This window comes from Pelmatolapia mariae, linkage group LG12 (genome assembly GCF_036321145.2).
Source record: "Pelmatolapia mariae isolate MD_Pm_ZW linkage group LG12, Pm_UMD_F_2, whole genome shotgun sequence".
Taxonomy (NCBI): domain Eukaryota; kingdom Metazoa; phylum Chordata; class Actinopteri; order Cichliformes; family Cichlidae; genus Pelmatolapia; species Pelmatolapia mariae.
In genome coordinates, this window is record NC_086237.1 from 10,608,013 (window position 1) to 10,747,518 (window position 139,506).

A 139,506-nucleotide genomic window follows, 5' to 3' on the forward strand; every position below is an offset into this window, starting at 1 on the left:
TGCTTGAAAATACAGTATGGAAAACAGATTTTGCAAAACTTGAAAGTTAATATTTGGTACAAGCCTGAAAAATCTTCGGCAGCTTTCTTGTCATTTCTCTAAGAAGTGTTCAGGAACAATTCTTCAGGCTTCTTCAAGGACATTCAATTCAGCTTTGTTTATATAGTGCCAAATGACAAAGACAGTCGCCTTAAGGCCATTTATACTGTCAGGTAAAGACCCTACAATAATAAAAAAGACTGAGAGATTCAGAACTCTTCTGCCTTTTGTTCCATTCTCTGTCAGGATGATCCCACACTGCTTCAGTAATGTCTATCCAGGTGTGCTTTTACTGCTTTGGCAGTGATCATATTCATGCTAAAGAATGGTGTTGTTGCCAATCAGATGGTTTCCAGATGTTACATGGTGGTTCAAAATCTGACCCAGTACTTTTCTGTCTTCATAATTCCATCAATTTTGGAAAGATCGCCAACACCACTGAGCCTCTACTGTTTTTACAGATGGCTGTAGACACTCACTGTCCGTCTAACTCAACCTCCTCTGTACATACTGATGACAAACCAAAAATTTCAGAATTGGATTCATCACTCATAAGACCTCTTACTGACTTACTGACTTTTGTTCTTGTGTGACTTCCTCGTTCTTTCCTCTCTGTTTCCCTTCATTAAGAATGGCTTCCTAACAGCTAACCTTTCACTGAGACCATTTCTGATGAGACTTATATCTCATCAAGATATGCCAAGTTTTTAGCTAACATCTTTTTGAGAATCTTGCTGTACAAACACTATTTTATGCCTGTCAGACTGTCTTTGGTGTGAAATTGGAGCAAATTCTGTGCTTTTGTAACAAGCTAGTAACTAAATACAGAAAGACATATTTTAAAATTGATTCTTTGCCAAGTTGTCTGTTATGTGTAGATAAAGCTTATTGTTGTGTCTACACACACAGCACTCCATCAGTTGAGTTAGGTGCCTTTTCTTTCTTTTCCTTTGTATTTTTAATTGAATGATTCACAGGTCAGTGTGAAGGGGCATAATACACACACAGACACAAAATGTCTCTAATAAAATGTCAGGTACAACGACTAGACTGAAAGTTGGTGAAAAATCAGCAAATATCCAAAGAAACCCTTTGGGAGACTTTTGGAAAGCGAAGAACTGTTGGACAAGACTATTTTTAAAAGAATGACTTTTAAAGAAAAGGCGAGAGAGCGAGACAGAGTTGAGTCAGGGGTGGTGAGAGTTCATACCGGACGACGGGATTTAAAAAGAGCGCACATCCCCCTGAAATCTGCACCTTTGTTTATGTCACGCAGGGCTTTGAACCTCACCCGGGGCTAGAACATTACATTTCCACTCAACACACATTATCCAGGTAATAAAACGCGACAGAGCTCTGGTACCGAGCACTAACCGGATAATTGTCCCTCTGTGTTAGAAAGATAACCGGCTTACCCGAGTCAGAGCATCTCAAGTTGCACAGCAGACACATCGTGTTTAACGTGTGACATCATCACCATCATCACGTATACACAGCATGCTTTTAGTTGTCTGACCCCGAAGAGGAAACTGAGGTACAGCCAGCCTGTTTTATGGAGGGTGTGTGAGAGAGAGAGCGAGAGCGAGAGAGAGACACTCACTTGACCGGAGCAGAGCGAGAGTAAAGAGCAGATCTCATCTGTGTGAAGTGACAAAAGCAGGAGTCTTCTTTCTTTCTTTCAGTGGAGAAACGTCGATCAGAGCTCGATGGTGTTTTTATTATTGAGCGGCGCTTTAAAGTCAACGTAAAAAAAAGAAGAAAAAAAAGTGAAGTGCAGCTGGACGGAAAATTTAAGGCGTGAATTGAAGAAGTTGGTCGCTCAGTGGGAAGTGAAAACCGTCATTTGCGTGATATTTTTAAGTCGACTTTTTCTGTCGCCTCGTTTCATCAAGTACCTTTGGATATCAAAACTTTGCCATGTGTAGGAAAGGAAGCCTGCGGAGAGAAAGGTAAGCCGTGCGCGCCGACTGACTACATCCTGCGCAAAAGTGAATTAAACGCAGACTTCACGTGTTGCGTTTTCACTGGCAGTGCTTTCAGTTTTCACACTAAGATGAACACGTGAATGAACATTTTCATGTAACAGTCGTATTTTGCTTTAGTGCCCACGGCAAGATGAGAAACAGGTGAGGTTTCTGTGGAAACTGATGTCTAGTGCGCGTTTGCATACTGTGGGTTTTCTCAGAGGCTTGCAGGAAAAAAGTCTGCTGATAGTGATTCCACAAAGTCCCCGGTGAGCTTATTATAACACGGCCTGTTGAACACTTAACCTAATAAATGAAATACTTCATCTCTTAAACCTGTATTGCGACCTGGGCTTCCTCTGCATCCGGAAGACTCGAGATTCAGTAATAAAACAACTGTAGTGCCGTAATTAGTTTATGTTGCACAGAAATAATGCAGCTTTGCTTGTCCTCACAATCAATTACATCATGTTCAAGTGCAAAAAAAAGACATAAAAAGCAAAAACAAACAAACAAAGCATTATCATCACAGCATCAGGTACCTCTGTTGTCCTGCAATCATTGTTTTTATGACACATAATCTGAATAATTCTTCTAAAGTACAATATATGAAATGATAACAGCACTGCTGGCTCTGTGGTCCCTCTATAAAAGTGTCAAATGTTGCATATGCTTAAATTAATTTGTTTTTAACAAGTCTCCTCCCTAAGGTGTAGTAGCATGTACGTGTTAGAGTGGAGGATGTTGATTCATAAACTATGTTACATAAACTGGTGACAGTGGTCACAGAACAGTGTGACATCATCTGTGAAGTCAAAGATGTTACCTAGCAACTAGAGACCTTGTCAAATGGGAACACCACTCATTCAAAGTACCCGGACCGGACAGTGCACTTGGTCAGGGCCTGGGCTGCACAGCCACCAGGTCTGAGGTAGAAAGAATAAACGTTTGTCTCCATGTGAAGAACACACATACAGAGATTCCTTGATTTATTAGCGAGATTGCCACAACAGGGGTGGGGGTCACTGTGCACAGCTACTTTTGCCCCTGGGGTGTTCATGTGAGTAACTGTGGCCATGAGTCAAGCGCAGACACAAAGACAGAGTCAAGTGGACTGTGTCACACAGCAGTGACCACTCTACTTTACTCATCTTTTGTGATTTGTTACAGGCTGTTACTTGATGTAGGACAGATATTCAATGTGTGTTTAGTTTCATCATAAACTGGGTGTTGTTTAAGACTGGTTTTATAAGTAGACATCAGTTAACTGTCACTGTTTAGACCAGCAGGCCTGTTTTCAACACTTACCACAAAATATCCATAACTTTTTTCTAACCATTCATCTAGAAATGTTTCCATTTTTTTTTCAGCAGTTGTGTATCCATAAAATTTTGAACCATTAGTTTTTATCTTTAGCTTTCATTTATCCAGTTCTATGCTACACGACTCTAAGCTACACATTCACGTTTTTATCTACTATGTTTAATTTAACAACTATGAGCTGCTTCAACTGCGTACCCACTCTTGTCTTTAGCTTTAGCAATTTCACCTGTAATATCCAAATGTTTAGTTACTACTTTTATCCAATACCATTATCCAGTTTACAGCTACCTGCTAATTCCAGCTAACGGGTATTTATTCATAATTGCCATGCCCTATTTTCACTCATTTATCCATCTGTTTTAGGCTACTTTAAATCCCCGTTATCCAGTAGCTTACTCTTAGCTATCAATATCTTTTTAACTATATCTAGCACCTAAGCTAATGCTTTAAGCTAACACTCACTTTGTTTGAAGGGTGTCTCTCCCTTTGTGTCTTTACTTTTTACATTTTCAGCTCTAAGTCATTACAAATTGTGATGCCAAAAATTGGCATATAGCTAACAATGACATTGCCTTGATAATAAATCGGTCAGACTTGAAAATCCATTTTTTTTTAGCTAATTGTTTTAGCCCAGTTGTTAATTTTTTGACACACTTTCACCATAAAGTCTACTGTTCAAGCCCAGATTTCATTATATTATTTAATCAGACTGTAATTTTGATCAAAGTTCCCTGCTTCTCAAAATGCTACGATGCTTTAGTGCAAAAGAGTCAACCCAGCTGCTCAGAGATAGTGAGGCGACTCACTGTGCTTGCAGCAGTATTGGCACTTTGTATGGACAGCATAGCGAGAGCCTGCGGTGACAGGAAGCTTAAGTTTTAATTTTCTCTTGTGCAGTGGTAAAGGGCGGTGATGTGCTGTGGTTTATTGTTGGTGTGCTGCATTGGCTGACTTCTTCTTTATCTTTCTCAGTACAAACATACTAATAAATATCAATATTTTTCCAGATTTCATCCCTCAAAGTGGCTGCTGTGAACCAAAGCTTGCACCCTAACCCTGTCTCGCTATTACTCCCTGGAGTTTCTCTGATGTGTCTCATAATTTTATTTTAGGACAGCTTGTTACTGTGTGGCTAGCATGGGAGAATCACTTGTGCAGTTTTAAGAAATTCATGATTTCCTTTCTTGTCCTTTGGGATTATTACTGTGAAGTACTCATACAAAAAAACGGTGGAATTCTAGTCGCACACCAACATCTCTTAAAACAGCAGCAGTTAAAACTTCATTTATAAGTCCTTTGGAATTAAAAGGATATCTCCTGATGACACGCAAACGTGGAATAACAGTTCTTTAGTATTAATGTAAATGGCTCAACTAACCCTGAGGGAAAAGCATGACTGGGAGAGCAAAGACCTTTGTGTTCCATCACAGCTGGTATCTTTGAAAACTCAGTCTAACCTTCACAAACATCCCCTCAGAGGGAATTCAGCAGCACAAAAACAGCGGCTATTTGTAAGCTCAGTGAGCTGCGTGCTGACGGCTCAAAGCTATCAAGGCATCTAAACTATAGTCTGACTGAGAATAGACCAGAAGCCGTATCAAACTTCCAAGAATTGTGCTACAATTCTTTTTTTTCCCCCTCTCGCCACGATATTTCACCCAAAAAATGTTTACAAAGGTGTTTGCTCTTATCTGCTTTTGTACTGCGGAGTTGTAATACTGCTCGTATGAAGCGTACTTCTTTTTTGACAGCTTCTTTATCATGTTGACAGCAAAACTTAACTGTATTCAAAACTGCAAGTCACGGAAAAGAGAAAAACATGCTCTAAACTCATGTTTAAATGCATTAAACGCAACACTTTACCAACACGCTTGCAGACACAGTTCCATACTAATGTGTTTCCACCCATTTAAACTTATAGAAAAGGAGATTTTAAATATGAATTTACCATTTTTCCATCATCTCCCTTATTCTCTTTTGGATCATTTTGTCTGTTTCTTGTAAAAGGTTTAATTTTCTTTGATTGGAGTTCGGTTTCACTGTATTGCATCATTTAATGTGACTCAAACCAAAAAAGCCATCTGCTATCTACAAATGTAAACATGCATAAATAAAAAATATGTATGTAATTCAAATGGATTTCAATACATTGTACTCAGCATTAAGACTTTAATCCTATTTGATCATTAGAAGTCATTTCTGGGGTCAAAAACTATATTTGTTTATCAAAGAAATTTCCAAATTCCAAAATAAGGAATTGGTAGTTTCAAGATCAGATTACATTACATGTGTTCCTTTCCTTTGTTGGTTATTTCTGTTCCCTGTTCATCTTCCTGTTTTATCATTATTTTACCTTTTGTTGCATCCTAATAATATTTTGCAAAAGAGGGGGAATCTTTTCAAGTATGAAGCTTAACTTTTTCTTCTTCTTTTTTTCTGTTTTTCCCCCTTTTGTTTGTGTTTTTGTGCTTGTGTGTGTGTATGTGTGTGTTTGTGTGTGTGCTTGTGTATTCGCCGTTGCCTGGGTTGGTAAAAGCAAACCTAATATTGAAATATTACTTTTTAATCATATTTGGATAAATTGCTAACAAAGAATTGATCATTTATACACGTATAATCATATAATCACATATAATATTATAGGCCTAACTCTGCAGTAACCCCTAACTCTCACTTCACATGCATTCATTCCATTTACTGTCATTAAAACGTATTGATTATAGATCATTTAAAACTGCATCTCAAATAATTTTCAGTAATATTTGTTTGATCAGATGTGCCTGACGAAGCTTTCGATATTAACTAAGATAAACAGCACATTCAATAAAATGTATTACTTGTGCTTTTCAATAAAAGCACAAGTAATACATTTATTTATTTATCTTTGGTCTTATCTGTTTTGAATTGCCTGAAAGAAAGCAGCTACAAAACCCACTACGATACCCTGAGTGTGACTCATCTCTCAACGCCACATTTTGTGGTCACAATGTTTCGTTTTAGTTTTAGCGCTCACAGAACTGAGAGAATCGCATTTTAGCCCTTGTATAATACTGTACAGCATGCATTATAAAACTGGACACACAGGATTTTCACTGTAGCAGAACCTTTTGTCCTGAACCTCCTGTAACAAATAATAACAGTAAATATCTAACAGCTACATTTACCAGCATGTAGCAATTACACTGTGTACAGCACAGCTACTGGAATCAACACTAACATGTTCACATACTTTGTAGAATTGAGGCTTTGCAGTATAGTACAGCCAGCCTTTTAGATGACCATCTACAGTTACGTTAAGGTCACAGTTAACTGTTAAAACTCTGAAAGGTGATTTTTACTGTAATATTAATGCACATTTCCAAAATAAGCTGCTGCATGGACGAGCTTCAGACGATAGCAGGCTTAAGGCCAATGCAGCGTCACACCTCTGAACTTTCTATTGTATGTGATCACAACTGTTGCAGAAGTAATCCATAAAACAGGTTCACGTTGAGTTCAGTGCCCATTTTTCTTGAATTATCACAAGATAAGATCGCATTTCTTATTTTTCCCTGTTTTTTTTACTAGTCGAAAATCTTTATCTACCACAGGAGTCAAGGTCTGCTGTTCTTGGCTACACAAATGCTGGAAATCACGTCGCAAATCCGCGACAATCAAAGTCTAAACAAAACATAACTGATATAAACTTCAAAATTGAGGATCTGAACTTAAACATCAGAAACTGTCACAAGTCTGTGCTTGTCAGAGCAAATCTGACTTATGTTGTAGTATTGTAGCATAACTTCGGATTTTAGCACAGTATAAATGATTCAAACTGCATTTTGACAGCAGTTTGCTATAATGTGGAGCTGTGCATGCTCGTGCTGATGGAGGCTACACAAGTTGCTCTCCCACTGCCCTTCTGCAGGGTCAGAAAGGCTGTTTATAGGAGACATCAGCAGTCTCACACAACTGAACAGTGACATTGCTTTTTTTTTGCAGTGTAATGTGGCTTTATGAAAGGTGTCTGTGGTTTTATTAAAGCTGCTGATGCTTCTGGAAATATCGTGACTATATATAAGTGTACCCTATAACTCCCATATAAGTGTAATTCATAACTGATAAGAAGGAACCTGTATTGTGTTTGTAGATCTTTCAAATGCAAACGGGGTGCCTCGCTTTATACCTAATACAAAGTCCCATATTGACTTCCTCTACTGTAGGAGCATTTCTTCTTTTTCACTTTTGCACCTTTTTTTTTATTTCCGACAGAGCGATGTCACTGTGATGTCCGTTGCTGGCATCATCTCAGCCTTTCAAGGAGCTCGTGGGAAAAGGACGCAGAGGGGAAGGAGCTGAGGGGAGAGGACAGCAGAAGAGCTTTTTTATGTGGAGGGGATGGAGGTGACTGCATCCTGCATGCGGAGTTAGGAGTGATGATAGCTCCATGTGATTCATTTTTCTTTTTCAGCATTTTAAGCTGAGCAGGTGTGAAGGAGTCACTGTTTTGTGGAATCTAGTGGCCGTTTCTCTGGAGGTGACAAGGCTGAGTTCAGCAGCTGCTAGGCTGCAGCTATGGACGTTGAGGTGAGATTTCCTCCCCCCGCATTAGTGACCTCTTCGCCGTTTGCTTCATCATGCTGGACAAGTACTTCTACATCACCCTGGAGCTGCTGATTGCCGTCTTCTCAGTGCTGGGAAATGTGTTGGTCTGCTGGGCCGTGGCCCTCAACAGTAACCTCCAGAGCATCACCAACTTCTTCGTGGTGTCGCTGGCTGTGGCCGACATCGCCGTGGGCGTCCTGGCCATTCCCTTCGCCATCGTCATCAGCATCGGGTTCTGCTCCAACTTCTATGGCTGCCTGTTTATTGCGTGCTTTGTGCTGGTTCTCACACAGAGCTCCATCTTTAGTCTGCTGGCTATCGCTATGGATCGCTACATTGCAATCAAGCTACCACTCAGGTCAGTAACCATGAGGAAAAGTGGATCATTTATCATTTATTGGTGCAAAATTAATGAGTTAATAGAATGAGTGAAATCCTTTATAACTGCATTATTACGTGTGTTAATAAGGCACCAATAAACAGTTGATTAGCATTAGTAAAACTGATTAAAACTAAAGCTGATTACTACTTATAAACCATTTTTCAACATGTCAAAGCACAGAAAGAAACGAAGATCAGATTTGGAAAACAAAATAGGAACGTTTTAACTCTCTAAATCAGAGGGAAAACATTTCAAATATGCTTCCATTTCTTACTTTGGTCCAATGTGTTTTTTTAATCAGAAGCAGCAGAATTCTCACGATGACGCCCAATGTTTCATTTCATTTCTGTCGGTTAAAACATTTGACATTTAAACCAGATATTCCATGGCTGAATAAGACTGTTCAGAAACAGCGTCTCCCGCAGGGCAAATTCCCCCTGGAGCAATCAAACAAATATCGCTCTAATTGCTTATACAGACTGTGTAAGCCTCTTTTGTAAACTTACTTTTATTATTGTAATGTAAAAATAACAACAAAAAAACTCCAAACACATTCAGATGTTGATTTAACATTCAGATTTGCCAACGACGGTGTATCTGCAGACCTGACAGGCTAAACCAGTGACAGTGATGCTGTGACCTCATCGTTACTGCACTGCTGCGCCGGTCAGACGTCTCGCCCTTTAGGGCTCAAACAGACTCCTCCTCCTGCCGAACATACGTACGTGAGGGCTCTTCTGCGTTGTGTTTGTGCATCCCTAAAGAGGAGGGGGGGCTTGTTTTTGCAGTATTAACCTTTGCACTTTAACATCTGAAGAATGTGATAGAAACAAGCCAAACGTCTCAGCTGCTCTCCCACACTGTGCTACAGGCGAACCTAAAATAGGCTCCTTCCTTTGAGGAGTCCTGAAAGACTCTGTTTGTTTATTCTTGTCTCTTGTAGTTCCGGGATGAGAGTTGCTTCCACGGAACGATCGCATAAGCAAATGATAAATCAGCGGGGTACTTTCGTATACAGTAATAATTAATTCAAACAAGTGACGGAAGCTTTCTTATGAGGTTTATAGAGGTCATTGTGGCAGAGGGAAACAAACCTTTATCTCTGGGTTCTCAGGAGCTGAAAGACAGTTGAAGCTTGACACGTGTATTGTCTCCCTGTCCAGGTACAACAGCTTGGTGACAGGACAGCGGGCTCGAGGCATCATCGCCATATGCTGGATTTTATCCATCATCATCGGTTTGACCCCCATGATGGGCTGGCATCATGGGATGTCAAGAAACGTCACCAACGAAACCAAAAGCAGCCCCTGCCAGCCGGGCATGATGAAGTGCCTGTTTGAGGATGTTGTCGACATGGCGTACATGGTCTACTTCAACTTTTTTGGTTGTGTTCTGATCCCATTGCTGCTAATGTTGGCCATCTACCTGTGTATCTTCATGGCAGCTCGCCACCAGCTCATGCTGATTGAAGTAAAAGCGTCTCATGGGGAAAAGTCCCGCTCCGTCCTGCAGAAAGAGGTCCAGGCTGCCAAGTCTCTGGCCATCATTGTGGGCCTGTTTGCTGTCTGCTGGCTGCCTTTACATATCATTAACTGCTTCAACCTCTTCTGTCCTCAGTGTGCTCGTCCTCCTAGTTTGGTTATGTATGTGGCCATTATCCTATCCCATGCCAACTCTGTGGTCAACCCCTTCATCTACGCCTACCGCATCCGAGAGTTCCGGCACACCTTCCGTAGGATTATTAGGCGGCACATCCTGGGGAAGCGGGAGGTGTTTGAGAGTGGCGGGAGTAAGCGGAACTCTACTCACAACAGCATCACGGACTCCATCAGGCTCAAAGCAAATGGCCTCAGCTTTGACCTTTTCACAGAGCACAGCAGCAGTACCTGTGAGAACTCCTGCCGCTGTCCTGCTCACATCTCCCCTTTAGAGGGTGGTCTGGCAACAGTGTCTCACCCGCCTCTGTCTGTTGTTATCGCCCACTGCCCCAAAGTGGGGACGTGTCCACTTCAAGCCCTCAGGCAGACTCAGCTCCCGGCGGGGCACGACTGCTCTGAACCAGAGATCCTGGAGGAAAACTGCAAACAGAACCTCGCCCCAGCACAGGTTGCACTGCTGTTCAACAACCAGGACAGGAGGAGCTGCTGTAGCGAGCTAGATAAAGTGCACTGATCTATGCGCCGCAGGGATCATTCGCTAATTCCTCACAGTTAGTTGTGAATGGCTGATAAATGAAAACTGTCTCTACTATTTAAATACAGTGACATGTAAATTTAATTCAGAATAAGTCTAAAAGGCACCACTATTGTTACCGGGAGGCTACGTCTTATCAACCCACATGGCTGGGGATGGTTTGTAGTGTGCAGCCACTTCACAAGTTGTTCTGTGGAAATTTCAACACCATCCATGAATGTTTTTACTTCCTCTTTGCAAACAGCTGAAATACAGTAGAAATGCAGGCAGTTGATAGACGGGTCTATATGGAATAGGAGCATTTATTGTAGCCGTGTCAGGATAGCCACCTTTATTTAACCATAGTCATTTCAGTTCTGAATGTGATGCGTCTTTAAATTATTACATTTATTTTCTTTCTTTCAGGGATATGAACATAAACACAACATACTCTGCTCTCTTCACTTGTAATTTCCACATTTTTGGTAGAGATTAACAGACATAACCACGTTCCAGATGAATGTTTCAGCCCATTGCTTCTATTTGCTGTTTCCTAATGGACTAAAAACAGAAGGACAGTGCAGGCTGGTTTGTGGTTGTGAGAATATCTGTTAAATGCTTCACATTCTTTAAAGCAAAGACCAGTAATTTGGCAATCTAATGCTGTAATGTGACCTTTTATTTTTGTTCATACATTTGTGATAATGACGCTTTAATGTATGCTTATTTAAGTTAAATTCAGATGACACAATTGACACAGTTTGGTGAATAATGGGAAATTATTTGGAGATGTCCATTACTGCCCTCTATGTTTTCACAAGTAGACTGGCACCAAGTGCTGTCTTTAAATAAATCCTTTCACATTTTTAATGTGTGCTTGCTGTGTATACATTTTTGCAATGGCTACAATATAATCCCCGTCTTTATTCAGGAGCTGCAGGAACACCTCCAGACATCCCACTGGCTTTTCAGCAGACAGGCTCGTGATTTGGTCACTCTGAGAAATGGTGGATGAAATTGTCATAATTTCTTGGCGTTTCTTTATTTTTACAGTTTTTGTCAGAACAGCTCTTGCGGCCTATTCCTTGATAAAGATTTCACAGCCAAAAAAGATCTCCTGTGTCCTTTGCTCTGCTTGTGGGGCAAAGGACACAGGAGATCTTTTGAGCTGGAAATCTTGTTTGCTCAGCTGGATCACTTCATCTCAAATAAGCAAATTGTCTTTTTTTTTTTTTTTGCATTACGGCCGTGAAACTTTAGCTTCATACAATAAATACTTTTCTAGATGTGGTTCTTTTTAATGATGGTCCACAGACGCACTTTCAAGACATTGTTTTGCACTGAACTCTGAGGCAATGATTGAATGTGAATGTCTCAAAACAATAAGATTAAAGCCTCAATTTTTTATTTGTCGTTCTTACTATCAAATTGAATCAGGTTCTGTAATTTTTAAAAGATGCATCATAAAAGGTTACAACAATATTTGTTAAATTGTGTAAAAAAAAAGTCCAGTATTTCTGCACAGTCCCACATTTGAGCGCACAGTAATAAAAAAAGTCACAATGCAAGAGACAACTAGTGACAATTTTTGAATACAATACAGTTGAATTTCACAACACTGCAAAATAAAGTCAGTAGAATACTTTTTAACATTAAATATCATTAAATAACTCATATGGCAAGCTCAGCTAACATTGGATGAAAAAACAATGAAAAAAACAAAGTTTTAGATGTATTTTGTAAGATGTAATTTTAGTTTTAGATGTATATATATATATATATATATATATATATATATATATATATATATATTAGTGCTGTCAGCGTTAATCTCGTTAAAATGACATTAACGCCATAACCACATTAACACGTCAAATGTCCGTTAGCGAGTTATCACGAATCGTGGGGCTGCACAGCGTCAACGCGTTAGCGCGGTTAGCTTGTTAACAGGTTAGCGCTGTCCAGCCCCACGCATGAGGGAATCCACGTTAACTCGCTAACGAGATTTGCCATGTTAATGTGGTTATGGCGTTAAAGTCATTTTAACGAGATTTATGCTGACAGCACTAATATATATATGTATATATATCCTGTTTAAGCTAAGCTAACTGGTTGCTCAAGTATCACTGAACTAATTACTAAAATAAAGAAATTGACATTAAAATATCAAGTTAGTAAACAGGTATTTAAATCAAGTTTATTTAATACCAAATCACTTGGGTCTAAATGAACTTTACAGTCAAATATACTTTTTGGTCTTGTCCTTAGCAGCTAGCCTAGCTTAACAAGAAAGACAAAAAGAAAGAATAAGGAAAGAAAGGAGAAAGGAGCGCAGCCAGGCTGACTCAACAAAATCCAAGAGCTCAATGGGGTATGACAGGTATCAGCAGTGATTGTCAACTGTACTGTTACTGTACTGGTTTGCCCGCACAAAAAATCATTTTCACAAAATGATGTTTATTATTGAGTATTGCCTACTCCAGTCAAAGACAAAGTCATTTTGATGTTGATAAAATAGTAAGAAATATGGCAGCAGAAAACCAATCATTAATCGATTTATTGCATTAAAATTGATTTTAATTCACGTTAATTCTTTAAGATCCAGGATCACTCTCAGCCGACTGTGTTTATTTCTAAACTGACAGCTGCATATGAAGCTCAGAAACATTATACTACAGCCTAGTAATGGGGAAATGGAAATGACTTTTGCTTCTGGGCAGATCCAAGTTATTTTTAGACAGGTATTGAACAGGTATCATTGTTGTGTGTTTTAGTATTCATCAGGAAATGAATGAACTCAAACCTAAAGTTGAGGTATGACAAGTAGCAGCTGAAAGTAGCCAGTAGGAAAAGATCTTTTATAAAATACTAATTACAGAGGCTTTAAGGAATCAGTCATTCATGTGGCAGATTGAGTTACAGAGACTCCACATTGCTTTTGATTGAGTGTAGTAGTGTCTGTAATGTAACTATACACCAAAAATGAACAGATGACAGAACTTAACTTTTATTGATGTTGGCTGTTTATTTGAATTTTGTTATTTTAAACTTCTATCTTTCCTCTGTGGTACCAAAATGAAATCTCGGTGTATCTGTCTTTATAAGTCAGTTACTGTAAGTGCAAATGGTGTTGGGTTCCAGTCTGTGGCGGGAAACAATAAAGCCAGCTCTTTTTTTTCAATACTGACATCTCCGCCCATGCAGTTGTTAAGTCCAGAGTGCCGGTCTCACTGTGTGTAGAGACTCCATGGATACAAGCAGAAACAGTCCCTTGTTCATCCTTTTAAATGACTCAAGCTTTGTGAGCGAGGAGAGGTGGATGCAAATGAGGGAACATGCGTGTGTGTGTGTGTTTAACCCTCTCAAGGCGGTGGATGTGTGAAAAAGTGCAGACCACAACACTAAAGTGCTTTTATTGTTCCACTTTGTGCCCAGTCCAGTCTTCTTCTACCTCTAGTATCACTGGAGCTTAACTGCTGTCAGGAGTCTGGACCTGAAAATGTTTGTGACTGTCTTGTTTGGAGGTTAGCAAAGTTGCTGGGCATGTTAATACTGTGCATGCAGGCTTAAAGGTTTGCAGGCATGCAGGTTTTTTTTTTTTTTTTTTTTGCACCTTACAGTATTTGTTCAAAATTTTTTGTGAATGCATGTGCATGACTTCTTGGCAGAGGGCAGGATGGAAATGTTCAATCTCAACTGTAAGCTGATAAACTTCCTCCATCATTTGAAAGAGAGGGCCGGTGTGGACTCCAAAGGTACTGGACTGAAATGCTGGATCATTTTAAATTGTTCTTATACAAATTCTAAAAGCAACAAAATCCTTCCTGCAGATTGTGTGGACCTGATGGACAGCAGTGGTAAAGTGATGAACCTGGCAGCCAAGCAGCACAGTTTGGCTCTGGCCAGCAGTGTGCTGGAAGCCAGACACTACTACGTCCTCCTGCGAGTCTGCCGTGAGTCCGTCTGGTCCATCCATCAGCAGGACTTCAGAGGAACAAACACCCAGATTATAAAAGCATTTTCAAAACCTAATCATGTTATCAGTGTCTGGTCTAAATAATTAGATTCCAAATATATTGATGTAATGATGATAAGTGGCAGGACAAACTAATTCTGGTGCTTTCAGGGGTATCGTGAATGAAATGCATGTTGCCATCCTAATTTTTTGAAAGCTGAATGTAAAGTATGATTTTACCTGTGTTTGAAAGCATGCCCGTGACTTCTTGTGCTCCCTCAGGAGACCATGAGGCTGGAGGTCAGAAATATGTCTCCCTTCAGAACAACAACAGTCAAAGTCATCCTGAATTAACAGGTAACAATAAAATAATATTAATGATAAGAATAACATCGGGTCTGTGGAAGTGGCTCTCTGAGGCCTCCTGCTGGACAAACCCATTCCTGCCATTGTGAAAATGCTACAAAACAAATATAAAGTTACCTCATGTGGTTTGTCATTGCTTGTGTTGTAGAACTGCTGAAGAGGCTGACTGACAAAGAGCCAGACAGAAAGACTAGAAAGAGACGGACGCCTCAGACCAAAAACATTCCTGCAAACAGCAAGAGCCACTAAATTTAACACTGTCAATTTATATGTATAAATCTGAATACTTTGCTATATTTCTATTTTAACTGAGCTAAAGTGGATGATTTCTTTTTAGTTAATAATAGTCAATATTGAAGAAGTTCAATAGAATAAGTTACATTTTGAGATTTGTATCTTCATTAAATTGTTACTGTAACCAGAATGTAACAGAGAGGTAAATCAGAAGTATGAGCTGCTGTGTATCTTCCTAGTTTCTTGTGTTTCTAAGCATCTTCCTTTTCCTCATGCATTTTGTGGCTTCCTACCTGTCTGTGTGAGTTCCTTTTTGTCCGTCTTTCAGTGACTTTCTGATATATTTTGAGAGCTGTTTCCTTGTGTGGGTTGCTATTTTCTTGACTTCCTGCCTTTGTTCTCTTCCTGCCCTGCTTATTGTCAGATTTCGTTCACCTGCACCTTATATTCTCCATATTGTGTATTTAGTCTGAATCCTTTCCCACAGTTCTTCCTCCCTCTTTTTCTGCATTTTGCCTTTTGGGTTTTTTTGAAATTTGAACCACTTGGATTAAACTTTCGCTACTTTCTGCAAGTTGGCGTTAAACTTTTCTTTGCGCTAAATAAAATAAAAATGAAATCAAACAAAATAAATGCTCTTAATGAATTACTGATGGAAAAATTGTCTCAGGTTTTTCTTTACCAGAAATCTAACTGCGGTGTATTACAGTCTGCGCACTCCCTGTTAATACTGCACTGCCAAAGAATTAATGATGATGTGATTGGATTTGCCTGCATTGAGGACTTGCTTGCTGTTTTCATTAGGAAAACTCAAGGGAACGAAAGAAATTGAACTAAACTGATTTTCAGTCATGCACACAGCTGCGGGAACGTGTTAGATGGTGGGGTTGCTTCCACAGGATGTGGAAGGTGCGCTCTCAACATAAATATAAAAAAGATTTATATAAACATTTAAGCATAAATCTACAATGCATGTTTTCATCTGTGATTATGGTCCTTAAAATAAGTATAGAACAATCTAATTAAAAAGACAACGTTTGTCCATGAAAGGATGTCTTGCTAATTAAAAAACGTTGTACCCCGTTTTCCTGCTGTGCGTTGCCTTTACCATCCACCAGGGGGTGCTGTAGTTCTCTCAGCAACCCTACTTCCCAAAGCCTTGCCCACATTACAACATGACTCTGATAAACCAGAAACATGTATTCTTTTCTTTGTTTTTAAATTTTTGTTACATTTAAAACAACTCATTCAATTTCAGTTTCCTTGAAATATATTGGCTATTGAGAACAAATGAACTAATGACAGCTATTACAGTTTTTCTGAATTGCTAAAACACTAGACTCCATTCCCTAAACCAAATTCTTAGTGGCCTAAACCTATTTTTCATATCAAACACTTTTGGCCAAATCTTAAACACAGATTTCCTTCTTTGTCATAGAAGCTTTTTCTTTATCATGTAGAAAAACCGTTAACTATGTAACTTCTTTACTAGTGATGCGCGAATCATGAACGAATCGTTCAATACTCGAGAATCACTTTACTGACTCATGAATCATGATTCACAAGCCCAACTGACTCACTGACTCATCCCTGTTGCTGTTAGCAGCAATATATCTAGCTTATAATTAAAATTGTGGAGAAAAACACAACATCCAGTATCTTAACAAAAACATTTCTGCTCTGAACTGGAAGAAAAAACCCTGAGTAGAAGCTCACATCAAGACAATAGCTCCTCGGTTCACAGTAGCATTGCTCTGCTAACATGCTAACAACACATTTGAGCTACTCACCCCCTCCTTTCCTGTGCTGAATCGTAGAGCCAGCGAGTCACTCAGGACTCGCTAACCCCCTCCCTCCTGTGCTGAATCGTAGAGCCAGCGAGTCACTCAGGACTCGCTAACCCCCTCCCTCCTGTGCTGAATCATAGAGCCAGCGAGTCACTCAGGACTCGCTCACCCCCTCCCTTCTGTGCTGAATCATAGAGCGAACGAATCACTCACTCACTCACCCCCTCCCTCCGGGCTCACAGCTTCTTCTTCTTGGTTGGCAACCAATGTTAAGGCGCATTACCGCCCCCTGGCTCACGGCTCAGTGGACATTTAGATGAGAAAATATATACTTGACACATTTAAGGAAAATACTAGTAAAATAAAAATAAACAAGATAAATGTTCCCTTTAGAAATTTTTTTTGCTCCTTTTTGCTTTATAAAATAGTTGTTTTCTTTTAGAATCACTCATCTTAGCAGTAGGATTTACATGAAAAGAGAAAAGAAATTAAGTTTGAGTGAAAATGTACATTTTTTGCACTCTCTGGTCAACTGACTCAGTGAATCAAATGACTCAAAAAACCCGATTCACTTTGGTGAGTGACTCATTAAAACTCGATTCAGTAAAAAGAATCAAATTTACCATCACTATTCTTTACACTGACAGCAAGGGGAGTTTCACTGGTCTGGCTCCACTTAAAGTCAAAGTGGACCGCAATGTTAAATGACTTTGACACCCCTGGATTAGCACATGGATAGGACCAGTAGGAATGTAACTGAGTACCTTTAGCAGTTTACTTAAGTACGGGTTTAATATACTTGCACTTTAAGTATTTCAGTGTTATGCTACTTTTATAAATTTGGAGGTAAATATTTGTTCTTTAATATTCCAGTCAAGGGCGTCGATTTGGCATGGACGGAAGGGACACGTCCCCACCAATATCCAGCGATTACTGAATTGTCCCCACCAATAATTTGATCTCTTCGAGTAAAGAAAAACAAACCCGACAGAAAGAAAAAAAACCCCCCGATCTGTCAACGTCTCATTCACCCAGCGGTGCAGAAAGAGTTAAATTACGTTCTCTACCTCATGTGACAAATATGGCCAATGTGATTGGCTGTGCCTTTCAGGGAGCTCTGTTTAGTTTTAGCAGCGGCAAGCCTGCGCTGGACCTGCAAGGAGGAGAGGAGGATGGCAGCAAAAAGGAAGAACCTCGATATACGAAAGTATTTTTCAAAGAAACCTGTAAGTCGCTTAAAGTCAAGTTCACTCATAAAATGTGTCCGTCATAATAACGTTACAGGCTATGCTAGGCTTTGGCCCACATCAGTCTAAAATTGTATGTAACCATAAATAACGTGTTTTGGAAACTAACTGCACAACAGGCAGCACTATTAGTTATCTCAGTCTCAGAGCAGCATTTCTAATTTTGATTGAAACTGTCAGAGAAAACGGCAGCCTCGAGCAAGCCAGGATATTAGTTTACAGAGGCCGTTAAAATTATATGTTTAACGTTAAAATGTTGGTGACACAATAATTTCATCCTAATAGTGTTGACATATTCATAGGGTTCATTTTTGAGACAAAATATCATGAGGTAGTCGTGATTTTGCAAATATTCCACCTTGTGGTGCAGTTTGCACAAATTGTTTTAAAAATGCACTCATGCTACAAACATTACTGATGAGTCAAGATCTGCACAAATTGACAGAAACACTGAAGCAGCTACACATTTTATTCTTATTGTCATGTATGTCCTATTTGTCAGATGACAGAAGAACTAACACAAAGCTCAGAGAGTAACGGTGATACAAGATCACAGGTGGAATTGGATGATGACTTGTTGGTTCATGACTGTATTTGAAGCACATGTGTGACTGCATGTATTTGGAGTGTCTCACTGTTATTTATCAGGTGACAGAGGCAGCTCTGCCATGTTGTAGCTCGGACAGAGGTGAAGAGGCGAGGTCACAGGTGACTGACTGATGTTTTGGTGCTATAGATTAACTAGTATTTATTATCATGACAGTTAGGCTGCTGATGTAAATTGATTCATTAGTGTATATTTGACAAAGAATGTGAATTGACATGTCTCACTTTTTATATGGCACGAATCAATGTGTTATTTTATCAGGTGGCAATATGTTCTAGTACAGTCAGAGGGGAGGAGCCAGGGCCAAAGGTGAGGCACATCAAGCACAGAATAATAATTTTAATCTGAGGATAAAACGCATGTACTGAGGCTGAAAGAAGCTTCAGTGTCTCAGAAGACTAAAAACATGGCTAAGGTTAACAATGACTCAAATGAGATTAAACAATGCTGCTGTATGCCATGTTCACCAGGAGAGACTGGACAGTATAGATGTAAAACAAATATGCCAGCAGTTTATCTCAGTTAACAAGAGGAGAAGGCATGTGTTTGGCTCCTTCACATACTGGACATTGAGTTGTTGTGTGGGGCACCAGTAGTCCATGTCTGTTGCTGTAACAGTAGTTCATGTTTAGAATAAAAAATCCCAGCTCACTGATTTGATCGGGGCAACAGTGTGCCTAAACTGTTGCATGATTTTGCTGAGAGATCTTTTACTTTGTGGTAATCTTAGATGAGTAGTTTTATGGACAAAAACCACGAGGTCATTCAGTGTTCCCTTAGTGCTAATGTATAAGAGATGTTGGTGTACTATAACTGAAGTAATGTTGTTAAGTCCTTAAAGTCATATTCTTTTATTGTCATGACTGTATTTGAAGCTATTTTTATGTTTGTATGATACCTGATTTATATGGAATATAGCTGAAGTAAACTGAAGCCTAAAATACTTAGTCATTTGTTTAATAGTAATTTAACATTATATAATTAACATATAAAACTATGAATTGTGATTTTTAAATGGTTTAAAAGCATGTAGAATTGCATATGTAGGCAAGTATATTTCTCCTCTTTTTTATTAAGAAGCAAAAACAAAAAGGAAAAAAAAAAGAAACAGGGCAGGGTTCCGTGGTTGAATCATCCGTCCCCACCAATGCCAGAACCAAATCTACGCCCTTGATTCCAGTCCATTTATTTCAAAACTTTATTTTCTTATTATTTTCCAGATGAGCTACATTAAAATCAGCAGACGCTGCAACATTAAAGAAACATATATATGTCAAAAGATCATTAGTCGTAATTTAAAATATATAATGTATATGATCCTGAAAAAAGCCATTTTACGATCAATATAATTTCTAGATATAATTTAGATCCTTTGAATGTATTTTTTGATTATACAGATTGTGGACTGTTGAGCTATTTGGATGGGATTTTAACTTTTACTCACTCGTTTATTTAAACTCTTGTGCAGCATCACTTTTCATATGATAATTCTCCAATAGAACACAGAGATGCACATGACAATCACGCCCAGTGTTTTAAAGCCATTTTCTACATCGATTTTTATTTGTGATTAATTATTTTGATTTGCTGTGCTGCAAGGAGAAAAATGAAAAAACTGATGTTAAATATCAATCAGCAAACTTAAATTTGTTCTCATTTTGCTGTTACAGAAGGATGTGGAAATACTGAAGAGTATAGCTACTGCTCAGCCCGCTCCTAAGTTTGGTAACACATTTATTATTCAAGCAAACTGTTCGGTTAATCTGCAGCTCAACACAAACGCCACAGCCAGCAGTGCCGTGTCTCGGGTCAATGACCGGCTTCCACAAACCACAGCTGGGGGCTCCTACTCTTTCGAAATCACCAAAGATTATATAACGAGAGTAACCCATTAAACGCACAAATACTGCTGCTTCTGCTGTCGAGCTGCAAAACCAACAGAAACCTGCAGAGATGTCCGCATGTGAGTTTGAATCTCTGGAGAAATCTCTGGAGTCCCACCTGCCAGAGGCCGAGTTGGTGGAGGTGAAACGCATCTTATTTGGGAAGGAGACAAAGTGAGTTGTTGTACTTATACTGCATTTCTTTTAAATTTACTAAAGGAAGCATCGGGCTTTCCCGTTTCTCTTTCTTTATGTTTCCTTCTCTGTTGTACTGGCTCCTGGTAAATTATTATTCTGCTCAGTGGACTTTGATCAAGCTGAAGGATAACTTACAGCCAGCACAGAGACAAGTTTGATAAATATATAGACTAAAAAACCTTACACTGTAAGAAAAAGTCCTAATATAAAAGTATTTTACTGTGTATTTTACAGTTTTGTTCTGTTCTTCTAGAATATCATTAAATTTACATAAATAGACTGTGATTCCACATTTCAAATGTAAATTTACGTAAAATCACTGTAATGTAATAAAATATAATTTCCTTGTTTTTTTTAAATGTATCTGTCTGTACATATGCATATTTAGATAGTTAAAATACATTCACAAATGTATCATGATTTCACAAATATTTGTCCGTTATTTGAAAGATTGAACTGTTAAATTCAAATGTAATGCTATGGAAAAATATATGAAATGATTCTTATAAACTTTTTTAACATCAAATAATTATTACTATTACTGCTATTTAGGGCGATCGTGGCTCAAGAGTTGGCAGTTCGCCTTGTAATCAGAAGGTTGCCGGTTCGAGCCCCGGCTCGGACACTCTCGGTCGTTGTGTCCTTGGTCAAGACACTTCACCTACCGCCTACTGGTGATGGCCAGAGGGGCCGATGGTGCAATATAGCAGCCTCGGCTCTGTCAGTCTGTCCCAGGGCATGCAATCCATTATTATTTAAACCAACTGTTAACTGTATATTTCTGTACATTTAAGTAATATTATTTATATTGCCACATTCATTGACCTTGTTTATAGGTAATTTCATTGTTTAATCACCTTAAAATGTTTCTAATTTAAAGGTTTAAAAGCACATGAAGAAGGCAAAATCCCATGTAAAATTAAGGCAACAAACTGTATTGTCATTACTGAAAACAACCGTATTTCTATGAGAAAATTATTTTCTGTTATTTTATGGTATTATTTTGGCGCCCCAGCTGCCGGAATATTACATTTATTACATTATTTTAACAGTGTATATACAGTTAGGTCCATAATTATTTGGACAGAGACAACTTTTTGCTAATTTTGGTTCGGTAAATTACCCACAATGAATTTTAAATGAAACAACTCAGACTTTCAGCTTTAATTCACTGGGTTGAATAAAACAAATGCATAAAAATGTGAGGAAGTAAAGCATTTTTTAATACAAGCCCTTCATTTCAGGGGCTCAAAAGTAATTGGACAAATTCAATAATTGAAAATAAAATGCTCAATTCTAATACTTGGTTGAAAACCTCTTGATGGAAATGATGGCCTTAATTTACGCTTTTTTTTTTTTTTTAGTACACTTTAGATCAGGAGTGTCCAAATCCAAAACTCGAGAGCTACTGTCCTGCAGCTTTTAGACGCATCCTTGTTCTGACACATCTGAATCAAATGAATGACTTGTTATCAGGCCTTTGCCAAACTTGATGGCATGCTGAAGAGGTAATCCAACCATTTGATTCAGCTGTGTTGGAGTAGGGATGCATCTAAAAACTGCAGGACAGCAGTGTGAAGGGGTTTGTCATCACCATGAAAATGAATCTGCGATCATCCACCGCTGTTGTCTTCCATGGGTGTCCGGTGTTTTTGCATTGCTGAGTTTACTGGTGCTTTCTTTCTTTCTCAGGATGGACCAAACTGTAGATTTTGCCACTCCTAATACTGTAGCGATTTCTCGGATTTTTTTTTTTCTTCTGTTTTCACAGCTTAAGGTTGGCTTGTTTCATTTGCATGGAGATCTACACTCTTAGAAGGGATGTGTTAAAATTGACCACATGATGTGTTAAATTTTAACACGTGCTGCATCAGCTCAGGGACAACACATGATGTGTCAGTTTTAACACAATTAATGTGTCTGCTCCTTTAACACATCTTCTGTGTTAAAAAGCGTAAACACAAGGATGTGTTATTTTGACACAAAGATGTGTTAAAATGTGTACATTTCAATTTTTGAAAAAAAGGAGAAAAAAGATGGGTATATATTATACATTTATTGAATTCCATTTTTTATTTAGCATATTATAAATCATTACAAACTGAATAAACAACAGCTGTCAGAATCTTTTCAATTAAAATGTTTTAAATTCAATTTTAGCCAAAGCTATATCACAATTTTTACTTGACAAAATCAAACAAAATTCATATCTGACTAACTTTCTATCTCTCTAGATCATTAAAATGTCAAACAAATTGAAAAAAGGGCAAAATATCATATATATATATATATATATATATATATATATATATATATGTTCTGATATAATCATGTCCAGACAATACATGAATGAAAATTTTTTAAAGGTAACAATTGTCATCTTCAACAAATTGTCAACATTCAACAAATGTGCGGTTGCATGCAAGCAGAAAAACATACATTTTGGCGAATATAGCATCCAGGTTATACAATTATGTACCTTGGGTTTAAATACAGCTTATTAGCATCAAAGCTTGTCACTATATATAAAGGCAGAAAATCAAAAATTTCAGCCAATCAGTTCATATTGTCTGACCTTTCCACTGCATAGGCATAAAAATGGTCAGAGTCCCGATAAGCAGTGTATTTGACAAAGATGCCAAATGAGGTTTCTCACCTTTGTGAACAGAGACTCTCTACATTTTGGACAGGTGAACATTTTACTTGCATGCTTTAATCTGTGCAATCAGCTCCAGTACTTTGGTTTTCCTTTGGGTGGACAGCGGCAGGTCATAGACAAACTCAAAGAAGGTGAAGACAAGCAGTGCTGGATAGGACAAGTTACATACCCAGTACAGTTTGAAAAGCTTATCCACAACACACGTCTGGGCTTCATTCAGAGAAATGGTTACTCTGTCATTCTTAGCAACAATGATGTACTGCCTGGTTGCACTCTTTAGATCACCGATGCATATCAGCTGGGGTTGGTGTGTTGTGGATGATGCTTCAGGATCACTGCAAAACGATGCAATACTTGTTCCAGGCTTGGAGATGGGGAAGATAAAGATAGATTTTTAGAGAAGTATTCAGTGAGGTGTAGACAAATGCTTTCCTCAGGTGAATACCATGTGAACTTTACTGAATACATACCAGTGCAAAATCAACCAAGTGCGTTATAGCTGATTTAAGGCTGCAACGACTGGCGCCAACTGGTGGGAGCAGGTGTGTTAACACGCGCGGGGGGGGGGGTATTCTTGTTTCCAGGGCAGCTACTGATTTGAGCTTCGGAATGATACTGGCTTCCCATTTTCGTAAAAAGAGATCCGTCTTTCCTCCTGTAAGCTTGCCAAACTCCAAGTCCACCTTATGGAGAGAAAAAACAGTGTTTAAGTTTAAAATAAAGCATTAAATACATGAAATCAAAAGTACATTCTGCCCATTTGGTAGCTGTATGGCTAAAATCAAACTTTACAGTATCACATTTCTGTTACCCACTTCCACATCAAGCTTACCTACACATTGAAACATAACAATTTACTTGGAGTGGTATTTGAATACAAGTCCATTATTCCTTAATTTTAGCTATGATTTGGGTCCCATCAGACCCTTAGAAAAAAATTAAGACTTTTTAGCTGATGTTCTAGTAGAGCTGGGCGATATATCGAGTTTTTAAAAAATATCGATATATTTTCATACGAGATATAAGATGTGACAATATCGTTTATATCGATATAGTATATGTTACTTTACAATTATACCTGTGGAGCCGCAAGTTTGCCTCTCTTTCGTCCATTTTTGTCTCTACGCTGCGTTACTGGGCCTCGCCTCTCCTTCACTGAACACAACTCCTCCTCCCCCATAGCTTCACCTGCAGGCAACGACAAGATGAACACGGCAAATCTCCGTTAACGAGTTACCGCGGATCGCCCCGTGCGTGGGGCTGGACGGCGTCAACGTGTTAGCGAGCTAACCGCGCTAACGAGCTAACCGCGCTAACGACATGCAGCCCACAGGGGCTGCATGACCTAAAATCCTTTCATTTTCTCAAAAATCGACAGTGCACCTTATGTATGAATTCTGGTTGTGCTTACTGACCGCGAACCGTTTTTATGTGGTACACGGCGCTCAGCAATCTGTCAAAAAATGTTTTAGTACGACTTTGGTAAGCTACGGAGCCGCACCGCTTGATGGATTGTCGGAGCATTACGGCTACCGTAGTGGAGCCTCGCGGAGTGATACGCACTGTGCTTCAACGTAATATTACCGTATTGTGTGTGTGTATAAGAACCATAAATGGCACCTGTTAAAAGACATGGTTACAAAGAGGATTTCAAACTCAAGGCTGTCAGTAACGCAGTAGAACTTGGGAATAGAGCAGCTGTGAAATCTGTCTCTTTGTTATTATGCTCAGTGTCTTTTAGTTTACATTTTGACTGCACAATTGTAAGCTTTTTGTTATGCACAAAAACAACATTGTGTTTCTTTTATTTATGGAGCATTATTATTTAATAAATGCTGATAATTTATTTTTGAGTAATTTCTTCATGTACATCTACGCTGTATGTTAATAAAAGTGCCTGTGTGACATCTGGGACACAGCTTTGACTAAACTCTCTTTTTGTTCTTACCTTATGGCTTAAAAAAAAATATATATCGTATATCGCCATCCAGCTAAAAAATATCGAGATATGAATTTTGGGTCATATCGCCCAGCTCTATGTTCTAGCAGCCAATTTCTTATTTTGTCTGTCTGCGGTTTGTCCTGTAGAGCTTTTTGTGCTGAAAATAGTGCTACTGAAAGCAGAGTTTCATACAGATTTAGGTGATTTTTTTGTAGGTTTTTCACTTCCATGAGCAGTACTTCTACATTGTCATTTGATGTCTCTAATATCAGTGTTGGGGAGTAACGGAATACATGTACCGCCGTTACGTATTTAGAATACAAAATATGAGTAACTGTATTCCGTTACAGTTACCGTTTAAAAAGGTGGTATTTAAAATACAGTTACTTTGGTGAAATAAATGGATTACACGGCGGTACTTTCCTGTTTCATATTGTCGCGGGTCAGGACTGTTTGGGTTTGTTTGACAGCTATGTTCTGTTGTTCCAGGCGGCAGCGTTACGGTTGCCATGGTTACAGGGTGACGCTCTCTGTCTGCGTGTTTCCTGGGTGAGAGAGCGCTTTTTTGTTGTTGTTGTTGTGCTAAGCTAAAAGGCAGAATGCTACAGGCATGGCCCTAAAGAATGTAGCCTCATGGGCAGTGTAGTCCGTGCTGCAGCGAGAATGGACTGCCATACACGTTATGTGTCTGTGAGCGAGGGAGGGAGAGAAAGGAAAAGTCCGAGCTGTCACGGAGCAAAAACGGGAGCTGGAAGCATGTAAATATAATAATAACCACTGCAGCCAAGAAGAGTGCCTGAGGAGCCCATTTGTAAGTAAGCTATTAAGACTCGACTGTACACTGTGTTCGTGTTTTCCTCCGGAAAAAATAAGTTCCGTTGGAGCAGCCTTTCAACGCCTCTCTCTGTCTCTGGCAAGCAAAGTTGACCCAGACAACAAAGTAAAGCTATTTTTCGGCTACCAGCCCGACACGGAACCCACCGTATTAGCCAGAGGTCCCTTTACTTCGGAGCCGCGGACCTTCAGTAACAGTAATAAATCACAGCAATAGTACATTCACGTAGTTGTAAACAGCATGATAACATATTAAGTAATCCAAAGTATTCAGAATACGTTACTCTCATTGAGTAACGTAACAGAATACGTTACAGAATACATTTTGGGGCATGTATTCAGTATTCTGTAATGGAATACATTTTAAAAGTAACCTTCCCAACACTGCCTACTATTATCAGGGCTCTAGACTAACTTTTTGACATGGGCGCACCGGTGCGCCTAACTTTAAAAATTTAGGCGTACCGGCACAAAAGTTAGGCGCACTCAAATTTTTCAACCGCATCGCTTATCACTGCAGTTTTACATGTGCAGTTTCTTTGGGGGGGGAAGTCCATACAGACAATATTCATTTCTAAATTATTAACTAACAAACTTGTGCTTAAAGTGCTTTGTCAATATTGTAGAAAATGTTAAACTTAATCATCATCTTGGCTCCTCTGATGACCTGTTTGCTGCTGCCTGCTGCTGAAAGGCAGTGGGGAGAGGGGACACTTGGGCAGTGCATTTATTGCAGCATATAATGTGTTTTCTGGATACACTGCTGCTTTTTCAGCATTCAAAGATTGATGGCTTTGTGTCAGAGCTGGCTATGAATTTCAGACAGATCAGGCCTTAACTTAACCAAAAAAGTTATGAATAGTTTTTTTCATCTTTTCTTATTACCCACAGCTACATCAACTTCTGTCAGGCCTAGGCTGATCACTAGGGCTGGGTATCATCACTGATTTCTATAATCCATTCGATTCCGGTTCTCAAAGACCTGATTCGATTCAATTTAGCCTCAGACAGTCAGAAATATTATAATTCTGATCATTTATCAGTACTGATACATGTGAGACTTCATCAGAATTCTGAACATCACAGCAGATGCCTTTGTGTGAAAGTAACTGAGAATAAAACAGAAAAACATGAAGGAGATTTTCCTGGCCTGGCTTTTTATAGCAGATGACCTTAAAAATATTCTGCAATTTTGCATAATTTTAAGAAGTTTACATTTCTTCAGTATTGAACAGCAGAAACTAGGCTTTCTTGTCCGAGGTCATTTAAGTGAAAAAAAGAAAAAGACAGCGGCCGACAGCGCTGTAAACAACGGTAGACTGGTGGGTAATAAGCGAATGAATAATGCAGAAAACAGAGATTTGAGACGGGAAACTGTTCTTGAAGTACACTGAGAGAGAGAGAGCTGTGCATGAAGTGTGATTTTTATCGTGATGGAAGCAAAACAGCAAAAGTCAGAGGGAATTCATGACGACATTGATCAAATGTGAAGCGTAGTTTGCTGCTTCTTTGGCGGCTGGCTCGGCGAATTTTGGTTGGAGAGACAAAACCTGCAGCTCAGAATCAGCGCAAAAAAGACGGAAACACAGCGCGGACGGTGGGCTCGGTGAGCTCCGACAGCGTGTCCGTCTACGGGCCGTCGGGTGAGAAAGCCAAGAAAGACAAAGCTGATTCTGATGCGTCGGGTCCGCTCTGTGTTTACGTCTTTGTGTGGAATCCGTTAATGAATTGATATCGCCTTATTCAAGCTACTCACCTCTCTCTTCTACCTGCACTTCCAACTGGACCACGGCCAATCAGAGAGGTCCCGCCCCTGACCATCTCTGATTGGTTTAGTCCACGATAGGGCATAATGTGTGTCTGTTGTTGACCACACGGAGAGTTGCAGAGATTTTTCTTTTTTTTTTTGTTACCCAAAAATATTTGGTCGCACCGGTGCGACCAAATATTTTTTTTTAGTCGCACCACTGAAAAATTTGGTCGCATTTGCGACCAAATTGGTCGCACTCTAGAGCCCTGATTATAGTCATTTGGTGGTACGAGTAAGATTTTGGATCATGTGAAAAGTAATGCTCATTGTAATAAAAGCCCAGTGAATAATGATCCAACTCTGAAATTATAAAACTTTCAAAATATTCACTAGGAACTCATAAACATAGCTCCACATGTATCCACTCCTGTTACATACTTTGTATGCAAAACACAGTACATAAACAATTACCAGGAAACCAAGCAACTTACCAGACTTGGCATGTCCAAAAACCGTGGGTACTCTCTGAATATTTCAGCGGCAGTGGGGGAGTCCTTGCTAATCCAGGCTCTGCGACTGGTTTATGTTTCCTCCATGCCTGACATGATAGTTGGAAGGTTCTCAGCTGAGGGCCGCAATCTTTTGATCAGGGTGACCCACTCATCTGTGCTGCTGGTATTCCCATCCTCTTGCCTGAGCTTCTTGTCTTCACCACAGTCATCTGTCACTTTTCGCTACTTATAACGTCTCTGCCCCGGTCGAGATTCCGTCTAAGGTTGCGCAGTTTAGAAATCCACAATGGGAGACTGGATCATAATAATGCTCCTGAGGAAGAAAGGACACAGGTATATGGGTAACAGCTGAGCAATTTTAACTGAGAAAAAAAAGCTCTAATAAATAATGAGATAAAGGTTAAAAGATACACAGTAAGTGGGAACAAGTGCAATTTACAGTATGTAGTGGAATTTACATTATTAAAATGCTAAATTTACTTACAAAAGTTTACTTCTCATCTATAAAAGTGGTTACAAGGACTTTGACAGATTCTAAGTTGTCATATGCGTGCTGAAAAAAAGAAACACATGGCTGAATAAGTAAGATAATTTGCATGGTCAAGTTGCTGTTGTTTTTTTTTTTAAATAACACTGACTATTACTTCCTCAGAAGTTCTGCATAAAAAAGAAACTATATCAGAGCATGTTTCCAGCAATAACCCTTAAAAACGAATGCGCACATACTTTAGTTAATCATACTAGATGCAAAAACTGCTTTAACTGCTTAAAAAATAATTATCTCTGTCAATATGAGGTATATTTCATGTTAAAGTTACTCAGTCTTTATTCCTATTCTGTGCTAGCAAACGAATGGTCTCGGTGATAACTACATTTGCTATATTCAGAGCTAACAACAATATTGTCATTTTACACAACACTGCTACGGTTAGGCGCTGACTCTGGCGTTGCTCATAGACACCAGAATGCCTGTCGGAGCCGCTAGCTCAACTACAACACTGGTTCTAAGAGCAATTTCTGAATACTCTAATACATAAATAAAGTAAATAGATAAATACATGAATAAAGTAATACATAAAAATACTACCAAAACACATTTACTCTAATGAAGTATGGCACTAAAGCCAAGAACTAATACTAAAATTAAGAGTAGGATATGTTAGCAAGACTGTTACATTAAGGTTAGCTAGGTATAGTTAAGCAGTAATTAACTTAAACTCAAAACTCCTATATAACTCCTATATTTTATATAAATTCAAAGTTTCACATTCTTCCAGAAACCCGACATATTTTCAGTACATTAAGATAAACTGGTAAATTATACTTACTGTAAGGTCTGACAACATACTAGGCGACGTAACCTCCATCTTTGTCTCCTTTGTCTCAGTGGCGCGAAAAGATAGCGCCCCCTTCCCGCCGCTGGTATGTCATGTTGCTGGGCAGAATTTGTTTCAATTTTCAGCATGTGTGTTCTTACTCATTTCATTTTCTACTTTTGCTTCAATTGTATTGCCCTCGTTCACATGTTACGGTCAAAATTAAGCCTGTTCTGTGTGGATACTTATGCTTATAGTATAGCCATGGCCATTAATTGGTATGCCATACCAAGGGCGTCGATTTGGCATGGACGGAAGGGACACGTCCCCACCAATATCCAGCGATTACTGAATTGTCCCCACCAATAATTTGATCTCTTCGAGTAAAGAAAAACAAACCCGACAGAAAGAAAAAAAAAACCCCGATCTGTCAACGTCTCATTCACCCAGCGGTGCAGAAAGAGTTAAATTACGTTCTCTACCTCATGTGACAAATATGGCCAATGTGATTGGCTGTGCCTTTCAGGGAGCTCTGTTTAGTTTTAGCAGCGGCAAGCCTGCGCTGGACCTGCAAGGAGGAGAGGAGGATGGCAGCAAAAAGGAAGAACCTCGATATACGAAAGTATTTTTCAAAGAAACCTGTAAGTCACTTAAAGTCAAGTTCACTCATAAAATGTGTCCGTCATAATAACGTTACAGGCTATGCTAGGCTTTGGCCCACATCAGTCTAAAATTGTATGTAACCATAAATAACGTGTTTTGGAAACTAACTGCACAACAGGCAGCACTATTAGTTATCTCAGTCTCAGAGCAGCATTTCTAATTTTGATTGAAACTGTCAGAGAAAACGGCAGCCTCGAGCAAGCCAGGATATAAGTTTACAGAGGCCGTTAAAATTATATGTTTAACGTTAAAATGTTGGTGACACAATAATTTCATCCTAATAGTGTTGACATATTCATAGGGTTCATTTTTGAGACAAAATATCATGAGGTAGTCGTGATTTTGCAAATATTCCACCTTGTGGTGCAGTTTGCACAAATTGTTTTAAAAATGCACTCACCCTACAAACATTACTGATGAGTCAAGAGCTGCACAAATTGACAGAAACACTGAAGCAGCTACACATTTTATTCTTATTGTCATGTATGTCCTATTTGTCAGATGACAGAAGAACTAACACAAAGCTCAGAGAGTTACGGTGATACAAGATCACAGGTGGAATTGGATGATGACTTGTTGGTTCATGACTGTATTTGAAGCACATGTGTGACTGCATGTATTTGGAGTGTCTCACTGTTATTTATCAGGTGACAGAGGCAGCTCTGCCATGTTGTAGCTCAGACAGAGGTGAAGAGGCGAGGTCACAGGTGACTGACTGATGATTTGGTGCTATAGATTAACTAGTATTTATTATCATGACAGTTAGGCTGCTGATGTAAATTGATTCATTAGTGTATATTTGACAAAGAATGTGAATTGACATGTCTCACTTTTTATATGGCACGAATCAATATGTTATTTTATCAGGTGGCAATATGTTCTAGTGCAGTCAGAGGGGAGGAGCCAGGGCCAAAGGTGAGGCACATCAAGCACAGAATAATAATTTTAATCTGAGGATAAAACGCATGTACTGAGGCTGAAAGAAGCTTCAGTGTCTCAGAAGACTAAAAACATGGCTAAGGTTAACAATGACTCAAATGAGATTAAACAATGCTGCTGTATGCCATGTTCACCAGGAGAGACTGGACAGTATAGATGTAAAACAAATATGCCAGCAGTTTATCTCAGTTAACAAGAGGAGAAGGCATGCGTTTGGCTCCTTCACATACTGGACATTGAGTTGTTGTGTGGGGCACCAGTAGTCCATGTCTGTTGCTGTAACAGTAGTTCATGTTTAGAATAAAAAATCCCAGCTCACTGATTTGATCGGGGCAACAGTGTGCCTAAACTGTTGCATGATTTTGCTGAGAGATCTTTTACTTTGTGGTAATCTTAGATGAGTAGTTTTATGGACAAAAACCACGAGGTCATTCAGTGTTCCCTTAGTGCTAATGTATAAGAGATGTTGGTGTACTATAACTGAAGTAATGTTGTTAAGTCCTTAAAGTCATATTCTTTTATTGTCATGACTGTATTTGAAGCTATTTTTATGTTTGTATGATACCTGATTTATATGGAATATAGCTGAAGTAAACTAAAGCCTAAAATACTTAGTCATTTGTTTAATAGTAATTTAACATTATATAATTAACATATAAAACTATGAATTGTGATTTTTAAATGGTTTAAAAGCATGTAGAATTGCATATGTAGGCAAGTATATTTCTCCTCTTTTTTATTAAGAAGCAAAAACAAAAAGGAAAAAAAAAAGAAACAGGGCAGGGTTCCGTGGTTGAATCATCCGTCCCCACCAATGCCAGAACCAAATCTACGCCCTTGTGCCATACACACTGAGAAATAAAAAATTAATCCTCTTTCAGAATTTTAGTACACCATACACACCTTGGTCCACATTACATTATAAAATGTTTTATTTGTTGAAAGTAATAAGAAAAGGATTATGGAAAACAAACAATAACTAAACATTTTATTTATTCAGTAAATATACTTATAATACATTGTTCATCTACAATTTATTTCACTAAACACAGGGCTAGCATCAAATTACTGCGCTGCTAATTTTAGGTCCTGTTGTTAGATTCCGAAAATAACACACAAAATGTGTTAAACTGTGCAACACATCAAGTGTGTTAAGCTTTTTACACATTTTTTCAATGTTTACACATTTTCTTACACATGTTATGTTAAAATTCACACAAAATGTGTTAATAGTGTAACAACACATTTTTTGTGTCATTTTTTAACACATCCTTTCTAAGAGTGTACTTTGTCCACGTTGTCTGTTCACAGCAAAATCTTCCAAATGCAAGCACCGCACCTCAAATCAACTCCTGGCCTTTTATCTGCTTTATTGATAATGATGTAGCCTTTGAGTCAAAAGAGGGTGGCACATGTTAAGGAGCTGAAACTCCTAAACCCTTCATTCAATTTATATCTGGCTACCCTAAAAATGAAAGTGGCGAGTCTACACATTATGTCCATGTCCATTATATAACTATAAAAGTAAGATGTTTCAGTAAACGGGTAAAAAACAAAACTTGTGTCAGTGTCCAAATATATATGGACTTAACTGTATGTGCAGTTTCTGTGTCCAAGCAGGCCATGCAACTCTACAGTGTAAGTATGCTGATCTCTTCATCTTCTCCGCATTTGAAGACTTTATTGTGCATTTACAACATTAAATACTAAAAAACTAAACATGCGCATCAATAACTCCAAGTCTCCTTTTTTCAGATCATCTAAAAGTATCATGTCATTTACATAAGTAGTCTCCCTGTCACTGCCACTGAGAAACACCTAAAATGACTCCAGACAGTTCAGTTTGTGATCTTGTCAGGCCAGAGAAGTACTCCCACTTGCTCTCAGAGTCCTCTCAAGCCTCTCTACCATGAATGCCTACTTGCTCAAGTGCCTGAAAAGATGGTTGCCCACATCTCTGCAGAGGACTTCAGGAGCTCTGTCATTGTGATCAAGGAGTTCTTGAAAAGCTGCCGCCAGCTAACGTACCCTTTCTTTCCCTGAATAAAAATACTTGATAATAATGTATTTATTCATTTATTTTGTTTCAAATATTTATTTAATTTCTTTCTCAAAGCAAAGACCTGAAACACAAAAAGAACTATGCTTTATTTTCTGAACACTGTCTTACAGGAAGCTGGACCTCTCAGCCCGTGCTGTGGAAGCTGCTTCTGAGCGAGACTTCGAGCTTAAAGGATATAAGTTTGATGCGGCACAGGAACAACTCAGGCCACCCAGAAACATCCGAGTGGGACTCATTCAGCACCACATTATTCTGCCCACTGATGCCCCCATCCTGGATCAGGTTACTAGTTACACACTACAGTACTAACCAGAAGACCACATGTACCAAACCTGTTGAGGTACATTAGCAGAGAGATACAGACAGGAAGCTGTAAGGTGTTTGACTGAATGACTTTCTGTAAAACTCTTCATGTACATCACTGTTCAAGAGAAGTATTCAACATGTATCTGCTTAAATAATTTACCTGACCAAAAGCATCAATACCATGAATAAAACTGCTCCATTTCATTGGTAGAAGTGACTGGTGTTGATATTTTATCACTGCTCTCCCTTCACAGATCAGTGCCATGCACAGCCGAATTGGTGAAATGGTTGAGGTAGCAGCCATGTGTGGTGTGAACATTGTCTGCTTCCAGGAGACCTGGAGTGAGTGTCCATGTGCAAGAATTATAAACCTATCCAACAAACATACAGAATAGGTACCAACAGAGACTGGGTTTTTGTTTCTTTCGTTATCAGCCATGCCCTTTGCGTTCTGCACCCGTGAGAAAGAACCATGGACAGAGTTTGCAGAGTCTGCTGAAGAAGGAAACACCACACGCTTCTGCCAAGAGGTGAGATCGTAGAGCTTTGCTGCAGTGCGGTTAATACGTTGGGGACTGCAAACCTAACAGTTCTGCAATTCTACAATTAGCTGGCCAAAAAGTACAACATGGTCATAGTTTCACCGATTCTGGAGAGAGAGGAGTTACACGGCACCGTGTGGAACACGGCGGTGGTCATCTCCAACTCTGGAAACGTGCTGGGAAAGAGCAGGAAGAACCACATTCCCAGGATCGGGGACTTTAATGAGGTGAGTGGGTGATCTAAACGATCCACTGTGGCTGTGCAGGAACTGAAATACTGCTGTTGTCATTGTCTCGTGTTTTCTACTCAGTCTACATATTACATGGAGGGCAACACTGGCCACACAGTGTTCCAGACACAGTTTGGGAAGATTGCTGTGAATATTTGCTACGGTCGTCATCATCCACTCAATTGGTTCATGTACAGCATGAATGGAGCTGAGATCATCTTCAACCCCTCGGCTACCGTTGGAGCTCTGAGGTAAGGGAGCCGCCCCCCATGTCCATGGTGTCCAGTATTGTTTTGCTGGCACATGGTACCAGTGGTAAGCTAAGAAAATGCAAAAATAATAGTGAAATAGTAAGCTTTCTATGGCGCAGACAGCCCTTGTGATCCAGGTATGGTGGTAACTGATAATGTGCTTTAGTCATCCATATTCCTACGTTCAGAAAAAGGTTCAATTAAATACTCAAATTGCCATACCTAGACCCTGAATTCAGGTTGAAGCAATGTTATCATTGAAATGCTGCTACCATTATTACATAGTATATCTAAATAATGCGATGATAATATTGTTTCTTCTCTGCAGTGAGCCCATGTGGCCTATAGAGGCCAGAAATGCAGCAATCGCTAACCACTGTTTTACGTGTGCCATTAACCGTGTTGGGACAGTAAGTTTGCAGGAATCATTCCAACATATTTCTGATGAATGACAAAATATGAAATCATGCCAAAAATAATATTTTCTACAGGAACATTTCAAAAGTGAATTCACGTCTGGTGATGGGAAAAAAGGTAAAGGTTTTATTTTCTTAAGTCCCAGGATGTATGCACGTATCTCTTCATATGGTGTTATCAAAAAATTACTGTATGGTGAAGTGGATGAAGCTAATTCTGCCTGAGGGAGTTAATTCTTTAAGGTGTCCTTAATGAACAGAAGAGAAAATGATTCTGTATCCATGAGCTGCACGCTCTAACTGAAAGGTCTTTTAAATCACCCTGGGTCTTTGCAGCACGGCTGTCTGGACTATCATCAGTGCATCCGTAACATTTGGTGTTCTTGCATGGAGCTAAATCAGGGTCAAAAATTTTATTGATTTGAAAAAGTGTTTTTTTTTTGTGTGCAGTTTTTGGACTTGAATAAAAATAATTTTTTATGAAGAAAAAAATCATGTTTTAATTTTTTAAATATCAAAACTTCAAATCACTTTTTCAAATAACTAAACTTTTGACTCCATTTTCTTGGCTTTTTCAGCTCACCACAACTTCGGATATTTTTATGGGTCCAGTTACGTGGCAGCTCCCGACGGCAGTCGCACGCCAGGCCTCTCTAGGACCCGGGATGGGCTGCTCGTGGTAGAAATGGATCTCAACCTAAATAGGCAAATCAGTGACAAGTGGAGTTTCAAGGTAAATTTAACAAATTGTAACCTTTTAAAATGTTAGAAATTTTGATTAGAAATAAAGTGTCATTTAAAATTTCTGATTGTATTCGATCCAAAAACAATGATAAGAAGAACAATATTTCCCTCAGAAATCCTTGAATGTAATGAATGAGTGGCACAAAAAGATTGTATGTATGCAGAATTCAAACATGTCTGTATGTCCGCTGCTACCACACCTGTATCTGCATCCTCCAATTCTCCAGGTAGATTATGCACAAGCTCTGAAGATGCTGTGTTTTTATTTATTCTTGCAATGACTGGATGGTTGTACATTCACTTCAGCTATTTTTTGCAACCTTGACTGACTTCTTCAGTGTCTTTTTCTTTGCAGATGACTGGACGGTATGCTGAGTACGCAGAACAACTTGCCAAAGTTGTTCAGCATGACTTCAAACCCAAAATAGTAAAAGAGTAGAACATATTCTACAAATAGTGCACATTTATTATAGCCTATTTCAGCAGGAAACATGCTCAGTTCAGATTTAATTTGACACAAAGATCATGTCTGTCAGACTGACTGATTTCTATCATTTAATGTGATAAAAAACATTCAAAGTCAAACCTTTGTCCTGTTCTCATTTGAACTGTTAAACTGAACCATTGCTGAATTAAAGATCGCCTATGAACCTGGTGTTTCAAATCACCTTTCAAATCATTGGCTATAACAGACATTTTCCTACAGGCCACACTGGCTTTTGAATTGGCGTTGTAGCCCGCAGCTCTCCTGTGGCAGACAGCTAACAAAGGGAATGGTACCACCAGGGTTGAAATGCAGCAGTACTAGAAGTATTAGAAGTACTTTTTAATGGTTTAGAAAAAGTGGTTCCCTGTTTCAAACAACTGATTCTTATCATTTCATTCAGAATGAACACATAAGTCCTTTTAAGGAAGTTATCTGGGTGAGAAGTAGGCCTGAGATGGAAAATCAGGGTAGACATACTTTATGGGGACCTGTTGTGCACATTTTCACCTCCATATTTTTGCCATTGTACTCTGCTGGAGCCACTTTAAGTATTTAATGGCTTAAAATAATACTTTTTATCTAATACTGGGTCTCAATTCAGTTTGTCCTCTCAAAGAAATTGATTTGGCCTCTGCCCTTTCAAGGCCGCTACATTTAAAGCAGCTATTTTATGACTTGTTGCAAACATAAGTTTCCAGGTGGGTGGGGCTTCTGTTGTTTCAATTACCATATTGGGAATATACCCTCCTACTGACGTCATACAAAGCAAAAAGTGTGGAAGTGAGTGGAAATGGAGTGTTTAGCCCAGTCTAGTTCAACTTGTACATATGCTAACATCCTTATTTGAATACAATAAACATTCCTTTGAGATTTTGGTTCACATTGATGCAGTAGCGTCACTTGATGTGAATCTCCAGTTCCACCACATCAAACAGGTGCTGTACTAGATATAGGTTTGGTGATTGTGGAAGTAATCGTAATAAAGCAAACTGATGCTCAAGAAACCTGCTTGAGATGATCTGAGCTTTGTGAGCTGGTGTGTTATCTTGTTGGAAGCAGCTACCTGAAGATGGGTACACTGTGGTCTCAGATGCCTGACCGTACTCATTTTTCTGTTTAGGTGTGGAGACGACGCTGGAATGTAGGCAACAGCAAATCTTTTTAATTCCCTTTTAAACAGTGTCCCAACTACACAGCACTTGATGTTGTTTATATAAGATTTGACCTATAACATGAGGTTTAAGGTATGAGTTCATCATTAAACCTATATAAAGCAGACGAAAATAACAAGGCTGTTCAAATGTTTTAATCACAACATATAATAAAAGCTCTATCTATACTGAATAAAAAAATAAAGCTTGTGGTTTTCACCCAAAAGCACAACCAGACAGGACCCACTTTTCCTTGATTCAGAAAAGCAATATAATTTAAATAACATAATCATGTCTGGTGTGAAAGTGTAGTGCAAAAACATGTAAGTTAAAAATAAAACTCCGTGACAATGAGGAAATGACCTCGTCTTCATTTACAAACCAAAATGACTTATCCTAGTCCTAACGCATCCATGTATCCAGCACATTCCCCAAAGGCACAGGACACATGCGGAGCTGCTTTTCCAGTGAAGCAATTGAATCCGGTGAAGTCACGTTTCATCACGTCCGAGCTGAGTGTCCATGAGTTCCATACATCTATGGAGTATTGCATTGAACTTGCTTCATCATTTGAGTCACAATTTAGAGCATTAATTACCTGATACTCTCGTGACTTGCTTCCTGTATTTCCCTGTTTACAGAATCGTCTGATTAAAATGCGGTGAGTCGGGAGGATTTTTAAAAGGCAGGTAGAGGCGAGGCTGGGGGGGATGAGCAGCTTCACATTAACACTGAGCAGAACAAAGAAATGAACACTCCAAGTATTATCAACATTTGCCCTGAATTATGTGCACACAATTTCCTGGTAAATTCTACTCTTGCTCATGTTTCCCGCAGTTCTGCCACAGTTGTGCAAGTCTGTACACTCAGTGTGAGATTCCAGTACAACTGCAGTCATTAAAAATTTCCACATTGACAATAAAATGAATCTGAAATATCTGCTCGCCACAAAAACAGAAATAAAAAGATCCATCCTGGATTCCTAATTCTTCCCAGGGTGAATCATTCAAAGGTTAAGTAGTGTTGGCATATACAGTACATGTATATATGTGAGCAGGCTTTTTGGCACTGGAGGAAAAAAGCCTGCAAAAGGGGGATCTGTGACAGCAGACAGGAGGAGGTGTCACTAGACTGGGGATCTGCAGCATTTTGATATTCCTAGAATGACAAAAATCCAAATCCATCAACTCTCTTTAAACACGAACAGGATATCCTCGTCCGTCCCATAGCTGCGTCGAGCTTCCTCAAAGTTATTGATGCTGGTGCAGCACACCCCTAAAAATACACACACAGATCTGTCAGCTCCAAGTTAAATAAATAAAAACACATTTATAAATAAGCTGCTCAAAAAGTGTACTCTGGGTCTGCCTCCCACTGTTAGCTCTATAGATGGCAATGTTCATGGACTGCTATAAAACTCACAGGTGCCCGTACAGTGAAAACCACCAGCCATGGTGTTTATATGTAATGTCTCAACACCTGCTGGATTACCATGAAATTTGATCCACACCCTCGTGTATCCCTCTGGATTCATTAGAATTACTTCGGATTAGTGCTGAGTCTGAATATATTATGTTGGCTATGCTGAAGCAATACGAGAGTGCACCTTTAGTAAGTGTTCACCTTTCTCATGCACGACTCCATTCATATGAAACAACAAATAAGACTCTGTTCAACAGACTTTACATTATTGAAAAAAACAATGACTTGTGAAACATGAACCATTTCTAACTTCAGAAACTGCACAAATACACCACTGAACATTAAGCCAGACAGCATAAACTTGTGCTACCAGCTTGAATTGACTCTGTCACTACTAAGGAGGAGAAAGAAAAGAGAGCACAGCTGCCCCACAAATAAAGTTCGCCGTTTAGAGGTTTATCTTTTTTTTCTTTAAACATAGCTTTTTTTCTGCATTTCTGTCGTTCACCATGTGAGGGGTTCAGCTCATGCAGTGACATGGAACCAAGCAAGGCAAAGATAACAGAGTACTCAGAGCTGACAGGTACTCTTCCTGATAACTGAATAACTCACACACCAATATTACCATACACCCAGTTTTTCCCCCCCAAAGGTTTGTTAATGGAAACATTAATGTTCACGAATCACATGATAACTGAAAACAGCTGCAACAAAAAGTGACATTACACCAAACCTGAAAGCAGAGCAGCTGCTGTTTAAGGGCTGACTCTATCGCTGTGTGCAAAAATGTAAGCTTTCTTAGTCTAAGCCAAACAGTAGGTTTTATTTTACATTTTATTACATATATTTTTTTAGTGCTGGGAGCGTTAAGCTTGTTAAAATGATGTTAAAGCCATAACCGCATTAATGCAGCAAATCTCAGTTAGCGAGTTAACATGGATCGCCCCGTGCGAGGGCTGCACGCAGTCAACGCGTTAGCGTGATTAGCTCATTAACGCGTTAGTGCTGTGCAGCCCCTCGGTTTAGGATTTGGCTTTAGTGTTATTTATCCACCCATCTATTTCCTTCTGCTTCCAAATCTGTCTCTTGACCAGCTGCGACAGGGCAAAGTACAGCCTAAACAGGTTGCTAGCCTATAACAAGGCTAACACAGAGAGACAGACAACCATTTGCACTCAAATTCACCCCACTAACTGCATGTCTTGGGACTGTGGGGGGGGGAACCGGAGTACCTGGAGAGAACCCACACAGATGCAGGTAGAACATGCAAACTGATGGACCTTCTTACTGTGAGGCAACAGCAGGATGGCGTAACCGCCATCAATCCTGATAATTCCGGTGTGACATGAAGACTTTTGGAGATACCGGCCTTTGAGAGGCTTTCTTTTTAAGTGAATGGAATCAGGCAGCAGTTACTTGTGGTGCTCAAAACACCAGTGAGCACATTTTGTGCAGCCAGTATGGATTTGTGAGGAATATTAAAATCTAGTTCAATCTAGAAGATCATCTGCAAACCTTGAGCCATCCACTTCTCTGGCAGCTTTTCTACAATAACTTCCACACAACGAGCAGTGTCATGACAGGTAAGGTTAAGAAGGAGGATTCACATTTACTAAGACGGTCTCTTACATACCACAGATTAATTTTACTTACAGTTATGGTAGAAGTAGAAATACAAGTATACTCACGGTCAGAATATGCTGGGTTATTGTAGAAGATGGAGCCAGTGGTTCTGTTGAAGCCACACACAACCACAAAGTGACCCTGATAGTCCGGCTTCCTGCAGAAACACTTCTGACCCACGGGCATGAAGCAGCAGTATTTGACAGGCTGGGAGCACAGTTCACATGTCAACACCACAGCATTGACCAGCACTATGGCAACGTGGCCCTGCTCCAGATGAGACTGGATTTCCTGAACTGACACAGAACTGTGAGAAGGCACACACAATTGAGGTCATATATTTATTTTAAGGTACTGAAAAAAGTAGGCGGGTAAATTAACATCAACAGGAAGCTCACCATTTCTTCACCACCACACCTTTGCTCTCCGCTTTAAGGAAGAGCTCATTCACTCTGTTTTCTTCAGTATCAAAATGCTTCTTGTAAAAGGACTGTAAACAACAACAAAACATCATCAAGACACAATCATAGGTAACTATCAAAATGTTCAAAACTGGTTTGAATTACACTGTTAGTTTGGACTACGTACCTGGTTTTTAAAGCCCTTATCTACACCCAGAGTCTGTGTACAAAAGCAGTGTTTGATTCCTAGATGGCACATGAGGTAGGCCAGGTCGATAGTCCACACACTTTCTGTCAGCTTCAGATCCCAGCACGCCCTCTGAAACTCATCATCGCTGACAGGGTGGAGGTACCTGCACATTCAAACAACCAGAGTGTGAATCCCTCACACAGTGCCAAGGCACCTTTGATTTGCAATTCAGAAAAGATCTGCTGACAGGCAGTGCAGGAAGCACTGCAGTCTGTATGGCAGATACAGTACATAGTGCAATAAAAACATGACTTCTGAAGGTAAAAACCTTGATGTGCTCTTACTTGAGGACCATCCTGGAGCAGGCTAAGCCACAGTCCCAGTGGTACAGCTGCCGGATAACAGGAACATCCAGCAGGACATCATCTGAGTAAACCGAGGAGTTACTTTCACATTTCAACAAAACAAATAGTAGCACTGTCACAGGACTGCTTCACGGTTTCACTCACCTGTCATTCTGCTGGTTTCTTTCTCTCACAGACCGCCCGCTAACTAACTCAGTACCAGCTGGTCAGTCTTGTTTGCAGCACTAAGGGCGAGGCTGGGCGCCCTCATCGATGCTAACTAGTTAAAAAAAAACTAGCTCCCCGACTACAAGGGTCCAGGCTAGCACTATTTATCGCTCTGTTGCTGATAAAACGCGCACAGCTCTGTGACTCACGCCGCTGCGAGGCGCACACACATAACTAACAAGAAAAACAGTAACAAAAACTCATTTTCAGGACGGTTTTTCGTGCCGATACCTCGAAACGAGACGCTCCTCTGCTCTATTCCGTGTTTACTCGCGTACTGAGACGCTTCTTGTGTTTGCTTGCGTCTTCAGTAAAGTTATACTGCCACCATGTGGTGTGGAGGAGACTTTAACGCTTCTTATGAGAACCGTATCCACGCACTTTTACTACTACCTATTTGAACCATTGATTTGAACTATTAGTAGACAAACTTTAGTAAAGTATTTCAGGACTAATCCTACTATTCACTAACATTTCAAACGGACGATGTTTTTTTTATGTATACTACTCACTACAAGTCATGTGATTAGAAGAACAGGGGGCCAGGAAATTCAAGTGTTTGTCTGTTGTGTCTTCAAGTGTTAAAAAATGTATTCGTGGCAAAAGGAAAAAACAATTGGCTCATAAAATACACCATGCTCTGCAATCATTATTGCACATATGAATGATGATGATTCCATGTCCTAATACATTATACAAATACTCTGTAACTATACTTCCATTTATTTTCACATAACTACATGTTTTTGACTCAATTCATTTTACTGAATACAATTACCTGGTAACTGATAATACATTTTTTTTAGGTGAAACTACTCAAAAGTGCAAATAAATCAAATCAAATAATTTCTGCAAGCTGTAAAAGAACATATTAATGATCAGTAATTAGTAGCCCAGAACTGTATTTTATTCTGAAACCTTTCATTCTCCATCTTTGCTGCTGGTATTATATTTTGAAGATTACACATTTATACTTTTACTAGTGAGTGTTTCACTGTTTATCCTCCTTCTTTCTATTTTCACATTTTAATGGTTTTAGTGAAATATTCAAATGATATTTTAATGTCTCGTTTCATGAGGGTTCCCATTTCTCTGTAGAAAAATGTTGTTCCTGCTACTGGGTTCCATAGGTGGTGCCCATTGACACCTGTGTTACAAAAAAACACAAACAAACAGACCGACATTTAAGATCTTAGTCAGTACTAACTAAGATCATCAGTGAAAGTGAAGGAGAAAAGTCCCTTACCGATGCACTGTCTGCATCTTCAGTCAGATGTGTTGTTTTGTGTCTGCTGTAAAGATCTCGTTTCCTTGAGCAAGTCACCAAAAACCAGTCAGCAACCACGGGCACCTGAACGAAAATAGTCAAAACATTTAAAATCTGGTGTTTCATCACTTACACGGATGCTAGTCTGAACATTTCTCTTCTCACCAAACTGAGGAACGACAAGGCTGCACCCAGGTTCACTATGGTTGGGACGATGGAAAATCTTCCTGCCTGTAAGAACCCCAAACTACCATAAGACTAAAGTAAAAACACGGACGGTTCTTGATAAAATCATTGCTGTTTCAAGATTTATTCAGGCCTCACAGTTCCAAACACAATGACGTCGAAGCGGATCCCATAAGCTTTGATTAACGTTCTGGTTTCCTCTCCATCTGCTGTCTTGTAGTATTTAGCAAATCTAAAAGACAGAAGTTTTAGCAATTCTTTTATTCAGCCTTATACATTCATCAGTAAGTGTATGTTTAAAAAAAAAAAAAGTTTTTCACCTAAAGTTGTATCCAGGGGCCACATTGTTGACAGGATGTTTGTTGTCCAGCCTCCTGAAGCTGTATTTAGGTAAACACTCCCCTGCCCACCAGTCCAAATCACAGCTCCAGTCAATAAGAATACCAAGGATACCCCCCTGTAAAAACAATCACCCAGTTCAGGTTTATTCAGTTAGCACCTTTAAATTTAGGTTAGATCTGTACAGATGTAATTAAACACAACAATTAAAATATGATAGTCACTACAAAAAGTAGTGTTTGGACAAAAAACAATAACAAAGAATGGTATAAAACTAATACACGCCTATGCTACAGTATTTTAATGACTGCTTGTGCTTTTGGCCATGAAACTGAAATAGTAAAATGCGTTTTATTGTAGGAGCATAAATGCAAAAAAAAAAAAAAAAAGCTTCAATGGCCATTGCTAGGTGATTGCTAGGCAACCATGATCATAATATACATAGATAAGAACCTGTAAGGACCTAAAATTTGGTTGAAAACACCAACTACAATTGAAAACAGTGTTAGACAATAATCATTAAGTTCAAATATGGCATGCTGAATGAAAATGTTAACTTATACCTGCTTTTCAGAGTTTAAAGAGACAACCATGTAAAACAATGTCTCCTACAATGAAGATGAAACAGCTACATAAAAATAAACCATAGTGCTCAACCACACTTAATGGAAAGCCAAAAAATGGCTTTCAGAGTTCAGCATTTCCAGCTGTTCTCAGCTCCCATGGTAGACTTTAATCGCAGCAGCACAGAGCACAGAAGCTAGAAAGGTTTTTGCCTTGTGATCTGGAGCGACCACAGAGAACATAAAAAATGCATACATTACACTAACTGTGGGAGTGACTATCAGACGGGAGCCAGGGAACCTGAGGACTGTACTGGCTCACATCCTGCTTATGAGACATATATACTGGAGGAAGACCATACAGGAACTTGAACAATGAATTCCAGTACAGAAAGACCACGATCATTCGATTCACCTTCACAGCCATGTCTTGAAAATCCTCCCCAGCCTCTGAGACAATATGCTTGAGTCTGAATATGGGACAGTGTGGGTCTGTGAGACGGCTGAATTCACACCTCTTCAGGTATGAGGAGTTCACATGAGGCAGTATGTTTCTTCTGGAGGAAGGAGGACAAGGCTCCGGTTTAATGGGGAAAACTGTGACTCTGTATGTTTGCTTAAGCATCTACAGATCTCCCTCTTACATTCAAATGCAGTTCACCGACCTGTGAAAGTTGAACTTTGGGTACGTGATGCTGTTTTTGATCAACACGGTGAAGTTTTCTGCTGCAGCCAGCAGCGCATGCCTGCGGGACATGAAACAACACATCAAGCCTCCACAGTCCTGGAACTAGTAACAAATATTCTAACATGGTAAATATACTCTTACTCAGGCAGCTTAGTGTCTATTTCAAGTGGGCACCATGAGAGCACTTCACAGGTCCGTGCAGTGGTGGAGTAGTTCTCACACAGTCCCGTCTGTATACCTGGGTGGAAAATAAATTTCACGCTGAGTTTTTGCTGCGTGAGGCCACAAATATTAAAGGGGCTGTATCATCAGGGAGGAAGGCCTACCGTTGCCCCGGGGATCACTGCGTCCCTCGACACAGTTGCAGTCATCCACACAAATAGTTGATGGGCTTGGAAGCTGCAGGAAAAATCTCCAGTGTTAATGTGTATATTTGAAGGTGAAGTTAAAAATCCTAAATAAATTTCACAAAACATTTTTAAGCAATAATATGCAAAACAATTAAATAAATAAATACATTTTTAAATGCTGGATGTAGAAAATATGACACAAACGGATTAATTACATTTTTAAATTTATTAAAAATCTTTGTCAGAAGCTCCCAATTTTAAAAAAAATATCTAGAAACAGTTTCATTTTTTCAGGCTTTAAAGGGTTAATGCAAACATTAAAAAGTATTTAATACTTAACCCTTTAAAGCCTGAAGTTTCTTGAGTCTTCTAACAATTTTTAATTAGATAAGTATTCATTTGGCTATATGAGTTGTAGTTTGTGCCATATTTCCTGCATCAGGTATTTTTGTGCAATTTACTTGCCGTGGGAAAAAAAAAATGACACTGATGTGTAGAAGTCTCAAAAACTCACAGAAAATATGATACACTTGACTTTAAAAGGGTTTCTAATCATATTTATGATTTCCCCCAACTGAAAAACAATAGCCTCAGAGAAATGCAGAAACAGAAAAAAAGAAGCTGTTAATACAGTACAATGACCATCTACTTGGCACTCTAATGGTCTTCACCACTGGTTGTGTGAGTTTGGCAAGACGAGGATCTGTTTTGTAACAGCAGTGACTCACCTCGGGACAATGTGACTGCTCTTGTTTTGGGGTCACAACCATATTCGTCAGCACAAAGAATGAATGATCACTCTGTCAGAAAGTAGAGCAGGGAAAAAGTTTCCAGGGAATGAAAAAAGCCAAAACCTGTTATGCTGTTCTCCCCCCTCACATATAAAATGACAGAAATGCTAAAATGCACGTTTCAGTACCTGAGGAGGGATAATGTAATCAGCCACATCCCAAAAACGAGGCTCCGTGTCAGATGTGTTGGTGAAAGCGAAACCTTTCACTTTCGTGGTGACGGTGCTGATGACAGTATCTGTATCCTGGTAGGCCTTCTGCACCACACACACATACCTACAGCAGGTTCGCAGAAATGTCTGAGTTTAACTGTGCAAGCAAAAACATCATTTCATAATCCACATATTACCACATCCCCAACCAATCAATCCCCTTCTCTGATTTTATTGGGTACTTACCCAACCACATACATCACCACCAGGAATTGGGTGAACCTGAACACAAATCCTACACCTAAGCTGGGAATAACCAGCGTTTTTGGTGTTTCGTAGTCAAAAGCATAGTGCAGGAATCTCTTGCAGCAGCCTGCTGACTTGCTCATGGCTACACTACGAACCAATGAGAAACAATAACGACTTGACAAAGCCGTCTTTATTCAAATTCATTATATTCAAATCACATTTACTGCTTGGCAAATATAATTTAAAGCAAAGTGTTTTTACACTAATTCCAGTTTAGACAACTTACATACTGTCATGGTAAACTTATTTTATGCTGACATTAGACTGTTGGACATTTTTAAGTACATTCCTGTAAATAAGATTATTTAACTAATTGTACTGGGTTATTTGATGTAGAAAGCCAAAACAAATATTGGGTCAAAACACAACGCACCAGCATAGGGCTGCCTCGAGTGCAATAACAGCCAGCCTTGACTCAAGAAAACAGAAGGATTTATTCCTGCCACTTTTCTACTTCTGAAGAATAAATGTTGGGCCAACATCTAAGTAATATAAATACACATATACAAAGGCAGTAACTATAAGTAACTACACTGGAGAAAATATCAGTCCTGCTAAAGGTTTGCAAGCCTACCTAGTCTTGGGTCTTAACTGTATATTATTTTATTCTTTCAAAGATAATGCTATCCATCCATCCATTCTCTTCCACTCATCCTTGTCAGGGTCACAGGGGTGGGGGGTGGGGGGGGTGGAGCCTATCCCAGCTGTCTTAGGGAGAGAGGCAGGGTGCACCCTTCACAGGTCGCCAGTGGTTAATTTAACACATTTTCATAAATTTCACTCGTAACTGTTATCAGTTTAACTTAATATAAACACATCTCCCTTTTCTCACCCTCAACAGGTTGTGGAGGACGGCTGCCCATCCACGAGCCTGGTTCTGTCAGGAGAAGAAGTTTTCCTTCCCACTGTTGCCAATTGCTTGCTTATAAACGGTCAGCTTATGATTGGGGACTTCTCTCAAATGTTGTGGGGTCTTTTACCTTACAGTGCAAAGTGCCTTAAAGTGGCTGTTGCTGTGAATTAGTGCTATATAAATCACATTAAATTTAAAAGTCTAGAAAAAAATATAGTTTGTTTACTGATCATTTGTTGTATGATATCAGCTGAATAATGATATACCAATCTGCATAGCATTAAATGCAAAATTTCAGTTGGTCCATTATAATGACATAAATGAAAATATAAAAATATACAAAACACACTTTACTAGGTGCGGGATGTTGATAACATTTTTTAGTGCGGTAAAGTTATTATTATTAATTGTTAGTTATTAATGTGTTAGTTAATGTGTTAGTTACAATGTAGCTTGCCATCACCAGTGTGTGAATGTGTGTGTGAATGGGTGGATGACTGGATGTGTGAAGCGCTTTGGAGTCCTTAGAGACTAGTAAAGCGCTATACAAATACAGGCCATTTACCATTTTACCATTAACTCAAAATAAAGTTTTTATGACGAATCATGTGGACCCATGTGGTAAATAAACCAGTTCCAAAGTGAGCAAAACGTGGCTGCAAACGAGGTCTAACAGGTTCTTACTGTCATCTCTGCTGTTCAACATCGGATACACACTGAAAGCATAGTATTAGATATAATATTTGATTTCATTTTGTGAAGAGGTGCGAAACCTCTCTTTAAAAGAGTACAGCACCTTCTTTCAAAATGTGGAAATACTGAAAGTGCAGGAAACACAGAACCCTTTGTTGAAACAACTCACCAGAAATTTCCATGCCACTTTCAGATACTGCCAACTCGAGCTGATTAAAAATTGTAAAAACAAGCACACACTGAGAACGGCATTGGCTATTACTACAGACTGGACACTAACATGGGAATTTTCTGTTGTGCGTGAATGATGAAGCAATGAGTAACGGTAAGAAAACAAAAGCAACATTAGTTAAGAATATTTCTTTATTCGTAACTCACATTGACCTTCATGAACACAGGACAGATACAATGTCACTTTGGTCCAATAGTACCTCAGATATAAATTCTATTAAAAAAAGAAGACCCCTTAGGCTAACAGACACTTTGGCCACCAAGACAAAATGACATAGCTTGCCTTATGTAAAATAATGTTGCATCTCCACTCTTTCAAGTTTCTCCTAAGTCCACATTGCCATAGTCATACAGTTTAAAAAGTAATCATACAGCAGATTGTGTACAAAACATAAAAATGGATACTGTTCATTCTGCAGTTTTTTAAAGGACAGGGTAGACACAAAGACATGGCAATGCATTAATAAAACTAACGATGTTCAAATATTATGATGCGTTTCAGTGTTTTTCAATTTTCAAGTATGAGATGAAGGCATCTACACTGTATTGTACAAAAGAAAGACAAATAGTCCACAGTAATGAAGCTACAGTGATGTGCCGATCAGAAAAACTTTGTTCATGTTTGTATCCTTTAGGTAGCCCATCATCCATGTCAGTGAATGTCTCACTCACGTGCCCGCCTTTGTTACTGTGTTCTCAAACAGCACAGCCAGTAAGCCCAAAGTGATCTCATATTCGTCCGAATTCAAAGTCCACCCCGCCGTCGTGCAGGCTGCCTTCATTTGCATTATCGAAGCTGTTCTTCCCGTGGATCTGTTTGAGGTGCTTGCGGAGAACTGGCTTGTGAGCAAACACCATGTCACAGTAGTTACAGCGATGCGGCTTATCTCCGCTGTGCAGGTTTAGATGATCCAACAACGAGCACTTCTGAGTGAAAGTCTTACCGCAGATCTTACACTGGAAGGGTTTGATGCCCGCGTGAACGCGCATGTGCCGGTGCAGGTTGCCCTTTTGCGTGAAGGTCTTACCGCACAGCAGGCACATGAAGAGCTTGTGCATCTTGAGGTGGTTGGCGTAGTTCTCGAGTTGGCGGAAGACTCGGGCACACTTGGGGCACTGGTGGTACCACTGGAGAGGCTTGTCGTAGTTCCTCTGGTGTCCGCTGTGTTTCTCTGCAGGTGGAGATGAAGGAGGAGGGCTAAGTGGGTATCCCGCCACGCCAGGCGGAACCGCCATCTCACTGCTGCGGCTGTCGACGGTGGAATTAATGAGCGAGTGCTGGGGCTCAGGGGAGTGGAGCTCTGCAGGAGGGCTGGTGGAGAAGTGACCGGTGATGGAGTTCTCTGCAACATCAGACACAGACTCCACCTTTACTATAGTGATGTCACTCTCCACTATGCCTTGCCTTGGACGCCTGGTCAAGATCTGGACAGGGCTTTTGGGCTGTATAATCACATCATCATCTTCGCTTTCATCATCGTTATTATCCTGCTCCACCTGCTCCACTAGCTCTTCCTCCTCCTCCTCCTCTTCCTCCTCCTCCTGATGGACAGTCCGCACCTGAGAGCGCTCTTGTTCTATCCTTGCCTGGGAGGATAAACTCTCCTCCCTCTTCTCCCTCCGCATGTTTACATCCACCTCCAGCTGGCGTGGAGCCTGTGGTTTGATGAACTTGCTGAGGGCCTGAGTGCACTGCTCTACAATGTGGCCCATCTGGAGGAAGCTGGCCACTGTCAGGTAATGCACCAGCTCCAGCTCAGGAAACTCCAGCTGGCCAGTGTAGCAGGACAGCAGCAGCTGTCGGCCAACTTCTGCCTCCTGGATCATAGAGATCTGGACCTCCCTGGAGTCCTGCTGAAGGATGAACTGGTCCCTTAAGAAAGAGGAGCCAGCAGCAAACACCACTTTGTGACCAGGGACCTCCAGCTGGTTGATGCGAACAGTAACATCGCAGAAGCGCCTCTGGTGTCGCAGAAGGTTCATCTTCTGTAGCATGGAGTCTCCAAATGTGGAGAAGCGGAACTGCAGAATCACTTGGTTCTGGGCCATAGTGAACCAGGGGACCACAGCAGCTGTAGTAGACCAACATGAAAATACAAAGACTGAATATCTCTCCTAGGAATAGGCTACTATAAATTTTGCGAATCAAGTCTAGTTCTAAGGCAGGGGTGGGGGACTCCAAGCCTCAAGGGCCAGTGTCCTGCAGGTTTTAGATATCACCCTGGGTCAACACACCTGAATCAAATGATTAGTTCATTTCCAGGCCTCTGGAGAACTTCAAGACATGTTGAGGAGGTAATTCAGCCATTTAAATCAGCTGTGTTGGATGAAGGAAACATCTAAATCCTTCAGGACGCTGGCCCTTGAGGCCTGGAGTTCCCCCACCCTTGTTCTAAGGTCTCGCACTATCCGGACACCGATTAAAATTTTTAACTTTAGGTGGCAGGTGGTTTTACCTGGATGTAAACATTTTAAAGATTTTGTTAAAAAATTTAAAAAATAAAATAAATACACAGACACATGCATATATATATGCGTGTGTGTGTATGTACCCGCCCACTATATAGTTTATATAGTTAACATCACCTGTGTCAATTACAGCCATACCAATTATAACCACAACAATCAACCTTGCGTGTGCTGCCTGGATAGCGCGAGGCCAGACTCGATTCACAAACCGGTCAATTTAATAATTACAAGGCTATCGCTTTCAAAAGTTTCTTAGTTAGCGGTTATCTTTCAATGTCCTATTGAAAATGACTGTCCACGCTTTAATTCGGCGTTGACCAGTGTAACATAAGACCAAAAAAATGCTAATTTAAATCGGCTGCTACTATAACTGCTTTTTACGGCGGTAACATCATTGACGAGCAATATTTAAATTAAATATGAAAGTGTTGAATAGCCATTACAGCCTTACTCAGAAACGCATTAAAAGGAAATGTGGGTGTATTAATGATACAATATTGCCAGAATGTACCGATAAACAAGACAATATGAAATTATCGGTCTGTTTTAAGCGAACACTGCAACTTGACTATCGTTGTCTGAGTATATTAGCGTAGCGTCCAGCTAACGCAAGGTTAAAGTCTGGCCTTTATTTAGAGTAAACCTGAGTAAATCCCCCCCCAAAAAAATACATTAATCTGGTATAACACGTCCATGGCTAACGTTAGCTGTACTGTTGCTAAATGGCATCAATAACACAGCTCTATGTGTCCCCTCGGCCTACTCCTTACTGTTCAGCCAGCCGCCCAGGCTGTCCTATAACATGCTTCACTGTTGCTTTATAACGAGCTCTAAAACGGCACTTTCACTTTTTCCTCGCAGTACTGAGTGTTGCGTACCTGCTTAAGCCCTTGTAAACAAACTGGTTTGTGATGCTGTAGGTGAGACGTTGGCCTGTCTGGGGGATATGGGGGAGCTGCTCCGGATGCAAAACACCTTTAAAGGCCCAGTACACACATCTCTCGGCTTGTCTCTGGAAACGCGTTCCACATTCAAATATGCCCCATAATACTGTTTAGGAGTAGTATTCCAGCCCCATCGTTAATACGCCATCTTTTTCTCCGTAAAATTGTCGTTTGCTTTCAAATATCAGTTATTTTACAGGTGCACTGGAGAGAATGAGCTAGATATCCACGAGATTGAAACATTTCAGTTTTTCCTGTAAATGAATGTGTTTTATTAAATGAGGGCAGGCGAGAAGTCGGGTGTGGGGTGATTGAATGAGACTCTGGCTGGAATAACCATATTGGGCTTCATCTCTGCTGTGTGGGGTTTCACAGTGCAGTGTTACTGGCTTGCATGTATTCTGGTTTGCGGTGTGTGTTTGTTAGCTTCCAGGCTCCCATCAGATCTGTCATCAGGTTCAGTCTCTGCTGAAGGTCTCAAGTGTAACCTTTGTAAAATAACGTAATATTTCAGTATTTCTTGTGGCAGCATTTTTTTAGGTCTCTGACAGATAATCGATTATTATCATAATTTAGTGGTTTGCAGGTGAATGATTTCAAGTGCTCACAGCCATAGAATAAGCTCAAGGTGGGAAGGTGATCTGAAAGGTTATACACTCCTTTTGCAAGTCTAGACTAAAGCGAGCTGGTAGTTGAATCTTGAATTGAAATCTATGGAAGAATTTTAACAGATTTGACTTGTGATCCTATACACACACAAAGACCACTATGTCAAACCAGTGATTTATGGACCCCTGTCAAATGATTTATGACTTGGGAAGTAATATGTATCTATGACAGTCATAATTTTTATGAATATCATAAAATTATGATACGTCATAACTCTTTAGTGATCAATAATGACATGCACAAAAAAATATGGACTAGGATGATGAATAGGATTTTTGAGATAGAAATGGACTATGGGATCATTCATAATGGTGTGCTGTTGTCATTTTAGTCCAAAAAGTAAACTTTTTAGACAAAAAGTTTCATAAATGGTAGTTTTGTTTTGGTTGATTTTTGATTGTATATGCCTTATATTCTAATATTTTTATTTGTGATCCTCAGATTTGACTGTCCTGCAGCAACATCTGGAAGAGCCCTCCTCTCCAAGTCTAACAGATACATTGTCTGTGTCAACCACCAGCATTCAGAGCAGTGACACAAGCGATGCTGGATGTCAAAGGGTTCAGCCTCTATTGGACAGCATACATGCAAGAAATGTAGATACATACATATTGCACTTACACTTACTGCAATAGCTACACCCTTTTTGCACATGCTCTTTCTTATTCAGCTATTTATCAATAAGTAACTTATATGTATATATATATATATGCATGTATATATTGTATGTATTGTGCTATTCCTTACTTTGTGTATTGTCTGTCTTTGTTACTGTTTGAACTGGAGCACTGTAACCAAAATAATTTCCCCTAGGGATGAATAAAGTATTCTGATTCTGATACATTACTTAATAGGCTCACACTTGGCCCTTTAGTGGCCATTACTTGAAAAAGCTTAAACACGAAGATAAAACAGATTAAAGGAAAATAAATAGTTGTTTGGGTTAAAATTGTCTCCTTTTTTGTCAGTTGTTTTGTGGTTTGTATCAAATGTATTTAGACAGTGGAGCAGATTCCAACTTCCAAACCACCAGGGGTGACTGTCATCCATGAGTATGAATAAACTGGTAGTTTGAAAGATTCCACCAGGGGATTAATGGTGAAGATCATTGTAGCTCACATGCATGAAAAGGAAGGGTAAGAGGCATGATGTTTATTCCATTCATTTTTCAAACTGGCAAGAATCTCATCACAAACAACACTTCTGCTTTTGCAGGAGAACTCTAACTAAAGCGACAAAGGAGTTGCATGCACTTGGAATCGTGTCACTCTTCCCATCTTTGAAGGATCTTTACTCCAAAAAGGGATATGTGAGTTTGCACTGCAACTGTAGTGTGAGATAAGACTTGATAGATTTTGGTTCTTCTGATTTTCTAAGTGTGAGGGGCATATATATATATATATCTATACAGTGGCTTGCAAAAGTATTCGGCCCCCTTGAACTTTTCCACATTTTGTCACATTACAGCCACAAACATGAATCAATTTTATTGGAATTCCACGTGAAAGACCAATACAAAGTGGTGTACACGTGAGAAGTGGAACGAAAATCATACATGATTCCAAACATTTTTTTTTACAAATAAATAACTGCTAAGTGGGGTGTGCGTAATTATTCAACCCCCTGAGTCAATACTTTGTAGAACCACCTTTTGCTGCAATTACAGCTGCCAGTCTTTTAGGGTATGTCTCTACCAGCTTTGCACATCTAGAGACTGAAATTCTTGCCCATTCTTCTTTGCAAAACAGCTCCAGCTCAGTCAGATTAGATGGACAGCGTTTGTGAACAGCAGTTTTCAGATCTTGCCACAGATTCTCAATTGGATTTAGACACCAGACAGGTCAGGGATAAAGTTATTGAGAAATTTAAAGCAGGCTTAGGCTACAAAAAGATTTCCCAAGCCTTGAACATCCCACGGAGCACTGTTCAAGCGATCATTCAGAAATGGAAGGAGTATGGCACAACTGTAAACCTACCAAGACAAGGCCGTCCACCTAAACTCACAGGCCGAATAAGGAGAGCGCTGATCAGAAATGCAGCCAAGAGGCCCATGGTGACTCTGGACGAGCTGCAGAGATCTACAGCTCAGGTGGGGGAATCTGTCCATAGGACAACTATTAGTCGTGCACTGCACAAAGTTGGCCTTTATGGAAGAGTGGCAAGAAGAAAGCCATTGTTAACAGAAAACCATAAGAAGTCCCGTTTGCAGTTTGCCACAAGCCATGTGGGGGACACAGCAAACATGTGGAAGAAGGTGCTCTGGTCAGATGAGACCAAAATGGAACTTTTTGGCCAAAATGCAAAACGCTATGTGTGGCGGAAACTAACACTGCACATCACTCTGAACACACCATCCCCACTGTCAAATATGGTGGTGGCAGCATCATGCTCTGGGGGTGCTTCTCTTCAGCAGGGACAGGGAAGCTGGTCAGAGTTGATGGGAAGATGGATGGAGCCAAATACAGGGCAATCTTGGAAGAAAACCTCTTGGAGTCTGCAAAAGACTTGAGACTGGGGCGGAGGTTCACCTTCCAGCAGGACAACGACCCTAAACATAAAGCCAGGGCAACAATGGAATGGTTTAAAACAAAACATATCCATGTGTTAGAATGGCCCAGTCAAAGTCCAGATCTAAATCCAATCGAGAATCTGTGGCAAGATCTGAAAACTGCTGTTCACAAACGCTGTCCATCTAATCTGACTGAGCTGGAGCTGTTTTGCAAAGAAGAATGGGCAAGAATTTCATTCTGTAGATGTGCAAAGCTGGTAGAGACATACCCTAAAAGACTGGCAGCTGTAATTGCAGCAAAAGGTGGTTCTACAAAGTATTGACTCAGGGGGCTGAATAATTACACACACCCCACTTTGCAGTTATTTATTTGTAAAAAATGTTTGGAATCATGTATGATTTTCGTTCCACTTCTCACGTGTACACCACTTTGTATTGGTCTTTCACGTGGAATTCCAATAAAATTGATTCATGTTTGTGGCTGTAATGTGACAAAATGTGGAAAAGTTCAACGGGGCCGAATACTTTTCCAAGCCACTGTATATACTTTACATTGTCTGCACTTTCTTTTTTTCTTTCTCTAGGAGCATTACTATGACATTCAGAGCAACAAAGGTTTTCTTGAGTGGCATGTCAAAACTGTGCAACGTCAATCCAAAACCACCACTTCATCACAGAACAGAGTAGAACTAAAAGGAGGGCCCACATCACCAAGGATGTTTGGTTTCACTGATGACCAGCAAACAACAGGTCAACGTGTGGAAGCCAAGTCTCTTCTTCATCACACCACTGACCAGGACATAGTCTTCCAGAAGTTGAGAGAGACATTCTGCTCACACACTTTCTGTGTCCTGATGAGTGCTCTGACACATTTTAATGTGCTCTACAGACAGGAAAGACTTGCTTCTTAAAGGCCTTTAGTATCATAAACTGACCCTGAGATCCTGGAACAGAAGAGAGGACCTCTTCACACCCAATAATCACAATGTGAGTCTGTGTCAAAAAATGATTTTAATAAGTTTAATATGGTGATAATATTTAATATAAAATAATAACTATTTACAAAATGTACTGCTAGAAACTCAGGACAGTATTAGAGCACGTCAGCACTCAGGAGCATCATGTCTTCTTGAAACACCTGGAAACAAGGACAGAGGGACGTTACGCTCAAGTCCGATGCGGTGTTTAACTGAACTTGCTGTAAGCATGAAGTGGACACTGCTGACAACATTACTATTTAGTTTTCAGACTTTAATTATAATTGCTGTCTTTTGTAGTTTAATAAAACGTAACTAATACTGAAAGATAAACATCAGGCGATAATATGTATGATAACTGAAAATCTAAAAGCACTGTAATAACTATAGATCATTATACTAATATACTGATGGATCAGTGTGTCTACTTAGACATAAAATTATGTTAATAGTGTGAAAATGAAATGTAATGAAGTGTGTGCCATCTTCCATACCAGGTTATACTGTAGCCTCCCCAAATAACCACGGCAACCAGCCCTATAGTAGCTACAGCAGACAGCGATGAAACCCTCAGAGCGTACGATGTAGCTGGAATGAAGAAAGTCTCTGTGAGTAAGTGACACTTTGGAAACTGGGGTAAATTGAGAGTGTCATAATGGTGGATAAAATGATCTTGCTGACTGCTTCACAGTGCATTACCTGTTACTTTAGCCCACAGGACACAGGAACTTTTTAAGGCCTAGGAGAGAAGACATGCAGCTAAAGTCCGTCGAACATATTCAGTCATTACTTTTTAACCATAGAATAGCTGCACTCACCGATTTCCACTGACTGACAGCCCGTAAAATGATATAATAGTTCTTGCCACTCTCCAGTGGTGCATTATAAAAGCCACCATAGAGCAGCCCATCTCCTATAGTAAGATTCATCTCTGTTCCAACACGATGGACTTCAAACTGAGCAGTGATGTACTCTGCTGGTGACTTAAGTGTGCTCAAAGGCGGCGCGATTGCAGGAGAGGAACAATTAAACATTATAATCCCCTCTACAGGAAGCACAAACACTTGGTACAAACTGGGAGAAAAAAGACAAAAAAAATTAACTCTAACATGCAACATTTCATGATTTTGTTTGGAAAGGATTCAGAGATATCAGATATCTTTCCCCTTGCCATGCTGATACCTTATTAAGTCCAGTGTGTTGGGTGATCTGCGTAGACTCAACGTTGGTAGAGGAGTGTCAAATTCCCTGTAGTAGACAACTGGTCCTGGAGGTACTATTGATTAAGATCATAATATAAAGTATTTTGCTTAGTATAAAGGGAACAAAGGGAATAAAATGCACAATACTTTTATTTATTTATGAAATATATTTGGTACATTGATTGGAAATAATTTGATCAGACTACAGCAGAGTTGAGGTTAAATTGCTACCTGGTAGACTGGTGTTTGTGGTGACAGAGGCTGTGAACCTGGCAGATGTTGCAGTGACGGTGATGCTATAGTTTGTGACTGGAAGCAAGCCAAGGCAGAGCTTCAGCTGGTCTGCTTTGGAGCTCAGAAATCTCTTCCTTTTGTCATAAAAGGATCTCTGGTAGTCCCTGGATCCAGTGTAAGTCACCTAGAAAGTTTAAACCAAATGTGTGATGGAGAAAAGTCCTGGTTGCTAAAGAAGGTAGGTGATGTTTTATCTCACCTTGTAAACCTCTGTGTCCTCCTCGTACTTTTCCGCTTTCCACTGCAGGCAGCTTTCATTAAAAATAAGCAGGTGATTGATAGGTGGTTTGATTTCTGAAAAAAAAAAAGCATTTTGTGGGATATAATGAACATGTCAATCACAGTATTTACCCACTACAGGCTGGTCATGGACAGTTGTTGTACTGTATTATTATCGTTATGGTCCTGGGTTTCAGAACCAGTGTTTAATTTGTGGACGTAATTCTTGTTTATTATGTAATGTTCCATTTAGTTCTTAGTTTGATTGTGGTTGATGATCACATTTCTTAGTATCCCGAGCCTCAATTATTTGTTTTGGTTAATGATTATTTCATTAATATTCTGCTTTAGGGTTATTTGGCACGGTCTCTTATTTTCTTATTCTTTCTATTGTGTCGTATTATGTTAGTCTTTTGTTTCTGAGTAATTACTTCCTGTTTTATTTTACTTCCCTTTTCTCATCTTCCATTATTATTTTCAGCTGTGTTTCCTTTCCCCCATCAACTCTTGTATTTATTGTTTCAGCTTCTCCTTGTCCTTTGTCAAGTCATCCCTCTAGCTGTGGATCATCTAGTGCTGAGTGTGCTTGTGTTTGGAATTCTTAGTATTTCCTGATCTATGGATTCCTAGTTTTCTGTAAACTGCTCTGTGGACTCTGAACTTTGTTTATCACCTGGGAAATCAACATCAAAGCTTACACTGAGTTTTCTCTCTGCCTCCTGTCTCCTGCCTTTGAGTCTGTAAATAACAACAATCCACAAAGCTTATGACAATTATACTGCACTCTTCCATCAGTTCTGTCTTCAGTTAATAAAAACCATGCTCCATTGGACTGAGATCAGCTGATTTACTTGGCCACTGAAGAATATCCCATTTCTTTGCAACATAAAGCTACGCTTTAGGTCATTATCCACGTGTACTGTGAAGCACGATCCAGTCTGTTGTGCAGCATGTGGCTGAATCTGAGTACAGAGTAGCACCTTGTACACTTTAGAATTCATCCTGCTACTTTTATCAACAGTCATGTCATCAATCATACACTGAAGACCTGATCCCACTGGCAGCCATCCCATGCTAAAGCATTCGCTCTGTTGTGTTTAACAGATGGTGTGCTGTGCTTTGGAACATCAGCAGTTCCTTTCCTTCTTTTCCCTTCTTTTCTCTTGCCATCATTATGGTACAATTTAATATATCTCTTTCTTGTATCAAAAGAATCTTTTCCAGAACCGATCAGCCTCTATTTTGTTTTTTCAGACAAAGACTAATCTGGCCTTCTTGTTCTTGAGTGTAACCAGTGGTTTGCACCTTGTTGTAAACACACTATATTTCCATCCATGAAGGAATTTCTTGGTTGCAGACTTTAACAATCATTCACCTACCTCATCAAGAATGTTCTTATGTTGACTAGATGTAATGATAATTATGCAGTCAGCCACTTTAGTTGTCTTCTGCAGTCTTTCAGGCCTTTTGGCCAGCACAGTCCTTCCTTTTAAGAATACTGAGTATTCTGAAGGCCAGTAATCTGTATTACCAATACCGGTTGTTGATCTGGCTATTCTGAAAGGTTTTCCTTTTTGGGGGCTTTTCAGCCTTGTTAACTTGCATCAGAATCTCTTTGGGCCATAATGAAAGATGCACTGAAAAGCTGCTAAATACAAGTTAAACATTTGGAATCTCCTCCAGATGCCTGTAATGAAACAATGAGAACTGTGGCTTTAACTGTATGCTGACACTTACCTATGCATCTCAGAGTAGCTTTCTGCCACTCCCCGGAGCTCCCGCACACAGAGACGTTGCTTCCCCTCCAGCTGTGATATCCTGCCACGCAGCGGTGGATCACAACACTTCTATTATGCCACACCACCTCTGAGTTGGCAAGAAAAGGAGCTGGGCCACATTTAGCTGGAAAATAGCAAGAGTGAATTGTTTAATGACTCAGAAATAGTGCTATTCATTGTTTTTTCAGCATGCACCTAAAGGAAACAAAAATCCTAGAAATAAAGAAAAATATTAAGATCCAACATTATTTACATGTATATGACGCAGACCCACAGAGCATGCAGGGACAAACAAATTAATAAGCAGCATGCAAACACATAAACAGCATGCTAATAATCAGAAATAATGATGCTCCCACTGCTGAACAGATACAGAGAGATCGTTACTCTACCTTTGCACTTTATAGATACTTCCCCCCACTCTCCTGATAGTGAACATGTTGACATATTATTCCCACTCTCCTGGTAAAATCCTTCCATACACTCATACAGCACAGTGCTGCCCGGTGTGCTGTTGTGGCCCCACAGGAGGTTAGCGTGGGGGAGGGCTACTGGGGGACCACAGCTTATTTCTGTCTGACACACAGACATGAATGAGCACAGACTGTGGGCTATAAAGAAATGCAACAAGACAGACACACTGTCCAATCCTCCATTAAACATGCCCCTGAACATGCATTACGTAATAATCTGCACCTTCACACCACAGCTCAATATCCTCCCATAGTCCGTTTTCTCCACATACTGAGTAGTTTCTCAGGCTCCTGGTGTAATATCCCTCTGTACACTGGTAATAAACCACACTACCAATGCGTGATGTGCCATCCCATAACATTTTAGCGTTGGGTTTTAAAACAGGCTCCCAACAGTTGATTTCTACAACAAAAAGAAAGCTGGTCATTGTGAGTCATAATAGCTAGATGTATGTTGTCAGCAATGCTTCCACAAATTTAAGTTTTGAATTGTGTATGGTTAAACTGCACAGTGGTTTAAAATGACTTTACAGTAATTAACACACAAGTTTATAGTTAATTGTCACCTTGACAAACGATAGGTGCTCCATCCCATTTTCCACTGGCACTACAAACAGATACATTCCCTGTTCCAGCATTGAGATATCCAGGTTTACACTGATAAATAACCTTTGAGCCCACAGTGGAAATTTTATCCCAGTGCATGACTGAATTAGGGATGAGTGGGGGCTTGCCACAGTCAACTTCTACAGATGAAAAAAATCTATCATTTAACAGAAGAAAATAAACAGTTATTTGTGTCTCGAGAGCGCCAGAAGAAAGATGTTACCTTTGCATGAGATATCTGGTTTTGTCCAGTAACCATTAATTGTGCACACTGAAACATTGTTTCCGTCACTGTGATAAAATCCTTTTTTACAGTAGTAAATTACAGTGTTTCCTGGGGTGGAGCTACCTTTCCACACTTGTCCAGTGTGAGGCAGATTTGGAGGATCCCCACATAATATCTCTACGACGGGAAATGATACACAAAGGGAGTTATGCAGGATTATAAAAACAACTGAAAGCACAAGACATTTAAATTTACTTCGCAATAAGATATTGAACAATATAGTTTAGTTTGTCATAGCAAGAGAAACAGGTATAATCAAACGGGACCGACCGGGTCTTAAAATCAAGTGACTTTTTAAAATTGGCAATATTACTGAGTGCCACCTTTTAAAAATCTCTTTAATCTTGAATTATCTCATTAAATCTCTACATTAAACCTTTATTTATTTATTTGTTTTTCAAAAGTCCTTATGATGTTGTCCTGTCTTCCTCCTCTTAGCCTGGTTCCATCAGAGGTTTCTTTCTGTTGAAAGAGGTTTTTTTCCCCCACTGTCGCCAAGTGGTTGATATAAAGTGGCCTTGAGGTGACAGTTGTTTTTTCGGTGCTATATAAAATTGAATTGAATTGAATAATTTAATGCTGCTTTTTTCATTAAAAAACAATCCATTGTTTGATTACCTTGGCATGACAAAGTTGGGGATGTCCACTGACCATTTTCCTGACAGGTGGATACATTATTTCCTCCTTTGTTATAAAAGCCGTCTTTACAGAAATAGAGCACAGTGCTGCCAGGGGTGGAGTTATAACTCCACACCTGCCCAGTGAATTCAATTACAGGAGGATTTCCACACAAGATCTCTACAAGGAACGACAATCACCACAACAATGTAACACAAAGGATTCAGATTAATTCAGTCAGTCAGTCATTTTCGATTAGAAATAGCCCTCATCAGCATGAAAGTACAGTGACAGTACCTCGGCAGAGCACAGATGGACCCGCCCACTGTCCAGCTGCAGTGCAGATAGAGACATTTCCCTTTCCAACATTATGATATCCAGAGTTACACTGATAAACCACCTCAGTGCCCATCCTTGTGCTTTTATTCCACAGCAAACGTGAGTGAGGGACGGCAGGTGGAGAACCACAGTCAACCTCTGGGAGCCAAAGTAGTGACATGCTGCGTGAAAATGTTTTCACCTGAAAATCTCCAACAACTCAACCTGATCCATTTCATGATCAATCCTGTCACTGGCTAAAACTCTCTGGATGTTGGAAAAACATGCAAATACGTTATTATTATTATTATTAGGCAAGTTTTTACATTAGTAAAAATAATGCATTAATACTCAGAACAAGTATTAGAGTAACTTGTTTCAGCAAAAAAACTAAACATTTTTTAGGTTTATAAGCATATTAGGAAGAAAATCAGCATTAATACACTCTCCATTCCGTCTCTTATCTTCTTGCTGGTGTGACTGAACTGATGATAACAAATACTGCAGTATGTGAGTTTCATGTCAATACAAGCACAAAAATGTGACACATGACGTTTTAGTCATTTCTGTTTATGGAATTTAACAAAACTTTCAGCACCAGGGGGCAGCATTTCACCAGTGGATGTGTTCATATATTTTCTGATATGTGTTGCTGTTTCTAATCTCTCTATTTCCTCATCAGGCTTTGCTTGTGTGTCCCTTGAATGACTAGCCTGGAAAATAAAGGTTACATTCAAATGCGGCACCATCTTGTGGTACCGATTGGTATCACGTGCGGCTCTCGTTCAGCTTCAGTTCATATCTCGCACATTTCATAGATGCTGTGGAAATAAAGTTATAGCACTTGTTTCTTCACATCTGTTAAAAGCCATTGTTAATTTTGAGAGGGTTAACATATTTTTAAACACACAAATGTACTATAAGGACCTTTAATGATTAATTTTTAAACGGGTACCTCATCAGTATGACCCAAACAAAAGAGTAATGAGCTTAATGATCCTGAAATCCTCTGAATAAGTAAAATTTGGCAGATAATCCCCTTGAGATTCACAGTGTTGTCTCCAGTGTTAGCATGAAAATATCAGTGAATGCATTTTAAAACACATAATGTTAAGCAGAGCTGAACATCACAACAGCTACAAGCACCAAAGAGTTTCATTACCTTCACAGACCATGTTAGGTTTGCTCCACAGCCCCTCAGCACCACACACAGAGCTGTTGTCTCCCCTCCTCCACACAAAGCCTTCATCGCAGATGAATGTGGCCACGCTGCTGTACGTAGTTCCTGTGACTGACAGTAGGAACGTGTCCTCCAGTAGTGCAGGCGGGCCACAGTTAACAACTGAGCAGGACAGAATTATACACAACTTAGGTTTACAAAGTTGTAAACCTAAGTTGTTTACAACTTAGGTTTAGTTGTAAACTTAAGTTGTAAACTTAAGTTGTAAACTTAAGTTTACAACTTTACAGCTTTTCTTTACAGCGACTGGTTGCATGGATTTAATTCAAGATTGGCTGTCATTGTCTAAGGAGCTTGGTAAGAAAAGCGTCTGGACTTCTTTAAGTTTCTTGAAGATGTTTCATCTCTCACCTGAGAGGCTTCTTCAGTTCTAAGAGCAATTGGTCTCCATCTTACGTCACAACACCTACAACATTTCCAAACACCTTGGGCCAGCCACTTCATAAACGCATGGCACAACATAGAGCAACCTCGACAGGTCAAGACTCAGTTGTACGTTTGCATCTAAAGGTCAAAGGTCACTCTTTCGAGGATGTCAGTGTTCACATTTTGGACAGAGAAGACAGATGGTTTGAAAGAGGAGTGAAAGAAGCCATCTATGTCCACTGTGAACAACCATCTTTGAACAGAGGGCGGGGCTTACAACACCAACTGTCTGCCATCTATAATCCAGTTTTGAGATCCCTTCTCAGACGCCTTAACGCCCACTCACATCCTGGGTCATTTGTTTTCAATAAATCACATGATAGGGTGGGGTTAGGTTTCACAATGGGTTCACCGGAAACCTTGGCTGATTGTGACCCACACCCATTGGCTTGTGTGATTAGGGGTCCTGGGCCCTCTTTGGGACACTCCAAAAAGGGCTTAAAAATGTGGAAGTCTCCACCAATTGCTCTTAGAACTGAAGAAGCTTCTTGGATGTGAAATGTCTTCAAGAAACTTAAAGAAGTCCAGAGACTTTTCTTTCCAAGCACCTTAGATTACCATGACCTGGATGACTGAGAACCTTCACATTGGCCTTCATTATAATATTAACCAGATAGTAGTGTGGCAGAGCCAAACCGAGAACCATATATTTTTAACATTACACCAGAATTCTAGAAGAGTGACAAAATGTCATATAAATAAATATGAGCGCACCTTTGCAGCAAGCTTTGTCTCTCAGTGGGTTAAAGGGTTCTACTCCATTGTGGATTTTGTATCCAACCTGGCAGCTGCAGTCAAAGCTGCCCTCAAGATTCCTGCATTGAGCTCCCTCTCCACACTGCCCTGTGATCCCGCACTCATCAATATCTGCACAGCCAAAGAGAGATGATGAACATGTGGCTTAAATTTGCTCATTTAATAATGTATTTCTAATATCATAGGTGTTGCTTAAAAAACCCCGGGTACAGCGCAAACTCACCCTGGCAGTGGGTGCCATCATTTGGGATGAAAACAGCCATGTTGTTAGAAGGGCTGTAGCCGGCCAGACAAGTACAGTAGTAGCTGCCAAAAGTGTTGTGACAAGTGGTGTGCTGGCCACAGATCTTACTGGATCCTATCTGACACTCATCTTTGTCTGGAGAAACAAAGAAAACGATCAATAAGAATTTTTTTCTGCAAGTCAAAGGTGTGGAAAAGGTCTATGGGAATAATTACCATTAGAGTTTATAGACATTTTCATAAACCCAAATAATGTGAGATAAGTAACCGCATGATAGAGTATTATGGTTGAAATAAACTAAAAATACTTTTCAAGAAATTTTTTTAAAAAAGTATTTTAATAAATAAGTTGTTGTTTCAAATCTCACTAATGAAATTAGTATGGACCCTCTACAAGATACTTCTGTCGAGGGTTTTTAAGAGATGGTGCAGAAAACTACATCTGTTCAGAAGGAAAAACAATCTTGGAATCTTACTGCATCTGTGCAAAGTGAAATAGCTGCAATGGACAGATGTGAGGATATCAGTGGTTACACCTCTGTGGAACAAAGAGGATGCAGGCTGTATCAGAAGATCAGGTTGTCTGATACAACATAAATCCTCTTTATTGCACGAGGGTGTAACCATCAGTTTCCTTGTATCTGTCCACTGCCAGCCAGTTTATTTATTTTTTTTTTACAAAATCCGGCCAACTCTTCCAAGCTCATATGACTCCACATTTCGACTTTTTTCTCAAAATAGTATTTGGACTTTAACCTATTTTTTTTTTTAAATATATATTTTTTAATCTGGCCCTAATACTCGTTCCTTTTAGTAGTATGTATTAATACAACTCTGTAATAATTTTTTTATACTTCTTACTTACTTCACACCTTTATTAAACTTGCTAAACCACTTCCATACCCCTCAGCATTAGCAGCATTTTGTGTTTTTTTGCTAATAATCAAATGTAATACGATGCTAATGTGCTAAATTAGGATCACTGCGAGTATTAGCCAGTTCAGATTAGCATTTAGCTCAAATCACCATTACCCAAGAATAGCCCATACAGGTACAACCTCATAAAGCTGTGAGTATGGATTAGACTCTGTCTAGTTTTGGCCTCTTGGATAGAAACTATAATAAGATATACCTTCAAGTGTCAGGCGGCAAGGGGTTGTTAACATACTGAGTAAAGCAACATGAGCATCATTTGGAGCTATATTTGTAGCTTGTGAGCTGCTAAATACTCCATCATGCTCACCAGCTTATTAACCTTGCCTGTGGCATAGCCAGTATAAAACATGGATATAGCTTCAGGCTAGGAAAATAAAGCCAATGAAACTTTGCCTTAACTCATGTAACTTCCAGACCTATTGAAGTCTTTCTGATGTGACCTCTATAAACACGTTAAACTCTGTAAATACTTGTTTGGGGTCATATGGAATTAAAAATGACATCTACTTTGTTAATTGTGGTCATACTCTGTTTTAAAATGATTGCCTGTGATATAAAACTTTGGCTAACACTTTGTCAATCAGACCGCCTCTTCTCCTCACATCAGTTATTTTACTGCCAAGATGCTGACAGTGGAGACGCTCATGTCAAAACTGTACAACAGGTACGTGTCATGTTTTAGTCTATGGTCTGTGGGCTGCTTGGTTACATACTGTTTGATTGCTGTGCAGCAGCAGAGTGCTAACAGATCACTGCTGTTGTTAGAAATGATCCTGATGTTGGTGGTAAAAAATGATAAATTTGATGAAACCAAAATAGTTAGCATAAAGTCATTAAAGAGCTGTTTGGAGTCTTGGAAAACTGTACAAGTGGATGCTGATTCGCTGTGGGTTTATCCCTATGAGCAGCCTCTTTTACATTACATAAAGTTACTTGATTAATTTTTAATATATTAACTGGAGCAGCACTACAGAATATATTTTTTTCCTACCTTGACAGAAGGTTCTTCCATTTCCAACAAAGCCGTACTTGCAGTTACAAACTTTGCCCGAGCCATCTGACTTGTCGTCACAGGTGGCATTAGCATGGCATGTTGAGCACACATCCAACAGACTCTGACCCTCTGCTGGCTTACCTGAGAGTTTAGAGAGGACTCTTCTCCAATTATCATGTTGATACTTAAAGTTGTTCATTATGTCATATAAATCATACGTTGTAATTATAAAATCTGAATTGCTGGGAGAAAAACATTACTAGGATTCTCACCTGAAAAAACGAAGAGCAGAAAAAACACAATCATGGTTTTGGTTCCTTCAGCCATCCTTCCAGTCTCCCCGTGGACTTCACCCAACACAAAACCTCTTCGTCCTCATCTTCGTTTTTTCTTCTTTCTTTTTTTTTTTAATTTTATTTATGTACTTCCTTCTTGTGCACCATTATTAAGCTGAGCACATTTGATAACCAGAACTGTGAGTGGGTGAGCTGAGGTCACCCTGGGAAAGAAACTCCTTTTCTCAATGGTCCTCTAGCAGTTTTGTGGTTTCAGCTGTCATCGTCTGGCATGTTCAGTTACTACTCGCATCTGCAGATGATACGTTCACTACTCACAGGGGACTGCCCACTCAGCTGTGGGAGCTGATAACGGCTATATTTGGCCCCATAAACCTGCTGAATTTCCTCTTAAAAAACATGGTGTCACTTTGTAACAGTTAGTTTCGTGCATATTAAACTCCTCATTACACTAGTTTGGTGTTAACCACTGACACAGCTCTTATGGATTCATGAAGGTTAAGTGCAGTTTACCCGATGCTAAGTGACGGCTCACTTAGATTAGACTCCATAAATTTATAAGTGGTGTTTTAAGTTTATGTATTTATGTTGAAACTAGGGGTCTGCAGTGGGTGATGTGGGAGGGGGAGATAAGTCTGATGAGCTCCTATCTCTCTGCCCAGCAGGGTCCTAACTGGGGTTTTCTGTCACTCAAATTAGTAAGCTAAACTCTTCACAGCTGTGGCTCTGTATGTGTGTGTGTGTGTGTGTTTATATATTCACGGGCCAGTTTTAGACATTTTTGTCCAAACTAAAGATCAAAGTGAAAATTGTGTGTTTGTGTGAGCACACATCAGGTCTGGGTAATCACAAAAGCATTAGTTTAGTCAAACATCAAGGAAGTGAACCCTTTGAACAAATGAGTAACATCACGTGGAAAAGAGAGAAAATAAAAAATAAATGAATAAAAAAACTGAATAGACTTACAATCCAATAGTACATGATTGTTTAAATACACAGTTTATATAATTTTCTCCTCAAACATTTCACATTTTTCCCAAAAGGTTGATTCTGTTCATCTGGACGTAGCGTTTTCAGTGGGAGAAACGTTTCATCACTCATCCAAGTGACTTCTTCAGTCTCAGCTGACTGTAGGTTTCCCCAAACTTATAAACAGTAGATTTCTACAGTGACTGAAACCAGCCCACTGAATGAACAATGGGCTGTGAGGTTAGTTCCTTTATCATTAATATGCAAATTCTCATGACTAATGATCAACAACCATTGATCAGTGGCCAGAAGTACCATTCACAGAGAGTTGGGGAATGGCTTTAATCACAGCATTGTAAGATGGTAAAATATGTACCTTTAGGCCCCCTCCTCGATTCAGAGATGGTCTTTCCCTTTTCACGTAAATGGCCTCCTTGACTCCGCGCTCAAACCAGCTTTCCTCCCCATTCAGGATGTGTACATCCTCATCATTGAAAGAGTGTCCACTGGCTGGTAAGTGTAAATAGGAAACTTTTTGGGATTTGCTTACCTGGATGATTGAGCATGCATCAAGACATTTCACATTTTTACTACTCAAAATAATACTGAATGTATACTTCTTTGTACTTGGTCCTTAGAATTATATTGCATAAAATAAATGGCCAACTGTTATGAATAAATAACACTATTATATTTATGTAAGTCTATGGGACATACAATACATGTAAAACATGAACAAGTGTTTTTCATTTCTTTTCCATAAGTTCCGTCAAGTCTGAGGGAAAAAGATTATTTAGCAAAGTTTCAAATGATGTAAACATCCAAATAGTTCCTTTTAAAACTGAGCTTCCTCAATAAAACATGCACAAACGAACAATAAACCATGTAAAGAAGCAGACTAAAAGTTCAAGCTTGTCTCAACCTCAAACTCATCGTGTGACAAGCATGTGTTCGACCCCTGAACTGAAGACAGGCCTCTTACACATGAAAACATGCATAAACATGCTAATTTATTCCTGATATTGGTAATTCCTTATCATCGGCAGATTAGACTTGAAACTCTCAAGTCTCCAGACAGCTGATAACAAGCTGGCTAAACAACAACAGCTGGTTAAAAACTAACATTATAAGCTAACCAACTAATGTTAGGGCAAGTGCCCTAAAAACACAGTTTTCCTCTGATAAACAGTTTGATTACATTCTCACATTGTATGAGAGAGCAGACCCTAACAGAGGCTCAAAGCAGTGCTTTCTGACAGAAAAGTTAAAGATATCCTCAAGAACTCACCTCAGAAATACTGCCATAGGACAGAATTTAGCATTGCTGTCTCGTCAACTCTTTTTGGACTCCTTTCACAAAGGTCTTCAGCCTCTTCCAAAGCAAATAGACGTGGATACATATTGACAGCTGAAATAAACAGGGGATTGACAGCCTAGACTCACTACAGATAAACAGTGGCCAGAGCTGATTGTTCTACAGCAGCTACTGTAGCTACGATTATGCACTTGAATTGAAAGGGGTAACAAAATATAATCCAGTTGACTGCAATTTACTGACCTCTAGTGGTGAGATTTTACACACTGTACCTTTAAAATAATCCCAAAGGTGAGCTCCAGACAGTCTCAAAGAATCAAGTCTGTCTGAATTTGTCCTTCTTTAGAGATCGTTTAAGTTTGTATCAGTCCAGCTCTCACTATAAATCACATCAAGAGCAGAAAATAACCACTCACTAGCTCCGTTCTGGTGTGAGAGTAGCACAACTGGACATCATGCATACCTTGTGCTTTCAGGTAGCTGCTGAATAAAAACAGCAGATCAGAATGCACTGGCTCCTGCATTATCAAACACAAAAACTTAGTGTAATAGCCAGAGAAGTTCATGGACACAGTGCATGTGAGGAAAAAGAAACACACAGTTTGTATCTTTGAGTTCTGACAAATGTGTTTCACATATTCCTTCCAAATAAAAATAACACTCAGGTGGCACTCAGTTATTTTTGCCTACGCCAGCTGTTGATGAGCACTGAACCATTGTGCCAACATATTTTATGGCAAGGGAACAATGCAGTTAAAAAGAGGATCTATTTGTAAAAACAACACAGGATCCAGGGCAACCTAAACCTAAGACTCTCTCTGCATGATCAGTCATTGTGATCTTTGTGCACTGCTGTTACAATTATTAAAGGTGGAGTTATCTCAAATGGACAAAATGAAACTGGGACATTAGTAATATAAGTAGGCGGGACATTTTAATACTGAAATTTCTTTTATTTCTTGTTAGCACCTGATATTTCAAGAATCGGCCATTTATTGCAGAAACATGCATGTATCAAATCGTTCTTACTGTAACTTTTATCAAATGCACCATACTGTTTCATACATTTCATATTTATAATGAAAAAGCAGTTTGACTGAAACACATTAGTGGTTGATGTTTGAACATGAACATGTTTTGCTGGTTGCTAAAAAAGCATGTCAGGAATGTAATCTTCTTCTGCTTCCCATACCACGAGTGACTGCTCAGGTTTCTATCACAGACAGCATCACAGTTCATATGATGGACACAAAGCTGTGCTGGTTTTCAAATCTGTGAGATCCTGAAGGGTCATAAAAGTGTGCACAAACAGCAGCTTTTCTTTTCATGTGCAGCTTCAGGCTCCTCAGGAGGAGGCGCGTCAGGAGCAGATGACTCCTCCTTGCACTCTGACACTGAACCGCTGGAGGTGGACAAAAGCCTGCTGCACACCAGGTCTGCAGCTTTTCCATCCATCAAGGACACGTCTGTCACTGTTTTCTCTCTTAGCGACATGTCCCCATCTTCATCATCATCTATGAGCACAAACTCCTTGAGATAAACCATCCCCACTCCGTGGAGACTGCGGCTCTCTGTCGACTCCTCCGTACTGCGTCCATCCACAAAAGTCAGAGTTGAAGTCTCTGTCAGGGTCTCATGTGGGTCTGTTGAGTTGTCTTCTGGCCCCGAGTAGCCCTGGCAGCTTGACTCCATCATCCTTATGAAGCTCCTGTGGCCAATCTCGTCTTTCGTGCTGCGCTTTTCTTCGTGGCTGATGGAGTTGATGTCTGGAACGTTGGCACTAGCTTGGCTGGAGAGCTGGTCTCTCCTGGGATGAAAACTGTTTTCTGCAGCATGACCATTTCCAGAATGCATCTTAAAGGCCACCTTCTCATAGTCATGGTAGACCTGCACACTGCTGCTCCCTGTTGGGGAAGAAATGGGGATGCTGGCAGTGTTTCCTTTTCCTTGCTTCTTCAAGTAAATCTGCCTTTCACACTGAGACGAAACAAAAAACTGCAGGTTAGTCTCTGACCTTAGAAACTGTAGTCTGTTCACTGAGGACGACTGCAAGACTCAGTTCAATATTATTTATGTAACACCAGCTCACAACAACAGACACCTGGGGCTGGTTTATTTTGTGAGCCCAAAACAATATAGAATAAACCAGTAAATAGGCCTTCCTTTTTCTTTAACAATATGAGAACATTTAGCAAACAATAAATACTAATATAATCATTTTAAGATTATTACTACATAGTAAACAAAATGGTCTAAATGATTAAATTATGACATCCCTGCTTTTGGAGGGAAGCTTATTTATTTTATGAGTCTGCATTGTATATAACGGGAAAAAAGCAATACAGTTCACTTTAGGAGGCCAAATACCTTTGACCCAGAAAACTGGGGTTTGTGCCCTGAATTGTACCATTATTTTTATGTATATTGTGTTCATTCTTTTCTAGTCTTTTAAGACTTATGAAATCTGTAAAAAAACAAAACAAAAAAAAGTCTTTGTTCACCTGGACGGGTATTTTATCTTTTAGCTGTAATACAACTGTATCAATCTGATGAATTTCCACCAAAGAAATTAATTGATGCCAATGTCAAGAAAGTGTCAAGAACATGACACAACAAAATTACTGGCCCTCTGACGTTTGAGGGTCTGTGAAGATCCATCACAGGAAACGGTGATGTGGAGCCCATCACCTGACTTGAGCTGCTTCCCACAGAAATGATCCAAACTCCTCAAACAAACAAACTGGCATCATGACCAGCATGGACACTGCGATGGTGCAAAATAAGCATGATGTATATTAAAATGCTTGATAGTATAATTAAACCCTCTGACAGGAAACAGTTTTTTTCTCTTGAAGGGAAGGAGTATGTAATCGTTTCCATTTGTTTGTCTGTCTGTTCGTTAGCGGTCCAGTGACCACAGTTTTAAAGATATCATTTTAAATGTTGTCTATCTAGACTGGCTAAACATTTGACCTTGACCTTCACTGTTAGTGCCCACGGTCAAAGTTGACCTTGAAAAAAATAGTCAAGAAACCATGGCTGGTGTCACATATCTAGTTATTACTAAGGTGTGAATAAAGGTGCTGCTACATGATTTAAAATCAACAAAATTTACCCCTACTTGCACCCCTTCTTTATTTAATTTTTGAATTATTAATGCACAATTACAAACTGACTACATCATGCAGTTACATTATAGTACAGTGTTTCGCTAACAGTGTAACTGGGGCAATAAATAGTGGACTTGTTTTATGCACTGGCCTCTCTGAATAAATAAAAGAAGCCGTTACTTTTAAAGGAAGCAAAAAATAACCTGAATTCCCGAAGGATCGGCTCTGTGAAGGTGGAGACAGATGAAGGCCTCAAAAGTGCTTTAACAAACCAAGGAAAGTGAGTGTTTGATCTCTTTTAAACACACCCTCCTCCTCCCCTTCTGCCACACAGAAACATGTCAGATGAAGTGATGAAGGCACCGCTCATCAGAACATCCTGGAAATCTGCCATCCTACTTATGGGTGTGGAATGCTGACAGATTCATGTCAGTGGGCAAATCTTCAAGCTTTAGTCCCGTTTTAAAGAAAGGACAAGCGCACACAAATGCAAATTGGAATATGCAATAAATATGCACACTGGAAACTGTATTGAAAGACTTTTCTAGAGGAGCGATTTATAGCTCTGTGTGCTAAATGCACTGCACTCTGCACAGGAGCTTTACAAACTGACCCTCTTACACTTGACTGACTCCTGCAAGACAGAATTGGGACTCTATAAATGAATAATATCTGCAGTGTACATGTTGGAGTGGGAATGCTCCAGTTTGTAGAGGTGACTGAGCAAGAACAAGAACAGATGAAAAATACATAATGTTTTAAACACGTTCATTGGTTTATCGCTTTAGCTTCACATGGCTGGCGACGCCTTTTGTCTCAGCAGTGAGTATGAGCAGCCTGGCAGAAGCTTTATCTCTGGGAGGAGGAACTATGTGGCACAGCCAGGAGAAAATAGAAAATAATTTAATATCACAGAGTTGACTTTTTAAAAATGTTGGGCAGTATAGAGTACACTTAATGTATAATGATGGCTATCTGAATGCTAACATTACTTAAAACTGTCCTTTACACATCAAACACACAACTGATGCAACAATGAACATCCACATTTCTGTAAAAATACACATCAATTTAATAAAAACATGCCTTTACCTTAAGCTTTTTAAGCCTGAACTCTTTCCCGGGTCGATGTAAGGAAAATCACATGGCATAGATGGGATGATCAAGCGGGCTTCCTCCTGCTCTGCTGTGCCGCTGGCAAAACTGATGTCTCCTGCTTGCAGAGTATTCCTTGTGGTCTACAAACAAGAGATCCTTCACACACGCCCTCCCCTCATCGTATCCACTACAATTGCTCACAGCTGTAGCTGCACAGAGGCAGGCACAGACTCGACGCACAGGGGAACCTGTGTGTGCGTCTCTTATTTTAAACTTTGTGATTTTCTAATGGATTGACCTTTATATTGATTCTGCTTCACATGTTAACCACCCAGAGTTGAATTTTGAGTTTTCATTAAATTAGAAATAGCAAAAAGGCAAACACCACCCAAAACAAGGAAATGAAGAAAGGTTAATTTATTGCACAGTATTTGACATTTTGGAGAATATGCTAACGTGCTTATGCACAGACACTTAATAATAACAATATTAAAATAGACACTGCTTATACAGTGAATACAGGCTCTTTTCAGCTAGTTTTTAATTAAAATCAAAATGTGAATCTAAAGTGAAACATTTACAAAAGGATTAAAAAAATCATTTTCTTTAGTCCCGTCTGTAATTTTGCTCTCAAATCTATTTCCTGACTGCAAACTGATTTTTTTTGCCCTGATTGTAAAACAGAGAAACGAGCTAAAAATGTGCAACTCAATAACTTACTTCTTATATTGTCTAATCTACCCCAATCCCTTAATAGCTCTAAAAACATTTGTTATATTTTAGTTTTATTTACCAAAATGATAATAGTGATAATAATTTGGATGAAGTCAAACTAGTCCTTTTGATCAGTGACTGCATAAATATTGTTTTCTCATTCATATGTGTTAACTATCCAACCTATATTCTATCCTCTGTCACTTCAGTGCGATAACATAAAACCAGCAGGGCGCTAACTTTTACTGGACCTGGCAGTGAAGTCAGATTATACCTTCAGTCCCTTCCTGAATTCTTGTTTACGCAGAACTACAACAGACACATGTCCTGATTTTGTCCTTTTAAAACGCCACTTTTTTCAATCCCATGCACTGAACGTTTTCTAATATATAATACAGGCTCTAAGTCTCAGTGTTAAACATTGTGACAAATCCTTGAATTTAAACTTTTCAGCTATTCAACAAATATTGTGAAGTAAAACAAACAAACAAACAAACAAACAAGCAAACAACACACCCCTTTCAAAAAATCTTTAAAATTAAGACTGTGACCTTACAATAATGACTAAACTGGGGATTACTTTATTTTTTTCAGCGAAAGAGAAGGCTCAAAGGACATGCCATGTGTCAGAAAATGTATTTCTTATGCTGAAGGAAAAACAGTCTTTAAGATTATGTTTGACAACAATTTGGTGTAAACTAAATAAAGCTCAAACAAGGAATGCAAGAATATTTACAGCAAACCCTGAGGAATGCACCAGAGTCATGTGTTAAAGCACCAGGTGCACTGATGCAGAGGACACTTAATGTTGAAACTGCGTCTGATCTTTCACAAGTGATTTCTTATTTTCCAGCAGTTTTTTAGGTCAGAGGCGGTTGTGCACGGGAACTGTGCACCTCAGCTCTAAGTTAGAAAACCAGTGCTTTCTACTCTCTGTTCTTACTCTTATTGTTTGAGAGAGCAGCTGCTCTTTAGCTTTTTGAGACATTTTGACTTGTCACAAAGGGAAAAGCACATGCATAAATAATAAATCAAATGATGCCTGAATTCCATTTAGCTGCTTTAGCCTCAGGGTCCTGACATTGTGCATGCTGCCATGGTTTAATGGGACACTTTAACTGATCAGAGATACAATTAATGATATTATTACTCACAAGGAAATACCTGGAAACACCTTATCTGCTTACTGGTAAGCACTGAATGGTAATATAGTATATAAGTAATATTTAGTCAGAACAGAATGAAAACATCCACAAGCGTGCTCATTTATTCTTCATTTATTAGACACACAACTCTCCTCTGAACAGCCGACAATGAGCCGACTAAACGAAAACAGCTGGTTATGAGCTAACGCAATACCAGCTAACGATAGGATCAAGTATCCTTGAAACCACGCATTCCCTCTGATAAACAGCTTGATTATATTCTCACATCATATGAGAGTTAATTCGCCAAGTGTCTGAATCTACTTCAAAGCAGCTAACAAGAGCAAAAAACAGCAGCGCTTATGACAGAAAAGTTCAGAAAGGTTTGACATTATTCAACATATTCAAAAATACTGTGTACAAAAATATATTTGTTTTACACAAACAGTAGTAGAAACACGCCAGCCAGCAGCAGCTGGCTAAATGTAATGGTTTTGATCTCTCTTAGGTGACTAAAACTTTTTGTTCTATAACAGCCACCGTAGCTGAGATTATGCACTTGAATTGGGAGGGGTAAGAAAACAGAATTCAGTTGACTGTAACCTGACAATCTACTAACAGTCAAACTGCTAACAGTGAAAATCTGAACAACAAATAACAACATTCTTTGTTAATCATCAACACCTAGAAATCAGTCCCACCAGGTGAGCTTTGCCCCCTCTGTGTTGCTGCATCTGAAAGCAGAGGCTTTGGGACTGTTCCCTTTTTTCGGGTGCCTCCCAAAAACTGACTGTCACCTTTCCTGGAACCAGCAGAGGCTCCTTAAACTGGGCAGTGACGGTGACAGGAGCTGTGATCACTTTAACCCCTGTTGGCAAAACAGAGCAGCTAGCTGACACCCTAGAACAGGACAGAGCCATCCTTCATAGTGATAATTAATACTGTTATCGTCTGATAAATCGCATTACCTTTGTGCTTTTCGATTTCAGCCAAGCAGACAGAGAACATCCAGAGACTTGGTGCTCTGTGAGGTGTGAATCTAAAGAGCCTGGCCAGCAGATAGAGGAGCTTACATGGAAAACTCCATGTACACTTCAGGTCGGGAGTCCAGGGAACTTTGAGCTCCACCTGCTTCAGAGTGTCTGGTGCTGGCTCATCTTTCTCACCTGCCAGAACAAAGATCAAAGTCATGGTGATCAAGTGTACCGTCGCTTTAAAAACACAAATATTCTGAAGGGAAACCACCGTGACACTACTCACTCTCATTTTCATTCTTAGGTGAACATCTGATGGCTTTGTGAAGCTTGTTTTCAGAAAGCAGTGTCAGGACGCTCTCCCACACTACGCATCTGGAGCGGGAAGTAGCAGACAGACAGATGTCCACCTCCACCCCCAGATCAGTCGGCTGGTACCCCAGGACTTGCACCCGCAGGGTGAATGGACCCTTCTTCAGCTCATCGATTGGCTGAAAGGTTTTTAAACTCTGACGCACATGGACAAGACCTAAAAAAATATTTAAAACACTCAAAGTTGGATAATTTTCTTTTAAAACCTGCAGTACACATAAAATGATGAAGATTGAAATCACTTAAAAAAGTAAATATATAATTTCAAATGATGGACTAAAAACATTTAAATATTTAAGTTTTTTTACTGGGAAAAACACCTTTTTTGGTAAACAATGTAGTCAGTGCACTAAGTCAAGCTTTTTAAAAAATGGTTAGTTTTCATTCCTGTCCTTGTGTTTTCCAGTAAATTTGAATTTTTTTTTAGTTGTGACTGACTGCTTTTGTGAGCAAAGTGAAATAAATGAATAAATAGATACTTTTTGTGGTTTTCCAAGGTGAGTATGTCTTCAGCAAATTAAAATGGCACTTGTGGGGTTCTTGCATTAGCTGGTTTGTCTTCTAGTGAAACTCATTTGAGCCTGCATTACTGGTGCCTTCGCTATTTGTTTGAAATCCATCCGTTCATACATTTTCTACCACCTGAAGAAAGAGTCAACTCTTCAAGGGACAAAAGACCAGGAAGGCACCAAGTCCAGATCGTGTGCCACCTTCTGCACTGATCACCTGGCCCCATCTTGACAATGATCTTCAGCAGCTCCCTGGAGCAATTCATTAGTCATCACTGTAGGGACACTCTCCAGCACCCCAAGAAGGCTGGGTACTCTGAATTGTAGTTCAACCGGGCAGTGAATCGGGGTTGAATACCCACCTCTGCCTGCTGCCTCTCACCGAGGGCAACTCCGGATTGGTACAAACTCCAGCCCCTGTCCAGCAGACTGCGGTGAGGTGAGACTGACTATATCTAGGAAAGATCTCCCAACCTCTCACCTAAGCTCAGCATCCTTCCCCACCAGAGAGGTGATGTTATATGCCCCAATAGCCAGCCTCAGCAACCAGGGATCAGACATTGCACACGACCATTACAACTTCTCTTGTGGGTGATGAGCCCACAGTATGGCCCACTTGGGATCACTACTTTTAAATGTAGCCACAGAGTTTTGATGTAGTATTTTGTACAACAATCAAATATTGAAATCAAAGCAATTTTGGGAATAAAATGTACCCATCAAGTTTCCACTGAGTTGAGATATCAGCAAAAGAATCAGTCTGGTTAAAGACGCCGTGTCATAGAATCGTAATACTTTATCATTCCCTGAAGAAGCCCTGAAAATGTGTGTCTTATGTTATCTATGTCTTACCTGCTGGGCTGAGCCTGAAGTTTTCATGAGTTAACAACATAAGGAGAGGTCTGCCGCAGAGAAACTCCGGGAAGCACAGCGGGATGTCTCTGTATTCACTGTCTGGATAATCCCAACCATAACCTGCAGCACTGCAGAACCTCCGCAACAGAGTATCCTCCACCCTTAGAGACACATACACCAACTCAAAGAGGACCTGCTCCCAGCTATTTTACAGTTCAAATGCATGCGTAAAACGTTAGGCCGCACTCACCTGCAGGTGACCACTGTATAAACAGCTTCTTGTTTCTCTGTACCGTATAAGCAGCCTGTTCTCCGGGTCACTCTTCTGCTCAGGTATTTCATGTAAACATACGCATTACTCGGAAGTTTGTCGCTATGCAGTTCGGTTGTTTTCAGCAGCTTGTGAGCGCAGTAAACGTGAACGTAAACTAAATACACGGAACATACAGACAGTGAGGCCACAATGTAACTCTGCACATTCCCCATTATCTATTAAAATATCCATGTAGGCTCACAGATACCGCTTAGCAAGGTTAGCTCCAAGTGCATGCAACAGTACGGCAAGCGCCCTGGGACAAACAGTGCGCTTTCGGCTCATCAGCAATGAAACGCGCACTCGGTGACGCTTTTAAAAAATCTTTACTGTCGATGCACAATCACTTATTCCACAATTATTTTACATATTTTTCAGAGTATACATTACAGCTGTTTTAGAGTCGGCTCCTCTCACCAATTTACTAGTACAGTGTAAAATATTTATTTTTGCTTACTGTCTGAAAAGTTCAAACTATTCAGCAATTCGTTATTTATTTATTTTTTTTCCAAAACGAAGGGGAGATGTCACTCTTATTGGCTGCAAAGAGAGCTTAACAAAAAACACAAAACCATCCAACAACTCATGTATATAAATATACAAAGAGAACATTCATATCCAGGCTGAAGGGGACATTGTGTCTTCTTCAGTGGTTCCTGAGGTGACGGAGATGTCCTGACTCGTCTGTCCCGTCCCCGCTTTTAAACTTCTTCACCCAAATAGAAGCAGCAGCACAATGCAGACTGAATTCACTGCGATCAGTGGCACTGCAGGGGAAAATAACACATGACATGGTCTGAGCCAAGAGAAGTTAAAATGATCTAAGTCACTCTGACTGAAAAAATACTGAGTGTGTGATGAAGTGGACACCCACCTCTCATGACTGTTCTGACGGAGCGGATAAGGTTCATTAGCTGGACTTTGATGCCTGGTTCATCACCAAATCCCCCGACACTTTGATCCACTCCCCAGCCAACTGAAGATGGTTAAAACGAACGGATTTGTATTAAGTAGAGTGGGAATTAAAAGTACAAAATGTAAACATAGACGAACAATATAAAGTCTTCCTGTCAAATGGATAGAAGGTGGTGTAGCAACTTTAAATAAAGCGAAATCACAAACTTTTGCCATTTAAATTGTTCTATTTGACTAGCCCTTTAGCATTAGCCTGCTTAAATGCTGGGCCAATTCTATACATGACCTCTTGAGAGCCTAATATCTGAATTACAGACACTTACTTTTACTTAGAAATCTTTCTTCGTGTAGTACAGCGACAGCATTGATGCACAGAATAGCTGCTTGTATAAGAGAGTATAAGGTAAATGCCATCTTGTCTCGACAAGTAGCTAGCTAGCTATATGTTAGCTGTAGCTGGCACTATTTACATCCGGAGGCCGCTCTGCTTTGATTGGTCGTCGGGTTTAGGGAGTGGGCGGGGCGCGTCCAATCCAGAACCCTCCCGTAAGAACTGCTACGGAAGGGCTCCACCTGTCTTCAAGCAACAACTTCTGACGTGCCCCACAACTACTGGTAGATATTTGCCTCTTGGGCATCTGTCAGAAATTTTTCTTTTATATTTTTGTAGCGTTTACTCACAGTTTGGTTAGGGTCAGGAGAAGACTATTTCTGTTAAATTTATTTTTAGAAGCTTGTCTGACAGAAAACCATAAAGCCAAACTCCCTCAATATACAGGCAGCAGAGAACAAGGCCTCTTTCTGAAATCTGGCTTTTCAAGTACAAAAAGTGAATTGCATTTAGCTTTTCACAATCTGCCTCTCACTCACATAAAACTTGATCAAAACAAGATGCAAATGTATAGCCAAGAGCTAAAAGTTTAGTAATTGTTGTTTGACAGAGCCGTGGGAAACGTCTTGATATTGAGGATGCCGTAGTGCCACCACCCCTGAAAAAACAAACAAAAAACCGTGGCAGTTGGCAGGTACGGGCTGCTGCAGTATCCCTACTTCCCACGGCCTTGTTTGACGAGCATTATGTGCAACATAGCCTCAAAACACCACTTTATGCAGGATGTTTCCTCCTGTAATATCTCATGATGTTATTATGGTGTCATTATTGATGTACATGTTACGGCTGGCATGGTGGATAACTTCGTAAGGCATGTAATGTGTTCAAAAAAAGACATATTTAATGGTGGAATTTATTAACCCGCCCCCCATGTATAACCTGAACATGCAAACTTAGCTCTACATGTTCCACAGCTCCAATTTGTATTTGAGTGTTACTTACGGAAATGTACCACTTTCCACAAGCTGCCTTTGATGAAAATGTCATCAGCTGCCTTTAGTAATCTCTACTTGAATTTGACGATTCAAATAGCAGGACCTTGGAGATAAAAATCAGTGTTGTACAAATTCTCTCAACTCCTCGATTTAAGAAACACAAGAGGCTGAATCATGAGAATAAAAATCTTTATTAGTGTTTTATGAAGTCTGCATAATATGCGCACGCCTGAGAAGCTTATGGTCAGAGAAAAAAAAAAAGGAAAAAACAAAAGAGAAAAAGAACTGCTCTATCAATACCGCCCTCTACTGGTAAAACAACTGCCACATCTACTGTACTGACTGCTTTGCAAAAAGATTACTGTTAAATACACACATACTGTACTACTGTTATGTATATATGTATATGCATGTCTGGTCCACGTCAGTTTTTGTAATGCAATTTTTTTTTCACATTCATATGTTGTAGGCCAAAGTCAAAACAATGTAACACTGGACCCTAACACTTGGTTCAGTTCCCCAAATCCAAACTTCACTAGGTGCACTTAAAGTACAATCACTACTGCCATATGGTAAACATATTTTGGGGGCGGGGACATGTTAAACTCGCAACAGCCACAAAATGAGTTGAAGCCATAAAGTCTTGTTGTACATACTGTATTTTATAGACGAACAAGTACGATACAAACACTAACACAGAATGTCCCAGTGTGCAGGCACATTCGCTCCTCTCACGGGAGAAAATAAACACTCTCCTTCCGACGTTCCTGTAACATTTTGAAAGCCAATTATATCTGGTTCATCTTAACCTGCCTGCCGTAAGCACCAGAAGGCTACAAGAGGTCATGTGTGTTTTTTCCAAAAATGAAAGGGGGAGGGAAAAAAATGAAATAAAATTGAATGAACTGAATGGCCGAGCTGAATGAACAAATGGCCATTACAAAGTTTTACATGCCACTGGAATCATTCAAACCATTACAGAAAAGTTGATTTCAGGCAAATCTGTTGCTGTTTTAGTGTACTTTAAATGCACCAGATTTTTTCAGAAGAGAAAAAAGGGTAGATACAGGCTGCACATCATGTGTGGCAGTGATGTTTTTTTTCCTTAAACCAAGACAAAGAGCTGCTTAGAAAGTTTTGAGGGAGAGAAAAAAAAAATATATGAAGGAATGATCCATGCCCTCCATGTCACTTTGGAAACAACTGTGGTCTTTATAATATTATTTTAATAAAAAGTGAACGACAGAAATTTTAAGTATATTTATATATAAAAATACATGAGAATACAAAAGTAGCAAAACAATGGGGATATAGGCTAAAAACAGAATGAATTCATTCATTGAAACCTTCAAATTCTCCCAGTGACTACTTCACCTTGGAGAGTCCCAGGACTCCCAGTGTCTGTCAAAAAAACAAGAAGCTTTTTGATTAACAGCTGATATTCTCTGGTCCCTGCCCAGTGCACCCTGCAAAGCCTGGCCCACCACCTCTTCAGCTTCCATACCAGGCTGTTCAAGTGGGGGATGTAAATAGACTAAGCCAAGGACACATAAGAGTGCCATATAATGACAAAAATCATAAACTCTTGTCAGACTGAGTTAGCACTTCGTTTTTGAAATATTTATTCAACCAACACTCTTTTCTCCAATACGAGGAATGTCTTATAACGACACCCATCAAGACTTAAAATAAAACTAAAATAAAATTTAAAAAAAACAAACAAAAACTGAGGTGTATGTGTGTGCGTGTGTGTGAGGAAGGGGTGTTCTGGCAAAGACAATCAAATCACTTTTAACAAAAACAAAACAAAAACACCGTGGCGTTTCCTTGAGGGGAACGGCCACCAAGGCCATCATTTCTTCACTAAGTCACCTCCCCCTGGCAAGAGATGGGGCAGAGTTTCCCAGAGAAAAGTAAACTTATGTTAACAATGTTTGGGGTAGGCATTAAAAAAAAAAAAAAAATCATGTTACTTATACAAGCAATCTTCAAACACTGAGAAACTATTCACAGATATTTTTGGTATCTCCTCTACCTCCCAGACTAAAAACCAATATACATTTTATTTGTACCACAAATAGATCTAATATTAAGGTTTTGGGAAAACAGTTTTAACAAGGTGCATGACATAGAGGGGTAACAAAGTGCCAATTTTTTTTGTTGTTGTTTTACTCAAAAGTCTGTATCTGTGTGTGTATGTGAAGTTAAAAGAGGGATGTGGAACTGGGCCACAAATACTATGAAGTATGTCACAGAAAAATCAATCTGTGGGATTTCCTTTTTTTAAATGAAAGGACTCACATGTTTAGAATTTAATGAGCTTTATAATGGGCTTTTTTGAGGGGGAGGGGCTATTTTAGGACATACTGGAGCAGCGTGCGGATGGGGAACCCATCTGGGTCAGAACTTTGTCCAGCCACTGCAAGGGCCCATTCAAATGCAGCTCGATCCAGCAAGGAGTGCTTGTGACAGTCTGCCGCCTGGAAAATAAAGATAATTTCATGAGCTGACGTAGCCTTTTTATGTTTCACGACATGTGACTTATGATGCTTTATGACGAGCTTTGTTAAGTGAAGCACCCATTTCTACAACCAGGAAGAGGATGTTGCGGTTTGCAGCTCTCTACTTGAAATTCTTGAAAACTACTTGAAAATCTGATCACACATCCCTGGAATAACCTGAACCATTTGCATCCCATGTGATGGAAATAGTTCAGGTCATTATTAGTTGATGTCACTAATAATGGCTCAAACTGTATGCATCAAAACAAACAAACAAAAAAAACATTTGCCGCCTTTGTTAATCAGCAACAGAAATAATTGGTTAAACTTTTCATCACTAATTAGTCGTACAATGCCTGTTAGCGGCCGGTCCACATCCTGTATGTAATTGGCTCTAAGCTGTTAAAAAGCTGCCCTCCTGCTCCGTGAACCAGCTCAGTCCTGCAGTAATTTTGTTATAGAAGAATCATTTCTTGCATCCAGTGTGTGTCAAAGCAAGCTGTAAAGCAATGAATAAAATCCCTCGGTAGTTTAAGTGCTGCTGAATTGTGTAGCTCTTTGCAGTATAAAGGATATTAATGAGTTTGAAATGATTCTTTAACACACAATTTTTGTACACAAAGAACTTAACCCTTATTTTATGGAGCTTACCATTATTACTTTTTGTTTACTATGTGGTTTTATATTTTATTGCTCTTGAATTAGAAAGCACTTTGGGCAACTATGCTGTTTTCTAAAGTGCTCTGTGAATAAACTCAGATTGGACTCTTTAACTTGGGCTCATTGTTGGCTGTTCTATGAACGCTCTGTTTGGATAAGTCTTTGTTATTTGTCCCCTCAAGCTTGACTAATAAATTAGTCAATTAGTCAAGTCATTAAATTCACTAGGAACAAAACTGATAGCGAGGAAGAAAAACTTTACTTTTACTCCATGACTCTGCAGTAATAAGGCCCACAAAGGACCATAGGGTGCAACTAAAGTTCGGCGTACAAGGCTCCACTAAGATTAACTGTTAACGTTTCAAATCAAATTTCCACATATTAAGTATGACTACATCCCATGATTTCCACAGTTTCTGGAGCAGTGCTCACCTGTACTCAGCTCCCCAGCCTTTGACAAAGCTCATGCGGATAGTGCACATCCTGGTGAGTTGGTAGACGGCCTCAAAGCCCTGGTTGACTGACTGAGCCAGCAGAGCTGCAAATTCCTGGTTGTTAAAGATTTTTAGGTTACAACCTGAAAGGACAAAGAGAAAAACAGGGCCGTCGGTTTTCGCTGGTGGTAAAAGATGAATCACAATGAGACTTTGGTTGGAAGTGGTCTGTTATTGTTTTTGCTGTGGATAATTATTAATTACACAGACTTTATGTGATGATTCTGCTGGCCTTCAACAGTTAGTGATTTGATTAATTTAGCAAGTTTTTAATTCCTCTTTTCCCACAGAACTCCTTTAAAGACTTTTTATTCTGATATACTGTGAATTAGCATTCTGAGTACATGGCAGAGAAGTGGACTTTCAGAGGTGATATGAAAGGTTGCTATGGAAGCGGAGACACTGGGAGTGTAATTTCCATTTTCACCTTAAAGCAGGATGCTACACAATTTTAAGAGAGAGAGAGAGAAACTTTTATCATCGTATTTCTTCTTAAGCATCTCACCTGGAGGAATTTTACACACTGTTGCTGGATGCCAACCATACCGCTGGTTGCAGTTTGGACTCTGGACAAAGATGGCGCTATCACTCAGGCACTCAGCAAATACTTCCCCCCCAATATAGTAGAGTCTAACTCCTCTTCCTGTAAACACAGATAGAACCCAGTTATTCAGACATACTGACTCGTGTGAATGTAAAGAAAGTAATTTTGAAGGCTGAAAGTGCAACAGGTTTCCTACACACAGTTATACACTCCTAACACATACTGAGCTGTGCCATACCTATGTGCCTTCGGGTCATCTCTACAGTGGCATTCCTGTTAACATTAGACAGCAGGCCGAGGCAGAAGCGTTCAGAGTTTGATGGATCTGTGAATCCATCCACTGTCAGTGAGGGCTGAGAAGCGTGAAACGTCTCCCCGACGCGCTGGTTCAGCTCATAGTACGCTATAGAGCACCAGAAGGCCGGCTCCGAGTAAGTCACTGGCTGCAGGTCTGCAGGAGAGGCAAAACTAGACATCAGTTACGAAAGAATCACAGAGCATTTCTGCACTGAAAGAAGAGCAAAGACCAGCACTGAAAAGTTTTCTCTGTGTGTGCACAGATGCGTCTGCTTTCCTACTGACAGGCAACCACAAGACCCATCCAAAACCACCACCTCACTAATTTATTACCATTATTGTGATTACCAGCAAAATCCCCGCCTTATGTGTAGGTTTTGCCAAGTCTGCGGCACTTGTTCGCTTCACTCATGTATGCAAACACAGACTTGTTAATTCATCATGCTGTTTTTTTTTAATCTTCATTACACAGTTGTACATAGAGAGATGCCAAAAAACACCAAATAACTGAATAAAAATGTATCTTTATAAGCTAAACACTTGTGTTTTTTTAAATAACAAATTTAATTTAATTTTTTTCACATGGTTCCCTTCCACTCTGTCAGATTTCACATATTCAGTTACACAGTTTGTTTGAGTAGAGTTAAAAACAACACTTACCCATGCTGTGATTGACAGGAGACAGAGTGCTGGGGGAAAGCTCTGCTGGAGAACCTAACCAGAAAACAAGAAGTCATGGGTGTGGATGCATTAAAATGCAAAAAGGTGGATTATATCTTATAATGAACCTGGTGGCTGTCTTGAAAAGAAAAGCCAAAAGGATACCATAAAACTCATCTGTTTGCTTTACAGTGAACAGAAGAGATGCTGTCTACTGTTGCCATAACACTCGATCTGTACATCTTCTAGATGAGAAGATAAAGTTTGAGCTACAGCTTCTTTCACTGCACTAAGGGTGAAATGGATTAGTTATAAAACAGTAAGTAACTCGCTGCTGCAGTTGAGGTTATCATTAACAGCACACCAAGCTACTTTATTCTTACATCCATTTCCAGAACAAGACACTGACTGCTGCTATAGAATCTTACAAAATGAAACATTTAACTTCTGTGATACGAACTTTAAATGCTTTTCTCATGTTTGCTCACGTTTCTGTGGAAAAAAAAATCTAAAAAGATTCAATCTGGATTTTGTCCCTGCCACCCTCTTTAAGAAATTGAGGGATACGACACATTTAACTCTCTGAGGTAAAACAGAGGGGGAAGCGCAACAGGTAGAATCAAGGTGGAGGACTGAATCAAGACGCTTTCAATAAAGAATAAGCACCGACAGATTGATGCAGGGTGCTACAGTGTGTCTGACAATAACAGCAGCTTTAAAACTGTTCTTATTCATGCCTTCCTGTGTTGTATATACATACCCATGTCTGAATGACACCAAGCTCTTACTTTAGTGGCCTGATAAGGCCAGCGCTTGGTACAGTCAAAAACTCACCTTTGAACCAGTAAATGAATAAGACTGTAATCTCTTGAGGCAACAATCTAAAACTATGTGTTACTATGAGCATACTTGATCTAGGATGGGCTTTGATGGACAGATTTCATTGGTACTCATCGATGATGACAAATAATCACCAGGTAGATCAGGCGACTACGTGACACATGGTAGTGCAGCAGCACAGGTAGAGTCTGACCTATCGCCTTTTACTGCATGTCTTCTTCTTCTCTCTCTCTCCCTACTTTCTTGTCCATCTTCACTGCTCTACCATCCAATAGAGGCAAAAATGCCCAAAAACGATCTTAAGAAAATATTATAATAATCATCAATCAAAACTCAGTACCTTCAGTTATCAACTTAAATCACTCAAACAAGTTATATATGGTAACTGAACTGGTGACTGGTCCTTATATAGAACCTTTCCACTCTACCTGAACATTCAAAGCACACTATACAACGTACCTCATTCATTTACCCATACATAGAAGCAAGCTTTTTCAATCTAACATTCACACTCCAATGAACGCATCGGAGTTCAGTACCTTATCCAAGGAGACTCTGACATGCAAACTGGAGCAGGCGGGGATCGAAGCACCAACCTTCCAACCTGCATCCAGGTATAACCTGCAGCTATTGCGACTCATCTGACTAGTGATGTGAGACAGACAGGAAAAGAAGGAGGACCACTAGTCTAGGGTACCTGTATCCATACTTTGATTCATCTGCTGATCACTGGCCTCCCCATCCTCACTGATGTAGCCTGGTGGAGGTGTTTCTGTTGAAACACACAAAAAAAGTGATCTTGAACAAATCTTGAAAGCATGTCTTCTCTCAAATCACATTTTCTTTCCCGACATGATGTAAATACAAGAAGCAAACTCACCTGGTATATAGTTGTTTGGAGGTTCGATTCCTGTTGGAAAATTTGTGTTCTCAGGTATGGAATGAGTGTAGTCATCTAGAGGTGGCAGCTCTGGCAGGATTTCTGAGTGTCTTGGCACGAGAACAGGAGGCAGCACTAAAGTGTTGGGGAAAAATTACCAGAAGAGATTTACATATTTAGAAAAATGGCTTTAAAATGTTGCCGCTCACCATTCATTACAACTTCTCACATTCAAACGGCATGATTTGGCTCACCTGGGGTCTCCACCCTCTGGTAGTGGTAAGGGTTGATGCAGACTTCGTCCTTCTTGAGGTGAAAGGCATACTCACAGGCCTCAATGGCACGCAGCTCGTGGTGGCTGTGAAGGTCTGGCCATCGCCACAAACGGCAGTAGATAACATGGGGAAGGCCCTTCCTGTGGGAGACCTGCAGACGGCCGTCCAAGGATCTGATTGAACAGCAGACAGGAGACAGTGGTGAGAGGGGCAGAACACAGGGGAGGTAGAGGGGGAGGAGTGATACATAATATGGCCAGGTAGGAGAGGTAATGGAGATGGATTGACGAGAAACAAGGATGTTCTCAGCAACCGTCACCTCCAACACTATGATGACAATTCTCCCACATCAAAGTTGTATACACAATAGTTGAGATAGTCACCTGGTTTGGTCAGGGTAGTTGTAAAGGCCTGATGTATCCCACTGTTCTATCGTATTTGGTGTACTCAGTCCCCATATTTCAGAGCAATTGCTGCACACAGAGAAAACAACAAAAACAAAAACAAAAAACAAATGATAAACATGGGACATGACTCATTCAGAAATATCAGTATGGGTATGTAAACACTAAAAGGCCTCTTTTATTGGAGTCTCATGGCAAAAGAAAGACATCAAATTTCAGCTATGAAAACGAAAGATGGGAACTTCAAATAAGAGAAGCCTTTTTCAACCGAATCAAGGGAGAGAAAAAAAGAAAAAAGCAAAAAAAGCAAAACCCAAACATGGAATTTGCTAGCACGCACAATGAGTGAGACAAAGGGCATTCTTCACATTGTGGCATTGTATCAAACACTGAAAATAACTCTTTCACTACGATTGTTTATGTCAGAACTTATCTGGAGACATTCAAACAAACACTGAAGACACACAATGGCACAAGAGAAGGGGTGGAGGTGGCAACCTTGGCAAAAAAGAAAAAGAAGAAAAAACCTTTCCATTCTCAAAACACTGACAAGAAAATGGACAGAAAAATGTGAAATTAACACAAATGGAGAGTAGTTGCTTCTGAATAACAGGACAATAACAGATGCTACACATTATAAGCTAAAAATACACAACAACATGCATTAGACTTTGTGATTGTAGTGGGATCTCTAAACTGACATTTAAAGTTGGAGTTGTCTGGCTCAAGACAAAGCTGGAAATCCATTTTAGTCCACTTACCCCAGAAACTTTTAGCTCATAACATCAAGATGTGTTATTAGCAATTTCTACTGCAGGAAACTGCATGATTGCAACCTAATGTCAAAGTGACACCTATCAAAGTCACTAAACGCTATAAAACAAACCAGTATAAGTACAGCTGCTTGAATGACATTACTTTTGGCTGACGTAGATATCATTTCATTCACACTGAGACAGTCACTCTATCACTAAAACATAAATGTCCTAGAACAACTCTCAGGAGATAAAAAAAACAGTTATCTATAGACATCCAAACATTTGATGTGGTATTTGGTGGAACATCATTGAAAGATGTCTGTTGACACAGTGTTCCCACTGAATGCAAGTCTGGGTCATCAAGGCTGGCTGACAAAGATCCACATCAATTGAGCTTTCAAAGTTTCTCTCCCATGGGACTAATACAAACTGTCTAACAGCAAATATAATATAAGCTTTTAGTCACAGAAACATGAAAAAGCAGAATCACCAACAATCAGCAGTATTATTGTACCTGGGGATGGTAACACACTTTGTGTTACAGTTCTGTGTGGTGATGGCCTTCTCGAGCTCATCTAGCTGACCTGTCTTCTTCAGCTTCTTCACTAAGCTCTTCACGGCCTTCTCGCACCATTTCTCCTCTTGTCCATTCTGCTCTGCGCCGCCCGCTCCTCCCGGGCTGCTAGTCGATTTCTTCCAGCCCAAAAGCCTCTTCACCACAGGTGGGGTGAATGGCAATATGGAGGACATCTTAAGCTGGACAAGCCAGGAGTCTCCACAGGACTTAATACAAGTTTTCTCTCACACACAGACAAGAGGGGACTGGAAGCTACAGTTTTGGGCCCTTGCTCTCAGGAGCCCCTCTACTGACCACTGAGTCACAGGATGAACTCCACTGCTAGCAGTGTATACTCAGAAGAGACGGACACCTTGGGAGAGAGGCATACACAAAGTACATCATTACAAATAAAACTACAGAAAAACAAGAGCATTTAAGCTTATAAAAATAACAGGCAGGCATATACAGTGACATGAGCTACCCTTCATGTCTTTATATTTTTTCTAGGAAAATGGGAAATAATTGTAGTGATTAACTAAAACATGTGCAAACATAAACAGAAATGAAATACAGTTTATAAGGCAAAAACTTTTAGGGTCTTTAAGTATTCTTCGGGAATAATTCTCTAGGATTCCCAATGGACATTTGATGGTATTCTTTGGATTTTGCCTGCCTTTTGTTCTGTTCTCTCTCAAGATGATCCTATGCTTGTTCAATAATGCTGAAGTCAAGGATCTGTGAAGGCCAGTCCATGACTGACTTTGCTCCACTGTGTGTTTTTCTAACCAGAAATGGTTTTACTGCACTGGCAGTGTGTTTGGGATCACTGTTGTATTGTAAAATTAAGCAGCAACCAGTCAGATTTGCTCTTGATGGTACTTTTTAATGCCTGTCATTTCACCGGTTTGACAAGATACCAAACACTGCCACTGGAAATGTAGCCCCAAGCCATGACAGAGCCTCCACCATGTTTTACAGATTGCTGTAGATGCTCACTAATATACCATATCTGTATTTATTGATATAAACAAAAAAAAAAAAATCAAATTTGAATTCACCACTCCATAAAACCTGTTGCCACTGATTTCCAGTCCAGTTCTTGTGTAATGTGGCATACCACAGCTATTTCTACTTAATACTAGTTTATGCTGGCAAGTCATCTTTTGCATTTCTCAAATATTTAACTAAAGGAATGGGAACAAGTTGTGTTATGAGGCTGCCTAAAGATACACTTTAGGCATCACTTAAGATACAAATATGTATGAATGAGTCATAGGTCAGTGAGAATGGTTTAACAAACAAAGGGACAGGGTCTAGGCTAAAAATGAGTGAAAAGGGAGCCAATATCCAAAGAAAACCTTTGAAACACCTTCAGAAAGCTCGGAGAACTACTGTTCAAAACCACTTAAAAAACAAAAGCAAAATGTTAAAAAATGAGGGCGGGCTCAAGCCTTTTGCACACTATTGTACTAGACACCGTTACTGCAAAAATAAATAAGCAGGACTGTTTTGTCAGCAGCACTGATTCTTGTGTGAAGTAAAGAAATGCCCACCTGATGTTAGCTAGTCACAAACACTGCCTGCCACCTCAACTATTTAGCTTGCAAAACAATGAAGTTAGCAGACCGGGTGTGTCTCTTCCGTGCCCAGAAACTAGCACGACAAACTGTTAAAGAGCGCTGTGAATCATATCAAATCAATGTGAGAGCATTTTGTGACAGCCAGTTAGTGCTAACACTAACTGGCTTTGGAAGGCCGGCTGCTAGCTGCCTGATAGGGGCCCTGCCTGGATCAAGTCACCACCAAATCAGTTTATCAGAGCTAGCTTGCGAATTTCTGTAATAAATCAAGCAAAGAGCGAAATGCAAATAAAAGCTACAGATAATGAAATTCAATAAATCATAGGTAGTTTACGGAGAATTCATAATCTAGATAAGCCAGCTAACGTTAGCTTAAGCAAGCTAGCTGGCAGCTTGTTATCAAAAATCCTTTTGTTGTGATCCACGAAACAGCCTCCTATGCGCAACAGTCAAGTCGCGCTACTTTTCTACCTACCATCAGGCAGTCAAATACAGATAAGACACAATTTATCCAATCTCACAAAATGTCACCATAAGGGTACACACAATGTAGTCTATCAGTTGAATAAAGCTACCCGTTCTCTGTGTCTTTTACTCAAACACAGTAAAATGAGCTAGCATCTTGGACGAACTCTTCCAAACTGAGCTCTGTCTCCCGCTGGCTAACGGAGCTACATCTCCCACACAAAACAACATGCTTCAAAGTCAAGAAAGCCGCTCTAAACGTTCCAATAATTACCCCAGTCTGAAAATTCCAGCTTCCAGTTTCCGAGGAAGAGATGTGCGCCTCTCTAAACGCCTTGGTGACATAAAAATACATGAACGCTGCTGTACTGCAGCTAATTTTGACAAGGCTCTTCTCAACTTGCCACCAATGCTACACAAGCTAGTTAGCTAGGTTTAGCTAGACCGGAACAACACAACAAACCTGTTGGCTACGGGCAAGCGCTTAGGCCCACCTATCAAAAACGTGATTGGAGGATCGGACGAAGACGTAACTGAATACTGGCTCTTGTCCTTGACAATCTTCTTTGTTTATTTGACAGCATGTGTTTATATCTGTCATCGTTTACGGAGGATTGGAAGCAAAACCAGTTCATAGCAGCATTTTTTTATTACTTGGGTTATCATTATTTACATTTTCCCAACAAAATTAAATAGTAAATTGAAAAATAAAATAAGTATAGGATAAGTTTTATTTTTCACTTCGGCTTATTTATGAAAAATGTAGATATCACGTTTGCTGAAAATATAGTCAGAAGCAATAGCTCCTCCCCTCAGGCAGGTGTTCAATTAGGTTATATTGGCTTCACCTGGTGTCGTTATAAAACGCTACATCTATCCACTTCTTTTGGCCTGTTTTTGTTTTTTGTGGCAATGGGTGGATGTTTGTTTCTCTGTCTGGTGTTATTATCGGGCTCCTTACAGGGTGAGTGTGGGGTTACCAAAACTGCTTTTCTAGACCTTCTAATTTTGCAGTGACTACATTTTTTTTGTCCCTTTTCTCTCAACTTAATTCAAGTAGTTGTTTCTGCTGGAAGTGGTCTCAGAAGTTGCACCCGGGACTCTAAACTGTGCAGAGATGGTTCAGAGTGTGTGCTCTACACCTATCTGTGTGATGGAGAGCAGGACTGTACGGATGGTTCAGATGAAGAGGATTGTGAAACATCATGCAGCAAAGGTATGAGACAGTGTGTATGTTAGATTAGACAAATTGAGTAGCAGAAGTAGTTGAATATCACAATGGCAGTCACCTGAAAGCACAAATAAAGACCATACAATAATCGAGGGAAAGCCAGATTACCCCCTAGGAGTAACCACCTGGTGACAGCTGGAAGGAAAAACTCCTATTTGACAGGAAGAAACCACTGGCAGAAGCAGGCTCAGGAAGGGACAGCCATCTGCCACGAACAGCTCAGGGTGAGGGGATGTAGAGCCAGAGATCAATAACTAATGATTAAATGCATGGTGAGTGAAGTAGAAACACTCAATGCAGCCTAGACCTATTGCAGCATAACTAAGGGAGGATTCAGGGTCACCTGATCCAGCCTTAACTTTAAGCTTTATCAAAAAGGAAACTTTTAAGCCTAATCTTAAAAGTAGAAAGGGTGTCTATCTCCTGAATTCAAGCTGGGAGCTGGTTCCACAGATAAGGGGCCTAAAGGCTGAAGGCTTTGCCTCCTATTGTACTTTTAAATACCACAAGTAAACCAGAATTCTGGAGACAAGGTGCTCTATTGGGGTTATTATGGTACTATGTTTTATGAAAAACTATGATTGTGCATGTGACTGTAACACCTTAATGTAATGCCTGCACACAAGCAGATCAGTTCCAGTGTGCCCATGGGAAGATGTGCATCGAGAAGAGCCAGGTGTGTGACGGTGTGCCTCAGTGTCAGGACCGCTCTGATGAGCTTCAGTGTGTGACGCCAATGAGGGGCTGTGTTCATCACTGTGACAACAAGACCCGCTGCCTGCCTGCAAACTTCCTGTGTGACGGCGAGGAGGACTGTTCAGATGGCACAGATGAAGCCACTTGTGGTACCTTCTGATGTATTTATAGTACTGAATTGACACTCATTTTTATGTTGGACTTGTGCATTTATTTTTTTTTGGTTTTGAATTATAATGCTTTCCCCACTGTATTTTATTTTTTTATTATGTATCCAGCAGAAGACAAAAAGGAAGAAGAGACCATTACAACCTCTATGCCTTCAGTCTTGGTTGGCCCTTCTAAACAGTCCACCTCTTCTCACCCCATTAAGTGTTCTTTCGGCTTCATTGCATGCAGTGACAACTCGGAGTGTATCCGGAACAACTATTTCTGTGATGGTGAAGCAGACTGCAGAGATGGTTCAGATGAGGCAAAATGCTCATCATCTTGTGAAAAGGGTAACCCGTTTGTCATCTCGCTTGTTATTAATATGGCTTTACTGCCATCTAGTGAGCAACACTAGTTTCACATCAGTATTGGTGCATGGCCAGTTCACACTTTGGCTTTTTACTATCAGAGCACCCCTAAAAATTACTATAGCAATAGTATTTTCTTAAAAAGTTATATTTTTCTAACTTTTCTATAGACAACAGCACAGGATGGAATGAAAACAGGCTAGATATCCAGTGTTGATGATGTCATGATGTTACAGTGTACTCACACAGAGCCAGGTTTGTCATTAACAGTCTAATAACTCTTGTTCCTGCGCCAGAAAGACGATGCAGAGGTAATTTCATGACACAGATCAGTGATGCAAATTTAAAACGTACTAACTGCAATATAGCAACAGTTCAAACTGTTCTGATAATGCGGCTTAAAGTGTCTGCTTAATTCTATTTGTTCTCTAAATGGTGTCAAAAACGTTAGTTAATGTAGCTTAAATCACTAGAGATTATTAGCCAATTTTAACCTTCTGATCCACTAGTCTGTTGGGAAAATTGGGAGTCTAATCCACCTTGAAATCTCTGGTCACCCATCTTATTAGGTTGCTTTTGAATGTAAAATTGTAGTGTTTATCTAGTTTATTTGAGATGTGCAAATGTGAAAAGGGTTGCTTTCATTTGCAAACAGCATATCCAACTAATATTAATTACAAGGCACTGCATATATGATATTATGATTGGGAGCTGAGCCCCCCAGCATTGCCACTGCACACTCTGACATTACATGGAGCCAGGGCACTATATGCAGATCAATAAATGTAGACCTAACTGTGGAATTTAGGATTAAAATCTCTTATTGTAACTGAAGCTCAAACTGCCAGATATTTGTCAGCAGATAAGCTGGACAGTTACAAACAATCTAATGTGTATGCAGTAGAATGGTCTATGCGTTTGTAGATTTACAGATGTATGCACTACAAGCCTGAGCCCAAGTGAGACATTAATGTCAACATAATAAAAAATCATTATACAATCTGTCCTCTGTAGACCAGTTCCAGTGTGCCCATGGAAGGATGTGCATTGAGAAGAGCCAGGTGTGTGATGGTGTGCCTCACTGTCAGGACCGCTCGGATGAAGCGGAATGCACAAAGTACATGGAGGGCTGTTCTCATCAATGCGACAACAAAAGCCGCTGCATTCCCAGTAGCTTCCTCTGTGATGGGGAAAGTGACTGCTCTGATGGCAGTGATGAGACCAAGTGTGGTATGTGGGCATACTAATGTCCTACCTGATTTCAGCTTTGCTTGCATATGAGTAATCTTTAATGCTTTGTTTGCCTCCCTCTTGTCAATATAGACAAGGAGGACTGCAGTGACACAGAGTTCAAGTGTACCAGTGGCCAGTGTGTGTTGGCCACAATGCATTGCGACGGTCACCCAGACTGCCGGGACCGTTCGGATGAGGAGGACTGCATCAAAGTGCCAGCCTGCAACACCAAACTTCGCTGTCCCCAGAGCAAGGAGTGTCTAGTGCAGGAGTGGATCTGTGATGGAGACCAGGACTGCAGAGATGGCACTGATGAAAAGGTGGATGCTAAAAAGCAGCTTCATGCATGATAACCTTTGAGGAGCAACCATAAAAATCTTTTAAAAATGATTTGGGAAGTGATTATTTTTTTTAATTTTATTTTTTTTAAAGGAGCTAGTGATTTAGTTCAGGTCCTGTTTGTGGATAAATGAAGGGGAAATCATTGTAAATAAAACCAGACATTAGATGTTAGCTGCAGTGTACATCGATGTTGGTGTATTACTGTCATGCCCCTCTTCCTCTTCAAGTTTAGATGTCAGATTCAGAAGGCATTAAGCAGGGTTTCTGCATGTTGTTGAATAGTACTTTACTCTCCTTTAAAACTGCTGCATGTCCTCTGATGGGCTAAATGTTCAGCTGGCCTCCCTGTATTTTTTTTTTCTTTTTTCTCCCTCCATGATCAGGAGTTGAAATGGTAAAGTGCATGTTTAGATGATGATTAAAATCTAATTGGGCTTTCAGGATTGTCCTGTGGCTCCAGTGAACTGTGGAGAGTTCCAGTGGTTGTGCAAATCCAAGACCAAGTGCATCCCTACAGCCTGGATGTGCGATGGCATGAAGGACTGCAACGATGGCAGTGATGAGACTGAATGTGAGTAAATTTGGAATTATTCACAGAATTAAACATCAATGTGAAAACTTGTAGCAGTAAGGGTCTGTATCTTATTCCAGTTTTACCACCTGCTATATCTGTTTAGCACATAGTATAAAAGAGGACATAAAATGTCGATGCTTGTCTGAGAATATTCTATTTGCAGAATGAGACTGTCACAATTCTTTAATTCAAATTGGGATGTTTAGTTATGTGAGCTGTAAAATGCCTGTAATGTGTAAATTCTAGCTGAAGAGTAGTAAATGGATATTCATGTACTTTAAACTGCTGCTAAAACCTGTGTGTACATGAATGCTGTTCATGTTTACAGGTCAGGCTGTAACATGTGCCCCTCACCAGTTCCAGTGTGGCAGTCAGGAGTGCCTGGATCCAAACCTGGTGTGCAACGGCATTACAAACTGTGCAGATGGCTCAGATGAGGGAGGAAGCTGCCATACAGACTGTGCAGAGGAAGATAACATGCACTGCTCCCAGGGCTGCTACAACACACCTCAGGGACCGGTGAGAAGTCTGTGTCTTTAAAATTCTGTGTGCTCGATCAAATTTACCCAGCAGAGACAGTGCCTGAAAATGGACTGAAGGGTGTATTAGCAATATTGCCATGTAAAGTCTGATTGTTCTGGATAAACAATCCCTTTTGTTGATCCAGTAAAGATGTATATGAAGGCTATGAGCCTGCAGTGACTCAAAGTGAGTAATCTAAATTTTAGATTTGCATTTGGTGTCTCTAGCGCTGTCGCTGTGCAGCAGGTTTCAGGCTCATGGAGGATGGGCTGGCCTGTGCTGATGTTGATGAGTGTGAAGTTCAGACTCCAGGTGTGTGCAGTCAGCTATGCATCAACACTCCAGGCTCGTACAGATGTGACTGTCAGCCGGGCTTTATAATGGAAGCAGATGGACACCACTGCAAAATCACTGGTAAAGCTCCCTTTAATAAACACAGCATGGCGTTGTCACTCTTCAACTTTGTCCAGTTCCACTTCAAAATGTCAGCACGCTGCAGCCACACCAAAATCAAATGGGTTTGACTTTTGCCCATGCCCCATTTCAAGATTAATAACATTTTTGCTACATTCTGTTAAATATGACAAAAGCAGATGTATTGCAACAGCATACCCATATGGAAAAGATATATATAAATCTTATAAAGTTTGTATCTGTCTTGTGTGAAACTTGTATGAAAAGCACACAAGAGTGAAAACAGATATAAGATCCCTTGAAAAATTATATAAATGAAACTTGTATGTTTTGGATACTTACTAAAACAATATATGAAAGTAATGAGAAAGTGGCCACTTTCATGAGTAAATCATATAAGCCTTATATGATTCACTATATGAAGTAGGCCACATCTTATGCAAGTCTTTTATAAGTTGTTGTGTGTGTGTGTGGTTTTTTTTTTTTTTTTTTTTTTTTTTTTTTCTTCTATTTCTTTTCCATATGGGTAGCGGGACATTTTGGGAACTGCACCCATTTTATTTATTTTAATTTTTAACGAGTCAGATGAGATCACAAGTACGCATGCATGTCTGTTCAAAAACTAAGCCACATGCAGGAGACCACAAACTGGAAGCGGTGGTAAATACAGGGTGAGGAACACTCATTCTTCTGGTGTGTGACACATTTTCACTTCATTCTCACGCTCACAAGCTGCCCAAAGAAATCTCATGCCAAATAAGGGCAAGGATCAGAGGGAGGAGAAGCAGTGGGCTCACAGTTGGTGAAATACTTTTATTTTTTGTAATGTCCTTTTACAAAAGCTTCTTTCAGCTGCTTCCTTATTCAGAAGAGGTGACAACAGCAGATGGATCTGCATATTTGATTTTTATCTGGATGACTTTCCTGATACAACCCTCTGAAGGACTCACTTCCTGCTCTCCTCAAACTGGCATCTTTTGTGTGTCAGGCAAATATGTAAACCACAAAATCCTGTGTTTAATAGCATTACAAAAATCTAGCCATTCTGCTGAAAGACTCTCCCCTGCCTTTTCACAAGACTTTGCTCACATTTATTGAGTCTTATATTTTTTTAAATCAACATTAAAAAGGTGAAATGGAGCAAAATGCCTCAGTGTCGAATAACTTGTGCATTATGATCATTTTCTTATCCCTCAGGTGAGCCCCTCCTGTTGTCCTCAGTCCAAACAGATATCTACTTGTATGGCTTGCGTAGTCACAGCTTGGTTACGTTGCCCTCTTCTGCAAAGAAGGCAGTCTTGTCTCTAGACTATGACTGGAAAGGTCAGAAGGTCTTCTGGGTCAGTCTGGAGATGGATGCTATAATGTGGTCTTCTCTAGATCAGAAGATGACAGGAAGTCTGATTAAAGGTTCGTACAACTCGAATGTGGCTGGAGCATTCAGAGGAATGGCTGTTTACTGTCATGTCTGAAAGTTGTATCAAGGAACACCTGTGGAAACAAGATGCCACTTGTTTCCACAGGTGTTCGGGCTGATTCTATAGCTGTGGACTGGGTCGGGAGGAATCTGTACTGGATCAATGGGGTGAAGAGTTGTATTGCTGCCATCAGATTGGCAGCAGCCTCTGCAAGCTCACTGGACCAAAGCATCATCTTGGATGAAGACTTGGATCAGCCCCGCTCTCTTGCCCTGCTACCACAAAAAGGGTTGATATGAATTTTTTCAAGAAAAAAGACAGAACTGTTTCAGTTTTTACAGTAAGCGGCATTCGTGGTCTCTTATTTCATCAGGCTGATGTTCTGGACAGAGATTGGTAATGTAGTGAAGATTGAGCGTGCTGGGATGGATGGGTCAGAGAGGAGGGCAGTGGTGAACTCGAGTTTGGGCTGGCCAGGTGGTGTGGCTGTAGATGCAATCTCTGAGAGGGTCTACTGGACAGATGAAAGACTGAGGGCGATTGGATCTGCAACTCTGGATGGCGACGACATTAGGGTAAAATGTATCAATTTGACCTATCCCAAATCTGCTGTTCTAGCGAAAGGTTATCAAGCTCTGTCTGTGAAGGCTCTGTCATCCAGGTCATTGTAGTCTAAGGAGCTTGAAGAGAAAAGCCTCTGAAGCTTCTCGGATGAGAGGTGAAATGTCTTCAATCGACTTAAAGAAGTCCAGATGCTTTTCTTTCCAAGCCTCTTAGTTATAAAGCTCTCCTTCCATAACTAAAAATATCACTTTAGATAAGATACCTCTTTATTGTCATTGCACAGTCATACATAGTACAATTAAATTGGAAAACTGTCTCATGTCGGCACTACATACGACACAACACAGTAACTTGGTAATAAAATGAATTTAGGGAAGTCTTTTCCCTAAATGACTCAAGAATATAGAGATGATTTTTGTGTAACAATGAAAAATGTCTAACCTAACTGGTGACTAATACCTTTTTATATATAAATGCCGTTTTCAGATTCTACAGATAAAAGAGACCACAAACCCCTTTTCTGTGGCAGTGTTCAATGACATGCTCTACTGGTCTGATGCCAAGAAACGAGTGGTGCAGGCTGCTCATAAAATCTCTGGTAAAAACCATCAAGTTGTGCTGAAAAGGCCCAGACAGCCTTTTGCTGTGAAGGTAAGGAGTAGATGTTGAATTAAAACATGTTAGGAAATGGGGCGGCATAATAATGTACAATTTTTGGATCCTTTCATGTGTTACGTGCTCATACAAAGCTGTTCCATTATGTTTGAAGATTTTCCCCCTTTTTTTTTTTTTTTTTTGTTGGAAGCGATTAAGAAGTTTCTTGGCACACCCTAATGGTTAAAGTCCCGGAAAGCTTGCTGAAGAGGTTTTAATTTAAAATGTTACAAACAGGCTTAGAAGTTTGTTTTTTCTTCTTGGTTTTAGATCATCCACCCAATGCTCCAGATGGGCACTGAGAACCCCTGCAAGAAGATGGGTTGTTCCCACATGTGTGTGCTTGCTCCTGGGCCCAGGGCTGTGTGCAAATGTCCCCCTGGTCTCTTGCTGGCAGAGGATGACCTCACCTGCTCCAACCTGGTCAATTCGGCATTTCTGCTGTTGCTGTCTCCATCCAGTGTCACTCAGGTTTTGCTAAACGCCTTAATTTTACTCAATGTAACCTGCATTAGCAGAATATACTGTATATGTATATGCAACTCAAATGTCTGATAAATTGGAACAATCTGTTCTGGGTACAAACCTTCAAAATGGGAATTAGGTTCTGAAAGGGGACAAAATCCAACTGAAACACCCCCCCCCTCCCCCACAAGTATAAAATGCATCCTTTTTTTTGGTTCAGAAATGGTGTATAAATAACTGATGCAGCTTTCCTTTATGTGTATCCTTGGTTTTGGGCTCTTGAGCATTCTGTTTTACGTCTGCACACCACCACAGTAAAATTAGAATTTTCACTTTGAAGACTTCTTGAATCACAGCTGAAAGTATGCACTTCAGTCATATCTTTGTTTGATTCTAAAGTCCACTGTGGTGATGAACAGAAGCAAACATTAGATAGTATTTGTCCAATGACAAACTGGATTTAGATGAGTTTATTAGGAAATGCTATTAAGGTTACTTGGTAAATTGCTCTACTCTAAACAATGTAATTGTTAAAACAGAATTTCACTCAAAAGTGAAGCAAACTCCACCCCTGCCCTTCTGGACAGGCTGTATCACACAGCAAGCTACATCACTAATCGAGTAATGCCATTAAAAATGGAAAGACTTTTATATAAATGCTTAATTATTATATAAATACTCTAATCCCAGTAATCTTTGTAGATCTACTTGCAGTCCCAACACACAGCAGCCGAGCTGAAGGGCTGGCCCGAACATCTGGCCCTGCAGATACCGAGCGTGAACAAAGCCAATCTCATGGACTACAGCCTCAAGGAACACACTCTATTTGTGACAGATGATGCCACTTCTTCACTCAGCTCTTTCAGGCTGAAGGACTCACTCCTGACGTCTCAGGGCCAGCTTCTTGAGCTGCTGGATGACGCCATCACTGCCATGGCAGTCGACTGGATAACACTCAACATTTACTGGAGCAGTTACAAACGGCCCCGCCTGCAGGTCACTGCTGTCACAGGCACATACACAGCCATTCTCATAAAGGAGGGGATCAATAGAGTGGGTTCGATTGCTCTTCACCCGCCCAGTGGAAGAGTTTGTTTCACGAATATGGATCTGGAGGCTACGGGCAGCACGGCTACAATAGTGTGCGCCAGCATGGATGGTGGTGAGCAAAGAGTGGTGTGGAAGGATGCTGTCCAACCAACATCTTTGGTCTTCTCTAATAATGGGGATAACATTTTCTGGGCTGACACGAGTAAGCTGACACTAGTTTACTTAAGTTTCATTGTTCCAATAGGTTGTTCTCTTAATGACTTGAGTCAAATATTCTCAGGTTTGGGGACCATTGGCTCTGTCCTGATTGATGGATCTGGATATACAGAGCTGAAGGTTGATGACGGCCTGGCTGCTGTGGCTGTAAGTGACAACATCCTCCTCTGGATTACAGTCACTGGTAAGAGTCCAAGCATGTACTGTAATAACTGACTATAATTCCTAAAATTCAAATAACATCTTGGCCGGAGCAGTTTTGGTAAATGGCTACACAGGAATCAACATCTTTGAGTATAATTTAATGGTACAACTATGACCTTTTGTTCCTTCAGACAAGACCCGACTCTGGTACAAAGAAGATCAGCAGGATAAGAAATTATGGTTTGAGGTTGGCACACAAGTGGTCGGCTTAAAGGCATTCAGCAAACCCAGTCAGATGGGTATGTAAGAACCACAAACGGAACACCTGGGTTAGGAAAGGCTAACCTGCCCTTTCTAAAGATGTTTCTACATGTCATGTACAAAAAACCCAAACTACCTCATGCCTAATTATCTGCTTGATTTCATCAGGCTCTAACCCGTGCACAGAAAACAATGGGAACTGTGAGCACTTGTGCCTTGCCACCCCAGCAGGTCGCACATGCAAGTGCTCTTATGACCACATCCTTCTGAATGCCACTCAGTGCAGCCCAGAGCAATACTGCCCAGCTGGCAGCAGGCCCTGCCTCGATCACCTCTCATGCCTGCCTGTGGAGAAGTTTTGCGATGGACATGCAGACTGCACGGACCACTCTGATGAGAACTGTGGGACACAAAATTAAAGACTAAAACTGCTCCTGTAGATGATGACACCTTATTGCACCTTGGCTAAAACTTTTTTTTTTTTTTTTTTTTTCCTTTCATAAAGGTGCTGGCACCCAGCGGCGCCCAGGAGCTGAGGTCTTGGCTTCCACTCAACCTCACAGCTCTCCTCCTCCTCCTTCCAGTGTCTCTCCTGTCTCACAAGTCACAGGTCTGAACACAACACTGAATGTCAGCATTCAGCGTGTGAACCTGGATGCCCAGCAGTGCAGCCAGAGGCGTTGCAGTGGTAACGGACACTGTGTAGAGACGAAGGGAGTTACTACATGTGTGTGTTCAGTGGGCTACAGCGGTGATTCCTGTGAAAACCGGCTCGTAAAAACCATGCAGGGTCCCATTGTCTACGCTGCCGTGGGTCTCTGTGCAGCAGTTGTGATCATTGTTGCAATAGTGCTGGTGAAGAGGAAGAAGAGTGCCAACTTAAGGTTTTTTTTTTTTTTTTTTTTTCCCTCCTTTATTTCAATCTCAGATTTTACTTTTTCCTTGCTCTCTCTCTCTGGGTTTTGGTGTGGGTGGGCTACAAGACTTGGCAACACTTGTCCCTTTGCAATAGGAGATGGTGTCCTTGGTTTGCAGCAATGTTTAGTTTTGTACGCCTTACTGGGAAGCATTTGCACACATTAACCTACTGGTGGTTTGATGTGATGGATAACTATTTTACAGCTCTTCTAATAGCAGCTCTAAGACTTGGGCACAGTGGCTATATGGTGTGAAATGCTAGCAACAGAATGCTAACGCTCAGGATGGCATTTATATCAACGTTATTAGATGTGGGTTAAAATATTATTACTATATTGATTTTATAATTTTTTAATGGAATTGTTTAATTGGAGGTTAGTTCTATTGGCTCTCAATTAAGCATATACAGCAAACAAGCATAGTGGTGATCTGCAGGAACAGATGTCCATTTGTGAAAAATCTGTTTGGATTTGGAATAATCTCGAGCGTGTGGTTTTTAAAATGCCATATCAATCCATTAGTCGGCACATCTGGTTTCAAAATGGAATAGAATAAGCCTTCATTTTCATTGTACAGTGGTCCCTCGTTTATCGCGGGAGTTGCGTTCTAAAAATAACCCGCGATAGGTGAAATCCGTGAAGTAGCCAACTTTTTTTTTTATTTTTTTATTTTTTTTTTTTTAACAGATGTTTTAAGGCTATAAACCCCCCTCACTACACACTTTATACACTTTTCTCAGACAGGCATGAACATTTTCACACTTTTCTCTCGTTTAAATACTCTCAAAGTTCATACATTCGTAGAACAATAAGTCCAGTATTATAGAATGAAACCAAAGGCACCCATGGTTGCCTTTGACGGTGCAAAACGTTTTGTCAACATTGTTGGTTGTTGGGAGAAAACTTACAAACATACAGTACAGCACTTCCGAGTCACACTGATAGCGATCCAAGATTTATGCGAATTTGACAAGCTGGACGCATTCTGAACTGTGCAGGAGACACGGCACGGAGGAGATTGATTGAGAATGGCCTACAGCTGATCAGGATGCAGAACACATTGCGCTGTTAAAAAAAATAAAATAAAAAAACATGCAAAATTGCACAAAAAAAAAAAATCACTGAAGCCGGGAAAGGTGGACCACTGTACAATGAAAATGCCAAGATGGTCAAAACAAAAATGCACATCTTAGGTTTCATATGGGATTCATAAACCAAGTGGTGATTTCATGATAGCAGGTTCCTGTTCTTATATGGTCTGTCCATCTTCCATATACAGTATCTTTGCATTAGGATATTTTCCTGTGACTACAAAGCTAGAACTGGGCGTAACCACTTGGAATGTCAACGGGAGTAAAAATGTTTGTCCTGTCCATTTGTCTGCCACTGAACCAATGCAATGTAGTGTTGCTACCATAATTGAGGGGGGGGGGGGAAATCCAACTAGCATGGTTGATAAGAAAAGTGAGCAGGCTTTCACCCTCTCGGGGCCATGAATCTCAGCACAGATTTGCATAGTAATTCACTGATTCAATTATCCAGTCTAGACTATGCTGTTATGTTTGGATAATCTAATTTTTGCCAAGTTAGAAGTGTGGTTATGGATGGTGCATCATTTTCATTTTAAAAACAAAGTCAGGAACTTGATTCTTATTCAGACTTTTAGCAAAAATAATAACTTGGTGTTCCTACAGTTTGAGAACATTAGAGCTTTGCTGCATCACAGAATTAAACGTGTGTTCTTGCTGCAGGGGAAATGGACCATCAGCAGGCAAGGAGATGAGCATGACTGACCTGGAGAGCAAAGCGGAGACCATTCCCACATCCCATACTGCCTCAGCAGAAAAGCCAGAGGTGGACCTCCCTTAAACCAGCAGCTTCCCGTTTTGTTTTGTCGCTTTGTTGGAAGCCGTATCCTCTGTGGAATCGAGCTGATTTATGAACAAGTGATGTTTTAAATAAACAGTCTGCATTTTCCAGTTTCCTGTCATGTTATTTCAGGTTGTTTACTGTTAGACCATCATTGTGGAGTTTGACATGAATAAGCATGAACACTTGGATTATAATAGACGGTAAAATGTGAGTGCAAGTCTGACTTTAATGCCTTGTTTTGACCAAAAGACCTTTACAGTTGTGTAAGGGGGGACAATTACTTAAACTGAAATAACTACTGTGCAAAAGTCTTGAGCCAGTCCTAATTTCACAAGATTTTCCTAGGAACATAGGAAATGGGTGCTGTGACATAATGAAAGTTGTGAATGCACAGGAAAAATGATACGAGGCAAAGATATAGTTTGTAGAATTCTAACAAACTTAAACGTCAGTATTTGGTGTGACACATGATCATTATCAAAATCTGACTGTACTTTCCTCATAATTCGGTTTTTTGACAAGCTCTCAAACAACACTGGCTGAAATGCAGCATGAAACCATGACAGAGCCTCTGTTTTACAAACACTGTTGTACTCTTCTCCTTACTACCTGCATACACATTGACAGCAGTTTGATTTGTCACTCATTAAATGATGAATCCCAAATATTGTCAGATTTTTACTGTCCACTTCTTATATAATTTGGCATACCTCAGCCTTTTCTTCTTTAAAGAATGGTTTCTTGACAGCCACCCTTCCACTGAGGCTGTTTCCCATGAAACTTAGGATCAGCCAGATCGTCAGGTCTCTGCTGGATCTTTTCCTATAAAGAACACTACTTCCAGATACTGTTCATTTGTTGTAGAGGGGTATTTTTTTTTTTTTTTTTTAGGTCTTGCACTTTTCTTTTCTCCTCCAGTTTCTTCCATTTTTCATCGTCACACACCATGCTGATTTATGTCCAGTTTCTGGCTAGCAGCTTTTTGTTGCAAAATTACAATGTATGTCTCTCAAACTGTTGTCCTTAGCATTTTATTTTTGTAGATTCAACTAAAGAAATTACTATATTTTTTTTGGGAGGGGGGGCCAACAAGCTGTTAGTAACAATGTGCCTAACAATACAACATAAAACTGGTGTTTTGCTACGTTTTCTGTTATGTGTAGGTGTTTTCAACTCTTGTAGCTCAGCACCCAGTGGCCAAGGAAACAAAAAATCCTCTAAAAATGGACAGATACTGAACTAAAATTGAGTGGGGAAAAGCAGCAAATGGAACACCTTCAGAAAACCTCAAACTTTTGCTAAAGATCACATTTTAAAAATGACTAGTCTGGCTCACTGTAAGCAAAACAAAGAAATGAGGGGTGGCTTAAGACTACAGAGGACTGTAAATGATCAGAAATGTCACTTTTTTAAGTGTCATGGCACACAGTTGAAGCTATTATTATGATTAATGTTTTATTTAGGTATTTATGGGACATATGGTTTGCAACACTTGTGGATAGACACTCTGCAAGGCTTTGTAGTCTTCATGGTGATGTCGCAATCAGCTAGGAAACAATGAATTGCAGTGATCCTTACTTTCCTGAATTGTCTTATTTGACTGTTCTGTAAAACACAGGGAGACAAAACGGTGCCCATATAGAATATGTTGATTCAGTGTCTACGGAGACACTGGGTATTTTAATTAAGTAATACTATGGCACATCAAAACAATCCAAATCACGTCAGTACTTCTGCATTCAGTGCAAACATTATGCATGAAACTTTGTCCAAAATTCCTGAAGTATTTTACATCTATTTAAATTCTAAACCATTGTTTAAACCAATACCACAAAACACATGTTTACTGTGCTTATGAATAGGCACTTCTGGTGGACTTATTCTTCTACAACCATTGTCCTAGAATTTTTAGCGATCTGTAATTTCAGTTTAGCTGGGGGTGTTTAATGATTTAGCTTTCATGGTTTTAGGAATCAGCGCTACAGTGCATAATATATTGCCAGGAACAGGAACCCAATGATGGCCCGGTACCCACACATTTCCACGGCCATATAAAAAGAAGGCCAACCCAGATGTTCTATTGTTTGCTGAGGACTGAGCAGAAGTGAGAATTTACTGTAATCAGTCTGGAGCGTTTCTATGGTGAGGAGGACACTCGACCATTAAGGTAGGTTCTCAATCATAACTTAGCATTTCACTTTACTGAACTTGTTGTAGTTCAAGATGCTGAACAACTTTACTAACATTCAATAATGCATTTAAATTGAATTCTAAAATGTTTACTTGTGTTATTCTTTAATTCCTTCAAATAGTAACAGATTAGTGGATGCAGCAATACCCTCATTTAAAACTTAATGAATTTTATGCTTGAGACAGTTAAATTCCCACATTCAAAATGCTGCTAAAGGCAATATTAGCAAAGGGTTGACAAATTTAAATGTAAATCAACCCCCCCCCCCCCCCCCCCCCAAAAAAAGATTTGTGCCACTACAAACATGAAAAAAAAAAAAGATTTGTGCCACTACAAACATGAAAAAAAAAAAAGATTTGTGCCACTACAAACATGAAAAAAAATGATTCCAGAAATGTCTTTTTTAACAATGTTTGAGGTGGAAAGCATTTTTAACTGAACCAAAAAGAAAGTACACTGTTTGTCTCTCAATGTACACACAACCAGTTTACCAATATGGTTCTTTTAGTTTGTTTCAGCAAATACAGGAAGGACAGCAATGGCAGTCCTGGGGGCCACCCTTTGCGCTGTCCTCATGGTGACTCTAGTGACAGCTAAACCTGTGAGTAGATATACTGCTTTACTACTACATTTTCCCACTGTATAGCAAAGATTGGTGGATTTGTGACACTGTTTTATTATAAAACAGGTCCATCTGAAAGAAAGTGAGGATTCACCCAAGTCATCAGAGTCCAGTGAATCCAGTTCATCAGAAGAGACCACCACTAATGGAAGGTCTTCACAGGAAACCCTGCAGTCAAACACGCCGGATGCTACAGAGAACAACCCCCTGGATGCAGCACCGCTTCCCTCTGCAGATGCAGGAGCTTCTCTGGCCACTTCTCCCGAAGACCCACAAACCTCTGCGGACCCAGATGCTTTACAACTTGTGCCAGATCCGTCTCATACTGCGATGAGCGTTGATGTTTCTTTAGATGTGCCCAATTCTGGTCCCACAAAGGACTCCGTTAACACTGTTAACCCTACCCACATTCTACCCAACACAGACGCCCCGCATCCTTCAGGGCTTTCAGAGACTGGTGTAGTCATAGGTACAATTCAACCACAAGTCATTACCACATACCAAGGATCCACCCAGGGTGTCACTCCACCCTTTCCTACATGTGTCATCCAACCAACACCTACAGCATTCTCCACAGCCCCACCACTGGTACTCCCTATTGGAACAACACTAGATGGTGGTCCTGTCTGTTTCACTTTCCAGGTCACAACTGCTGAGCCAGATCCACCTAGAGGAGACAGCATTTGATCCCCAACAGAACACAGAAATTGTTGTTCATTTAAGTTTTAGTTCAGCCTAGGTGACCAGGTCAGACCACATTATGGCTGTACATATACACAACCTTGACTTGATACTTATATAGATGTCCTAACTACACTTGGCTTTTACTTTGTCACTTTTCCCCTCAACACTGGCAAATGGTGCTAATGTATATGCTGTATATACACAATAAACACATCTAAAACTGTTGCAATAACAAAAGTACAGTCACAATAAATTAATTAATAAACAGCTGAAAATTAAACTGATTAAATGTTTGTCTCAAATCCGGTGAATTGTTTAGTAAAATGAGTGTTTAATGTGAGCGTGTATTACAGTCAGAGTACAGTTCAGCAAACCTGATACCTGCAAGGGGCAAACATGCAAAAATAATCAAGGGCCATTTATCACAGCAGCCACAACCACAGACTGTATATAAAAGACCGAAGTCTCATCCTCAGCATTTTGGCAGCCGCTGTTTTGATGTTTTCAAACTGAACGTAATTCGGTGAGAAACAGATGCTACATGCTCGTGCGTTAGCAGCTGTCAAACACACTAAACAGCATGCTCTCCTTTCCTCTAAAATGGGAACCATAATTTACAAAATGAATTGAACAATTAAGATCATAAACCTATCAAGAATGTGTTTACCGAGGTCACAAATCAAGTGAAAAGTAGGGCAATCATCGCAGAGTTTTTTGCAGTCTGACTTCTTTTTGCAAACAGGCGTCGCCCCCTGCTGGTCAGTAGAAAGAAAGCAAATTCAAGGCACTTCCTCACAGACTCTGATTTTGAAATCTTTGAGGTTACATGCATCTTTCTTTAATATACAGTCTGTGGGCACAACAGAAATTATACAGGATGTTGGCTAGCTGTGGAGCATTACAAAGCCATCTAAATTTAATTCACATATATTTCCATTTGTATGTAATTTAGTTTTTTAAATTTCAGATTGCACATATAGTATTTTACAATTATAAGTGGGGTTTGATGACAGCTTTAAAGACAAATAGATCATCAAGTTTATATAATGAGCCTTTTTTTAAGATATGCATGAATGTTTGATTTGAACTAGAATTTTGATACAATAAACCATTTTCAACCCTTGTAGCAAGTTCCTACTAAAAATCATAGAGAGAGGGATCCACAATGATAAACTAAAACATGTATTTAGAACTCTAATGAAGAAACAATGCCATCTGTTAAATATTTGACTAACAGGGAGACTATGCAAGTAACAGCACAGGCTGACCAATGCCAATGACAAACACACATTAGTTAACACTTTCTCTTACTCAGATCATTTAAATAAGATTTATGGCACATACACCAGATGTATCAGGCTAACTAACCACAACTGCACACCACTGACACCATCACCTGCGTGGCTTTGAATGTTTCAATCGTGTCGCCTCCTATAAACACGCAGGTCACATGGACTATGCTTCTACATTGTCTTTCTTTGTAAGTATGGTGATCCTGTCCAGTGATTCCCACCGAGTGGATCCTGGGAAAGATTCCATCCACGATGAACGTTAGCAGGTAGGGAAAATAGATAAATACATTTTTGTATGTACAAACTGGAGAAACCGGCTCAGTCTAGTTTTACCCTAGATGCTCGTTACTACATCACATGCCTTCGGTTTTGGTCAAGCATGTACTCTTAATGTTGTGTGGAAACTACTGTTGATCGTGCTGCTGTGGCTCCGTGTTCTGCTCGGGCTGCTGCAGCTGGATGAGTCCTCCGTCCTGCGCTGTGTTGTACGAGCCGCAGCTGGTGCACTTCATTCCCAGCACGTGGAAAGGCACCGTACAGTGAGCTTGGCAGTCGTTACACATAATCTGCAGTAAGGACATTTAAAAAAAATAAATAATAATCATCAAACAGAACAAATATCTGTTTCATATTCACATTTAGATAAATGCACCAGCATTTTATTGTGTTATCGAAGGCCTACTTTGACCATTGCTCCTTGGTACTCAGTGGGCATCGGTGACTGAGCGATCTCTTTATCTATCTCCTTCCAGTGGTTCTGCATGTCACAAGCACTGTGCATGCACAGTGGGCAGCGATAAGCTCTGAAACAAACACAGGGGAGGGAAAAAAGCAATCATATGGAAGGCCACCAGCCTTACGAGGACACAAAAATCCCTACATTGCCAAACACACACTGCCTTTAAAAACCTGATCAGGAACCGTTTTTGCTCTGTACCAGGTAGATTGTCCAATCTTCTTCAGGAAAGCTTTTACAAATTACAGAAGCCTGTACAAAAACCTGACCTCTGACCTTGACGTCAAGGTCACTGAGATTCAAACTTATCTGAGATTTTTTAGTAGATGGACCTACTGTATCAATTTCAAAATCTTACATGGTCTCGTTCACAAACTTGTGTCGACACATCCTGCATGCTTAGCAGGGCGACAACAATACTCCGTCAGCCTTTTACGGCTGAGGGGTAAAAAGCAGACTATAACCCGGTCCCTTAATTACAACAACATCTTATTTTACCAGAAAAAGGAGTTCATTAAACATACCCTGTTCTGACCATGTCATCAAAGCAGGTCCTGTGGAAGAAGGTGAACAAACGCATTGTTACTATTATGTCACAATAGATCGTGAAGATATTTTAATCTGCAGTCAGTTTGTCAGTGCTGATGTTTTTATTTTGTGAGTCTGTGTTTTGTCATTACTGCAAAATTGTGTTCTTGGAGACTGTGGCAGCAGGATATACTACAAAAGTAGTTTTGAGTACTATGTGTTTGTCTGTGAACAGATACTGTCAAACTGACAGTGTTGCAATCAGGCACCTATTTGACATTTTGGTCAGATAGGTGCCTGATCCTACTAAAATATCTGTGATTAATTTCCCTACACATGCATTAAACATTCATATTATTAAAAGAGTCATAATAATAAATTGAGTGTGCTTCAATATAGTTTTCTGTCACAAATTTTGCACAGACTTCTGGATGCTTTCAAGTTAATTTGTGCGTGCGTGTGTGCGTGAGCAGCGACACTGAACTATCAGCAGCAGCAAATAGGAGAAACAGAGGACTGTTGACCTGATTTTGATATTAGACTGTAACTACTTTTCCACCAGCATAGTCGTGTAGGTGAGATATTTCACACAGAAAAAAACTGGATAAATCACCAAATCAGTCTAACAGGACTAAAAAGTAAAATCAGTCATTATTAAAGATTAAGATGTTAAACACTTTTTATGTTGGAAGTGGGAAAAATTAAAAATACACTATTAAACCCCATAACCCTGAACTGACAGTATCCAGAGAGTAAGGAATCCTACTTGTGTAAAAGATGGCCACATGGAAGAACATGAGCTCCAATCCTGGATGTGTGAATATCCTGCATTAAAAAACATTAAAAAAAAAAAGAAAAAGAAATATATATTAAACTCTGGAGAAAATAGATTTAAAAAAAAAAAAGAGCCAATATTCTCCTCGCCTTCTATCCCATTAATGCTGTTACCTCCATGCAGACAGGACAGTTCTGCCTTGAAACATTTTCAACACACTGAAACATAGAAAATAAAGGGAAATTAAAACTGTGAGGGCTCAAAATACAGATAGATGTAGGCGAGTCAGGAACACAGCGATAGTCACCTTGTGGTTTCCTTGTAGATCCTGAGCTAAACACAAATTGCACTTCTCGCAGTGAAAGTACTTCTCTCTGGGCCCAATCCTGTAGAGGCACATTTGAAAACTCACTAAATGACTAATTTTGCCATCACGTGTTTCGGGAACAGTGAAATATCAGCATGATAACACAACATTGTGATTTTTATCTCTGACAGTTTCTTAATGAATTAAGAAAAATGGGAAAATTTTGTGGGGAACGTTAAGAAGACATTTCCCCAGTACCCGTATCATTATTACTACTAAAGTTACACATAGAAATATTTAGACACTATAAACATGAAATCTATTGAATCAGTTTCTTACCTGCAGATTCCACAGGGCTGACAGTGGTACTGCTTCTTGTCTTTGTCGAACAAGTGGCAAATGTCGCAGTAATACTCCCCAAACAGCAAATGACATTGCTGACAAGTCTGCTGTGTCTACAAAAGTATAACATTTGTACAGCTTTTTCCCTTCATCCGAGCTAACCATAATCAAAAGTACAACTCAAGCACTAAGGTGACATCGAGACGTCCTGCTGTAAACGACGGTGGAGCTCAAACACTTTAACTAGCTTTTCCTCAGTTACCTGCTGCACCGTCAGACACGCTGAGCACTGCACCTCTCTGACTTTGAATCGATCCATCTGGTGGTTCTCCTCTGCATCATGGCACAGCCGACACACGTACAGTTTACCGCAGCAAGGTGCCTGCAGTACAGCAGAAACGCGATTACACAGGGCACAGACAGGGATGGGTATAGTAGTATGGGCTCAAATTGTGGTCATAAATATTTTGTACTTGTAAATCAGTTTTGTACTTGTAAATCAGGATTTGTATGTGTAAAAAGAATTTGTGTGTGTGTAAAAAAGATTTGTGTGTGTGTAAAAAAGGTTTGTGTGTGGACTTAACCAAAAAATACGTGTGAAATTCTGCACTCAAGTTTCAAGTTACAAGTACGAATTTTGATCCTGTTTTTCTTCCTTTCATCTGATTGGCCAATGTCATGTCAATCACAAATTTAACTATCCAATCAGAGCAGTAGCGGTTTTTGATACGGGCGACACGGGCGGTTGCCCGTGGCGGCATCATGGTGGGGGGCGGCATCACGGGCATTGGCAAAAAAAAAAAAAAAAAAAGCTCGCACTCATGCTGCCCCGACATCAGCCAGCGCATATTGGGAATGGCATAGGCACCGATCGGTTTTCTATCGCCCATTTCCTGGGAGTAAGGGCGCCCTCCGTTTGCGAGGTGCGCCTGCTGCTTGTGGCACAGGGAGGAGAGGGCGGGGCGGCGGGGGATTCTCTGGCTGGCTGGATCGGCATCTAATAACCAACTCGAAAATAAAACACAATAAAAACAAAACAACAAACACGAAAACACCAGACATCATGATACAGACTTATAATTTGCACCGATGTTTTTTTGAAATTCTATACGCGAAAAGTGAGCGCAAGAGCCCTCGGTGCGCCTGCTCGCTGCTGAAGTAAAAGTAAACTTTATTGTCATCTCCGCTACATACAGTCCAGTATATATAGAGACGAGACGACGAGGCTCCAGTTACAGCAGTGCAAGTAAACAAACAATAAATATAAGAAGAGTAAGAAAATAAATATACACTTTAGGACTAGGGGTAAAGGGATCAATAACAATTTACAATTTATAATTTACAGTTTGATGATTTAAAGTCTCACACACAACCCGTCGAAAGGGGAGGGGGCCGGCTGCTTCCAAATAGAGCACATTCATAATGCTGTAAATCCAAGCCCATTATGTATTCATGATTGGGTTGTGTGAAATCCCAGAAATACACCTTAGACAAAGTGAATCTGTGAACTAAGGTGTAGGTCTATTAGGTTAAGTTCTGGCGATCCTCGAGTTGGGGGACTTCTGTTCATACTGGAGTGCAAAAATAAACCGATGGACGATGGACAAGAAAAGTTCAAAGCCATCAGGTGCTCAGTTTAGAAAAAATAGAAAAGAAGAAGAGGAGAAATGAGCAAAAGATACAGGTAAGCAGATGTGTCATTGGATAATGGCAGGTCATGTATCCTGAAACAATCAGAATACTTTATTAATCCCTAAGGAAATAATGTGGGTTACAGTTGCTCCAAAAAGAAATGGTAAAAATAGTAGCAGTAACAGACTAAACTCCAAACAATACATTATGTTACAGATTTTAATATTAATTAGTCAGTGTCAATTGTTGATTTGTCCTGTTGTCATTGTATGACGAATTATGATGACTGTTTGGTAGCTGTTTGCACACAATGCATACTCTCCCTCTCTTCATGTGTGTATGTGTTTCTCTGGTGAATTTCGACAACAGTTTTATGTTAATGTACAATCCTTAATATGTTTTGCGCCAAACAGGCTAGGACCGCCACTGAATCAGAGAACAGATGGGTTTGGCTGTCGGAGGGGCGCTTTTTTAAACTGCAGGTCCTTGAAGGGTAATACAGTTTGAAGCTGGAGGATCTCTATATAAATATAAGCTAGGTCCCCAAACTTTCAGTAGCTGTTGAAAGGATAAAGTTGTGGTATATCAGTGGTTAGAAATACCATTATTACTTTAGGATTGGTTTAACACAAAGTCAGGGCTGACCCGGGACCATTGCTGTGAGTCACAGTGCGCAGCATAAAGGTCCTTTCACATCGGACGCAGCATGTGCTGCTAATGCTAACTGCTAACTAAAAGCCAAGGATCCAGAATTTCTTGCGCTGGCTGCTGAGCTCTGTGGGTTTTTGCAGCAGCTAGCTGCACCTGGTCCTTGTCGTTTCTATCTCTGACTTTATGTCCTCTACAAGAGTTTCTGGTTTTTTTTGCTGGTTCTTCAAATATTTAATAAAAACATGTATGCTCATTCATAACGAAGAAAGCTTTGTAACTATCCCCACTAGTGAAGACTGTCATTTCCACAATACTCCCCCCCGCCCCTAGGTCCGCAGCGCTGTTGAAAAGGCTCTGGAGGTCCCTGTATTAAGCACGTAAACCTGTGACACAAAAATCACCAAACTGAGACCACCGCAGGCTGTTTTCCTTCGTGGTGATGAAGGAAAACGCTGGACTGGCATGTAAAAGGGCATTTATTCCCTTCAAGGACCTGAAGCTCCATAAAGCACCCCTCCAATAACCAAACTCACCTGTTCTCTGATTGGATAGTTAAATTTGTGATTGACATGACATTGGCCAATCAGATGAAAGGAAGAAAAACAGGGTCAAAATTCGTACTTGTAACTTGAAACTTGAGTGCAGAATTTCACACGTATTTTTTAGCTAAGTCCACACACAAATCTTTTTTACGCACACACAAATTCTTTTTACACATACAAATCCTGATTTACAAGTACAAAATATTTATGACCACAATTTGAGCCCATATAGTAGTCCTATCACAGTTTGTGTAGCTGTAGCAATAAGTCACTAAGCTGCTGTGTGTGTGTGTGTGTGTGCGCGCCTAAATGTAATCCTTATTCTGAAAATTCTTTATTAAACAGTGCTGACAAAGTTCAAGAGGGAGCTTGGCACTGTCACGGAAATTATGTGTGTGTCTGTAAATATTATATGCATGTGTATATATGAATAAACTTTACATTTCTCCCAAACAGCAGTAAGTCAAGAAGCCCCTCTCTCTTAAACAACTGAAAAAAATGCTCTGCTACTGGAAAGAAGTACAAATAATTAAATAACAATTTGCTGCAGTACACCCACCTTTATTTGACATATTTGACCTTATCAAACAAAAGCCGGTGATATATAACAAAACAACATTTATAAATTGCCCTGATAACTGGAGCTGTTTGGATTCTCATACCCAGGCTGCTGGCTGACTGAACTCTGAACAGCCTTAACCACTTGTTTTTTGTTAGGTTCTTTAAAATGTCCATGTTCAGCTACTAATCAAGTGTCTGATTAGGCGTGCTGTTATAAACGTCTTGGCTCACAGTGAAGAGCTTCCATACTAATGACACGGCCTGACCACCCCTTAAGTAATTAATTAAAAATTGGCAATGAGGACATGAGGATAAAATATATTTGTCACGTGTTAGGTAAAACAGCACATGATATTGTGTGCCATCAGACGTTTTGGCTCCAAGACCTAAAAAAAAGTACATTCTCCCTGCTGTTTGAAAATATAAAGATGAGTCATCAACTTATCAATGTCAGATAGGCTGTTTACACACTTTTAATAGATCTGTACATCAAAATTTGGACACAATGTAAAAGATTTAAATATAAACAGTGTGTAAAGGTTACGTAATTAAAGCGTATATAAAATAAATGATTAATTCTCCACGCCTTCCCTTGACCCCCCCCCCCCTGACGTTTTCTGTCAAAGCCAAGTACAACCGATTAGGAAGGCAACAATTTTAAATTCTATTCAGTTTTGTGCTCTTTTGCGCTAAATACATAAACTCTCATTTTTCTTATTTGCCAAATGTGAGAGGGAGCAGGCTTCCTTGTCCACTCCGCGCGTAATTATGATGGGAAGGACTAAGACCGGAGGGAAGGAGGCGAGAAAAGCTCCAGAAACTCTCAAGCCCCTCGCTTCAACAACGCCGTGCAGATATTATGCAAAATCATGCCGTCTGAAACATTTATTATTATTTAACCCTGTTACAGCGGCGTTTGCCGGCTGAAGACTAAATAACTAGCTAGCTAGCTAACTATGACAGTCTCTAGCAGAGATATACCGACGACATAATCGTTATAGCACAGTTATAACTTGGCATATTCAAAGCCTATTTGCCTCCACCGTATATTTAAGGCAAATGTATGAACATTTTTTAAAGCATTTTACTCACTTTCAATAAGCAGCTTCGAATGTAATGATCACAACCAGCAGAAGCAGCCATGTTTACCCCGAAATGGAATGCTTCTTCTTCTCCCTCCGCTCTAGAGTGTTGCACTGTTGGCTCCTGTGCTGTTGATTATGTCATCATTGAGGTTGCATTAGCGCCACCTCTGCTTCGGAATGTGGATCGCAGTCTGTACAAATCCTACCCAATGACTCAAAACACAAAAGAGGACAAACAAACAGACACAAAATTAATACAAAACAAAAGAAACTATTTTATACAGTATTTTATTGCGCCCATAAATACTGTCTCCTAAAGAACATTAAACATGTCCACACAACTTTAACCTCCTAGGACCTGGCGTCCACATATGTGGACATCACATTTTAGGTTATTTAGACCAAAATACTCAATTTTGCTCTACAAGGGCCTGATATCCACTTACGAGGACATTATACTGCTACTGTTCTATCGAAATTTTAAACGAATATCCTCATATCCTCATATGTGGATATGAGGACGAATGAATATCCTCATATGTGGCTCTCATTTTTCTTAGAAACAAAAATTAGGTAAAAAAAAAAAATCTGGTAATTCTTTGTTTTTACATTCATGAGGTCCCAATCAGCCCAAATATCAAAGAGAAATTAAAAATGCATGCTGTGGAAGAGTTCGGGTCTTAGGAGGTTAAGGTTCATTTTAGCCTAAATAGCGATCTCATTTTCAGCCTAACAGTGTTCACACAGACCAGCAAGATTCATTCTAAGTTAAAATATTCTTTTTTTGTATTGTTTCCCTGCTCTATCTACATTTCTTATTTCTGAAATAATCTTGTTGTTTTATAATATAGAATCCTCCCCTTTGCTTTAGTGTTCCATTTCCCTCACCACTTTGCTGTGCACCAGACTTTTTCTGTAGCCTTTGATTTGCTTATGAGTGTCTAAGGCTAATTTCCAAGCCTCTTCATTCTTCTTTAGACCCATGACCACATAAACCCAATAAGCATGCCATGGTAAATGAGCTGGGACTGTGCTTGTAAATAAGATGCAAGGATTTTAGACTTTATCAACAGAAACAGAGCAGATTTAGAGGGTTTCTGGTTTATTCTACCTGACCTCTATATGGATACAGCCTAGAATACTACACAATTTGGAATTTGCTTTATTCTGACCCCTTTTTTCAGGCATTTTTAAAGTATTCATTTAAAGGTTTTGGACTCACGTAGTAAATATTTCATTTCCAGACGGCCTACCATCAGTATTTACTATTTTCATCCATAAATGTAGTATCTTAGTATTAAAAAGAAGAAGGCTACCTGAAGGAACTCAGTTTTTACAACACTGATTTTAGCTGGGATCAGCTGAATGTGTTTTCTTCAATAGGATTTCAAGTGGCAGTCATGGAATCTGGCTTGTTAGTGTATACAACTCCCATCACTTTCACACCATTTACACTCTCACTCATCTTTACCCCACCTACCTCTATGGAATCCACGTTTGTATGGACTAAGTAGTCACATAAACTGTAAAAAAAAATAAAAATAAATCTGTTAGTCTGAATCAACTGGTTTAATAATGGTTCGAAATTTTTGAAGCATCCAGAAGAAAACTTTTTTCTTAGATATTATGGAACAAATAAGAAAATAATTTGCATGCAGTTTTTAAGAGCTAAAATAGCATACACATATGATTCATTTGTAGCTCCTGAAGATTTATAATGAAAATCGCCAGTTTTAGGAGTATTGACATATACAGGGTGGGCCATTTATATGGATACACCTTAATAACATGGGATTGGTTGGTGTTATTAAAGTCCTGTTTGTGGCACATTAGTATATGTGAGGGGCAAACTCCTCAAGATGGGTGGTGACCATGGTGGCCATTTAGAAGTCGGCCATCTTGGATACAACTTTTGTTTTTTCAATAGGAAGAGGGCCATGTGACACATCAAACTTATTAGTAATGTCACAAGAAAAACAATGGTGTGCTTGGTTTCAACGTAACTTTATTCTTTCATGAGTTATTTACAAGTTTCTGACCACTTATAAAATGTGTTCAATGTGCTGCCCATTGTGTTGGATTGTCAATGCAACCCTCTTCTCCCACTCTTCACACACTGATAGCAACACCGCAGGAGAAATGCCAGCACAGGCATCCAGTACCCGTAGTTTCAGGTGCTGCACATCTCGTATCTTCACACCATAGACAATTGCCTTCAGATGACCCCAAAGATAAAAGTCTAAGGGGGTCAGATCGGGAGACCTTGGGGGCCATTCAACTGGCCCACGATGACCAATCCACTTTCCAGGAAACTGTTCATCTAGGAATGCTCGGACCTGGCACCCATAATGTGGTGGTGCACCATCTTGCTGGAAAAACTCAGGGAACGTGCCAGCTTCAGTGCACAAAGAGGGAAAAACATCATCATGTAGCAATTTCAAATATCCAGTGGCCTTGAGGTTTCCATTGATGAAGAATGGACCCACTATCGTTGTACCCCATATACCACACCAAACCATCACTTTTGTTGTTCCAACAGTCTTGGAGGGATCCATCCAATGTGGGTTAGTGTCAGACCAATAGCGGTGGTTTTGTTTGTTAACTTCACCATTCACATAAAAGTTTGCCTCATCACTGAACAAAATCTTCTGCGTGAACTGAGGGTCCTGTTCCAATTTTTGTTTTGCCCATTCTGCAAATTCTGTGCGCCGATCTGGGTCATCCTCGTTGAGATGCTGCAGTAGCTGGAGTTTGTAAGGGTGCCATTTGTGAGTAGCTAATATCTGCCGAAGAGATGTTCGACTAATGCCACTCTCCAGTGACATGCGGCGAGTGCTACACTGTGGGCTCTTGCTGAATGAAGCTACAGCCACTGATGTTTCTTCATTAGTGACAGTTTTCTTGCGTCCACATTTTGGCAAATCCAACACTGAACCAGTTTCACGAAACTTAGCAAGCAGTTTTCTAACTGTAGCGTGGGAGATGGGTGGTCTCGTAGGGTGTCTTGCATTGAAATCTGCTGCAATGACCCGGTTACTGCGTTCACCAGATATCAACACAATTTCGATCTGCTCCTCACGTGTTAACCTCTTCGACATGTCAATGGCTGTGAACAAAGAGAAACTTGTAAATAACTCATGAAAGAATAAAGTTACGTTGAAACCAAGCACACCATTGTTTTTCTTGTGACATTACCAATAAGTTTGATGTGTCACATGGCCCTCTTCCTATTGAAAAAACAAAAGTTGTATCCAAGATGGCCGACTTCTAAATGGCCACCATGGTCACCACCCATCTTGAGGAGTTTGCCCCTCACATATACTAATGTGCCACAAACAGGACTTTAATATCACCAACCATTCCCATGTTATTACGGTGTATCCATATAAATGGCCCACCCTGTAGTATTGCATCACTACAAGTAAGACAATAACCCAAAACCAGTGATTCTCATTATACATGTTCAACAGCTGTGCATGAATTATACTCAATACATGGATCCTGACCAAGCAATTATCCAATATACTCAGCTGATATTGATCTATCATAGGTGTACACTTAGATTAATATGTTTTTGGACAATGACACATTTCATGTAATTTTGGAATGAAGACAAGGATTAAAGCAGAGAAACCCACAAACAAGCAGCAGCTGTAGTAAATACCTGGCACAGCATTTAGTGATGCCCATGACTTATAGACTCAAGGTAATTATTGAATGGGAATCATTGTCATCCACTTATTAATGACAATTCTTACATTTAAGTTTATGTTAGTGTGTTCAATTATGTTTTGTACCTTAAAATGGGGGACTGACATTAAGATAAAATGTCTAAGTAATGAATGGTTAATACAACACTTTCGTAAAACCCTTTAAATTAAAGCCTGTACATGAGTTGCTGGTCCACTGGTGTTCAGAGGCAAAGTTACAAAAGACTGTGCAATTGTTGAACTACTTATCAACCTAATTCTGACTGTATTGGTGAATATTTTGCAATATTTTTCTCAATATGATTTTTTTTTTTAACATAGCATAATTTCAAAAGAGCAAGGGTGAACTCAGGTAAATTAGGGCACTTTGGTAAATCTTCTGAGATGCTGTGAAAAAAACTATGTATGACATTTAACTGTTGTTATATATCCCCTCTCGCCCCTGCAGGGTCCTCTACCAGAGGCCTGTGAGCTTGAGGGTATCGCAGTATCTTAGCTGTTCCTAGGACTGCGCTCTTCTGGACAGAGATCTCGGATGTTGTTCCTGGGATCTGCTGGAGCCACTCACCTAGCTTGGGAGTCACCGCACCTAGTGCTCCGATTACCACTGGGACCACTGTTACCTTCACCCTCCACATCTTCTCCAGCTCTTCTCTGAGCCCTTGGTACTTCTCAAGCTTCTCATGTTCTTTCTTCCTGATGTTGTTGTCATTTGGTATCACTACATCGATCACTACGGCCGTTTTCTTCTGTTTGTCCACCACCACTATGTCCGGTTGGTTAGCCACCACCATTTTGTCTGTTTGTATCTGGAAGTCCCACAGGATCTTAGCTCGGTCATTCTCCACCACCCTTGGGGGCGTCTCCCATTTTGACCTCGGGACTTCCAGGCCATATTTGGCAATCGGCACAGATGTTCCTGTACACTATGCCGGCCACTTGGTTATGGCGTTCCATGTATGCCCTGCCTGCTAGCATCTTGCACCCTGCTTTTATGTGCTGGATTGTCTCTGGGGCATCTTTACACAGCCTGCACCTGGGGTCTTGCCTGGTGTGATAGGCCTCAGCCTCTATGGATCTTGTGCTCAGAGCTTGTTCCTGTGCTGCCATGATTAGTGCCTCTGTGCTGTCTTTCAGTCCAGCTTTGTCCAGCCACTGGTAGGATTTCTGGATATCAGCCACCTCCTCTATCTGCCGGTGGTACATACCGTGCAGGGGCCTGTCCTTCCATGATGTTTCCTCCTCTTTGTCCTCTTTCTTGGGTTTCTGCTGTCTGAGGTATTCACTGAGCACGCGGTCAGTTGGGGCCATCTTCCGGATGTATTCATGGATGTTCATTGTCTCTCCTGGACCGTGGTGCTGACACTCACTAGTCCCCAGCCTCCTTCCTTCCTCTTGGCGTACAGCCTCAGGGTGCTGGACTTGGGGTGAAACCCTCCATGCATGGTAAGGAGCTTTCTTGTCTTTATGTCAGTGGCTTCTATCTCCTCCTTTGGCCAGCTTATTATCCCAGCAGAGTACCTGATCATGGGCAGGGTGTAGGTGTTGATAGACCAGATCTTGTTCTTACTGTTCAGCTGACTCCTCAGGACTTGCCTGACCCTCTACAGGTACTTGGTGGTTGCAGCTTTCCTAGCGGCCTCTTCATGGTTTCCATTTGCCTGTGGGATCCCCAGGTACTTGTAGCTGTCCTCAGTGTCTGCAATGTTTCCTTCTGGTAGTTTGATCCCCTCAGTTCCCTCTATTTGTTATCATCGGACTACACTTCTCCAGTCCGAACAACATTCTGATGTCGTTGGTGTATATCATGGTGGTGTGTATCATGGTGGTGTGTATCAGTGAATTGATGTCTCGTTCACTCTTGGCATACAGCTTGATGTCATCTTTGTAGAGGAGGTGACTTATTATTTTCTATTTTTATTAAAGTTATAGCATGTAAAATCTCACCATTAGATGTCAGTAGATTGCAGATTGCAGTCAATTGCTGTCACTTTTCTTATCCCTTCTAATTCAAGTCCATAAACCGAGCTACGGTAGCTCTGCTCACTCTGCTAATTCTGACTGTTGTTCAATCTTGGTTTAATCTCTTTTTTTGCTTTTTGGATAAGCAAACTTACCGAAACGTCTTCAATCATATTTGGTGGACAGAAAAAAACCTCTGTAGACTGTTTGAGATAACTTTTCACAATGTTGGACTTTAGTATTGAATTTTCAAAAGGGAATTTTTCTTGCTTCTAGTTGTATTTAGAAACTGAAAATATTATTGCAACACTGAGAAGACAAATCATTAATGATGTTTTGTCAGATACAACTGTGGGTGTCTTAGTTCTCTTTCTGTTGCAGAACTTCAAAAGGCTAATCATATTATTGTTCTGTAGTATGTCAGGGTTGTTCCAAATGGGTGTAAATTTGCATGGATTAATGAAGACTCTCTCATTTTTAGATACTCCAACTGTGCTGTCAGGGAGGAGCTGAGGTTGATGCTTTTTAAGCTTATATGTCATTTGATGTTTGAGCTAATGAATGGTAGGTCTAAAATCTCTATATTATTGCATAGTGCCTGTTATGCGTCTCTCCAGTCGCTCTCTTCTGTTGGCTAAGAAGTAGTGTTGAAACTTATGTAGATCTAGTCCTCCTTTATTCTTGAAATTGTAAATTTCATCTTTTGAAACATCTGACGTTTCCTTTGCTCTATTGTGACTAAAACATACCGTTCTAATTAGCATTTACGTCTCCCTTCAATAAACATCAACTGATTCAGCAGCCTTGATATATCCCGTTCCCGAACTTCTCTTCAGCAGCGCCGCTGGTGTAGTGGTATCATGCAAGATTCCCATTCTTGCGACCCGGGTTCGATTCCCGGGCGGCGCACGCTTCTTTTACAACGGCGATTAAATCTCATTTGTAATGTGATCAAAATGTTTGACAGTCAAATGTACCCTTTAAAATATTTAGACTTGTCTTCGTGACTACTACTCACATAATATGATTTCCAGATGGCTCTATTTATTTTAGCGAATTGAGCAATGATCAGGAACTGAGAAATAAAAATGTGTTCCTCAAAGCCTGTATTAACTATGCCTGTGTGACACGTAGAGAATAAAAATGTGGGGGCGCATCTTTGTGTGTGGGAGCAGGAGCGCTTGATTTTGGCTTAATTTCAGCGCGCAGGTTGACGCTGCTGACGCCGCTCCTCCGCCATCTTCAACTTCCTATTGTTTGCATCAGACTGAGGCTGTCTGCGGTGTGTGCCAGAGAGAGCAGAGTCGACCGCGGATATATTATTAAATAGTAGATTTAGTCTTTACGTTCGGGTCGCTAAAGTTCAGCACAAACCATTTGTATGTCACTGGATTAAAGCTATCTCAGGACGAAACCACTGAACCTTGATGATGGAGGACGATCAACCCAGAACCTTGTGAGTATCAGCGGCCTTGTCTATGCCCTGGAACGGGAAGGCTTCGTCTAACTGCTGCGCGTCCGAAATATTTCCACGTTGTTGTTTCAATTAAAAGCTTTTAAACCTCGTCATTAAGGGTGTTTCATTTCTATTATTATATACTACCCTTCATGGATGTAATACAACACACGTAGCCCCTTGTTTGTTGGGTTTATTTGGATAAATAGACGGAACCTTAATTTGCTTGCAAACGAAAGTGAATTGTTAGCTAATGCTAGCTAGCACCTCCTAAACATTCGAACACATCTAGCAAGTCAGTTCTTCGAAAGTACTCCCGTTTGCGTGCAGTGATAGCTAAAATAAAATTAAACGCTTTGTTTTATTGGTAGTGTAAACACTTTAGCGAAAATGTAACAACAAGGATAGTATTTTATAAAGTGTCTAGCTGCCAAGACACTTAGCTCGAGGCCCGTAAACCGGTTAGCGGTATCTTTAGCTAGCTGGCGGACAAGCCACGTCAACGCTCGTGGAGACGGCGTGGGACATCTCCAGCGAGGGGGTGAAATCACTCTGACTGTTTTTGTAAAGCACACACTGTCCCCGACAATGTTTTGTTCCAATTCACTTATGGCTTTTATGTTGCTATAATTCATTGTTGTGGGTTGTAAGCTAGCCTGGTTAACTAGCCTTTGTTTGCATGCTACTTCCTGTTTGACTAAAACTCAACTCCCCCATCTCTCTCCTTTTGCAGGTATGTGGGGAATCTGTCCAGGGATGTCACCGAGCCCCTCATTCTGCAGGTCTTCACACAGATAGGCCCCTGCAAGAGCTGTAAAATGATAGTCGATGTGAGTGCTATTGTCTCTGCTGTATACAGTGTGGTGTGGCTGTAGGAGCTGTCTTTCAGCAGTGGCGTGAGCGGTTATGGCGCTGCTTGTCGAAGTCTCAGCCAATGTGTCATTTTTTTCTTCTTCTTGTAATCCATTATGTCGGAGCTTTCACATCCATCTATAGTAGGTGATTCTTATTTTCTCTAGTGGTTAAATATTTGACTTAAAATCAGTCTTGATTTCCCATTAACAGACAGCTGGAAATGATCCGTACTGCTTCGTGGAGTTCTATGACCACAGGCATGCTGCTGCCTCATTGGCAGCTATGAATGGAAGGAAAATAATGGGTAAGGTAAGCTATCGTATCTACAGGGTGAGTGGGGATGGGTGGGCTTTGGGTGTGGAAAATGTGAGGGGAAAAAAAAGTTCTTTTTAACATGAAAGAAAAACTAGCGGGTTTCTGCATTTCTAAATGACGAGGGACGGCTACTTGAGCAAGTGATGACAGTTTCTTTATACGATGAAAACTGGTTCCACCAGGCCACTCAGTCTTTATGTTGAGGAAATCTACATAGTTCTTTTGTTAAGTGTGAGCTCTCTGCTTTGAATATTTTAAGCAGAGTGCAGTAATTGAATACAGTGTTCTAAAACAGAGGAACTTGATAAAGCCCTACAATCTAGAACAATAGAGGAAATAATTAACATTGTAAACTGCAACATTTAAGAGACCCCAGGGGCTGATAAAAGAATATTAAAGTGGTGCAGGAATGGTGTAGTAATGAGTTCAGTGCTGGGACTTTAACCTAGAAGTCAAATAGATGTGCTGAGCGACCAGTCTGCTTAGATGAGATGTATGTATTATATTCTATTTGAATTTTTTATTTATATTTAATATATTATATTAAATCATTCATTAAATCATTCATTGTTATATTGTGGGCTTTATAAAAATGCATAGCTTTCCTTAAGGTTATTGAAAGCCTATTTGGAGTCAAGATCAGCTTTAAAATAAAAAAATATTAATTTAAAATTGGCTTTTAAGTAACTTGTGTATTGGAGATTACCAGGTTTTACTGTATATTGTAAACATACTCCACCTGCCTTCTTTTTTCTCCGCTCTTCTCACAGGAAGTCAAAGTCAACTGGGCCACGACACCAACCAGCCAGAAAAAAGACACAAGTAGTAAGTAAAACTATTTGTATATGAAGAAGTGAAGTTTTGAACTTTAACACACTAAAAGAGTCCCTATGATAATGTTGCTGAATAAGTATTGCAGAACTTAAGCATTTGATTTTTGGTTGATTTTATGCTTATTTTTGTCCTTCCTCTGTTAACAAACTGATAGCAATCAGGAGTCTCTAATAGGAACTAGCGTTCTTGGAAAGTATAAAGCTTGAAACAGAGTGTGTACTCTAATGCACAGCAGGTCTAAACCACGTTTTTCCTCCAAATAGATCATTTTCATGTTTTTGTTGGCGACCTCAGCCCAGAAATAACCACAGAAGACGTCAAAGCTGCCTTTGGTCCATTTGGCAGGATATCGTAAGTTTCAAACTAATTTTTACTATCAAAGATCAAGTCTGGGTTAACACACATGTCCACATATTCCCGTTTAGATATATCGAGAAAAGAATGAAATAAATCTCAGGCAGAGGAGGAGAGGGCCCATTGTCTTATTTAGAGACCTGCTAGTCCTCTTATAGCAGAGACTTCATGTTGTGCCGAATGTTTGTGACAAGCTGCTGTTTGGTGATTTTTGTCTGCAGAGATGCTCGTGTTGTGAAAGACATGGCTACAGGGAAATCTAAAGGCTATGGCTTCGTGTCTTTCTTTAACAAATGGGTAAGTAGGCTTCATGTGAGTTTAATATTGCTGTTAATGAGGCTCAGAAGCACTTTGTGTCTATGAATTCTCTCTCTCTCTCTGTATATTAACATTTTCACATAGATTGCTTGTTGGTTTGTTTGCGGTGCTTCTGAAGAGGTGCACTTTAGATTTCATGTTAAGACTCCCAGTGGATGAAATAAGATTATTTTTCTTCATTCCAGGATGCAGAGAATGCCATTCAGCACATGGGGGGGCAGTGGTTAGGAGGCAGACAGATTCGAACTAACTGGGCCACAAGAAAGCCTCCTGCCCCAAAGACCACCCATGAAAGTATGTTATACAGGATTCGTAAGATATACAGATTTGCAGGTGTTCTTATATGTACGGATGGATGGATGGATTCATTAACAGAAGCTTGTCTTTTCTCACCAGATAACTCCAAGCATCTCTCTTTTGATGAGGTAGTGAATCAGTCCAGCCCCAGTAACTGCACTGTGTATTGTGGTGGAGTCAGCACAGGACTGACGGGTAATGAAATATGAGTACCACTGACAACATAACTATGATAATTACAGCAGATCTGTTGCTATTCAGATGGATATGACTGCTCATATTTAAGCTTTTCGTTATTAGTCAATGATCTTTCAAACAAAGCAGGAAAAAAAACAAAACGCCTCACCCCTATACGAGTTTAACGATACACAAATGTCAGTGCTCGGTATGAACTTTGGTTTTATATGATTTTTAGTACTGCAAGAAGATTGAAAAAGTGCATATTTTTACCTTATCCAAAACTGAATGAGCCATTAAATTACCAGTTAGTAGTTATGTTCAGTGTGATTTCCTCAGTGTCAGGCTAATGAAACCATCACTGTGTGAGCAAAGGAGACACTGGTTGTGGAGGAAGGCAATTTAAAACTCAGCATTTATTTGGAGCCAACATGTAAAATAAAGCTCGCATAATGTCTGCCCAGCTTTCAAGCTAACGCTGCTAGCATCATAGACAAGAACTGGTCTGCTGCCAAAGTGAGCTCTTGAGCTCTTCAATTATTTATTTCTTTATTTATTTTCTCAATCCTATAGTGCAAATATGTTGACATAAATAGACCTCAGAGTTTAACTGTTTGGCTCAGGAGGCTTACTGATTTGTGGAAATGTTTAAGCATAATTTAGTTTATGAATTAATACATAAATGTCTTTACCCTTGGTAGCCAAAGCTTTTTGCTGTTGGTGGTCAAATCTTTATTATTAAAATGAGTATATATTTATTAGTAAGAGCAGAGAGATTCAAAGAAGCTGCTCAAGCATCGGTGCATCTGCTTGAGTTCATAGTGAGTTTAACATAGTCATGCTTCATTTTAAATGCAGAGATTTAACAAAGAAAGAAAGGCATCAGAGTTTGTCCCAAAATAAACTTCTCAGATTGTGTTTACCTCAATGAAAGAGTCATGTGATGTACTCTATAACTACACTGTAGTAGCAGAACTGATTTTCTGAGGAAAAGGTAAAGTATAGCCACATAGCCCAGTGTGTTTATTAGTTTCTGCTTGATGATTATAAATGTGCTGACCGCCTGTATGTGGCATATCCACATGTATCCTGGGTAGCAGTTACTTTATCAGGACACAACCCACACAGAAACGGTCTCTAATAGTCTCATTATTTATGTCTTTTAGAGCAACTAATGAGACAGACCTTCTCCCCCTTTGGACAAATCATGGAAGTCAGAGTTTTTCCTGACAAAGGATATTCATTTGTCAGGTATGTGGATGTTTTCTGTTTTCTTCTTCATTTCTTTGCTTGATTGAACGGTGACGCTAAAGTTTACAGCTGAAAGAAAAGGTTAATGAACTCTTTGGAATGAGCTTGATCCCCTGGCCCTGGCCATAATGATAGACAAGTGTAATTGTGATTACTTTTTGCAGCCTGGAGTACAGATTTTTGCTTTGTTCTGTTCACTTTATTGCCCTGAACAGGGAAACCTGGTGTGCACCAGTTAGTATGATTAAGAAGGAAAACACCAAAACACTTAACATAAAGAGAAAATATAAAACAGGTTGTTCCAGTGGGTTCATAAACTGTGTAGTGCAAGAGCAGTAGCACTAAATGGAAGCAAAAAGCAGCATTGCTGTAGACACTGAGGATGTCTTAATGGTGTGACGTATATGCATCACATACACCTACAGGTTTTGTTTACAGGTCTGTGCTGCAACACATTTGTATCAGTTCTAGTCCCCGATGAATGTTAGATGTCTACTGTACTATTAGTAGTTTAGCCATTAATAGCCAAGGAATCTAATGGTTTATTCTCCTCTCAGTTTGCTAACAAACACATGCATTGTGGTCATCATTGCTGAGTGGATATTTATGAAATGATGTTCAGCGTTTCCTTAGTCTCTCTCTCTCTCCCTCTGTTTGTCCAGGTTTAACTCCCATGAGTCAGCAGCCCATGCCATTGTGTCTGTGAATGGCTCTTCTATAGAGGGGCACATAGTCAAATGTTACTGGGGTAAAGAGACCCCAGACATGATGAACTCCATGCAGCAGATGCCTGTGCCACAAGTAAGGGTGCTATGAACTGTAGTAAGAGGGACAGCATTACATAATGACTTGGTATGGCAAAGAACACCAAACAAATAGTGCTGCAGTATGTCATGATCTAGTTCAGCTCAAGTATCAGCTTTTTTGCTATATGAGGGTATGTGAGTGTTACAAAAAGTATGGGGATAATAGAGACATAATAAAGTATCCTGTACATGAAATTGATATATTTAAGATACTGTGATGTACTCGGGCAAGTGACCCACTGGCTTGTGTTATTGCAACATGGTCACCTGCATGAGTCCCAAGCAGGAAGAAAAAGTCACCAGTAATGACCTCACAGCTTTATCTAATATTGTACCTGATATGCAAATAAGTGGTTAATTTAACAAATAAAAAGCCATGCCAGCTATGCCAGACTGTTAAATGGATTCTGCGAGGTTCTTTGTGGGATCTGCTGCTGTTAAATCATTCTGAAATTATCCTTTTTTGTTCTATACCCTGCAGCAGAACAAGATGGGCTTTGCTGCAGCCCAGCCTTATGGCCAGTGGGGACAGTGGTACGGCAACGGGCCCCAGATTGGCCAGTATGTTCCCAATGGGTGGCAGGTCCCCACCTACGGTGTCTACGGGCAGGCTTGGAACCAGCAGGGCTTTAAGTAAGTAGCACAGGGCTCCTCTTCTCTGCCTCCTCCTACTCCAACACCATCAGAGTTCAAGACCAGGCCAGTGAGATCCAGTTCTGGCCACAGGAGGGAGCTATGACCTCCCTCTGCCTTCCAATGCCCCCCACCTCTTCCCTCCTTCCCTCACGAGCCCGCCAACTTCAGAAGATTGAGAAATAAACAGACCCCCACCACCAAAAAAAAAGAAAAAGAATCTGAACTCAAGATTTGAGGGTAATCATGTTTCAGTGTATAGTTACTGTGCACATAGTTCATCGTAAAACCTGAAAGCTTTTGTTCCAAAATGTGTTGTCACTTGATTTATAGCCCATAATGGCTCAGAGCATCGGATATACGAAAAGCTGCTTGAACAAGCTAAAGTAAAATTTTGGATTTTTTTTTTTTTTTAAATGTAATTGACTAAATGCAAAAAACCCCACATGCTCAGAGCTGAGGGTTTTTTCTTATTCTTTACTTGCCATCCTCTTCTTGGGATAGCTCGCCGATGATGAATCCATTTCACTTTCTGTATACGGACATCTTCAAGGCTCTTCACTTGTTTCTTTTTTTGTTGTTGCATGTTTGTTTTGATCTTTTGTTGTAGCTTTTTACATGTTTCTTTTTGATTTCACTGATTTCTTTCTTTTTTTTTTTTTTTTTTTTCTTTTTTTTTTCCCTCACTGATGTTGTTTGGATATGAATATGTTGGAAATGTCGAATATGATGTGCAGGTTACCTTCTTTTGCTTTTATCTGGACAGTTTATGTGCAGTGATGTTTTGTGCACCCAAGATTAATAAAGGACGGGCCTCAAGTTGCTGATAATCTAACATGTGTGGTGAACAGCTCTCTAAATTCTCTGCACTAAAGTGTCAGGCAGATGTGGGATCAGTGTGTTTTGACTGTTCAGGGCAGTTTGTTCAGACAGAGGTTACACCTCTTGACTTGAAATTTGAAGATGAACTTTAACCTGCGTCTCCACACTGAATCTCCACTCTGAACTTATGTTTTATTGCCTGAACCACAGAAGCAGTAAAAAGAAAGCCTGTGAAAACCGGGTGAAAACTTGCTACTTTGTTATACTTTGTGGCCAAATTTAGAGAAATGAATGTGCTTGCACTGTCATCTGCAGTGTGGTTTATCAGTCTGTAGGCTGGTTACAGCAGGGGGGTGGGGGGTTTAGCAAGGAATCTTTAGCTTGCTGGACTTAGCCTGTATGCTCTCTGTCTGCTTATCCACCCATGTATAATCAAATTCCTTTTGATACCCCCCCCAACCAAAAGCCCTCCACTTTCTGTTTGTTTTTTTTTTCCCCCCATCTAGCTTGAATCCCCACCCCCGCCCTTATAACCTCTAATAACTCTGTTTGCCTTCTTGTTCTCATTCTAGCCTGTCCAGATTCCAGTAGCTTTAATACAGACTATTCTTTTGGCTCCCTTTCGCCTTGTCTCTTCTAACCTGCTGGCATTTTGTCTTCTCTCTCTCTCTCTCTTTCTTTACCTCGTTTTTTGTTTTGCAGTCACTTACCGGCCAGTGCTGGGTGGACTGGCATGAGCGCCATCAGTAACGGTGGGGTTATGGAGCCTACACAGGGATTGAATGGGAGTATGCTAGCCAACCAACCCGGTATGGGAGCCGCAGGATACCCCACACACTGATAAGTGGGCAGGGTGGGAGATTTGACAACCATCAGCCTCTTGCTGGCTGTACGGTGCCCTGCGGGGCTGTGTAACACTGCCTCCATTTTGTGGCAGGACTGAGACTTTACTGGGATGTGGAACCTAATAAGAAGGGTGACGTCTGTGGAGATGTAAATGGGATTTCTTGGGGTGGGCTGAGGTAACGGGAGCCAGGGAGCAGCAGTTTGACCCACACAGGTATTTACACCATTTGTGGTAGGAAAGACTGGCCATGGACCAGGGCTCTTACCATTTTTAAGTTAACTGTAAATGAATTATAAAGCTGTAAAGGAGAATCTCTTTTTTTCCCGGGTTTTACAGATTGCCTCCATTTTCACTTCTTTCCTCTCGACCACTGAGAGGTTTCTTTTCTTTTTCTTTTTTTTTTTTTGGAACTGAGTCATGCTAAGTTATGATCCTTAATTATCTGAGGAATGGAAATTTGTTCTAATTTTCTCTTGGATTAAAAACAATTGCAGGGATTGTTGCCACTGCTGTTTCTCTGTAAGGGCAGATTAATATTGCACAGTTCTTTCCTCTCTTGGATTTCCCAGAAAAATTTGACTACCAAGAGCATTTTTCTTTTTTCTTTTCTTTTTTGCATTCCATTTCTCCTTCATATCTTTCTGACAGCCTCAAAACTTTTTTCGCCACGTGTAAATAGCCATCCATTCATTTGAACCGATGTAAGTAAAATGCTACTGTTAACTGTGGGTGCTTGCTTTTCATTTTTTGTTTTGATAACTCGACAGTTAACTCGAACATTGTACGTAGCAGAGTGGCACTATCAAAGGTGACACTGGCACAGTGCAACACGCGACTCTTCCATGCAGGGATAAGACAGCATTGCTATGCAGTGCATACTTTAAAATTTAACACGATTCAAACGTTAAAGTGTGAACATGTTTGACACTTCTGTTTCTTTTTTTTTTTTTTCTTTTTTTTTAAATATCTATTGAAACGCCAGTATTTTATATCAGACAAATCTGAGTGTATTCAGCTTTACACTTGCTCTTTTTGCCAGAGAGATGGAGAGGCCTACATTGTGTAACTGTTGCCTTATAGAGCTGGTTTCTTTTAGCTGACAAGATACTCTTTTTAATTAGGCAGTGCCTACAGACCTTTTCAGACCTTTTTGTTTCGAAAGGTGTTAGTCCTGAGAACTGATGACTCTGCTACTGTAATCAATGTTTTCTTGCTTTGTCCAATTAAAATGCTAATGCACATAAACCACACTTTGTGTTTGTTTCCCCCCTTTGTTTCTTTTTGGTCATATTAGAGCATCAAATGGAAAAACTGCATCTTGGCAACTGTGTCCAAAACTCTAAGCACATCACACGAAACATCTGGAAAAGTCTTGCTGATCATAGCCTGCCAGTACTTGACCATATTTGTTATGAAGAAAACCTGCTGATCTGTATCATGGCGCGGTTCAGCCAAATGTTTTTTTTTGTTTTTTTTTTAGCCACCGGTCGCTTTAATCTTCTAACATCTGCAGCCTTGTGTGTGTTTAAGACATTAGATTCTGTCCGGCTGAACCACAGGAACTTTATTTGGTGCCAAAGTGCACAGATAACAGATATCTCACCAAAATGTAGAAATGTGGTCAAACATAAATCAGGTCATGTGATCGCAAAACTCTTAATGGCTTCAAAGGTGAAAATGAAGCACATAAGTGTTTTTTATAATCATATTACAGTAAGTCAGTCACACTGCAGCTAAAACTAGAGCTTAAAAAAAGAACTTAAAGCTTCATTTTTATTGTACTACGTGCATAAAATGTTACAGTTCATAAAGTAAATGAACTTTACATGTATAACGCTTTGTTACTACAATCCTCATTTACCTCAGCACTTTTTTTTTTTTTTTTTAAAACACACACTGATGGATGCATCAGGGGCAACTTGGAGTTGCAGTTGTCTTGCTTAACAATAACTTCCACATTGAGACTGGAACTGAACCAGTGATGTTCCAGTTGGTATACAACCTGCTCTACCTTCAGATCCACAGCCGAGATGGATTCTGCACAAAAAAAGTTGAAGATACATTTGAATTTTAATAAAAAAAAACCCCAACCTGTGCCTTCAGGTTGTCAGACTTTTAGTATTCGGTTCATTAAAGCACGGGATCTTATTCATTTATTTACATCTCATTTATTCTAGTTCATAAAACAAAAAGGATTCCCTACAGTTCTACCACCACCTTCTGGCTGGAGCTTTTACAGTTTGTCAGGACATTTGACTTGTAAGTGATTTTTTTTTTTAAAGCACATCCATATGTTTTCTCAGAAAGTGATATTTGTTCCAAACCCTGAAAACACAATGCAAAGACTTGCTGGGGATTTATGTTTCAATGGGAAATCTACTCTGTCGCCACACTGTAACTGTCAGGTTACACACCTTAGTAATGTTTCATCAACACAACCTACGATTTATACCAGTGAAACTTGATTGTTTGTTAGGAAGTGAAATGCTGTATAAGCTGCCCGTTGATGCTTCTTAGCTGGTATTTTAAAACCTGATGTTTTATTGCTATGAGGCTACAGCACTGTTCACTCCACCACGGTGCTGCTGAGCGAGTTGACTGTTTACCAAAAAAACAACAAAATCACAGAAAAATACACATTTAGAAACTCATGCTACATTTAATACTGTAAGTTACACTCGTCACAACAGTGATCTGGCTACACTTTTAACCTAATACTGCATAAACAGTGCCACCTGTCTGTGGTTAAAGCTCCTTATATCCAAGTTTAGACACCAAATGGACCACCGGTCCTGAAGGCTCTGTTGAAGCTGTTTATACAGCTTATTGTAGGGTCTTTACCTTAGAATATAAAGCACCTTGGGGCAACTGTTGTGATTTGGTGCTATATGAATAAAATTGAACTGAATTTGGACTTTGGCACCAGTGACTTCATTGGCATTCTTAACTGGCAGAGCAGTGTGATATGGTAGCTAGATTATCAGAAAACAAAACGGGTCATAGAGCTGTAGTAGCAGGCTCAACTAGCCCCAGCTCCACTGTGCAGTAAGCAATTCGCAGGCCTTGAATTCTGAGATGCTCATTATGTATTGGCACTCACGTGGTCTATATTCCTGAAACAGTATAGTTAAAATGAGTTAACTGGAATTCTTGCAGGCTCTCTGCTTGAGGCCTGTGAATGAAGGCCTGGGCACTAGATGGCGCCCTCAGTCCATGTTTCCTACAGGTTTCTGTGGAGCAGCTGGCTTGCTTTGCTGTTGTTTAGCACAGTGTGACTCGAACCATCAGTTAGTCTGTCAGCATGTCAAATGGCTGTCTGTCACATCAGAGTGAGCGAGTGAGAGCTTGTTAACGCTCTCTCTCTCTCTCTCTCTCTCTCACACTCACACACACACATACACACACACACACACACACACACACAGAAAGTTTCTCTCTCTTTTCTTAATAAAAAACTCCAAACATTACACGTGTCTTTTAGATTTCAGTAAGCGCTGTACATATACTAATGTGTATGTTTGTATGGGTGTTGTCAGGTATCGGTGCCAGCTCTCCTCAGTCTGAGTTATTGGGTCTTGGACTGCCATGCAGTCTGGCTGGCTGGAATAACAGGCAGCAAGAGCTGACAGGCTGATAAATGGTTTGTCTCTTCACAGCTGCTCAGCCAGGACCCGACTGGGCTTTAATGGACGGAGAGTCTGTTAGAGATGGAGGGGGAGAGAGAGATGTCAGAAGATGACTTAGTGAGCAGATTACAGCTGAAATCAATCAAAGCAGCCATGCTTGGTTTCTCTTTTTGTCTGCCCCGCTTCCTTTCTTTCAGCTTTTTCTGCCGCTGTTATTGTGGCACTCGAACAAAACAAAACCAAAAAAATTCAAAAAGGCTCACTCTTTGCTCTGAAATATACTCACATACTGGTTAAAGAAAGCTGAAGAATGTGTGGGAGCGAGGATACAGATCTAATTAAACATTTAAAAACACTTCTGCTGTTGTGATCTAACAGCTTATAGCTATCTTTGTTTCAGCCCTTTTATCAAGTATTACATCAGGTCTGAAATACATCCACTCCCTGACAGAGTAAATGTTCTTTTATCACGTTCAGGTCTTCTAACCTTTAGTGTCTTGGCTCTAGTTACATCAGTTAAATGTTCATTTTTTAAAACGCTAACATGATATATTATATATACACATTTCTTTTAGTTTAAAGGCTACTTTTAATCACTAGCTTAAGAGCCAAAACTGGGCCATCATTAGAATATGATGTCCTTGAGATGCAAAACACAGCAATATTGAAAAACTTGGTGACGATAATGTTTTTCATTTAACAAACGGAGCCCCAGTGACAGGCGATATCATTTCCTGTTTCTGTTCTACTCGGCAGTGTCCTTGCAGGAATCTTAAAGTGAGAGGATGGAAAAGGAGACTTGACTCATATGGGATTATTTTAACAAAAGACATCCATATGATGCATTTTTTATGATGATCTCAATATATTGTGATACTAAAATGTTTCTTCTGAACCCCAAAAGCAGACTTACTGGGGATTTAGGCTTCAGTGGGAAATCCATGACAAAACCTATGCTGTAGCTGCAAACCCCTCCCGAACCCTACACCATAACCTACGGCACAACCCTTTCTCTGCCTGAATTCTGCTTCTGCAGGGAATCTGCATCACAACTTACAATGTGACCGGAAATCCCTTTTAACCTTACATCATAATCTGTCATCTAGGGTGCACCTCTTGAGAAAGGCAACTACACGTTGGGTCAACGCAGCCCACGACGATTGTCACTGATCTGTTCAATAGCATCGATTTTCCACTGTGGTTTTTGAGTGTGTCAGTTAAAGAATAATAATCAGGGTATCAAATTATATATTTAAATATAATCATAGCATCAATTTAAGTACTCACAAAAGCCAGAAATCCCTGGAGGAAGATTGCTGAAACTGTTGGATCTGATGTGAGGCAACACCCAAAGTGGGAAAAAAGTCCCAGCATTTTATTTGTTTTAACAACACATAAAACCCAGTGACACAACCACATGGTAATTAACACACAACGCACCAGCAATGTCAGCAGCAATGTTAGCCACTTACATAGGTTAAGCACTGCAAAGACTACCTGCAGGAGTCTATCAGGCCTTAGGATTGAAAGGAGAGCAGTACTCCAGTTTATAAAATACTGTTGTGTTATTTAAATGGACTTAGTCTGTGCTGTAACAACACCTTCTGTCTAACTTCTATTTCTTACAAAGACCAAAACACATTATTGTTTATTTCAGCACAGTTAACAGTACATATACAGTAGAAAAGTATAGTAGTTGATGGTTTTATGTGCAAGCTATGTTGCCAAGTATACCTTTCTATTTTTCGAAGGGGCTGGCGAACACACTGGACAAAGGCAGGCTAAGAGGTGAACTGCCCATCTGCATGTCAGCTTAACTTTACTGTTTACCGACATTAAACTTGGTGAGTGTGCAAAGTGTGCGAATAATGGAAATAAACTGACCATGGAAATGTCACCAGCACTGCTTAAACCTACACTAGACTGTGTCTGCTCCTCATAGTAAAGCCTGGTGCACCTGGTGTAGAAGGACCGCTGTTTTTGGCTTTTTCATTTATAGCCTGTTTGTTCTGATAGTTTGGGCTTATCATTGTTTGTGGTCTATACTGAATTCAAAGTTTGACCTTCATTGGATAATGGGGGATGTTTTAAATAGTCCTTATTTCCTGCAGATATAAGCCTCGGTCCAGTCAGAGTTGCCTGGCAACTCTGTGATGCTGTTGCGTCAGTATGGACCAGAACCTCTGAGGAATGTCTTCAGCATGTTTTCAGCACCCAACGGAATATTTTCCATGAAGAATTAAGACAGGTCTGATGGGAAAAGTAGATCTAACCCATTACTAGCAAGGTGTGCCTACTTCAGGTGATGGTGAGTGTGTATCTTGTAAGAAGAAATATAAGACAGTCACCACAAATTCAGCCCATCTTGCCAAAATTCAACTGCCTGCAGATGAATATGTTCTTTCAGTATAAGATGCAGCAGTAAGTAGAGGATGGGGCAACCCTGCGCTGGAAACAAGCGATTGTTTTATTATTTACTACAGACCCATGTGTTCAAAAAGGATGCTGCCTTCTCCTCATTTTTAAAAATGCATATCTCTTCTTTCCCAGGTGTTTGGCACTTCATGTCAGTTCATGTGTTTCACGCATTTGTTTGTATCAGTTTGCAACTGTGTTACACATGAGGTCACAGAGAACAACCAGACAACTTGGAAATTCTGAGGCGAGCAGGCATCTGTGCACATTTTGAGTTTGAAACCTTCCTTTTACACAAGTGCACAGCTCCTCCTGATGAATCTGACAAGTACAGAGGACATAAGGCCAGACTGGATTATGGAACTACACACGTCATTTCATCCATTTATCCAAAAAACAGCATGGTCTCTTGCTAAGGATACGACAGATTTACTGTAAATTGTCAGTTGTCATTTAAGAAATATTTAACCTCTTCAGTTCACCTGCTGCTGCTGTCTATCCCTCCTCTTCTGGTGACGCCAGTTTCTTTTGGATGGAGTCAAAGCGCCGGGCGACTGCGTGTTTGTATTTCAGGTGGCTGATTGAGCACTGTACAAAGTGTGCCGAGTCAGAGAAGAAATCGCAGAGGAAAGCGGCAAGGGCTTGTGGGACAAGAGGTGCCCTGTGAATTGTTTGAGTGAACAGGGTCCGTGTGTGTTTGTCTGTGTTTCCATGCAAGTGACAGCTTGCTGCAGTGGCTGACAGCAAATAAACATGTTCCAGTAATTAACCTTGACAGGCCCAATGTGGTGCCAACAGCAGAAACCTGCTAATGACACAATTAATCCATAATTAAGGCATTCTGTCACACCACAGTCACACACACAGTCAGTGATGATCGTGTGTGTGTGTTGGAAGGACTGGTAGGGAAATACAGTATATGCTAGAATGGGAGCAATGCTCCTCTTGTGCTAACGCAACTTGTATTTGTTGCTTTTGCTTAAACCTTAATGTAAGAAAAGATCAAAATAAAAGGACTCAGAGGTTTAGAAATGTAATCAGTGTGTAATCAGTACATATGTGCAGCCTTTGAAAAGGTCCCACAGTGAATGCTGAAGATAATAAACTTCTGCAGGTACATATATGTGCAGTCAAATGATGACCTTTCTCTCATGAAGGTTTTATTGAATTTGCTTGAACACCTCCAACGATTTTATCGCAGCCTGTGTGGGTTCTAATATATGCAGAACAAACTGGCAGCAGAGAGGTGTTCCTCGAAGGTTTCTCAAAAATCTAAAAAGGCAGCACATCAAAAACTAACCACGCACATCTGAATTCTTCATTGCCTCACATCCCTGAGCCTTCAAGTTCAATTCAGTTATATACGCAACAGCAGACTTACTGCATAGCTGAGGGTTGGACCCCACCCAGCCCAAAGCTACTGGGAAATAATTGCTTTTCTTGTCCCCTGAATTTTTTGCACAGGGGGCTTGTAACAAGTTTATAACTGCATCATACATACAATTAAGTTCATAAGTATTTGGGCAGTGCCAACATTTTTTTACACCATCGCAGTGTGCTTTAAATCAAACAGCCAAGATGCTTTTGGAGTGCAGACATTCAGCTTTAATTCACGTGGTTAAAAAAAGAAACATTGCATTAACTGTTTACAGCAAATTTTGGCTCGTCCCGCCAAAGAACCAACGAGCTCAAGCCATCTAAAGGCATCTGTTGCCTGTCCACAAGTCGCATGAATTGCTACTCCTCCTACAGCAGCAAGGGTGTCAAACACAAGGCCTGGGGGCCAGAATCAGCCCAGGAAAGACTCTAATCTGGGCCACTGGATAGCTTTGGAAAATGTGATGGAGAACAGAAATGTTTGACTTTTAATTGTATTTGTATTTATAAGTTTTACACCTTTTCCTATTGATGAAAGCCTTCACAAACCAGCAAGTTTTCCAGGTCCTAGACCAGCCCCAGACCATCACACTACCACTACCATGTTTGACTGTTGGCATGATGTTTTATTTATGAAATGATGTGTTAGCTTTATGCCACATATCTCATCAGTCCACAGAATATTTTCCCAAATATCTTGTGGATCATCAAGAAGTTTTTGGCAAATGTAAAATGTAAGACGAGCCCTAATACTCGTTTTGGTCAGCAGCCACTTTCTCCTCAGAACTGTTCCACAGATGCCATTTTTGCCCAGTCTCTTTCTTATTGTTGAATCACGAACTCTGTCATTAACTGAGGCAAGTGAGGCCTGCAGTTCTTTGGATATTGTTCTGGATTCTATTGCAACCTCCTGGATGAGTCGTTGATGCGCTCTTGGAGTAAATTTTGGTAGGCCGGCTGCTCCTGAGAAGGTTCGTCATTGTTCACAATTTCCACCATTTGTGGATAATGGTTCTCACTGTGGTTCGCTGGAGTCCCAAAGCCCTAGAAATGAATTTCTAACCCTGTCCAGACTTATAAATGTCACTAACTTAGTTCTCATGTTCTCATATTATTGTATGCAAACACACATTTGTCTTACTAACTCTGATTTGATAAGGTCTCTGGCTTGGATGAATTAACTCTCATTCACTCACTCTCATGCAGGTTGCTTCATGGTGCTAAAAAACACTAAAAGACAAAAAAGATATCAGTTCACCTAGCTTCTACTGCGAGGCCAATTTTCACACCTGAGTGAATGAGACGGGGAAATGGTTGAATGAAACTGGTTGGACTGATGAAGCCAGTTGTTCTACAGTCATGCAGAAAAAAGTCATGCACCATGCCTCAATGTTTTGCTTCATTGTAATGTTGCTTAAGAAGACCAGTTTGAGCTAGTATGTGCAAGCCAAG

The 139,506-nt window shown here is 40.1% G+C and overlaps 14 protein-coding genes and 1 non-coding gene across 21 annotated transcripts; 6 read left to right on the forward strand and 9 right to left on the reverse strand.

Annotated features, from left to right (window-relative positions):
- The first annotated feature begins 1,627 nt into the window (after positions 1–1,627).
- Positions 1,628–11,508, forward strand: adora2aa (adenosine A2a receptor a). The gene is made up of 3 exons (XM_063489783.1): positions 1,628–1,988; positions 7,578–8,268; positions 9,456–11,508. The coding sequence occupies exons 2-3, from the start codon at positions 7,943–7,945 to the stop codon at positions 10,462–10,464; spliced, it is 1,335 nt and encodes a 444-aa protein (XP_063345853.1). The 5' UTR covers positions 1,628–1,988; positions 7,578–7,942; the 3' UTR covers positions 10,465–11,508.
- A 2,021-nt stretch (positions 11,509–13,529) lies between these two features.
- On the forward strand, positions 13,530–15,042 carry LOC134639407 (uncharacterized protein C22orf15). The gene is made up of 3 exons (XM_063490573.1): positions 13,530–14,417; positions 14,702–14,776; positions 14,934–15,042. Exons 1-3 carry the CDS (start codon positions 14,108–14,110, stop codon positions 15,032–15,034), a joined length of 486 nt encoding a protein of 161 aa, XP_063346643.1. The 5' UTR covers positions 13,530–14,107; the 3' UTR covers positions 15,035–15,042.
- A 5,571-nt stretch (positions 15,043–20,613) lies between these two features.
- upb1 (ureidopropionase, beta) lies at positions 20,614–36,510 on the forward strand. Its single transcript, XM_063489109.1, has 10 exons — positions 20,614–20,717; positions 33,529–33,700; positions 33,979–34,066; positions 34,160–34,254; positions 34,335–34,493; positions 34,578–34,747; positions 35,076–35,157; positions 35,239–35,281; positions 35,742–35,896; positions 36,263–36,510. Exons 1-10 carry the CDS (start codon positions 20,614–20,616, stop codon positions 36,344–36,346), a joined length of 1,152 nt encoding a protein of 383 aa, XP_063345179.1. The 3' UTR covers positions 36,347–36,510.
- Positions 36,510–42,030, reverse strand: gucd1 (guanylyl cyclase domain containing 1). Its single transcript, XM_063489108.1, has 6 exons — positions 41,691–42,030; positions 41,526–41,607; positions 41,179–41,344; positions 40,989–41,080; positions 40,656–40,897; positions 36,510–38,820 (listed from the first exon to the last, which is right to left on the reverse strand). The coding sequence occupies exons 1-6, from the start codon at positions 41,695–41,697 to the stop codon at positions 38,729–38,731; spliced, it is 681 nt and encodes a 226-aa protein (XP_063345178.1). The 5' UTR covers positions 41,698–42,030; the 3' UTR covers positions 36,510–38,728.
- Positions 42,031–42,471: 441 nt separating this feature from the next.
- p2rx4b (purinergic receptor P2X, ligand-gated ion channel, 4b) lies at positions 42,472–46,485 on the reverse strand. Its single transcript, XM_063489107.1, has 12 exons — positions 46,336–46,485; positions 46,066–46,213; positions 45,875–45,946; positions 45,123–45,195; positions 44,938–45,034; positions 44,774–44,854; positions 44,524–44,665; positions 43,527–43,663; positions 43,345–43,438; positions 43,186–43,251; positions 43,000–43,104; positions 42,472–42,900 (listed from the first exon to the last, which is right to left on the reverse strand). The coding sequence occupies exons 1-12, from the start codon at positions 46,476–46,478 to the stop codon at positions 42,868–42,870; spliced, it is 1,191 nt and encodes a 396-aa protein (XP_063345177.1). The 5' UTR covers positions 46,479–46,485; the 3' UTR covers positions 42,472–42,867.
- Positions 46,486–48,300: 1,815 nt separating this feature from the next.
- Positions 48,301–52,337, reverse strand: zbtb26 (zinc finger and BTB domain containing 26). Of its 2 annotated transcripts, none has more exons than XM_063489105.1 (2): positions 51,523–52,337; positions 48,301–50,247 (listed from the first exon to the last, which is right to left on the reverse strand). In XM_063489105.1, the coding sequence occupies exon 2, from the start codon at positions 50,222–50,224 to the stop codon at positions 48,905–48,907; it is 1,320 nt and encodes a 439-aa protein (XP_063345175.1). In that variant the 5' UTR covers positions 50,225–50,247; positions 51,523–52,337; the 3' UTR covers positions 48,301–48,904. The 2 variants fall into 2 exon arrangements, with proteins under 2 accessions (XP_063345175.1, XP_063345176.1); XM_063489106.1 differs by lacking the exon at positions 51,523–52,337 and adding an exon at positions 50,411–50,601.
- A 3,411-nt stretch (positions 52,338–55,748) lies between these two features.
- On the reverse strand, positions 55,749–66,827 carry LOC134638926 (sushi domain-containing protein 1-like). 2 transcript variants are annotated; one of them, XM_063489884.1, is made up of 13 exons: positions 66,405–66,827; positions 66,130–66,273; positions 64,183–64,338; positions 63,918–64,070; positions 62,700–62,927; positions 59,196–59,360; positions 57,439–57,533; positions 57,177–57,363; positions 56,926–57,019; positions 56,562–56,817; positions 56,443–56,482; positions 56,238–56,331; positions 55,749–55,904 (listed from the first exon to the last, which is right to left on the reverse strand). In XM_063489884.1, exons 1-13 carry the CDS (start codon positions 66,457–66,459, stop codon positions 55,886–55,888), a joined length of 1,686 nt encoding a protein of 561 aa, XP_063345954.1. In that variant the 5' UTR covers positions 66,460–66,827; the 3' UTR covers positions 55,749–55,885. The 2 variants fall into 2 exon arrangements, with proteins under 2 accessions (XP_063345954.1, XP_063345955.1); XM_063489885.1 differs by having other exon boundaries at positions 55,751–55,904; positions 62,700–62,879; positions 66,405–66,814.
- Positions 59,371–62,692, reverse strand: LOC134638927 (sushi, von Willebrand factor type A, EGF and pentraxin domain-containing protein 1-like). Of its 2 annotated transcripts, none has more exons than XM_063489886.1 (6): positions 61,517–62,692; positions 61,220–61,399; positions 60,539–60,718; positions 60,276–60,455; positions 59,933–60,112; positions 59,371–59,808 (listed from the first exon to the last, which is right to left on the reverse strand). In XM_063489886.1, the coding sequence occupies exons 1-6, from the start codon at positions 61,716–61,718 to the stop codon at positions 59,567–59,569; spliced, it is 1,164 nt and encodes a 387-aa protein (XP_063345956.1). In that variant the 5' UTR covers positions 61,719–62,692; the 3' UTR covers positions 59,371–59,566. The 2 variants fall into 2 exon arrangements, with proteins under 2 accessions (XP_063345956.1, XP_063345957.1); XM_063489887.2 differs by having other exon boundaries at positions 59,675–59,812.
- A 2,861-nt stretch (positions 66,828–69,688) lies between the features above and the next one.
- si:ch211-12e13.12 (uncharacterized) lies at positions 69,689–73,167 on the reverse strand. The gene is made up of 2 exons (XM_063490288.1): positions 72,915–73,167; positions 69,689–70,689 (listed from the first exon to the last, which is right to left on the reverse strand). Exon 2 carries the CDS (start codon positions 70,564–70,566, stop codon positions 70,003–70,005), a length of 564 nt encoding a protein of 187 aa, XP_063346358.1. The 5' UTR covers positions 70,567–70,689; positions 72,915–73,167; the 3' UTR covers positions 69,689–70,002.
- A 1,728-nt stretch (positions 73,168–74,895) lies between these two features.
- Positions 74,896–79,202, reverse strand: si:ch211-12e13.1 (uncharacterized). Of its 3 annotated transcripts, XR_010095340.1 has the most exons (7): positions 79,041–79,202; positions 78,677–78,778; positions 77,740–78,569; positions 77,487–77,650; positions 76,040–76,282; positions 75,748–75,945; positions 74,896–75,647 (listed from the first exon to the last, which is right to left on the reverse strand). XR_010095340.1 is itself a non-coding variant. In XM_063490477.1 (5 exons), exons 1-5 carry the CDS (start codon positions 77,973–77,975, stop codon positions 75,457–75,459), a joined length of 1,032 nt encoding a protein of 343 aa, XP_063346547.1. In that variant the 5' UTR covers positions 77,976–78,503; the 3' UTR covers positions 74,896–75,456. The 3 variants fall into 3 exon arrangements, 2 of the variants coding, with proteins under 2 accessions (XP_063346547.1, XP_063346548.1); XM_063490477.1 differs by lacking the exons at positions 78,677–78,778; positions 79,041–79,202 and having other exon boundaries at positions 77,740–78,503; XM_063490478.1 differs by lacking the exons at positions 77,740–78,569; positions 78,677–78,778; positions 79,041–79,202 and having other exon boundaries at positions 77,487–77,729.
- A 1,013-nt stretch (positions 79,203–80,215) lies between these two features.
- LOC134638489 (mothers against decapentaplegic homolog 2) lies at positions 80,216–91,383 on the reverse strand. Of its 2 annotated transcripts, none has more exons than XM_063489162.1 (11): positions 91,235–91,383; positions 88,871–89,285; positions 87,578–87,667; positions 87,174–87,367; positions 86,920–87,054; positions 86,749–86,811; positions 85,200–85,253; positions 84,481–84,693; positions 84,204–84,341; positions 83,637–83,781; positions 80,216–82,523 (listed from the first exon to the last, which is right to left on the reverse strand). In XM_063489162.1, the coding sequence occupies exons 2-11, from the start codon at positions 89,104–89,106 to the stop codon at positions 82,400–82,402; spliced, it is 1,392 nt and encodes a 463-aa protein (XP_063345232.1). In that variant the 5' UTR covers positions 89,107–89,285; positions 91,235–91,383; the 3' UTR covers positions 80,216–82,399. The 2 variants fall into 2 exon arrangements, with proteins under 2 accessions (XP_063345232.1, XP_063345231.1); XM_063489161.1 differs by having other exon boundaries at positions 86,737–86,811.
- A 489-nt stretch (positions 91,384–91,872) lies between these two features.
- lrp13 (low-density lipoprotein receptor related-protein 13) lies at positions 91,873–104,068 on the forward strand. Its single transcript, XM_063489159.1, has 20 exons — positions 91,873–91,930; positions 92,018–92,176; positions 92,821–93,036; positions 93,169–93,387; positions 94,420–94,635; positions 94,729–94,958; positions 95,422–95,551; positions 95,883–96,073; positions 96,304–96,490; positions 97,688–97,900; positions 98,014–98,197; positions 98,282–98,483; positions 98,959–99,123; positions 99,397–99,597; positions 100,294–100,843; positions 100,922–101,041; positions 101,193–101,300; positions 101,431–101,664; positions 101,768–102,146; positions 103,931–104,068. The coding sequence occupies exons 1-20, from the start codon at positions 91,873–91,875 to the stop codon at positions 104,046–104,048; spliced, it is 4,080 nt and encodes a 1,359-aa protein (XP_063345229.1). The 3' UTR covers positions 104,049–104,068.
- Positions 104,069–107,857: 3,789 nt separating this feature from the next.
- rchy1 (ring finger and CHY zinc finger domain containing 1) lies at positions 107,858–116,094 on the reverse strand. Its single transcript, XM_063489953.1, has 9 exons — positions 116,007–116,094; positions 111,791–111,910; positions 111,526–111,641; positions 111,187–111,265; positions 111,053–111,097; positions 110,871–110,929; positions 110,101–110,130; positions 109,523–109,643; positions 107,858–109,406 (listed from the first exon to the last, which is right to left on the reverse strand). The coding sequence occupies exons 1-9, from the start codon at positions 116,055–116,057 to the stop codon at positions 109,245–109,247; spliced, it is 783 nt and encodes a 260-aa protein (XP_063346023.1). The 5' UTR covers positions 116,058–116,094; the 3' UTR covers positions 107,858–109,244.
- A 6,415-nt stretch (positions 116,095–122,509) lies between these two features.
- trnag-ccc (transfer RNA glycine (anticodon CCC)) lies at positions 122,510–122,580 on the forward strand. Its single transcript has one exon. It is a non-coding gene; the product is annotated as a tRNA-Gly (tRNA).
- A 353-nt stretch (positions 122,581–122,933) lies between these two features.
- Positions 122,934–131,886, forward strand: LOC134638969 (cytotoxic granule associated RNA binding protein TIA1-like). The gene is made up of 12 exons (XM_063489947.1): positions 122,934–123,127; positions 123,861–123,957; positions 124,193–124,291; positions 125,068–125,122; positions 125,395–125,482; positions 125,707–125,782; positions 125,989–126,097; positions 126,200–126,295; positions 127,444–127,528; positions 128,191–128,329; positions 128,816–128,967; positions 130,492–131,886. The coding sequence occupies exons 1-12, from the start codon at positions 123,099–123,101 to the stop codon at positions 130,628–130,630; spliced, it is 1,164 nt and encodes a 387-aa protein (XP_063346017.1). The 5' UTR covers positions 122,934–123,098; the 3' UTR covers positions 130,631–131,886.
- Positions 131,887–139,506: the final 7,620 nt, after the last annotated feature.

Coding starts and splice junctions, on each gene's coding strand:
- rchy1 (XM_063489953.1), bottom strand. CDS start 116,057: ATGGCTGCTTCTGCTGGTTGTGATCATTACATTCGAAGCTGCTTATTG. Junction 111,098..111,186: donor ATCTACAAGGAAACCACAAG/GTGACTATCGCT, acceptor TCTATGTTTCAG/TGTGTTGAAAATGTTTCAAG. Junction 109,407..109,522: donor ACCAAGGAGCAATGGTCAAA/GTAGGCCTTCGA, acceptor TCCTTACTGCAG/ATTATGTGTAACGACTGCCA.
- gucd1 (XM_063489108.1), bottom strand. Junction 41,345..41,525: donor TGCTCCAGGATGGTCCTCAA/GTAAGAGCACAT, acceptor TTGAATGTGCAG/GTACCTCCACCCTGTCAGCG. Junction 38,821..40,655: donor TAACCCAGCATATTCTGACC/GTGAGTATACTT, acceptor GTGTATTTTTAG/GGGTGTGCTGCACCAGCATC.
- lrp13 (XM_063489159.1), top strand. CDS start 91,873: ATGGGTGGATGTTTGTTTCTCTGTCTGGTGTTATTATCGGGCTCCTTA. Junction 98,198..98,281: donor GCCCTGCTACCACAAAAAGG/GTTGATATGAAT, acceptor TTATTTCATCAG/GCTGATGTTCTGGACAGAGA. Junction 100,844..100,921: donor CATTTTCTGGGCTGACACGA/GTAAGCTGACAC, acceptor AAATATTCTCAG/GTTTGGGGACCATTGGCTCT.
- LOC134638927 (XM_063489886.1), bottom strand. CDS start 61,718: ATGTCACTACTTTGGCTCCCAGAGGTTGACTGTGGTTCTCCACCTGCC. Junction 60,719..61,219: donor CCCAACTTTGTCATGCCAAG/GTAATCAAACAA, acceptor TTCCCGTCGTAG/AGATATTATGTGGGGATCCT. Junction 59,809..59,932: donor TATTGAGCTGTGGTGTGAAG/GTGCAGATTATT, acceptor TGTGTCAGACAG/AAATAAGCTGTGGTCCCCCA.
- adora2aa (XM_063489783.1), top strand. CDS start 7,943: ATGCTGGACAAGTACTTCTACATCACCCTGGAGCTGCTGATTGCCGTC. Junction 8,269..9,455: donor GCAATCAAGCTACCACTCAG/GTCAGTAACCAT, acceptor CTCCCTGTCCAG/GTACAACAGCTTGGTGACAG.
- p2rx4b (XM_063489107.1), bottom strand. CDS start 46,478: ATGAGCAAGTCAGCAGGCTGCTGCAAGAGATTCCTGCACTATGCTTTT. Junction 43,439..43,526: donor GCCCCTGGATACAACTTTAG/GTGAAAAACTTT, acceptor TCTGTCTTTTAG/ATTTGCTAAATACTACAAGA. Junction 42,901..42,999: donor AAGATGCAGACAGTGCATCG/GTAAGGGACTTT, acceptor TTTGTAACACAG/GTGTCAATGGGCACCACCTA.
- upb1 (XM_063489109.1), top strand. CDS start 20,614: ATGTCCGCATGTGAGTTTGAATCTCTGGAGAAATCTCTGGAGTCCCAC. Junction 33,701..33,978: donor ATGCCCCCATCCTGGATCAG/GTTACTAGTTAC, acceptor CTCCCTTCACAG/ATCAGTGCCATGCACAGCCG. Junction 35,282..35,741: donor GTCTGGTGATGGGAAAAAAG/GTAAAGGTTTTA, acceptor TGGCTTTTTCAG/CTCACCACAACTTCGGATAT.
- si:ch211-12e13.1 (XM_063490477.1), bottom strand. CDS start 77,975: ATGGGGAATGTGCAGAGTTACATTGTGGCCTCACTGTCTGTATGTTCC. Junction 76,283..77,486: donor CTTCAGGCTCAGCCCAGCAG/GTAAGACATAGA, acceptor ATATTTTTTTAG/GTCTTGTCCATGTGCGTCAG. Junction 75,648..75,747: donor TGAAATCGAAAAGCACAAAG/GTAATGCGATTT, acceptor TTTTGCCAACAG/GGGTTAAAGTGATCACAGCT.
- LOC134639407 (XM_063490573.1), top strand. CDS start 14,108: ATGCATGTGCATGACTTCTTGGCAGAGGGCAGGATGGAAATGTTCAAT. Junction 14,418..14,701: donor CGTCCTCCTGCGAGTCTGCC/GTGAGTCCGTCT, acceptor GTGCTCCCTCAG/GAGACCATGAGGCTGGAGGT. Junction 14,777..14,933: donor AAGTCATCCTGAATTAACAG/GTAACAATAAAA, acceptor CTTGTGTTGTAG/AACTGCTGAAGAGGCTGACT.
- LOC134638926 (XM_063489884.1), bottom strand. CDS start 66,459: ATGGCTGAAGGAACCAAAACCATGATTGTGTTTTTTCTGCTCTTCGTT. Junction 59,361..62,699: donor ACCTAACATGGTCTGTGAAG/GTAATGAAACTC, acceptor GCTATTTTCCAG/CTAAATGTGGCCCAGCTCCT. Junction 57,020..57,176: donor CACAAACACCAGTCTACCAG/GTAGCAATTTAA, acceptor CTTAATCAATAG/TACCTCCAGGACCAGTTGTC.
- LOC134638489 (XM_063489161.1), bottom strand. CDS start 89,106: ATGTCCTCCATATTGCCATTCACCCCACCTGTGGTGAAGAGGCTTTTG. Junction 87,055..87,173: donor CCAGAGGGTGGAGACCCCAG/GTGAGCCAAATC, acceptor CCAACACTTTAG/TGCTGCCTCCTGTTCTCGTG. Junction 82,524..83,636: donor GGCTGGGGAGCTGAGTACAG/GTGAGCACTGCT, acceptor TTTATTTTCCAG/GCGGCAGACTGTCACAAGCA.
- si:ch211-12e13.12 (XM_063490288.1), bottom strand. CDS start 70,566: ATGCATTCTGGAAATGGTCATGCTGCAGAAAACAGTTTTCATCCCAGG.
- zbtb26 (XM_063489105.1), bottom strand. CDS start 50,224: ATGGCCCAGAACCAAGTGATTCTGCAGTTCCGCTTCTCCACATTTGGA.
- LOC134638969 (XM_063489947.1), top strand. CDS start 123,099: ATGATGGAGGACGATCAACCCAGAACCTT. Junction 123,128..123,860: donor GACGATCAACCCAGAACCTT/GTGAGTATCAGC, acceptor CTCCTTTTGCAG/GTATGTGGGGAATCTGTCCA. Junction 125,783..125,988: donor TGTCTTTCTTTAACAAATGG/GTAAGTAGGCTT, acceptor TCTTCATTCCAG/GATGCAGAGAATGCCATTCA.